The sequence below is a fragment of the Triticum urartu genome, chromosome 3A, assembly GCF_056163025.1.
Source record: "Triticum urartu cultivar PI428250 chromosome 3A, HENAU_Tu73, whole genome shotgun sequence".
Lineage (NCBI taxonomy): Eukaryota > Viridiplantae > Streptophyta > Magnoliopsida > Poales > Poaceae > Triticum > Triticum urartu.
In genome coordinates this window covers 34,978,215-35,122,393 of record NC_141875.1, presented here as the reverse complement: position 1 = coordinate 35,122,393, position 144,179 = coordinate 34,978,215, and the positions used below count along the sequence as shown (strand labels likewise).

The window sequence follows — 144,179 nt, the reverse complement described above, 5'->3', positions numbered from 1 at the left end:
ATCGGTATACCTCAGTTTTTGTTTTGTTCACATGATTTGTGTTCTTTGTTTTTTTTGTTCTTCCTTTATGAACCATTATAGTATGAGATATACCTTCATTGATTTATAGAATGCTTCATGTGCTTCACTTATATCTTTTAAGTATGATCTTATAGAATTGCTCTTTGTGCTTCACTTAAATCTTTTGAGTATGGTTTTATAGAGTGCTTCATGTGCTTCACTTATACATTTTGAGCTTGGACATTGGTTAGTTTATATTAATTGTAGAAATCTCCATGAACTTCACTTATATCTTTTGGAGTATGAATGATACTATCATCCAAAGCGGGTTTGGAAGAGTGTCAACTCTAGGAACTAGTGATCCCGCTATTCCGAATGAGAAGAACTTTGCTTATGTGGAGAGAAGAAAAATTTCTATGCTTGTAGATCATGAAAATAATGCTTTATGTGATGATTATATTGTTGAAATCATTCATGATGCTACTTGAAATTATTATGAGGGAGGAATACATGCTTGTAGGAGTGCAATAATATCAAGTTTTCTCTCTATGTGCTTAAAGTTTTGAAGTTATACTTGTTTTTTCCTTCCTATGCTAGTTGATTCTTGTTCCCATAAATTTTGTGCTCAGAAAATCCCTAGGAATAGGAAGTGGGTTAGGTTTAAATGTGATAGTCATATTCTTCATGATGCTATCTTTATGTTCAAGTCTTATCTTTCATGTATGCATCATTGAAATCATCATGCCTAGCTAAAAGGCATTAAAGAAAAGTGCATGTTGGGAGACAACCCAATATTTACCCTTACTGTTTTTGTGTGTTTACATGATTATAAGCTACTGTAGTAATCATGTTTTATAGCTTTGGTTTCAATAAAGTGCCAAGTAAGACCTTTGGGAAGACTTGGGTGAAAGTTGATGTGATCTTGCTGTAAAAAACAGAAACTTTGCGCTCACGAGATTAGCTGCCATTTTTTACAGAAGAGTGCTTTGGTGTTGATTCTTTTTGCAGAAGATTAATAGACAAATTCCTCACGTCCAACAATTTATGTCATAATTTTTTGAGTAGCAGAAGTATGGTTAGTGTTCAGATCATTACAGACTGTTCTGTTTCTGACAGATTCTGTTTTCATTGCATAGTTTGCTTGTTTTCTAGTTTCTGTAACTTATATTCCTCAATATAAATTATAGAAATGATATGGTACAGTAGGCATTGTGTGAGAACAATTATGATCTTTGTCTTTTACAGTACCAAGGTGAATGGTTTACTCTTTATCATACTAACCTATCTCACGAAGTTCCGTTATGTTTTGTGTGATTGAAGTTTTCAAGCTTTGGGTGAGATATCGATATGAGGAGAATAAGGAGTGGAAAGACCCTAAGCTTGGGGATGCCCAAGGCACCCCAAGGTAATATTCAAGGAAGACTCAAGCGCCTAAGCTTGGGGATGCCCCGGAAGGCATCCCCTCTTTCGTCTTCAAAACTATCGGTATACCTTACTCGAAGCTATATTTTTATTTGTCACATGATATGTGTTTTGCTTGGAGCGTATTTTCAATTTTACTTGCTGTTTGAATAAAATCATTGGATCTGAAATCTTAAATGAAAAAGAATCCTCCCATGGCTAGTTAATTATTTGACTACTCAGTGTCCTTCACTCATATCTTTTTGGGGTAGTTTGTCATTACTCACGTGCTTCACATATATCCTATGAGTAAATGGTTGAATGAATTGAATATCATAAATCTCAATTTATATATGTTTCATATCCTTATACCATGGGGAGTAATGACTTCACATAGAATAAGTATAGTTAGTAAACTTATTGAAAGTTAGCAAACGTAGAATTGGTCACTTGAACAATTCATGAAAGAATATTGAAGGAAGACAGATTTCACATATAAATATACTATCTTGGACATCTTTTGTAATTCTGAGCACTCATTAAAATATGACATGCTAAAAGGTTGATGTCGGACAAGGAAGACAACGCAATGGGTTATGTTTTCTTATATCCGAAATAAAGTATATTGTCTTGGGTCATCCAACATGTTGAGCTTGCTTTTCCCCCTCATGCTAGCCAAATTCTTTGCACCAAGTAGAGATGCTACTTGTTCTTCCAAACATTCCTTAAACCAGTTTTGCCATGAGAGTCCACCATACCTACCTATGGATTGAGTAAGATCATTCAAGTTGTCATAGGTGCATGCAATAAAAATTGCCCTCTAAATATGTATGATCTATTAATGTGGAGAAAATAAGCTTTATACGATCTTGTGATGTGGAAGAAATAAAAGCGATGGACTGCATAATAAAGGTCCATATCACAAGTGGCAATATAAAGTGACGTTCTTTTGCATTAAGATTTTGTGCATCCAACCATAAAAGCGCATGACAACCTCTGCTTCCCTCTGCGAAGGGCCTATCTTTTACTTTTATCTTCTACCTTATGCAAGAGTCATGGTGATCTTCGCCTTTCCTTTTTACATTTTATCCTTTGGCAAGCACATTGTGTTGGAAAGATTCTGATATATATATATATATCCAATTGGAGGTAAGTTATCATGAACTATTATTGTTGACATTACCCTTGAGGTAAAAGGTTGGGAGGCGAATCTATAAGCCCCTATCTTTCTCTGTGTCCAATTTAAAACTTTGAACCCATAAATATCACGTGAGTGTTAGCAATTGTGAAAGATTAAATGATAGTTGAGTATGTGGAGTTTGCTAAACCAAAGCTTTGACCTAGACCCTTCCTGAAAATAAGATGAATTGCAATTGTTTGATGACTGAGAATATAGTTTGTTAGTTTCAAGAAAGTTTATGATCTATACTTTGACATGTGAATAGCTTGTTACTTGATCATGAAAAGTTTTATGAAGATGAGCTACTGTTATGATATATAATGATGTTATAAAAAGTGATTGAAACTATCATTGATGAAACTTATGCACTTGCTAGTATTCACACTTCATAAATTATTTCTTTTATCATTTACCTACTCGAGGACGAGCAGGAATTAAGCTTGGGGATGTTGATATGTCTCCAATGTATCTATAATTTATGAAGTATTCATGCTATTATATTATCAACCTTGGATGTTTTATATGCATTTATATGGTATTTTATATGATTTTTGGGACTAACCTATTAACCTAGTGCCAGTGCCAGTTTCTGTTTTTTCCTTGTTTTTGAGTTTTACAGAAAAGGAATATCAAACGGAGTCCAATTGACGTGCCAATTTTTGAAGATTTTTTATGGACCAAAAAAAGACCCCGGAGTAAAAGAGTTGGGCCAGGAGAGTCCCGGGGCATCCACGAGGGTGGGGGCGCCCCCACCCCCCCCCCCCAGGCGTGTGGTCCTGCCTCGTGGACGCCTCGGGCACCTCCTTCACGTGAGACCGACGCCAAAAATTCCTATAAATGCAGAAACCTCGGAAAATTAACCTAGATCGGGAGTTCCGCCGCCAGAAGCCTCCATAGCCACCGAAAACCATTGTAGGCCCTCTCTGGCACCCTGCCGGAGGGGGCCGTCATCACCGGTGGGCATGGAGGAGGATCCCGGAGGGGCCATCATCACCATGAAGGCCAAGGACCAGAGGGAGAACCTCTCCCCATCTAGGGGGAGGCCATGGAGGAGGAAGCACAAGGGGAAGAACCTCTCCTCCTCTCTCTCGGTGGCACCAGAGTGCCATCGGGAGGGGAATCATCGCTGCGGTGATCGTCTTCATCATCATCACCCTCATCTCTTTTACGCGGTCCACTCTCCCGCACCCTGCTTTAATCCCTACTACTTGAACATGGTGCTTTATGCCACATATTATGATCCAATGATGTGTTGCCATCCTATGATGTTTTGAGTAGATATCTTTTGTCTTTGGGTTGATTGATGATCTAGATTTGTATGAGTTGTATGTTTTACTTTGATGCTGTCCTATGGTGCCCTCCGTGTCGCGCAAGTGTGAGGGGTTCCTGCTGTAGGGTGTTGCAATACGTTCATGATTCGCTTATAGTAGATTGGTGAGTGAGTAAAACACAAACCCGAGTAAGGGGGTTGTTGCGTATGGAAATAAAGAGGACTTGATGCTTTAATGCTATGGTTGGGTTTTACCTTAATGATCTTTAGTAGTTGTGGATGCTTGCTAGAGTTCCAATCATAATGTGCATATGATCCAAGTAGAGAAAGTATGTTAGCTTATGCCTCTCCCTCATATGAAACTGCAATAGTGATTACCGGTCTTGTTAACGATTGCCTAGGACAATTCCGCACACCGATCCACCATTATTGCACACTCGCTATTTATAATATTTAGTAATATATTCTAACTTCATGATAACATCACCTACTTTTATATTTTAGCTCTCCGATATCATACAAAGTTATCCTCTTCATACCCACAACCTAGTTTTATTTATCGTTGCTAGTTGGAAGCAAACGTTCGTTGTACGTAGAGTCGTATCAGTGGCATATAGGGTTTGAGAGAATATTGATCTTACCTTTAGCTCCTTGTGGGTTCAACACTCCATACTTATCACTTCCACCTTTGGAAATTGCTACGATGATTCCTGGCACGTGGGGATTATCAAGCATGAAACTAGTGATAATGTTAATAATGATGTTCATGTTGATGCTCAACCTAGCAATGACAATGGTGTAGAGATTGAACCTGTTGTTGATCTTGATAACCCACAATCAAAGAATCAACGTTATGATAAGAGAGACTTTGTTGCTAGGAAGCACGGTAAAGAAAGAGAACCATGGGTTCAGAAACCCATGCCCTTTCCTCCTAAACCATCCAAGAAAAAGTATGATGAGGATTTTGAGCGCTTTGCTGAAATGATTAGACCTATGTTTTTGCGTATGCGTTTGACTGATATGCTTAAAATGAATCCTTATGCTAAGTACATGAAAGATATTGTTACTAATAAAAGAAACATACCAGAAGCTGAAATTTCCACCATGCTTGCTAATTATACTTTTAAGGGTGGAATACCAAAGAAACTTGGAGATCCAGGAGTACCAACTATACCATGCTCCATTAAAAGAAACTATGTTAAAACTGCTTTATGTGATCTTGGAGCCGGTGTTAGTGTTATGCCTCTCTCTTTAAATCGTAGACTTGATTTGAATAAGTTGACACCTACTGAAATATCTTTGCAAATGGCTAATAAATCAACTGCTATACCTGTCGGTATTTGTGAGGATGTGCCTGTTGTGGTTGCAAATATTACTATTTTAACAGACTTTGTTATTCTTGATATTCCCGAGGACGATAGTATGTCTATTATTCTCGGAAGACCCTTTTTGAATACTGCAGGGGCTTCTATTGATTGCACCAAAGACAATGTCACTTTTCATGTTAATGGTAATGAGCATATGGTACACTTTCCGAGGAAACAACCTCAAGTCCACAGTATCAATTCTATTGGAAAATTTTCAACTATTACTATTGGAGGTTTTGAATTTCCTCTTCCTACTATCAAGAAGAAATATGATATTCTTATTGTTGGGGACATGCATATCCCCGTTGAGGTAACCTAGTGTCATTCGAAAATTCTCCGGTTCCATGTTAATCGGAATGATTTTGTTAACAAGACCTGATCAACCTTGTTAGTGGATTCCTTTTGATGAGCATGAGATGGATGAACTTAGAAAACACAACTCTCTATACCCTCTTTCTACTTTCTGTTATTTATATGAAATAAGGCAAAAATAGTTTTTTTTTGTTTGTTTTCTGAATTATCCATGCAATAAAAAATACCCCGAAAATAAAATTTCTCCAAATACCCTGAAATTTAAATATGATTTTTTCTGGAATATTTGAGAATATCTGGCACTGAGAACACAACAGGGGAAGCAAGCACCTGGCCACGAGGGACCAGGGCACGTCCACCCCCCTGTGTTGGGGAACGTAGTAATTTCAAAAAAAATCCTACGCACACGCAAGTTGATGCATAGCAACGAGAGGGGAGAGTGTAATCTACGTACCCTCGTAGACCGACAGCGGAAGCGTTATGACAATGCGGTTGATGTAGTCATACGTCTTCACGGCCCGACCGATCAAGCACGGAAACTACAGCACCTCCGAGTTCTAGCACACATTCAGCTCGATGACGATCCTCGGACTCCGATCCAACAAAGTGTCGGGGAAGAGTTCCGTCAGCCCGACGGCGTGGTGACGATCTTGATGTTCTACTATCGCAAGGCTTCACCTAAGCACCACTACAATATTATCGAGGACTATCACTACTAGGAAAAGGCATGCTAGTGGCGCACCGAATTTGCCTTCTAATGCCGCACTACCGGTGCGCCACTGGCATCACGCCATTAGAATTAAATTCTAATGGCACACCACCGGTGCGCCATTAGTATCTGGTGTCCTAATGGCGCACCGCATAGTGCGCCATTATTATAGCCTGCAGTGCGCCATTAGAATGCCTCCTAGGGGGCCATATGTACCCATGTGCTTTGGCATTCTAATGGCGCACCAGCAGTTAATGCGCCATTAGTGTGATGATCACAGTGCGCCATTAGTGTCTTGTGTGGTGCGCCATTAGTATGAATATTAGGTTTTTTTTGCTTTTCTGATTTTTGCACAGGTTACAAAATATATTATTGGACAGAATATAGATAGCAGCACACAGCAACATCAGATTCATCGAATACAATAGAAGATTAGTCTCCGAATACAATTCATCATATTAGTCTCCTAATTCAAAAGACCGAACAAAGATAAAACATTACAAGTCTCAAGACCGCGAGTATCGAGTTTGCCTTCACATTACAAGTCGATATCGATCATCTAAACTACCATCACATAGAAGAGAGTTGTGGTCATCACAATGAGCATCATCGCGATCAAACTGGTCTTCATCCGGTTCCTCCAACGCTCCCTCCTCTCTCCCTCTAGATAGCGGGCGTATCTACATTCGGCCTCTGGCCTAGTGGTGTACCCTTTGTAACTGTTACCACTGAAATGGTGAACCTGTCTCCGACACTCCTCCCAGTCGTCGTAGACTCCGGGAACCTTAGCCTTGTACACGACATACGACGGCATCTCTATGCACAAGCCAAACAACAGACAATACATAAGCAATATGTAAGTATGCAACAAAAGGATCGGAAGAGAAAAGCAAGACATTAATAGCACGATTCATGGTCCTACTAATAAATAGCATCGATTACATCTAAGTCGAACGACTGTCCAAACCAAAGAGACATACGAATTCATTAAAGTATAATTACAACATGAGCCAATCAATGTTTCAGAACTACACATCACTACTTTCGACTCGACTCATCGGACAGGAACGTGGATGAAGCCGCCGTCTGTCGTGATGCTCATGAAATCGCGGTCGTTGTCACCCTGCATTTGTAGCATTTCATCTATCTCACTGTTGGACGGTTGATATCTGAGGAAGAACTGCCCCGAGGTATGAAGGACATCTTGATGGATGATGTCCGCAAACTCCGACTGGATGCGAATGAATTCTTGTCTGAGGTCCGCGTCCTGGACTACCGACAAGCTCGCGGCCCAATCTTTGAGATTATCTGGTAGCAGAAGTTGATGATGGTCCCTTACGATCGCCCGCATGTGTTGGAGGGCGTAGTAGGCATCCTTCTGACCGCCAGGCGGCTGCTTGACGCAGCAGAACTTCGTATTGTGTGAGAACATGTGCTTGCCGTACTTATGAACTGCCCTGGTGAAGGTGCCTCCAGATTTTGCGTAGGCGGGGAGAACATCATCAAGAACTTTCTTGACATTTGTGTAGTCTATCTTGGAGTTACGGTTCGGGTCTAAATACGTGGTCATGGAATATTTCGGTCTTAAGAGGATGAGTGTGCAATGTGTGTCATTGCACAGAACACGGAATGTTAGAAGAAAAAAAAGAACGATCGAAATCTAAGAAATCATATGTTACGGGGCGGTTAAGGGATGACTTACTCGGGAAAGTAAGGCACAAGGAAGTTATCCTTATCTGGGTTTGCCAGAATGACGCCTTCGAGGCATGAACTCGCAACTTGGTGGTCCCCAGTGCTGCTCAAGTGCTTGGCACGCATGTAGAAGGGGTCGACTATCACGATGTCCGGGGTCTTGTCTCTAATGATCCGCATCTCCATACTCAGCGAAAACAGCCGAACGAAGGTGTAGTGCAGCGGATGAAGGTTAAACATAGCAAAGATGTCATCAAACCGCAGGACGATCGTACCCCCGATGTCGCCATCCACAAAGCCCTTGCCCTCTGGCACCTTGGCCACGAAAACCGGGTATGCCACATCATTCTCTCTAAGACGCCGCTTCTCCAAAGAAAGAACACTGTCGTGCAGACTCCGCATAGCACCGGTTGCAGCATTCAGCATATTTGGCGGTAGCATCGCCCTACCCGCCACATGCACCCTCCTCGAGATATCCTTAGGTGAAGGTGGCCCGTCCTGAGCACGGATCGAACTCGGTGCCGGCTGGCTCGCACCGGCGCCCTTGTTAGTCTTTCGTTTCCGTCCCTTCTTCTTGATCTCCTGTAATGGGACCGAGTTCTGCTCACAGACCGCCTTCTTGAGCGTGTTGGGGCTGATAATATTTCGCACCTCAGCTATCTGAGGCTCGGTGAAGGCGGGAGCTGGAGGCGTGTCCTGAGAACTGAACGCCAGACGACGCCTGTTGCAATTGGATTTCTCCGCCGTACCAGCTAGATCGCGGTCATCTTGGTTGGATTCTTGAGAAAGAGGCCCGCGGAACTCGTCAGTGTACCCATGTTCGGCAAAGTACTTATCAACTTTGGTAAATGTACCGTCGTCGTTGTCGTCGCCGTTCGGATCCTGTGCCATAGGGCTGTACGGATCCTATGCCATAGGGATGTCCGGCAGGTCCGGTAGCGTTGCGGCGTTCTTGCCATGGCTTGGCGCCGGCACGACTGGCGGTCTTGTCTGTGGTGTGGTGTCCCCCGCCCCCAAACGAATCTGGCTCTTCGGCCAAAGCAGGGGCCAGTTTACGCAGGTGCTGAGGGTCATCTCATCTTCTTCGTCGGCCCCAGCGGGTCGAATCGGAGGTAATAGCTCGTCGCAGCCTGGCAGCACCCGAACCACTTGAACCCTATACATTGTGGGTGGCATCGGATTACCATGGAACATGGGGTTGCCCGGTTGAACGATTCTGCCCTTGGCGACACCGACCAACTCGGCACCCACGAAGTGCAGAAGAGTGCAAGGAACGTCGGCGGTGCCCTGCGAAAACATGTACAGGGCATCAGGGATGCCTAGTCAAAGGCAAGGAGATGAAGTCATCGGCCGAGAGGCTTAGTTACCGTGATGCCGTCGAGCTCGGCTAATGTTGAGGCACCGCCAACGGCGGGCGTGCAACTGACGGAGGGGGCGCTTGCTGGCGAGGTGCCGGCCGGCGTACACCCGGGTGCATTAAGCTCCAATGCCCGTGCCGGCGCCGGAGACACGAATACCGCCTCCGCCGGAGACACCAATGGCGCCGCCGCCGGAGACACCAATGGAGCCGCCTGCGCGCTGTGCGAGTTGCTGGCCGTGAAGCTGGGAACCGGTGGAGGCCCCTGTTGGCCGCCCGCAATCCACGTCGTCAGCCTATGAATCAACGTAGGCACCATGGCGTTGAGCGTCGTTCCAAGTTGTTGTTGCACTTGCTCTTGGACAAGCTCCGGAATCCGCGCCACTTGTGCCTTGAGTTCTTCAACCTCGCGCGTCTGGCTTTCCGAGCTGGTCTTTTTCTCCTTCCGCACACTAGCGGTATAGTATGACCCCCATTTTGTGGACAAGCCTTTGCCGGCCACACGACCAGCTGACGTCGGTTTAGTGAGCTTATCCTTGTTTTTCATTACGTTCAACGCCCTATTTAAAGGGGTGTCGAAAGGGGAGGTCTTAGACGACCCCGCGCTACTGCTTTCAGTGTCCTGCGAAAGGAACGTGAACCATTTAGAAATATTGGGGATTAATTAGAGTGCAACCATATGGAGCTAATTACACGGGGGTGTATTCCTTACCAGAAGAAGCTCAAGCGCCCTAGTCTTCGGATCCGTGGTAAGCTCCTTTGTTATCGGGTCCTCCTTGTACCGGGCCCTGACATAGTTCCTGGTCTGCTTGTCACCGCTGTATTTCTCGAAGCGGGGCGGTAGGCCTTGCTCGGCACGCTCCGCGTCCTCCTTGTCCCATATAGGCTTCGCCACTCTGTAACCGCCGGGACCGAGTTTGTGTTCCCCTAAGTTCAACTCCCGCATTTCTTTCCCCCACTGACTTGATGCGGAGGTTGCACTGCTCTCGCACTTGATCTTGAACTCCTTGTACTCATCTTCGCTCATCAAAGGATATTTCTCCTTGATCTTCTCATAACTATCACCTTTATCAATCATTCTCTTCACCGCGCTTTTCCAAGTAGACAGGGCCGTGCTCATCTTCGTGAGGGCGGCACTGTTCACTTTATTCCCTGAGAGGCGTGTGTTTTCAAATTCGGCGGGGAACTTGTATCGTTCGTGCAGCTTCGTGAAGAGGAGGTTGCGCAAATTCCCTCGGTCCTTATGCCTAAGGTTCTCGGTGTTGATCGAGATGGTGCTCCGGAGAATGCACCCGAGCTGAACCGAGTACCCCTTGACTATATGTTTGGGCTTCGTTGGATTCCCGTCGGAGTCCACTTGAGTGAATTCCTCCTTGACGGTGCGGAGCGCATTCGGGCGCCAGTCCTTCTTTTGCTTCTTCGGTTGGCTGCCATCTGTGTGTGCGCCGCCATCATCAGTGGTGGCATCCTCAGCGGCACCATCAGTGGTGTCATCCCCGACGCCACTAGGGGTTGTGTAATCAGGATCCGTGTCTACCGCGGCATCCTCATAGCGGTGAGGTTGTTCCTCCATCTCCTGGGACAGCTCCCAGAATTGCTTGCCGCCCGAACCACCGGCCTCATCATTGTGGGCCATGTTTCGCTCTAAATAGGAAAAAAGTTTGGTCAAAAAGTTGGTTATTGTCAAGGAACAAGATCATGGTCTCATCATTTAGGGTTTGTCGACACCGAGGCACCCTAAAAGCCTAAGCGTACATCATTTAGGGTTTGTCGACGCCGAGGCATTCGGGGCAGCCAAGTTAAGTTTTCATCATTTAGGGTTTATCGATGCCGAGGCACCCTAGGTTGGGCCTAATCACTTGGCACTAATCACTTGGCTCTATTGCCACCTATGGTTTAATACAGCAAGAATAAAGGGGCAGTTGATCCTACTTAATTAAGTACTAAGATACCCCGGCCCATGCATTAGTGTAGCGACCTGACCCGAATGGATCAAGTCTCTGTGCTTAAGTGTCATCCCTGGATCGGTATGCTGACACACACAGTACTCGAAGGATTTATAACAGAGGTAAATCACATGTATAAAGTAACGTAAATACTATTACCTCAATCCATATAGCGGAAGCAACAAGGTTGTGGATTCCCATCAACACCAACGGCAAAGTTGAGTGTAGAATCCGTAACCCTAACGTATCACTTACTCGTCGTAAGATAATCCTGCAACATGAGACGTTGCAGCCCGAAACGGGTCAGTACATTGAATGTACTGGCAAATTCACACCATAGAGAATGATGAATAAAGGCTATCACTACATGCATATTTGGCTGGTGGAAAAGCTCTATGGTTATAAGGTTTTTGCGTAAAGCCAATTTTCCCTACTGCAAAGGAATAAATTTATTTAACTATCAAGGTGGTTGTTGAACATTGAGAATGGTTGACAGCATTCTCAATCCCAATTAAGTAATATCATTAAACCCAACAATATTCATTTAAAGTAATGTGATGAGATTCACATGATATCCAAGTACTAGATACTCAAGATGTCCATAACCGGGGACACGGCTAATCATGATTAGTTTATACACTCTGCAGAGGTTTGCTCACTTTTCCCCACAAGACTCGATCGCCTCCGTTGGATTTCTCGCACTGCATGATGTTTGAGAAACGGATGACCGAGACATAGTCTTTCAGAAGCGCTAGCACCTTACATGTGGGTAGACCGGTACACCTACTTTCCCCTACATCTGCTAGTCTACCCGTAAGAGTTCGCACGACTTAATCAACTATGCCAGAGCCCATAATGGCTTGTGGCTGCACACGGAAGTTTCTAGTATGAATAATCTCATGATCCCTTTGAGCCTGGGTGGCGGTCCCAAAAGAAAAACAGGCAAGTCCTGGAAACCCCAGGTGCCTCAATCCACCCAGATGTGTGTTTAAGTTGCCACCTTAGATAAACCATTAATTAACAATCTCACATCTGTCATGGATATCACTCACCCAATCCACGTCTACTAGCATAGTATGGCATAATAAGCAAACGTAGAAGTAACTCCCAAAGGTTTGATAATAAACAGGTAATAGGTACTACCTCATCTACTTCCCATCCCACAGTTTAATTAGATCCTAATCATGCAATGTGTGAGGATTGATCTAATGCAATAAAACTGGGTTGTAGAAAAGGTATGATCAAAGTGTGAACTTGCCTGCAATGTTGATGAAGATGATTCGCACTCAAAACTCTTGATAGTTCTACTCGTCACACTCCGGTCAATCTATCGTAAGCAAACAATAGTAACCACACATAAGCAATCACTCAAAAGATCGGTAAGAACGAAGAAGACGATTCGGAAACATCAAAACCAAGCAAATAACTCTTGCAACATAAAACAATTTCTAACAGTACCAAAATTATGTGAATTTGGCCTTATTAGAATGTTTAGGTCAAGAGCTTCGATTTGCAAAAACAATCAACTCAAACGGAGTTACGGATAAAAAGATATGATCAAAAAAAGTTTGAATTCAAATCTGATTTAATTCAAATTTTAAAATTTTCAAAAACATGTTTAGGTTGGAATTCTGGATAGAGGACATCATAACGAAGAAGTGGGCGTTGGTTTCGTTGGATTTGGGCAAACGAGTAAAAAGTTATGGCTATTTGAAAAATCAGGGCCAAGCTGTTTTACGGAAGAAGAAAAAAAATAGATACAGGCTAGGGTCTAATGTATAAATACGTAGACTAATTGATAATCTAATTATTCTATAGTATTAGTCTAAAAATAATAAACTACGAAAGTATAAGAAGAAGAAGAAAATAAAGAAAGATACCTTTATAAGGTAGAGAAAAGACAACTTTAGAGAGTGGAGACAACTTCCAGAAGTCGCGCCGGAGAGAAAAAATATATTTTTCTTAACTAAATCTAGTCAAACCAAAATATTGATTTAACCCGAATTGGATGATTTTTGGAGGCTCTATGAGTCTATATTTATTGGTGGAAAAGAGGCTTAGAGGTCAAAGGCTAGGCAATGTGGGACTAAACGTAGATGAAAATATACGAAACAGAGAAGAAAAAGAGGCGATGGGCCTAAAGGCCTTCGACCGGCCGCAGCGTGCGCGGTGCAGTTTTTTTTTAAAAAAAAATCGGCCTAAGAAAGAAAAAGAAAAAAAACTGAAAAGGCTGGCTGGGCCTGGCCCATATAGGATAAAGAAAAAAATTAGGGCGCCCGCTGGTACTTTGATGCGCACGTGGGCGACAGTTAGCTTCAGGCGCGCGCGTAGTTTTTTTTTAAAACAGAATGAGATAAACAAAAAAACGAAAATAAAAATAAAACTTTATATAGGCATATTATATATCAAAATTTTCAGAAAAAGATTTTCTACGACATGAACATTTTTCTAGCACTAAATAAAATACACACAAATTCTAATAATTCAAAGAGTGCTACTGGTCTATTAAAATCCAACAAAAAATCATTTTAAAAATACCAAAATGATTTCAAATTAATTTTTCTCCAATTTTCTAATGTAGGGAATCAAGTTACCCTAATTTCCATATATTTTATTTTTGGAGAAAAATAATTTGAATAAAACTGAAATAAATCCAAATTGAAAATTAATTCCAAAAGGACTTGAAATTGATCCTTTGAAACTCCCAACTCATATTTCATAATTTGAAGAAGTCATTTTATCTTCTCTCGTGAAAATCATTGAGTTGCATAAAGTTTCTGAAGTGGAAAATATTTCCCAATGGAATTCAAATATTTTTCAAACACCCTTTTCATTTTAAATGGAAGAAGTCATGTCATCTTCTCTCTAGGGTTTTGTGTTGAAAAGAATTTGAATTCATGGAGATCATAAAAGCAAATATGAAAGTTTGGAAAGTCCTTTTATTCCCTCTCATTTAACTTTCAAAAGTTTCGAATTCACTCACTTTCAGACAATCAATCAAACAATCAATCAAATCTATCTATTTATTATAACATTCCAAAATTTAGAATTTTGGGATGTTACAATTAGTAGCAAGTACCTCATATGTCCGATTTTTAGCAAAGTCATGCTAAAATTCACGGAAAATTTCAGCATGACCTTTGCTGAAAATAGGACATATGGAGTACCCGAATTTGCCGGAACGGAAGTTAATCGACATTCCGGCAAACTCAAGGGCCTCTCGGGGTACCTTCAAAATCATCACGACACGAAGGGCCTCTCAAGGGCCTCAAGCAGCATCGGCGTCTCACAAGTAATTCAGAGGCATCAGAAGTAATTCAGAGCATCACAAGGCATTAGTAGTTCAGTACATGAACAAGTTTTACAAAGCACATCAATATGTTACAGCAAACAAAAGTTCTGAAATTTGTGTACCTAACTGAATTTTTAGTAACCGAATAAACTAAAATTTTCAAAACTGCAAGAAGCAATTTAAAAAAATCCTCTCATCTCATATGAGGAGTGTTAATCCTAAGAGTAATAGTTTGTTGTCCCTGTCCATTTGTCCCTCCCCAACTAGATACTAGAGTAGCACTGTTGATGCCCTGTTCTTGCTGAACTTTCTGACAGTATATACAACAACTTATCCTAAATGTGGCTAGAACTGTAGATTTACAAATTAAAGGACACAAACTCAAGCAAGCTTCCTGAACAATACCCTGACAGAAAACATAGGACAATCAATGAATTTATATAACTAGTAAGAACAAGGGGATGATTTTAGCAAGTTAAGTGCAGCTCTAGCACCTGTGCATGAAATGTATCATGTATCAAACCATCAATTAGCTGCTGAAAAACATAAATGTACCGTGTGAACATATAATACCTTCACGAGCGAACTCAATGAGTGTGAACCAACAGAGTGTGGGTCACCACAGATTGTGTAGTCAAAAACCTTCAGGACAGAGTGAAAATAGTTACAATATGCTTGCAAGTAATTTGAGGAGGGAACTACACTACACAAGAACTAAACTTTGGTTAACTGAATGCATTAGCTACTAAGATGTCCAGATTAACAAACTACAGTGCACAAATCTCCTGTCATCATCAGTAAGTTCACAAATCTGATTAGGTAATGTTCCACTGTGTAGTTCACAAACTATAGTGCACAAATCTGATTAGGTAATTTGATTAGGCCCCCCACGCTTCTGCAAACCAGCCCAGTGTTCCAACCAGTGAGAGACTTGAGTAATAACTTAGTCAATAATATACTATTCTTAAACATCAACCACAAGATAACTGTAATCTTAAGAGGTACTTTAATAAACCATAATTTTCTAAAATGACATCTAACTTGCAAAGCTTTGATCATCAGGTACATTGATCTAATGGTAAATTCACCACATGTAGTTAAAGTCCACACGCACTTATCTCTCTCCTCACTTTGAACCACGTCCTCACAGAGATATTGCAACTGCTGCTCAGCCAAATCACCCAACCTCCTCCTAATTTTGACATTATCCCAACAACCCCCAATCACCTCTGCTACAGTAATATTAAAACTAGTGTTAGCATTATACAATCTATGGAACTTACTACACAGTGCAACATTACCTAATCCATCATGGAGATTTGTGCACTGTAGTTTGTGCACAAATCTCCTGTCATCATCAGTAAGTTCACAAATCTGTCATCATCAGTAAGTTCACAGTGGAACATCATCTACAGTGCACAAATCTGAACCTACGAACCAAGGAACACAGGAGAGGGAGGAAGGAGGAAGGAGGAGAGGTACCTGGGCGGGAGGACGGCGGCTGCGGCGGCAACGGCTGGAGGACGGCGTCGTCGATGAACTCGAGGGCGGGGGCACCGGATGCTCCTCTCATTGATGGGGGGGAGGGGCTGGAGGCAAACCCTAGCTGCCAAGCGCACGAGTGCTGCAGCTAGGTGGAGTAACCTTTGCCGGAGACGACGGAGCAGGTGGCCGGCGTCGTGGTTGGTGAGGAGAGCGCGAGGAAGAGCACCCCGTGCGCGATGAGGAGGCGTGGCGTCGGCGTCGTGGGTCGGGAGGCGGCGCACATAGGGGGAGGCGGCGCTCGAGGGGGAGGAAGGGGAGAGGGAGACTGCGGGGGTGCGTGGGCGGCTGCGGCGCCGTGGGTCGGGGCGGCGGCGGCGGCGCAGTGGAGGGAGGGACGAGGGAGGGAGCGGCGCGGTGGAGGGATAGGAAGGACGAAGTGTCTGGCGAGGGCAGTAGGTGGAGTGGGGGAAGGGTTCTAATGGCGCACCTCCCCTCGGTGCGCCATTAGAATTTTTTTTTAATCTAGCCCACTAACCATATCTACAGCCTAACCCTATCTATAACAGAACCCACCCACTAGCCCGACTGGTCAGCACGCAGCACACACACTAGGAGGTCCTGGGTTTGATTCCCAGGCTCCCTAATATTTTTTATGCATTTTAAATGCTGTTTTTTATATTTATTTGTGTTTAAATATGTTCAAACTTGTTTAAATCATAACAGTAATATTTTTTTATAAAAACCGTAATAATTTTTAAAAAAATATGTTCAAATTTGTTACTTGAAAATATCATCGGCGGTGGCGGTGGAGCGGGGGAGGGTGCGGGGGGTGCCCGTTGGCGGCGGTGGAGCGAGGGAGGGTGCGGGGGGCCGGGTGCTCATCGGCGGCGGTGGAGCGGGGGAGGGTTGCGGTGGGTCGTCGGCGGCGGTGGAGCTAGTGGGGGAGGGTGCGGGTGGGATCGAGATGGAGGGGGATCGAGATCGAGATGGAGGGGGAATCGAGATCGAGATGGAGGGGGATCGAGATCAAGTGTCCTCATGAATTCAAAAAGTGCCCACGAAATTTAAAAATATTCATGATATCAAAAAGTGCCCATGAAATACAATCGAGAAATGAAGACTACGATTTAAATACAATCGATCTTAGCTAGCTATCTGTTCACAATCTTCTTGCCCTTCTTTTTGCAAATGGAGTTCTTCTGTGGAACGGACGTCCTTTAGGTAGGGTGGTCCTGCTTCTTCTTGTGGTGTGTGCTGCTACTTCATCGTCGTCGTCATGTTCGATCTTCGGGTCGCCGTACTTGTCGAAGTCTTGCTCATTGGCTACTCCATCCATTCCGATGATCTTCCTTTTGCCTCTCCTCACGACAACACGACTGGGCTTTGACGGGTCGGTAATGAAGAAGCATTGGTCCACTTGGGAAGCCAGTACCCATGGCCCATTTTTTGTGGTGACGTTTGCGCCCGCGGTCTTGGATTTGGCTTCGGGTATAACCATGGTGGTGAAATACCGGTCTTCTTTTAGGACGCTCTTGGCCCATCTGACACGGAACATCGGGCCTTCTCTCCAGCATAGCTCAGCTCCCAGATCTCCTCGATCCTTCCGTAGTATCTGTCCTTGTCGTTACCGGTGTAGGATTCCATCGTTACCCCGGAGTTCTGATAACCATCGCTCTTCATGTCCTTGTCCTCGGTGTAGAATGTGTAGCCGTTGATATCGTACGCCTCATAGGTCATCAGGTTGTGCTCGGCGCCCTGTGACAAGGCGAATATGAGTTGTTCTTCCACGGAAGAATCTTCATGTAAAGGGTACGACAGAAGCTTCTGCTTGAACCAACGCGTGAAACATGAGTTGTGCTCTTTGAGTATATCTCCGTCCGTCCTTTGTTGGCCTCGATCATTGTACGTCTTCTCAATAAAGGTTTTGTGCTCTACCACCCAAGGATCGACCACGTCTATGTGTTGTAGCGCGACTAGGTTTGCTCTTTCAAAGTCGGCGAGTCGACCCTCGAAGTCGACATGCATTTCGCGGCGACCTCACGGTGACCCCATCCAGCGAGCCTGCTGAGGTGCCTGTTGACGGGCAGACCAACGGGGTTCTCGATGCCTAGATAATTCGTGCAGTAGGAAATGCACTCTTCGCTCAGAAAGCCCCTGGCTATACTTCCCTCTGGACGTGACATGTTGCGAACGTATCCTTTGATGACACCATTCATCCTTTCGAACGGCATCATGCTGTGCAGGAACGTCGGCCCGAGTTGGATGATATCCTCCACGATATGGACCAGCAGATGCACCATAACGTCGAAGAATGCGGGCGGGAAGTACATCTCAAGCTCGCATAATATCACCATGATCTCTTCCTGCAGCCTTCTGAGTTGCCTCACACCAATCGACTTCCGAGAGATGACGTCAAAAAAGTTGCATAGGCCAAATAGCGTTTCACGGACGTGCGCGTCCATGATCCCACGGATTGCAACTAGAAGTATCTGCGTCATCAGCACGTGACAGTCGTGAGACTTCATCCCGCTGAACTTCTGCTTCGCTGGGTCTAGGTATCTGGTTATCTTCCCCGCGTAACCGTAAGGAAGTTTTACTCCTAGGAGGCAGGTGAAAAACTGCTCGATCTCCTCCTGACTTAGAGTGAAGCACGCGGGAGGGTAGTCATTTCCGGTCTTCTTGGCCTTTTTGCCTTTGCGACGACTTTCTGTGTCCTGCTTCGCCTCATCATCATCATCATCATTAGCGTGAAGCTCCTGCCTGATGCCCATTGATTTCAAGTCTGCCCTTGCTTTCGGCCCATCTTTGGTCCTCTTTGGCATGTTGAGCAGGGTACCAAGTAGACTCTCGCACACGTTCTTCGTGATATGCATGACATCAAGGCTGTGAGGCACACGGTGGATCCTCCAGTACGGCAAGTCCCAGAAAACAGACCTCGTTTTCCATACCTTCAGCAGCGGCTCTGGCGCCTTTCGCTTCTTTCCTGGCTCTGGCGCCTTTTGCTTCTTTCCCGGCAGTGGGCAGTCTTTCCAATTTTTCAACATCTCATCTATTTCCTCGCCGCTCCTCGTACACGGGCGTTTTCGGGGTTCGGTTTCACCATCGAACAGATCCTTGCGTTTCCTCCACCGGTCATCGTCGCGAAGCCACCTTTGATGTCCCATGAACACGGTTTTCGAAGACCCGGGATCTCTATCTAGCTGGCGATATGTTGTGTCATCCATGCACCTTACGCATCTAGAAAATCCGTGGACTACCTGCCCTGCGAGATATCCGTAACCGAGATAGTCGTGCACCGTCGTGAGCAGTGCGGCTCTCATAGGGAAATATTCTTTCTCTGCGGCGTCCAACGTATTGGCTGGCGTTTTCCACAGCGCGTCTAGCTCCTCCTTCAGCAGCCCCAGATACAGATTGATGTCGTTCCCTGGTTGTTTCGGCCCTTCAATTAGCATACTCATGTGAATGTACTTCCTCTTCATGCACAACCAGGGGGAAGGTTGTACATCCACACAAACACAGGCCAGGTGCTATGTGTGCTTCTCTGGCTGCCAAACGGATTGACTCCATCGGTGCTCGCGCCCAGCACGATGTTCCTTGGATCCTTCCCAAATTCTGGGTATTCGAAGTTCAACGCTTGCCACTGGCTCGCATCCTTAGGGTGACTCAGCATCTTGTCTTTTTTATTTATCTCCGGCTCATTTCCGTCATCTTCCCGCTTCTTCTCCTCCCTATCCGCGTACCAACGCAGGAGCTTTGCTACCTTAGGGTCCGCGAAATACCGCTGCAGACGAGGAGTGATCGGAAAGTACCACACCTATTTTCGAGGAGCTTTCTTCCTCTTCTTGTATCGAGTGACGCCGCACACCGGACATATGGTAGACTCCGCGTGCTCGTCCCGATAAATGATACAATTGTTCATGCACACATGGTATTTCACGTGCGGTAAATCCAGAGGACACATGATTTTCTTTGCCTCCTCGAAACTGGTCGGGCACTTGTTCCCCTTGGGAAGACGTTCGTGCCAGAATGACATGTTCTCGTCGAAGCATGCGTTGGTCATTTTGTGTTTTACCTTCATCTCCAGAGCCATGAGCGTTACTTTCAGGCGGGTATCCTCGGGCCTGCATCCTTCATACAATAGAGTAACCGCGTCTATCTCCAGTTGATCCAGCTTGGCTTTCTCTCGGGCGGCAGCTCTTGCGTTATCCGTCTGCTTGAGAAGCAGCTCTTGAATATGAGGGTCCTGCACCCAGCCTCCATCATCGTCTGCTCCGGCATCTTCATCTTCATGATCATGCCCTTCGTCTTGATCTTCCTCATCATCATGTACGACATCTTCTACATGATGACTGTGTACAGCATCACCGTCGTGATCATGTCCTGGAGATTCTTCGTCTTCTCGCCCGCCCTCGCCGCGATGGTACTTGTCTTGTTGCCCTTCCTCATTTCTTGCCCGGCCCCCATGGACGACTTCATAGTCATCTTCATCACCTTGCCACCGATAGCCATCCATGAAACCACGCAAGAGCAGGTGGTCCCGCACCTGCCCGGAATCCAGGTCCGCAATAAGGCTCTTCAGCTTGCATCTTCGACACGGACATCTTATCTCCGTCTCATTCTTTTGAAGCATCTCGGCCTTCACGGAGCTCAAAAACCTATTCACGATGCCTTCAGTCATCGTGCGGACCATGGTCGCCTGCGGGGTAGAGCAAAACGATATTTTAGAACCAAGAAAAAATTTGGCATGAACTTCCCTAAAAATAGGACCAAAAAGAATGCATAGTGCCAAAATTCTCGCCGAAACGGAAATGAATCAAAACATTCCGGCAAAATATTGGCAACTATCGCATTTCAAATACCGGTACCTTCAAACACAAACATATATGCAACACCACAAACACATGCAAGACCACAAACATACATAGATCTAGCTAGGCCACAAAAAGTGCATGTGCACGTTGTTGGAGCGAGCTGGGGAGAAAAAAAAAGTAGATCTACATCATGAAGATAGCTTTCCCCTTACTTACCTATCAAAAAAAGGTAATTTCACCACTTAATTTTGATGAATCTATGGTGGAAATGAGGTGAGGAGGAGGAGATGGCCGAAAGCTTGGAGAAGGAGGTGGAGGGAATGAAGTGGGGAAAGTGAGTGGGTAGGTGTGGGGCTGTCCAAAATATCTTGTTGGGGTCCCAGGTTACTAATGGCGCACCACTAGCAAATGCGCCATTAGTAACCCTGGTTACTAATGGTGCACCTGCAGGTGGTGTGCCATTAGTAGTTTTGCAAAAAAGTAAATATATATATATACTAATGGCGCACCGGGTAATAGTGCGCCATTACTAGTTTAAACTAGTAATGGCGCACTATGGAACGATGCGCCATTAGTAGTTTTGCAAAAAAAGAATAAAAAAATTTACAGTAATGGCGCACTGTCTGCTTGGTGCGACATTACTACTTAGAACTAGTAATGGCGCACTTCGACCTGATGCGCCATTAGTATGTTTGGAAAAATGGAAAAAAAATTAATACTAGTGGCGCACCCTTTTTCTGGTGCGCCATTAGTGTCTTCCACACTAATGGCGTATCACCAACCGGTGCGCCATTAGTATATAGTAGTGGCGCACTGCTTCCATGGTGCGCCATTAGTATCAATCCTATCTATAGCCCTTTTCCTAGTAGTGTATGGTGGAGGGGGCACCGCACACGGCTAAGAGAACGATCTTGAAGATCAACTTGTGTGTCTAGAGGTGCCCCCTGCCCCCGTATATAAAGGAGCAAGGGGGGTGCGGCCGGCCCTAGGAGGAGGCGCACAGGAGGAGTCCTACTCCTACCGGGAGTAGGACCCCCCCCTTCCCTATTTGGATTAGGACTTGGGGGGAAGGAGGAGAGGGAAGAAAGGAAAGGGGGGGCGCCGCCCCCCTCCTTGTCCAATTCGGACTTGGGGGGGAAGGGACGCGCGACAGCCCCTAGGCCTCCTCTCCTCTTTGAAAGTGCAACTATCCCTAGGTGGTTTTGGTAATTCATAACAACATATAGCTCATTGAGCTAATGCTATTCCAAGATGATTATTTCAGGAAAGCTCAATGATTGGCATGGCATGGATGTGAAAGTGGAACCCTCAAAATGCTAAGGACAAAGGATTGGCTCAAGCTCAAAAGCTCAAGACTCTTCATTTTATATTTTAGTGATCCAAGATCACATTGAGTCCATAGGAAAAGCCAATACTATTAAGGAGGGATGAGGTGTTGCTTAATGAGCCTCTTGCTTCATGTGCTTAGTGATATGCTCCTAAACCCTCAACTACTTTCCCATATCCACATATGACCTAAACTCTAAGCCAAACTCGGTCCTACCGATTCTTCCTATCCGGCGCCACCGAGTTTCACTTGTCATTAGCCACTGCCAAACCCTAGCAATTCGGTTCTACCGATAAGGATCCCGGTCCCACCGAGATGGGGTTGCAAACTCTCTGTTTCCCTTTTGTAACTTTTCGGTCCCACTGAAAGAGCGAATCGGTCCCACCGAGATTGCAATGTAAACTCAGTGTTTCCCCTTTGTAACTTTTCGGTCTCACCGAGTTTCACTCGGTCTCACCGAAAGAGCAAATCGGTCCCACCGAGTTTGCCTGACCAACTCTCTGGTTAGCTAATTACCAAATTCGGTCTCACCGAGTTTGTGTAATCGGTCTCACCAAGATTACGTTATGCCCAAACCCTAACCGAATCGGTCCTACCGAGTTGCATGTCAGTCCCACCGAAATTCCTAACGGTCACTAGGTTTACTATTTCGGTCAGACCGAGTTTATTGATTCGGTCCCACCGAGATTGGAAAACTGTGTGTAATGGTTGGATTTTGTGTGGAGGCTATATATACCCCTCCACCTCTTTCTCATTCAGAGTGAGAGAGCCATCAGAACACACACATCATTCCAACTCATATGTTCTGAGAGAGAACCACCTACTCATGTGTTGAGACCAAGACATTCCATTCCTACCATATGAATCTTGATCTCTAGCCTTCCCAAGTTGCTTTCCACTCAAATCTTCTTTCCACCAAATCCAAATCCTATGAGAGAGAGTTGAGTGTTGGGGAGACTATCATTTGAAGCACAAGAGCAAGGAGTTCATTACCTACACACCATTTGTTACTTCTTGGAGAGTGGTGTCTCCTAGATTGGCTAGGTGTCACTTGGGAGCCTCCGACAATATTGTGGAGTTGAACCAAGGAGTTTGTAAGGGCAAGGAGATTGCCTACTTCGTGAAGATCTACCGCTAGTGAGGCAAGTCCTTCGTGGGCGATGGCCATGGTGGGATAGACAAGGTTGCTTCTTCGTGGACCCTTTGTGGGTGGTTGCTTCTTCGTGGACCCTTCGTGGGTGGAGCCCTTCGTGGACTCGCGCAACCGTTGCCCTTGGGTGGAGCCCTGTGTGGACTCGCGCAACCGTTACCCTTCGTGGGTTGAAGTCTCCATCAACGTGGATGTAGGATAGCACCACCTATCCGAACCACGGGAAAAACATCCGTGTCTCCAATAGCGTTTGAATTCTCCAAACCCTTCCCTTTATATTCTTGCAAGTTGCATGCCTTACTTTCCGCTGCCAATATACTCTTTGCATGCTTGCTTGGATTATGTGATGATTTCTTGACTTGTCCTAAATTAGCTAAAATCTGCCAAGAACTAAAATTGGGAAAAGGTTAAGTTTTTATTTGGTCAAGTAGTCTAATCACCCCCCCTCTAGACATACTTTCGATCCTACAAGTGGTATCAGAGCTTTGGTCCCCATTTGCTAGATCTCCATAGCTTTTGGTGGTCATAGCCTTGGTTTCACAACCTAGGAGAGTATGGCGTCTAGCGAGGGAAATTATCACCGTGGAGGTCCTTACTTTGATGGTACTAATTTTGCTAGTTGGAAGCATAAAATGAAAATGCATATTCTGACATAACCCCGCCGTTTGGGCTATTGTGTGTGTTGGTTTGCAAGGTGACTTCTTTGATGGGAGAGAACCAAACCGTGAAGCTACCGCGGATGAGTTGAAGATGTTGCAATACAATGCTCAAGCTTGTGATATTCTCTTCAACGGATTATGCCCCGAAGAATTCAACAAAATCAGCCGCCTTGAGAATGCAAAGGAAATTTGGGACACTTTGATTGATATGCACGAAGGTACCGACTCCGTCAAGGAATCCAAGTTGGATGTGCTTCAAAGCCAACTTGACAAGTTCAAGGTGAAGGATGGTGAAGGTGTCGCTGAAATGTACTCTAGGCTTGCTCTCATCACAAATGAGATTGCCGGCTTAGGAAGTGAAGAGATGACCGATAAATTCATCATCAAGAAGATCCTAAGAGCCTTGGATGGAAAATATGATACCGTGTGCACATTGATCCAAATGATGCCCAATTACAAAGATCTCAAGCCAACGGAGGTGATTGGAAGAATTGTTGCTCATGAGATGTCACTTAAGGATAAAGAGGAACTTCACAACAAATCAAGTGGTGCCTATAAAGCCTCATGTGAATCCCCTACATCATCAAGTGAGAAACAAGACTTCAATGAAGAATTGAGCTTAATGGTGAAGAACTTCAACAAGTTCTACAAGAGTAGAAGCAAAGATAGAAGCTCCAAATCAAGGTCCTACAATGACAAAAGATCTTCTAGTCAAGAGCGAAACTGCTACAATTGTGGAAGACCCGGACACTATTCCAATGAGTGTACGGCTCCCTACAAGAGAAGAGAAGATTCTCCAAAAAGAAGAAGCAAAGGATCACCACCAAGAGAGAGAAGGAGTAGAGATGATCGTTATGAACGAAGATACTCACGGAGAAGCAAGGATTCGGAAAGGAAGGAAAAATCATCAAGGAGCTACACAAGACGAAGACATCAAGCTCATGTTGGTGAATGGGTATCCGGCTCCGACTCCGACAGCCACTCCGAGAGAAGTTATCACTCCAACTCCGAAGATACTCAAGATGAAGGTGTTGCCGGTCTAGCACTTGTGTCAACCAACTCCTACGACATATTTGACTCACCAAATGAAGGAATTGGAAGATGCTTCATGGCCAAAGGTCCTAAGGTAACACACCCCGAGTATGTTGATTTCAATAGTGATGAAGATGACTTGTTAGGTGATGATTTGCTTGGTGACAACTCTAGTGATGAATACTATGATGAAAGACCAATTTATCATGCTAATAAAGATAAAACAAATGACAATGATAAGGAGAAAATTGAGGCTCTAACTAAAGAACTAAAAACTCTTAAGTTAGCTCATGACACTATCTTCAAAGATCATCGAGAACTTTTAAGAGCTCATGAGAAACTACGCTTTGAAAAGCTCAATCTTGAGCAAGAGCATGAGTTCTTAAAGGCAATCAATGATGATCTCCGCAAGAAAAGTTCTTCTTACATTGCCAAGCGTTTACTCTTATCCACTTACATGCCTCAAGTCAAGTCTAACAAGAAAGATTCTTCCTCTAGTAGTAACAATGATCATGCTAAATCCAATATTGTTGCTTCTAGTAGTTCTCTTGATTCCACTAATGATTCTCTTAGCCAAGTTACACTTGAGAAAGAAAATAGCTTATTGAAGGGAATTATAGAGAAAGGAGTGTGCAAACGCCTTGCCGGGAGTAAGCAATTCAAGGAAATTGTGCGCAAGCAAGGAATGCACCGGAAGAATCAAGGTGTTGGTTTTGAACGAAAATTCAATGCCAATGGAGTTGAATGGGAAGAAGATCAATACCCCAAGACAAAGTTTGTCCCTCAACAAGAGAAGTCTTTCAAGGGGACACAAGCTCAAGATGATCTTCCACCACAAGACTACGAGCAAAAAGGCAAGGACAAGCTTCAAGAGGAAATTGATGCATTTGAAGAAGCTCCTAAGACCTTAGTCAAGCGGATTCCCAATACTTCTTCAAGTTCCACTTCATCAAGTACGACTACAACTCCAAGGATTCCCATCAAGATGATGTGGATCCAAAAGAAGAAGAACTAGAGAGTTCTTGAGGGTGACTCCGCCAACATACTTCACTCTTATCATTTTGGCAAGAACAAGTGCAATCAACTTCCACATCTTGCACTAGTTCAAGGAGTCACAAACCCTCTTGTTGGTAAGACAAGGGACAAGGTAACCTAAAAGCTTTCATGGACATCATCTTTTGTGTGCATCACTCTATGTCTATGGATATCCTTGCTTGTTCCTTGTGGGACTAACCCATGTAGGTATTGAAAGTGCAATTCACTCAAATGGATAGCTCCAAGAGATCTACATCAACGTTGAGCATCCACATCTTCAATATCTACATGAAGTCATCATCGACAAAACCCAAGGTTAGTTCATCCCTCTTAAGGGGGATATCACATCTAGGGGGAGCTTTACTCTAAGACTTGAGCTAAAGCAACTCTAAAGATGTGAACAAAACAATGCTTTATGTAAAAGTGGTAACCCCACTTGAGCTTAAACGATGAGTATGACCTACGATCAAGTGTTCTCACTTGACTCCTAAGTCAATATACTCATATATAGATGACCTAGTCATCGCAAATTGCTTGATAGATGCTAGAATGGTTGTGCATGCTTTGCCATATATTTCATTTGCCATCTTATTGTGTGAGCATGCTGATTGCATATTTTACTCATTCGAGGACATCCACTTGTTGTTTTGATTGTTTGGTTTTATTTCTTTTTGCCAAGTGGATGGACAAGAATGCCTAAGAACCTCCTCTAGCTATCTATGCTTTTCTCGTCTCAAACTCTATTCATGCTGCATCACAAAATTTGATCAAGTCAGATTCGAACCACTCTGTGTGAGGAGCGCTCGGAGTCCCCGATTCGTCATAGACTTAAACTTCCAAAACCTCTTTATGATTCTCGGTCTGACCGATACTCCACTTTCGGTCCTACCAAGATCATTTAGTTGATCTAGGTTTTCGATCTCGGTGCAACCGATTTGAACCTTTCGGTCTCACCGAGTTTCAGTAACTGCACACAGTTATGAATCTCGGTGCCACCGAGTCGTTCCACTCAGTCACACTGACAGGGTCGGGCTACATATAGTCACGGGCAAAATTTGGAAATTTCTCCGAACCCCTTCGCCCGCGCGATAGCCTGCTCTGCCCCCGAGGTCTCCGGATCGTCTTCTCGCCGCCAGCAGCCTCCAGTCGCTGGTCTCCGTCGCCGTCAACGGGATTTCTACCCCGCCGTTGCCGCCGTAGCAAGTCCCCGCCGAACTAGGGTATGGACTTGATCTTTGTGCTATTCCTCAATCTGATTCCTAGCACATTGTGATCACATTGTTTCTGGCCACGTTTGATAAACTTCTATCCAGTCAAAACGCTCATAGATTAGGTTTGATTCGAAAATTCTTGGTTTAGGTTTCCGCCGAAACCATCTCGGACCCACCGAGTTGAAAAACTCGGTCCCACCGATTTGGCTTATGCCATTGCACAAGTGAGACTCGGTCTGACCGAGAATTACTTATCGGTGTGACCGATTTTTGAACTCAGTGAAACCCTAGCAGTCTCGGTGCCACCGAACTGTGACTCGGTCCTACCGAGTTCACTAGTTTAGGTTCCAAAACTGCTCCGGTATCACCGAGTTTGAAAATTGGTAGATCCGAGATGATTTCAGTGGGAAACTAAAACTAAGTTTTTGGATCATTCTTTTTGCAAAAATCTCTGCATTTTGTGATGCTCATCAACTCTATCTCCTCTATAATCTATTCACAGGGTCAGCAGTCAGTTTGCAACATGTCAGACCAGAGTGACAGCCAGAACCTCTCAGAGCAGCAAGTGGTGATGAGTGAGGGCACTAGCCCCTCAAGTTCTTCAGATGATGGCAGCAGGAGCACCCCCAGCAATCTGCCTAAGGCTGCCACACGTCAAAGGAAGAAGAGAACGTCTGATTCTGAAGATGAGGACTATGTGGCAGAGGAAGAGGCCACTTCCAAGAGAGTTGAGCCAGCTCAAGGCTCAAAGCCAGGCCTGCAAATCAAAAGGCCAGCAGGCAGGCAGCCCATGTCAAAGGCTAGAGCCTCCACTGAGAAGCCTGCTCCCATTGAGCCCATTGCTGCTGAGGGCAAAAAGAGGAAAGAGAGAGTGAAGAAGACTGTGGCTGGAGTGCTTGGGAAGGCCTCCATCATGGTAGAAGAGGAGGAGGAAGAAGAGGCAGCTGCACCAGCGCCCAAGGCAGCCAAACTTATGGGAGATGCCATAAGGTCAGGAACAGCTGCATCCAAGCCCAAGGAAGCACCCAAGGCTGCATCTAAGCCTAAGACAGCACCAAAGAGAAACACAAGAAGCATCCCAGCCACTGAGAAGAACAAGGCCCCAGTGCCTGAGACTGTTGCAGAGGAAGAGGAAGAGAGTGTCCTTCGGAAGCTCAAGCCCAAGATCCCAGACCACAATGATGCTCATCCTGTGGCTGAGGATATGAAGCTAAGGAGAGACTCAGGGCTCAGGAAATGGAGAGAAGCAGATCCATATGCTTCTAGGAGAAGGACTGCAGTGGACTACAGATTTCATACCAAGGAGCAGCAAGATTTCTATGAGACAGTGCTACTTGACAAGAAGCCAATTGTCTGTGACATGAGATGGGTTGAGTGGACCTACATCAAGGAGAAGGAGGAGCACTACCCAGGAGTATATGACAGCTTTAATGCTTGTGGAGTAGCTGACTTTGTTGGGCAGAAGCTCACAAAGTGGAACAAGGAACTTATCATGCAGTTCTACTCCACGGCACACTTTTATCCAGATGGGAGGATCACATGGATGTCTGAGGGTACAAGGTACCAATCTACAGTGGCTGAGTGGGCACAGATCATAAATGCCCCAGAAGAGCAAGATGGTGACTTGGATATCTATGCCAAGAAGAAAATGGACCATAACTCAATGTCCAACATGTACAAGGAGATTCCGAATGAAGCACTTGACACGTTCAAGTTTCGCTCTGTGCATTACCTTCTGTCAGGACTGCCTACGATCAATTGGATACTAAGGCACACCTTGCTGCCCAAGTCTGGAGATCACAAGATGATCAGAGGCCATGCTATCAATTTGCTTCATGTTTTTGACGTGCCTCAGAAATTCAAAGTTATGAGCCTCATAGTGGAAACGATCAAAAGGACTGCGGCAGATCAGAAGAGGAGCTGTGGATATGCCCCTCAGATTCAGGAGCTCATCAACTCCAAGATGGGCACGGGCGTATATTTGTTGGATAAGGAACACCTGCCCATCCGTCCAGATTTCGAGGGCAATGAAGTTGTTATGACTGAGAACGAGCCATCATCTGCCCAAGCATTTGCAAAGAAGGAGAAGGCGAAGAAGGAAAAAGCTGCCAGGATGCCTACTCAAGCGGAGGCATCTGAATACTTCTTGAAGACCAAACAAGAGCGGCTCGGTTACTTGATTGCATCCACGCTGAGAATTGAGCAAAGTTTGGCCAACCTCACTAAGAATCAGCAGAGCCTAGAGAGAATCATGGAACAGAAGTTCTACGACTTGGATGTCAAGGTAACGGAAGTTCAGTCTGCAGTGGAGCAGCTCCAGGAGGACGTGAATGAGAGGAGAGGAAGGACTACCACTCATGCTTTTTCTAGAGTGCCACGAGGCCCGAGGTCGTCTGCCGTGCCAGTTGCTGACACCAGAGCCACCACCTCAGCACTAGCTACAGCCTCAGCTCCAGCATCTACTTCAGCTCCAACTCCAGCGACTACTTCAACATCTACAGAAGCCTTCGTCCTTGGAGTGATCCGGACTCCACCACCACCTGAAGATCAAGCCTGAGCGTCGATCTAGTGCTATGCATTTTCTAGGAACTTTTTGGTAACTTGTTGCCAAAGGGGGAGAAGATGTATAGATCATAGGCTTCGAGAGAGAGAGAGTTGCTTTTCTCTCTTGCTTTATTTGGTGTTGTTTTTCGAACCTTGTTTGCTTGTGTGTGAGATACTACGTCCTTATTCCTGTGAGACATCGATGATCATGTGTTTGATCATAAGCTACACTTAATGTTTGCTTAATGCTTGCTTAAATATTATCATTCTATCTATCGTTTGTGATCATCCACTATTCTTGGTGATGAGTGCATGTATTTCATTCTTATCATTTTGAGCGCTCCACCAAGATGTATGTGACATGGAAGAGTAACCCATGATTCTAATTCCTTGTGCATTTGCAGTCCAAAGCAAATTTTAAATATGCACAAATTTAGGGGGAGCTCTTACTTATCACATACCTCTCAAAGCGATGATATATTTCATGCTTATTATCATTTGTCGAAGCTTTGATCTATATGTTGTCATCAATTACCAAAAAGGGGGAGATTGAAAGTGCAACTATCCCTAGGTGGTTTTGGTAATTCATAACAACATATAGCTCATTGAGCTAATGCTATTCCAAGATGATTATTTCAGGAAAGCTCAATGATTGGCATGGCATGGATGTGAAAGTGGAACCCTCAAAATGCTAAGGACAAAGGATTGGCTCAAGCTCAAAAGCTCAAGACTCTTCATTTTATATTTTAGTGATCCAAGATCACATTGAGTCCATAGGAAAAGCCAATACTATTAAGGAGGGATGAGGTGTTGCTTAATGAGCCTCTTGCTTCATGTGCTTAGTGATATGCTCCAAAACCCTCAACTACTTTCCCATATCCACATATGACCTAAACTCTAAGCCAAACTCGGTCCTACCGATTCTTCCTATCCGGCGCCACCGAGTTTCACTTGTCATTAGCCACTGCCAAACCCTAGCAATTCGGTTCTACCGATAAGGATCCCGGTCCCACCGAGATGGGGTTGCAAACTCTCTGTTTCCCTTTCGTAACTTTTCCGTCCCACCGAAAGAGCGAATCGGTCCCACCGAGATTGCAATGTAAACTCAGTGTTTCCCCTTTGTAACTTTTCGGTCTCATCGAGTTTCACTCGGTCTCACCGAAAGAGCAAATCGGTCCCACCGAGTTTGCCAGACCAACTCTCTGGATAGCTAATTACCAAATTCGGTCTCACCGAGTTTGTGTAATCGGTCTCACCGAGATTACGTTATGCCCAAACCCTAACCGAATCGGTCCTACCGAGTTGCATGTCAGTCCCACCGAAATTCCTAACGGTCACTAGGTTTACTATTTCGGTCAGACCGAGTTTATTGATTCGGTCCCACCGAGATTGGAAAACTGTGTGTAACGGTTGGATTTTGTGTGGAGGCTATATATACCCCTCCACCTCTTCCTCATTCAAAGTGAGAGAGTCATCAGAACACACACATCATTCCAACTCATATGTTCTGAGAGAGAACCACCTACTCATGTGTTGAGACCAAGACATTCCATTCCTACCATATGAATCTTGATCTCTAACCTTCCCAAGTTGCTTTCCACTCAAATCTTCTTTCCACCAAATCCAAATCCTATGAGAGAGAGTTGAGTGTTGGGGAGACTATCATTTGAAGCACACGAGCAAGGAGTTCATTACCTACACACCATTTGTTACTTCTTGGAGAGTGGTGTCTCCTAGATTGGCTAGGTGTCACTTGGGAGCCTCCGACAATATTGTGGAGTTGAACCAAGGAGTTTGTAAGGGCAAGGAGATCGCCTACTTCGTGAAGATCTACCGCTAGTGAGGCAAGTCCTTCGTGGGCGATGGCCATGGTGGGATAGACAAGGTTGCTTCTTCGTGGACCCTTTGTGGGTGGTTGCTTCTTCGTGGACCCTTCGTGGGTGGAGCCCTTCGTGGACTCGCGCAACCGTTGCCCTTGGGTGGAGCCCTGTGTGGACTCGCGCAACCGTTACCCTTCGTGGGTTGAAGTCTCCATCAACGTGGATGTAGGATAGCACCACCTATCCGAACCACGGGAAAAACATCCGTGTCTCCAATAGCGTTTGAATTCTCCAAACCCTTCCCTTTATATTCTTGCAAGTTGCATGCCTTACTTTCCGCTGCCAATATACTCTTTGCATGCTTGCTTGGATTATGTGATGATTGCTTGACTTGTCCTAAATTAGCTAAAATCTGCCAAGAACTAAAATTGGGAAAAGGTTATGTTTTTATTTGGTCAAGTAGTCTAATCACCCCCCCTCTAGACATACTTTCGATCCTACACGCTTCCTCCACTAGGCCCATTAAGGCCCATTAGATTACCGGGGGCTTCCGGTAACCTCCCGGTACTCCGGTAAAATGCCGATTTCACCCGGAACACTTCCGATGTCCAAACATAGGCTTCCAATATATCAATCTTTATGTCTCGACCATTTCGAGACTCCTCGTCATGTCCGTGATCATATCCGGGACTCCGAACAAACTTCAGTACATCAAAAAATATAAACTCATAATGAAACTGTCATCATAACGTTAAGCGTGCGGACCCTATGGGTTCGAGAACAATGTAGACATGACCGAGACATGTCTCCGGTCAATAACCAATAGCGGAACCTGGATGCTCATATTGGCTCCTACATATTCTACGAAGATCTTTATCGGTCAGACCGCATAACAACATACGTTGTTCCCTTTGTCATCGGTATGTTACTTGCCCGAGATTTGATTGTCGGTATCTCAATACCTAGTTCAATCTCGTTACCGGCAAGTCTCTTTACTCGTTTCGTAATACATCATCTCGCAACTAACTCATTAGTTGCAATGCTTGTAAGGCTTATGTGATGTGCATTACCGAGAGGGCCCGGAGATACCTCTCCGACAATCAGAGTGACAAATCCTAATCTTGAAATACGCCAACCCATCATGTACCTTTGGAGACACCTGTAGAGCTCCTTTATAATCACCCAGTTACGTTGTGACATTTGGTAGCACACAAAGTGTTCCTCCGGCAAATGGGAGTTGCATAATCTCATAGTCATAGGAACATGTATAAGTCATGAAGAAAGCAATAGCAACATTCTAAACGATCGGGTGCTAAGCTAATGGAATGGGTCATGTCAATCACATCATTCTCCTAATGATGTGATCCCCTTAATCAAATCACAACACATGTCTATGGTTAGGAAACATAACCATCTTCGATTAATGAGCTAGTCAAGTAGAGGCACACTAGTGACGTTTAGTTTGTCTATGTATTCACACAAGTATTATGTTTCCGGATAATACAATTCTAGCATGAATAATAAACATTTATCATGATATAAGGAAATAAATAATAACTTTATTATTGCCTCTAGGGCATATTTCCTTCAGTCTCCCACTTGCACTAGAGTCAATAATCTAGATTACACAGTAATGATTCTAACACCCATGGAGCTTTGTTGCTGATCATGTTTTGCTCGTGGAAGAGGCTTAGTCAACGGGTCTGCTACATTTAGATCCGTATGTATCTTGCAAATCTCTATGTCTCCCACCTAGACTAGATCCAGGATGGAATTGAAGCGTCTCTTGATGTGCTTGGTTATCTTGTGAAATCTGGATTCCTTTGCCAAGGCAATTGCACCAGTATTGTCACAAAAGATTTTCATTGGACCCGATGCACTAGGTATGACACCTAGATCGGATATGAACTCCTTTGATTAACCATCTTTGATTAACGAGCTAGTCAAGTAGAGGCATACTAGTGACACTCTGTTTGTCTATGTATTCACACAAGTATTATGTTTCCGGATAATACAATTCTAGCATGAATAATAAACATTTATCATGATATAAGGAAATAAATAATAACTTTATTGTTGCCTCTAGGGCATATTTCCTTCACCCTGGGCGCGCCCCCTGCCTCGTGGACCCACGGTGGCTCCCCTCCACTTATTCCAGCTACCACACACTCCTTCTTCCTCCCAGAACATCACTAGCCAGCTCAACCCTGAGTCCAAGCTCATCTTGCTGCCATTTTCGATCTCCTTGCTCGAAGCTCCATTCACAAAACTGCTTTGGGGGATTGTTCTTTGGTATGTGACTCCTCCAATGGTCCAATTAGTTTTTGTTCTAGTGCTTTAGTCATTGCAAATTTTTGCTTCTTAGGTGACCCGGTTCTTGAGCTTACATGTCAAATTTATGTGGTCAAAAGTAGTTTTAATGCATGATATATCCTCTAGGTACTTGTGGGAGTAGTTGCTATCAATTTTGTTGAGTTTGGTTCACTTTAATTTTGAAGTTACTAAAAATTTCAGAAATTTTTCAGAGGAAGAAATATGTTTAGGAAAATGTACCAAGGTGGTCCTTCAAGGAAGCAAGGACCCAGGCTCGCAATACGCGATGTCAATGATGAACCACCGAGGGAAGCTCAGGTGCGGGCTTGTGAATGGCCGTCAGAGGACTTTATAGATCGAGCAGGAATCAAGGAAGAATTTAACGCGTATGTGCATAATGCCGATCTTGAGAGCTTCGAGGAAGATAAGTGCCGCCAATACCACTATCTCACTGATTCCTTTGTGAGAAGGTTTGAATTTTCATCATCACACAATTCTCAAACTGTCCTATTTGATCTTTATGAAAATTCTTACACTATGGACTTAGAGGATTTTAATACTGCTTGCAAACTTCCACAATGGGGCGGCACTAGGGAGCCTCGCAAATCTGAGTTTACAGATTTTCTTGCTAGTATAACTGTGGGGGAATCTAGAGATATAACACAAGCTACCATAGGGAGCATTCATTTTCCTGCTATACATTATTTTGCTCTCTTCATAGGTAGGTGCATAAATGGTAAGGATGAAGCATGTCACATGTGTGTCCCTGACCTCAGTGTTCTTAGGAGTGTTGTATTAGAAGATAAACATTATAATTTGGGAGCCATTGTTGCACGTAGGTTGCATAATAATAGATTTAATGGAGATTTCTTTGGTGGAATTTATGCAACCCGTCTAGCTAATTTTCTTGATATACCCATACGTGGGTATGATATTGAGTTGCCTCCTGTTTATTTGGATTATGAGGCTATGGTTCATCATCAGTTTGTTGAGAGGAACGATCAGTTTCTCTAGTACCGACTAATCTTTGACAGACGACGCACCTATCATGTCGCTCTCCCTGCTCCTACTTTCTTTGACTTTCAGGCAAAAGGGAGATATGTCATAACCAGGGAAGAGGTGAACGAGTATGAGAGGAGGACTGAGACAGCTCGCCTCCACGCTGCAGCCCACGATGCAATAGCCGCTGCATCTCAGTACGACCCCAGCTACAACTTTGGATATCCGCTAGGCCAGCCGTGGCCATAGACCAACTTAGGCCAAAAGCCTAAGCTTGGGGGAGTACGTATTTCTCACCGACATTACATTTATGTTCACACACTCATGCTAGTTGTCGGTGCTCATACTTTTTCACTGTATCATCCATGCTAGTTTATTTTCCTTTTTATGCTTTCTTCTTGTGTGTTTGATAAACCTTAAGAAAAAACTAAAACAAAAAAAATAGTTGTAGCTTTTAGTTAATTTACTTTCCATGCTTGTAGCATTAGTAATTAAAAAGAAAACCCAAAAAGATTTATCATTCTTCTTTTGCTTGTTGGGAGCTTTCTTGTGTAAATAGTTTTATTTCTTTCTTGTTCTTTGGGGGTCGAGAGGAGAAGATCATAATGAAAATGTTGAATGGCTCTTATATGCATTATTGTTGATCTAACAAAGAGCCCATATTACCTTGTCTTCTCCCTTGAATTGAATGCTTGCAGATTCCAGCTTAGTCCAATGCACATGTACTATTATTATTACCGACACTATTCGATCATGCAAGTGAAAGGCAATAATGACGATATATGATGAACTTATTGAGATGAGAAAAGCTGGTATGAACTTGACCTCTCTTGTTTTTGTAAATATGATTAGTTCATCGTTCCTGATTCAGCCCATTATGAATAAACATGTTTGCAATGACAATTAGAGATTATAGTTGCTTATGCCATGCTTAATTAGCTAGGAGCTTATAATGGTTTACCTTGCACGCCAACATGCTATTAAAATGGTTGTGATGTGGTATGATAGGGTGGTATCCTCTTTTGAACGATTCGAGTGGCTTGACTTGGCACATGTTCATGCATGTAGTTGAAACAAAATCAACATAGCCTCTACGATATTTATGTTCATTGTGCATTATATCCTACTTATGCTTGCATTTGGTGTTGATTAATTTTAATGCATGTTCATGACTGCTGTCACTCTCTAGCTAGTCACTTCCCAGTCTTTTTCTAGCCTTCGCTTGTACTAAGAAGGAATACTGCTTGTGCGTCCAATTACATAAACCCCAAAATTGTTCCATATGAGTCCACCATACCTACCCATATACGGTATCTACCTACCGTTCCAAGTAAATTTGTATGTGCCTACTCTAAACCTTCAAATAAACATTCTATTTTGTATGCTCAAATAGCTCATGTATCAACTAGGGCTGTTTGTATCTTCCATGCTAGGCGGGTTATTCTCAAGAGGAGTGGACTCCGCTCCTCACTCACGAGAAAAGGGTTGGTCACCGGGATGCCTAGTCCCATGCTTTATGCAAATCAAATCAAAATAACTGCAAACAAAACTCCCCCGGGACTCTTGTTAATTGGAGGCACTCGTTGTTTCGAGCAAGCCATGGATTGATGCTTGTTGGTGGAGGGGGAGTATAAACTTTACCATTCTGTTTGGGAACCGCCTATAATGTGTGTAGCATGGAAGATATCGAGATCTCTTGGTTGTTATGTTGACAATGAAAGTATACCGCTCAAAATATTATTCATATCTATTTCAAAACCGAGCTCTGGCACCTCTACAAATCCCTCCTTCCCTCTGCGAAGGGCCTATCCATTTACTTTCATGTTGAGTCATCATCCTCTTATTAAAAAGCACCAGTTGGAGAGCACCGCTGTCATTTGCATCCATTACTGTTAGTTTACATTGACTATGACTTGACTAGATCTCTTCTACCATGAATTAAAATGTCTAGTCAGTTCTTGATCTTTAAAGGTGCTCTGCATTTATGTTTTGCGGTCATAGAAAGGGCTAGCGAGATACCATCTTGTCATATCATATCATGGTTGTTTTGAGAAAGTGTTGTCATCTGAGATTTATTATTATTGCTCGCTAGTTGATTATGCCATTGATATGAGTAAACATGAGACCTAAATGTTATTGTGAATATGGTTAGTTCATAATCTTTGCTGAAAACTTGAATGATGGCTTTACATATTTACAACAACAAGAGCAAACAGAGTTTGTAAAAGTTTTTCTTTATCACTTTCAGTTTATCAACTGAATTGCTTGAGGACAAGCAAAGGTTTAAGCTTGGGGGAGTTGATATGTCTCCTTCGTATCTACTTTCCCAAACACGTTTGCCCTTGTTTTGGACTCTAACTTGCATGATTTGAATGGAACTACCCCGAACTGACGTTGTTTTCAGCAGAATTGCCATGGTGTTATTTTTGTGTAGAAATAAAATTTCTCGGAATGACCTGAAAATCAACGGAGAATTATTTTGGAATATATAAAAAATACTGGAAGAAGAATCCACATCAGGGGGGCCTCTACCTATCCACGAGGGTGGGGGCGCGCCCTACCCCTTGGGCGCGCCCCCTGCCTCGTGGACCCCCTAACGCTCCACCGACCTCAACCTTGACTCCATATATTCACTTTCGGGGAGAAAAAAATCGGAGAGAAGGATTCATCACGTTTTACGATACGGAGCCGCCGCCAAGCCCTAAATTCTCTCCCGAGGGCTGATCTGGAGTCCATTCGGGGCTCCGGAGAGGGGAATCTTTCACCATCGTCATCATCAACCTTCCTCCATCACCAATTTCATGATGCTCACGGCCGTGCGTGAATAATTCCATCGTAGGCTTGCTGGACGGTGATGGGTTGGATGAGATTTATCATGTAATCGAGTTAGTTTTGTTAGGGTTTGATCCCTACTATCCACTATGTTCTGAGATTGATGTTGCTATGACTTTGCTATGCTTAATGCTTGTCACTAGGGCCCGAGTGCCATGATTTCAGATCTGAACCTATTATGTTTTCATCAATATATGAGAGTTCTTGATCCTATCTTGCAAGTCTATAGTCACCTACTATGTGTTATGATTTGGCAACCCCGAAGTGACAATAGTCAGGACCACTCCCGGTGATGACCGTAGTTTGAGGAGTTCATGTATTCACTATGTGTTAATTCTTTGATCCGGTACTCTATTAAAAGGAGGCCTTAATATCCCTTAGTTTCCAATAGGACCCCGCTGCTACGGGAGGGTAGGACAAAAGATGTCATGCAAGTTCTTTTCCATAAGCACGTATGACTATATTCGGAATACATGCCTACATTACATTGATGAACTGGAGCAAGTTCTGTGTCACCCTAGGTTATGACTGTTACATGATCCATCGCATCCGGCATAATTTTCTATCACCGATCCATTGCCTACGAGCTTTCCATATATTGTTCTTCGCTTATTTACTTTTCTGTTGCTATTGTTATCATCACTATAAAACACCAAAAATATTACTTTTGCTACCGTTACCTTTTACCACCGTTACCACTACTATCATGTTACGTTGCTACTAAATACTTTGCTGCGGATATTAAGTTATCCAGGTGTGGTTGAATTGACAACTCAACTGCTAATACTTGAGAATATTCTTTGGCTCCCCTTGTGTCGAATCAATAAATTTGGGTTGAATACTCTACCCTCGAAAACTGTTGTGATCCCCTATACTTGTGGGTTATCATTTATGTTGTACTAATTTCATTTACTCTTTGTCATTGCACGTGTTGACAGATGGTGCGCGCGGGTCGAGAGCACTCCGAGCCTCCTTCTTCCTCGGCGCGTGCTGGGAGGGGTGGCTATATTCTAGCCCAGTAGCTTCTAGAGCACTCGTAGACAGCATTGTGACACCGGCGGGCCCTTCTTCTTCGGCCGGGAGAGGTCGGGGGAAGACGAAGAGGGGATCTAGAGGTGGCCGTGGTGGCGGGAGAGGTAGGAAGGTTGTTGTGCCTTTCTCGCTGCCACCCGAAGCTGATTCTCTGGACCACCGGAGTGCTCCGTCTCACGTGGAGCCGTCAGACTTGGACCCGTCTCGGACTCCGGTCCACGAGCCTCGGGCTGACGAGGCTCGTGTCGCCAAGCCTTCATCCCAGGAGACTCGGGCCCCAGAGTCTTCGTCCCACGAGACTCGGGTCCCAGAGTCTTTGTCCCAGGTGACTCCGGAGACTAGTGGCCATGCTGATGGCGAGGAGACCTGGTCTGATGATAGTTTTAGCGATGGCAAGCTGGTTGAGCAGGGAAAGAAGGTCTACCAGCATGGTGGTACGAAGCTCCCGGCCATGCCGGCGACCCGCGATCAGAGGTGGTTGATTCAGCCTAACGGGGAGAAGTAAGTGCATTTACTCTGTTTTAACCTTTGTCCTTCATGTTTCTTCAAATTAATATCTAATGTGTTGGCCTTGTCATACTACAGGGGTTGGATACACCCCGATGGTGTCCGCATGCCCAACCAGGTCTTTGGTACTCTAGTCCGGCACCACTTCCCGAGGTGGGTCACGTTGCCCGGTGAGGGTCAGGCTCCACAGGTAGCAATGAGCTAGGAGCTGTATGTGGCTGCCCCGGCCCCGCCAGAGGAGAGGGTCGATGGTGTCGTGTGCGAGACGGTGGCCGACATTGTGAAGCGGCGGTTTTGGGTAATTTCTACTTTATAGAATTAAAAATCAACATTACCTAGTGATTGCACTAATCAGTGTTGTCTTGTTTGATTGTAGACCTTCTACAGGGTTGCTGAGGAACACGAGGCGGAGGCGACTAGGGTTCTCGAAGCCGAGTGCAAGCGCCTACTTCAAAACTTACGGCACGAGGCTAGGGTGCAGGTTGTTCGAGACTACTACGCCTCGACTAACATTAGGAGGGCCAAGAAGAAGTGCCGTCTCAAGTATCTGAGTAAGGAGAAGTTGAAAGGATCGAGAAGAGGTGTCTAGAGGGGGGTGATTAGACACTAAGTGCCAAAAGTTGCAGTTTTTAATATTCTTAAGTTTAAGTGGAGTTTAAGAACAAGTTTAACAAACATGATAGATATCAAGCAAGCATGCAATGAGTATATGAGCAGCATAAAGTAAAGCATGCAACTTGCAAGAATGTAAGGAGAAGGGTTTGGAGTATTCAAACGCAATTGGAGACACGGATGTTTTTGTCGTGGTTTCGATAGGTGGTGCTATCGTACATCCACGTTGATGGAGACTTCAACCCACGGAGGGTAATGGTTGCGCGAGTCCATGGAGGGCTCCACCCACGAAGGGTCCACAAAGAAGCAACCTTGTCTATTCCATCACAGCCGTCGCCCACGAAGGACTTGCCTCACTAGCGGTAGATCTTCACGAACTAGGCGATCTCCTTGCCCTTACAAACTCCTTGGTTCAACTCCACAATCTTGTTGGAGGCTCCCAAGTGACACCTAGCCAATCTAGGAGACACCACTCTCCAAGAGGTAACAAATGGTGTGTTGATGATGAACTCCTTGCTCTTGTGCTTCAAATGATAGTCTCCCCAACACTCAACTCTCTCTCACAGGATTTGGATTTGGTGGAAAGAAGATTTGAGTGGAAAGCAACTTGGGGAAGGCTAGAGATCAAGATTCATATGGTTGGAATGGAATATCTTGACCTCAACACAAGTGTAGGTTGTTCTCTCTTAGAAAATGTGTATTGGAAGTGTAGGTATGTTCTGATGGCTCTCTCCACGAATGAAGAGTGGGTGGAGGGGTATATATAGCCTCCACACAAAATATAACCGTTACACTCAATTTACCAATCTCGGTAAGACCGTAGGGAAAAACTCGGTCGGACCGATTTAGTAAACCTAGTGACCGTTCGGGTTTTCGGTGGGACCGACTAGTTCAACTCGGTGGAACCGATGTGCTAGGGTTAGGGTAAAACCAAAACTCAGTTTGACCGATTACTCAAACTCTGTGGGACCTATTTGGGTAATAAGCGAAACAGAGAGTTGGCCAAGCAAACTCGGTGGGGCCGATTGCATATCTTGGTGGGACCAAAAATATTGCAACAGGTAACAGAGAGTTTGCAAGCCCATCTCGATGAGACCAAGATCCCATCGGTGAGACCAAACTGATTAGGGTTTCTGGGAGTGGCTATGTTAACTGAACTCGGTGGCTCCGGATAGAATGAATCGGTGGGGCCGAGTTTGACTTTTGGTTTAGGTCATATGTGGATGTGGGAAGGTAGTTGAGGGTTTTGGAGCATATCACTAAGCACTTTGAGCAAGCAAGCCATTAAGCAACACCTCATCCCCTCTTGATAGTATTGGCTTTTCCTATAGACTCAATGTGATCTTGGATCACTAAAATAGAAAATGTAGAGTCTTGATCTTGAAGCTTGAGCCAATCCTTGTCCTTAGCATCTTGAAGGGGTTCCACATCCTCTAGTCCATGCCACTCCATTGTTGAACTTATCTGGAACATACTAGGTAAAAGTGTTAGTCCAACAAGAGATATGTTGACATTAATTACCAAAACCACCCAGGGAGCACTTGTGCTTTCAATCTCCCCCTTTTTGGTAATTGATGACAACATATATCAAAGCTTTAGATAAAGATATACAAAATAGAAAGTAAAGCTTTGGAAAGACATGTAACATGCATAGGCTCCCCCTACATGTACGCAATCATGTGAATATTGAATATAGGAGCATGTGAATGCGTAAACATGACAGAGTAAGCAATGTGTTACATGTATCTTGGCTATATGCATCAGAACAAATGATGTGAATGTGAGAAATGTACCTTCATGCTCATGAGTCCTTCTTGCAAACAGTATGTACATCAGCAAGGATTTCTCATTCACATGACTGAGATGCATATACTTACCTTGTGGTCTTGAGTTGGCTTAGGATGGTATGAACCTGCACAAACAAGGTTAAATAACACAGATACACCTACTGACCAGAGCAAAACAAGAGAAACCACAAGCGAACCAAGACTGGGATGACATGTAGAGTGAGTACTAAGTACCACATTGGATATAGACATGTCCCCAAAGGTAAAGATATGCAATAAAATTAGAGATTTCCTTCCCTTAGATGTCTTGCTCCCCCTGAATCTTCATGGGATATTGGGAGAAGATAAGGAACAGAAAATCAGAGCAACAAAAAAAGGAAACAACAGAGCTTGAGCTAAAGCAAGTAACCAAACATGTATTTCCCCTCTTAAAGACATGCGACATCTCTCCTCTTGAACACCAAGCATCTGGGGTCTTTGATGATATTACTTTCTCCTAGTTGAGAAACTCTCTCCCCCTGAGTATTCTCTCTTTCTCCCCCTATAGGAAGGATTAAGCTTTGATGTGATCTCTCTCTCCCCCTTTGGCATCAATTTCCAAGAAGGGCTCTTCTAGACATGTGATACAAATGGGTTGGTCCTCGAGTCACAGAGCAAAGCAGCATGTCTAATATGATGCTGGTAGAGGACAAGAATCATTGAGTGGAGCTGGAGCAAACAGAAATCAGGAATAAGTGGCAAGTTAGTTTTCCTGTGATGGAATCGGTGACTCCGAGTAGTGGGCTTCGGTTGCACCGAAAGATTTCGGTTGGGCCGAAGAGAACAAACCGATGTGACCGAGTTCATCAGAGTGAAACCACTTGTCACCTCAGCTCACTAGACAAGTAAGATCTCACAAGAATATGCAAGGAATTAACTGAAAGATTTGCAATGAATTGGATGCAGAAAATGCAGAACAAAAAGGAAAGAAAAGAAACTAAAAGTTCGAGATGAAGTTTTTTTTGAAAGGGGAAACAAATATGCAAATGCAAAAGCACGGAGAAACACTAGAGAACTTCATCTAGAAATGGTCGGTGACAAAGTCACCTATGTTAGAGTATATTGACTTAGGAGTCAAGTGAGAGCACTTGATCATAGGTCATACTCATCGTTTAAGCTCAAAATGGGGTTACCATTTTTCCTTTAAGCCTTCTGATGTATTCACATCTTGTCGAGTTGCTTTGACTCATGACTTGGAGTAAAGCTTCTCTAAGATGGAATAACATACCTTGGGTGCTGGTGTTGATCTTGTTCATGTAGTTGAACTTGTGTGGGTTGCTCAAGGTTGATGTAGTTCATCAAGGGTTGGGAGCACCACTTGGAGTTTGAGTTCATCTACCTACATGGGTTAACTTTGCAAGAAAGTGCACTTGTGTATCCAAAATGACAATCATGAGACTCATCATGGAATTTGCCAAAGGATATGTTTGAATGGTTTCGTGCTTCCTTGTCTTCAACCACCATTGTGTAGAGACTTGGTGATGTAGAGATTGCTCAAGATGTGAGTGAGTTGCAATCTCATAGATTTAGATTCAACCAAGTACCTACACAGGTTACATAACATGCAAGGTACAAATATATTCAAGACATATGAATAGCATCATAAGAGAAATATCGAGGATTAGTCATAGGCTCATGCCCCGCATGTATCAAATGGAGTTCCTACTCCAAGTTTGAAGCATCAATGATGTTCAGTTCACCTCTCAACCTGCAAAACACTTTCTCATCAAGTGGTTTAGTGAATATATCCGCCAATTGCTTATCGGTGCGAACATGCTTAAGGTTAATGTCCCCTTTTGCAACATGATCTCGAATGAAATGATGACGAACTTCAATATGCTTAGTTCGAGAATGTTGCACGGGGTTGTGAGCAATCTTAATAGCACTTTCATTGTCACATAGCAATGGAACATGTTTCACATATATCCCATAATCTTTAAGAATTTGGGTCATCCAAAGTAATTGAGCGCAACATGAACCAGCGGCAATGTATTCCGCTTTGGCGGTGGATAAGGATACCGAGTTTTGTTTCTTGGAAGACCAAGACACAAGAGATCTACCAAGGAATTGACAAGTACCCGAAGTGGACTTTCTATCAACCTTGTCTCCGGCATAGTCCGAATCGGAGTAGCCAACAAGATCAAAAGATGACCTCTTAGGATACCAAATGCCAAAATTTGGTGTATGGATTAGGTATCTCACTATCCTTTTCACAGCCTTAAGATGGCATTCTTTAGGAGCAGCTTGATATCGTGCACACATGCACACACTTAGCATAATATCGGGACGAGAGGCACATAGATATAACAATGAACCAATCATAGAGCGATAAACCTTTTGATCAACCGGTTCACCATCTTTGGTCAAATCAAGATGTCCACTAGTAGGCATGGGTGTAGTCATACCTTTGCATTCTTGCATATTGAACTTCTTGAATAAGTCATTGGTGTACTTCGTTTGAGAGACAAAGGTACCTTCCTTAGTTTGCTTGATTTGCAAACTGAGAAAGAATTTGAGTTCACTCATCATAGACATCTCAAACTTCTCCGACATTAGCTTTCCAAACTTCTTACTAAAATGAGGGTTAGTTGAACCAAATATGATATCATCAACATAAATTTGGCACACAAATAGTTCTCCGTTAACCCTTTTAGTAAAAAGAGTAGAATCAATTTTACCAATTTCAAAGCCTTTTTCAATAAGGAACTTGGTCAAGCATTTATACCATGCTCTAGGAGCTTGTTTAAGACCATAAAGGGCTTTGCGAAGTTTGTAAACATGATTAGGTTTCTTAGGATTGACGAAGCCGGGAGGTTGCTTAACATAAACTTCCTCTTCAATTTTGCCATTTAGAAAAGAACTTTTAATGTCCATTTGGTACAAGGTGATATCATGGTGATTAGCATAAGCAAGTAAGATGTGAATGGACTCAAATCTAGCAACGGGAGCATATGTCTCACCATAGTCCATACCTTCAACTTGTGTGTAGCCTTGGGCAAAGAGACGTGCTTTGTTGCGAACCACTTGTCCATCTTCATCTTGCTTGTTGCGAAACACCCATTTGGTACCAATGATGTTGTGGTTGTTGTCGGGTTTCTCGACTAATGTCCACACTTGATTTCTCTCAAAGTTGTGTAGCTCTTCATGCATAGCGTTTATCCAGTCCGGATCCTCCAATGCTTCTTCAACCTTCATAGGTTCAATGCTAGAGATGAATAAGTAATGTTCACAAAAGTTAGCTAAACGAGTTTTAGAGCGAGTGATTCTCCCGGTTTGGATATCATTGTAGATTTTCTCGACGGGATGATCCTTAGCAATTCTTGCTCGAACTCGTGAAAGCTTTTGCTTGGGTCGGGGTGGAACATCCTCTTCATCTTGTGCTTCTTCTTGGCCGTCTTCATTGTTGACGTTGTCGTTCTCTTGTCGTGGTGGAGAAGGAGGTTGTTGATGTTCATCTTGCTGCACTTCCTTGTTTTCTTCATCTTGGCGTGTCCCACTTGTGGATGCTTCCATATCAACTCTTGGTTCACCTTGTCGTGAGGTAGAAGCTTCCACTTGGACGGACGAGGTACTCACCTTCACTTCCGTTGGACGAATCTTGCCAATGGACAAGTTTTGAATTGCTTTTGAAGGGTCTTTGTCTCCTACATCAATTGGCAATTGCTCTACTTGCGAGTCGTTAGATTCATCAAACTTCACATCTACCGTCTCTTCAACCTTTCGGGTGAAATTGTTGTAGACATGGTAAGTGTGAGAGTTTGAGCCATAACCAAGTAGGAAACCTTCATGAGATTTAGGAGAAAATTTAGAACGACGATGCTTATCAAGAATGTAGAACTTTGAGCCGAATACTCGGAAGTATCCAACTTGGGGTTTGTTATCGGTGAGGAGCTTGTATGCCGTCTTGCCGAGTAGCTTGTGAAGATACAAGCGATTTGTTGCATGACAAGCTGTCTCAACCGCTTCCGCCCAAAAGTGCTTTGGCGTTTTGTACTCATCAAGCATCGTTCTTGCCATCTGATAAGAGTCCGGTTCTTCCTTTCAACAACCCCATTTTTTTGAGGTGTGTACGTAGCCGAGAACTCGTGTGAAATCCCTTCTTCGTCAAGAAAGGTGTCCATATTTGCGTTCTTGAACTCCGTTCCATTGTCGCTCCGAACCTTCTTGATCTTCATGTCAAACTGATTTTGGGCCTTCCTAGAGAAGTTTTTGAAGATCTTTTGGACCTGCGATTTGTCATCAAGAAAGAACACCCACGTAAATCTTGAAAAATCATCAACTATGACTAGACCAAATGAGTTACCACCGAGACTCTTGTAGGCATTTGGACCAAAGAGATCCATGTGAAGTAGCTCAAGTGGTCTTCTTGTGGTCATGATGTTCTTCGCGCGATGACTTCCTCCAACTTGTTTCCCTGCTTGACAAGCACTACAAAGTCTATCCTTGTCAAATATGACATCTTTTATTCCAAGGATATGATCACCTTTAATAAGCTTATCAAGATTTCGCATACCAACATGACCTAGTCTTCTATGCCACAACCAGCCTTTAGAAGATTTGGCAATTGAGCAAGTTTTAGGTTGAGCCTTTTTAGTGAAATCAACAATGTAAAGATCTCCTCTACGTATACCGGTAAAGACCATTTTATGATTATCTCTACGAAACACTTGGCAGTCTACTTCAGTAAATAGGATATTGAAACCGAAATCAGCAAGTCTAGATACTGAAAGTAAGTTGTAGCCAAGAGATTCAACGAGCATGACATTTTGTATGGAGCTATCATGTGAGATGGCCACCTTACCAAGGCCAACCACCATACCCTTTGAATTATCACCAAAAGTGACATACTTTCGAGGGCCGTCATTTTCAGCAAGCTCACGGAATATGTCTTTATCTCCGGTCATATGATCAGTACATCCACTATCAAGGACCCATTCCTTTCCTCCAGCCATGTAGCCGCGAAGATTTGCCATAAGACCAAAGTGTCTCATCGCATCATCGAGATCATAGTCACTATCATCATCATCATCATCATCATCATCATCCGAGTATTCATGTTCAACATCATCTTGTGATTGATCAATTCCTAGAGAGGGCAATTCATTAGATAAATGATCATTTCTATAGTTATCTTTATGAACTCTAATAGCTCTGGAAATGATATTGCTAATGATTCCAATATCTCCTTTGGCACTCGTAAGATTAGTAAGCTCAAATAAGCAGTCACCAAATTTGGGATCATTGGAACTCATCTTAATCAAGGCAATAGACTTATGGAGGATTTCATCTAGATCTTTCAAGGAATAATTTGGAAAGAGTTCCTCAAGAAATTTCCATATGGTGTAGGCACACTTAAGAGTAGGCAAACATCCAATCAAGTTTCTAGGCAAGCCTCTAGTGATAAGATTAACAGTTCTAAGATTGCGAATCATGTCAATTGACTCATCAAGGGTAGGATGCAAAGGATCAACATGAGGTGCACAAGGGCTAGTAATGTACTTGTTCAAATGATATTCATTGAAAATCTCAAGCATTTCATTTTTCCACTCATGAAAATACTCTTCATCAAGAATGGGCACTCTATGTCTAAGACTCCCCAAAGTAGACACATCCATCTTCCTCCAACGGTGTTTAAACCAAGGCAATGGAGACCAAAGCTCTGATACCAATTGAAAGGATCGAGAAGAGGTGTCTAGAGGGGGGTGATTAGACACTAAGTGCCAAAAGTTGCAGTTTTTAATATTCTTAAGTTTAAGTGGAGTTTAAGAACAAGTTTAACAAGCACAATACATATCAAGCAAGCATGCAATGAGTATATGAGCAGCGGAAAGTAAAGCATGCAACTTGCAAGAATGTAAGGAGAAGGGTTTGGAGTATTCAAACGCAATTGGAGACATGGATGTTTTTGTCATGGTTCCGATAGGTGGTGCTATCGTACATCCACGTTGATGGAGACTTCAACCCACGGAGGGTAAAGGTTGCGCGAGTCCACGGAGGGCTCCACCCACGAAGGGTCCAGAAAGAAGCAACCTTGTCTATTCCATCACGGCCGTCACCCATGAAGGACTTGCCTCACTAGCGGTAGATCTTCACGAAGTAGGCGATCTCCTTGCCCTTACAAACTCCTTGGTTCAACTCCACAATCTTGTTGGAGGCTCCCAAGTGACACCTAGCCAATCTAGGAGACACCACTCTCCAAGAGGTAACAAATGGTGTGTTGATGATGAACTCCTTGCTCTTGTGCTTCAAATGATAATCTCCCCAACACTCAACTCTCTCTCACAGGATTTGGATTTGGTGGAAAGAAGATTTGAGTGGAAAGCAACTTGGGGAAGGCTAGAGATCAAGATTCATATGGTTGGAATGGAATATCTTGACCTCAACACAAGTGTAGGTGGTTCTCTCTCAAAAAATGTGTATTGGAAGTGTAGGTATGTTCTGATGGCTCTCTCCACGAATGAAGAGTGGGTGGAGGGGTATATATAGCCTCCACACAAAATCTAACCGTTACACTCAATTTACCAATCTCGGTAAGACCGAAGGGAAAAACTCGGTCGGACCGATTTAGTAAACCTAGTGGCCGTTAGGGTTTTCGGTGGGACTGACTAGTTCAACTTGGTGGAACCGATGTGCTAGGGTTAGGGTAAAACCAAAACTCGGTTTGACCAATTACTCAAACACGGTGAGACCGATTTGGGTAATAAGCGAAACAGAGAGTTGGCCAAGCAAACTCGGTGGGGCCGATTGCATATCTCGGTGGGACCAAAAATATTGCAACAGGTAACAGAGAGTTTGCAAGCCCATCTCGGTGAGACCGAGATCCCATCGGTGAGATAGAACTGATTAGGGTTTCTGGCAGTGGCTATGTTAACTGAACTCGGTGGCTCCGGATAGAAAGAATCGGTGGGGCCTAGTTTGACTTTTGGTTTAGGTCATATGTGGATGTGGGAAGGTAGTTGAGGGTTTTGGAGCATATCACTAAGCACTTTGAGCAAGCAAGCCATTAAGCAACACCTCATCCCCTCTTGATAGTATTGGCTTTTCCTATAGACTCAATGTGATCTTGGATCACTAAAATAGAAAATGTAGAGTCTTGATCTTGAAGCTTGAGCCAATCCTTGTCCTTAGCATCTTGAAGGGGTTCCACATCCTCTAGTCCATGCCACTCCATTGTTGAACTTATCTGGAACATACTAGGTAAAAGTGTTAGTCCAACAAGAGATATGTTGACATTAATTACCAAAACCACCCAGGGAGCACTTGTGCTTTAAGAAGTACATGAAGGCAATTAACTATTCTTAAGGCATTGTACTTAGTTTCCTTGATTTCATTCATAGGCGTAGCGCTAAAATTTCTCTTTGCCAAACTTAGGTGCCCCCGAGATGGTGTGCGGATTTGATGGACTGTTGAGAGGCGTTGGTGGATGAGTGGTGCTCTCCCCAATGGCTAGCCGAACACAACAAGGCCAGGGATAAGCGTTCCCAAATGCGAGGTGTGCCACACCATCAAGGCAGCTCCAACCTGTTTAAGTACGGGGATCACTAGGTATGTGGTTTCAGCCCTTAACAATTCGTGCAATTTCATTCTCCATGCTAGCTTCAGCCCTTAACTAATATGTTGTTCCTCTCTTTTAGGTGAAACACAACATGAAGGAAGTGCCACCGTTGTACGACCTCTATGACATGGCCCATATGGCCCCGTTCAAGAAGGCCAAGGCATTCTTTGAGGATGACCTTGATCATCCAGAGAGCTTCACCAACATCTCCTCTCACAACAAGCTCGTGAGGTACTGAGACTGGGGGAGGTGACGAAAGGGGATGACTTCAACCCGAGCCAGAGTCCTTTTGATACAGAGCTCGTGATGCTATCTAGTGATGGGAGGAAACATGGCTCGGCGGCCATTGGGGATGGACTGATACGTTGTCCTAGTAGTTTCACGAAGATCAAGAAGCATCGTGTGAGGTCTCTTCCTGACATACCGCCTTGACCACGGCCAGTGGATCTAGCCATCGAGGCTAGGGCCCAGGAGCTTCTGGCGGAGGCAAACAGGCAGGCCAAGGAGAGGGAGACCGAGCTGGAGCAGAGGACGCCTAGGATGCTGGAGGAGGAGAGGAACCGGAATGACGCGTCTCAGCGGGCCCTATACAAGCTCCTCATGGTAAGTTTCTCCTGCTTATTAGCCAAATCATGCATGTAATGTTCGTTTCATTACTAACTTATATGACTAACTCATGAAAACAAAATGGTCAGACCGTGTGCGAGAAAAATGGTCAGAGCCCTCCGCCGATGCCTCATATTGCTATAGTGGACACGGTGAGTTTCATTTTTAATGGTCATTAGTTACTAGTATTCACATTTCAGTTGCATCATGCCAACGAGACATTGAAAATGATCTTTGGTGCAGCATGCCTCCCAACAAGCATCGGCCGATCCTTCTCCATCTCGCATTGGGCAACCCCAACCCCGATCGGTCGTTCTCCGCCTGACACTGGCATAAACCCGACCGGCCCTTCACCTCCTTGATGACGGTAAATTTCTCTGGTGTTTTGCCTACCAAATGCGTAAAGACCTAGACTTAGCTTTATTTCCTCCAAAATGGTTACCATAATGACTTAGACTTAGCCAATCTTATACTCCCTCCATACCAAAATAAGTGTTTCAAGCTTAGTACAACTTTGTACTAGAGTTAGTACAAAGTTGAAACACTTATTTTGGGATGGAGGGAGTACTATTTAGTAAGCATTTTGTTATCAGAAAGCCACCACCGAGAAATCGTATATTTAGCATTCTCCGGTTTGCACTAGTTTCAGGCTTTCACCTCCATGGTGTCAACTATTTCTGTACATTCTTAGCATTTTTGTGCAGCTGTGGGGGTTGACTAATGGACAAAAGATCGCTCACATTGTGTTTATATATTTGTTGTCTTCACATATATGTAGAGCTTAAGCTTCAAGCCATCAAGGCCAAAATGGATGAAGCTAAGGGTGGGTTCACCCCACTGTCTCAGTTGAACCCATCACCGGAGCCCAGGTACAGAGTCCGGGTGCACATCTCGCGGATGTGGGAGTCGTTCAACCCAAACAATGGCACGGTGTGCAGCCTCGACACCCTTCTCATCGACGATGAGGTGACGCATACCCTACCTGATGATGCTTGATGCCACCTACTACTATTGTCCAGTTAGCACCCTCCGAGGTTTCTCTACACAATGATCATTCCTTTCACCTTTCACTTGTAGGGTGGAACCATGCAATCCCATGTACATCGAAAGGATAAAAAGCGTCTTGAAGAACGGTTAATTGAAGGGAAGGTCTACACACTGTCAGATTTTGAAGTTTGTCCAAGCAAGGGGAACTACATGACATGTAGGAATCCCTTAATGATGAAAATTGGAGCACGGACGGTTGTAGATGAGATCGATGGAGATGTCAACGTGATACCTCTCCACCACTTTGATTTTGTTGATTTTGGTGATGTTCCTCCTTTGATGGGCTGCACGCGCGTGGTGCAACCATTAGCTCCATTCAGATTTCTGTCCCTCCGTAATAGCGCCTTAGCTTTTGCAATTGTCATCTTACAGTGGAAAGGAACTGGAAGCTCGGTCATGATTTTTACGCAGAGCTTCGCAAGAAATGCCGACAAGATCCTGTTGTTGTCGGGTTCGCAGCGATATGTGTTTCCCACTACAAGGGTCAGTCCTTGATTCACCCTTCCGTCTTTTTTCGAAAAGGAGGAATTCACCATTCCATCTATTTATCGCTTTCTATCATCTGATACAACCATATAACTGCATTCCTTTCATTGCAATGAAACATGATATCACTGTTCTATTTAGGAAAAGGATACACAGTCCGCTCTTCATCGGCTTCAAAGTACTACCTAGATTTGGAAATACCAGAAGCGCAACAATTCCGCACGAAGTGAGTGGCCTCTACTGTCCATTATTTAAACTGATGATTGATCTATTCTAATCCACATTATTATAGGTATAACTATAACTTTGTTGTTTGTGTGCAGTTTGCATCATCAAAAAAACCATAGTGCACCTCCATTCTCAGCAAGCAAGCTCTGTAGATCTGACTCAGGAGTCGCAAAGTATTTCGCAGCGAGCCCAGGAGTTACAAAGTAGCTGGAGAACAATCAAACAGCTGCAAAGCCTCGATCCATTTGAGTTACCAGTAAGACCTAGCTCTCCTCTCATTGATTGTATATGGGTTTTGTGCACTTGACAGCCTAATTCTGTTCTGGGTCTATTGCAGAAGAATACCATATTTTTGTGTACAGCCACCCTGAAAGAGATAGACTGCACCAAAGGTTGGTACTATGTTGGATGCTTCCACTGCAGACAGTCGATCGGCGGGGACGGGAGCGAATTCTTCTGCAGTCAGTGTGACCCAGTGAACAAGAAGCGGAAGAGGCCAGATTTATTGTAAGAATCTTGAAGACTCATATGCTCTGCCAGTGTCTGATTGTTGCTTAGTTCATACTTCACATGCTAAATAGTTAGTAATCACCATGCTGGTGTTTTTCGGCATGCAAGGTACAAGCGAAATGCAGTGGTGGAGGATGACAATGGAACCATGAACTTGATGATCTTTGCTGAGGAGGCGCGGGGACTGATCGGTATCACAGCAGAAGAACTTTCGAAAGTGATCACCGATGATGGCAGGTGCACCATGCCAGCTACGATCTCAAATATTCTTGGCTCCACCCACACCTAGGACTGGACACGAGCCGAGCCGAGCCGAGCTTGATCCGAGCCTGGCTTTGGCTCGCTCTGGAGCGGCTCGGCTCGGCTCGCTCAGCCAACGAGCCGACTTCAGGCGGCTCGGCTTGCTTCAGCTATGGCTCGGCTCAGACCGAGCGGGCTCGCAAGCCATTTGCCCCCAGAAGTACAGAACCTCTGTATAGTCCAGTCTTGATTTTTTTTTGCAGCAATTAAACCCATATTTTGAAAAACAAACAGTTTATATTGCTAAAAGTGGAACATTCAGCAGTCTATTGTTTTAACAAAAGGTCATAGTAATGAAAAATAAGCTTTCATCTATGAATTCTTCTACCAAAATTGTAATTATGGAACAGATATGAGAGAAAGAATTCAGCAGCATTTCTATTTTTGGACAGCACTTGCTTTGAACTTTACACAGCAAAGCATCAAATATTGACAGCCACACAAAGAAATTTTGCATAGCACAAAACTTACCACTTTGACATAAAAACTGAGAAAATGTTGACAGCAAAACAATGACTAGCGAAAACTACATAATACCAAGTTCATAGTTCATCACAAGTTCACAACAACATCGCTGAAAGTGCATGGTTCAACACAACATCATTCAAGGACCGTAGTTCATCACAACAAACACATAATCCAAAGTTCATCACAACAAACACATAATTCAAAGTTCATGACAACAAAAGAAATGGATCGAGACGATCATGTTGACCTCAACAATCCACATGACAAGATCATGTAGACATCCATCTTCAAAGTAGCAAGAGCAACACCAACATGACGATTATCTACATGTAACACAGATTTGGAAACATATTGGGATCATGTAAAGATATGAAAACTGAAACATGTCAAAAGAATAGTTACCAATTGTTGTTATCCCCCACATCAACAATCTTGGGCAACTTGATATTCTCAACATCGTCCTCCTCATCTTCATCTCTCTCCTGATTATTTGGAAGTTAGCCACATACAAGAAATAGACAAAAACCATAGAAGAAAATATAGGAGTCATACCACCACATTGAAGTCCTTGTGAGAACCTTTGATATAACAAGCACCGCACACCAAGGCTTCCACCATTTCTGGTTTCAAAGAACTCCTGTAGTCATCTAAAACCACACAAGTAGACATATCTAAGTTCAAGGATAGGATGACAAGTTAACAAGTTAACATCCAATGTAACAAGTAGACATACCTAAAACTCTTCCACCCGTGCTAAAAGTTGATTCCGAATACACGGAGGTAGCCGGGACAGTCAAGAACCTCTTTGCCATCATTGCCAATACGGGGTATCTAGGTGCATTCACCCTCCACCAATCAAGAAGATTGAACATAGGATCCATTGCCTCATTCAAGTCATCTAGATAGTTTCTAAGCTCACTTTTTGATGGTGTTGATGAAGTTGCTGATAAGAAGGACTGAAACTCACAATCCATAAGTGGCATCGAGGTACTTGTGTTGCAATTGTTCTTGGTTGATGATCCACTAGCTCTTTCTTCAGCTTTCTTATTTTTCGCAACAAACTTCTCATACAAGGTGTCCAACTCTCCACGCACAATATTCTTCTCAGTATTTTCTTTCCCCACAGCATACATTTGGTGATACCACCACTCAACATACCTCATCTTGTACCTTGGGTCCAAGATGGTAGCAAGCACCATGACATTGTTCGGCTTATCCCAATACTTGTCAAATTTATCCATCATTGCATCACCCATTTTCTTGTAGCATTCATCATCATGAGCCATTGCTTTTCTCAAAGCAATCTTGATGCTGACAATGTGAGGGTAGAATATGTTGGAGGTGGGATATAATTGCCCTGAAAACGCAGTTGTCACGCGAGATAAAGAGAGGAGCAATGGCTTAATAACTTCAAACTTGTCCCATTCTTCTTTTTCCGACTCCCATTGATAGTTGGCATTTGAAGCTGCATAGGAGGACAAGGCTTTCCTATGTGGGCAGGCTGTATCAAGCATCTGGTACGTTGAACTCCACCGCGTGACACAATCAAGATGCAAATGGTTGCCAACCTCAACACCCAATATTTTGCAAGTCTCAACAAACTTGTGGAGGCGACTCGGTGACTTCTTGAAATACTTAACCGTCTCTCTCAAATTCTCTATCAAAGGGGCCATGATGGTTGTCCCATCTTGCACCACCAAGTTGATAATGTGTGCACAACAACGGACATGGAAATATTTAGCTTCAAAGTTCGTACCTACAAAAAAACAGCAAGCATATGACAATATATTCAACCAAAACAGCACACATGTGAGCATGTGTTAAACCAAAATATCATTATTTGGACAAACAAAGCATATGTACTACAAAAACAGCAAGAATATGACCATATATTCAACCAAAACAGCAAGTATATGAACATATGTATAACAAAAACAGCAAGCATATAACCATATATTTGAAGCATTGTCTAGTGTGATGGACAAACAAAGCATATGTACTACAAAAACAGCAAGAATATGACCATATATTCAACCAAAACAGCAAGTATATGAACATATGTACAACAAAAACAGCAAGTATATACCTCTCCGAACAGCAAACTTTGCCTTCAAACCTCTGACCGCAACATCATTGTTTGAAGTATTGTCTAGTGTGATGGATATAATTTTCTTCTCTATCTTCCATTCAGTCACACACTCATAGATAGCATCTGAAATCACATGCCCGGAGTGAGGAGGATCCAAATCTATGAAAGAAAGAACACGTGTTTGCATCTTCCAATCCTTATCTATAAAGTGTGCAACCACACACATATATGATATGGTCTAGTTGCTAGTCCACAAGTCGGTTGTCAGACTAATGAAGTCCACATCCTTTAGGGCAACTTGAAGCAACTCCCTTTCTTTCTTGAAAACCCTCGTGCATTCAGCTCTTATTGCCTTCCTTCCAATGGGTTGATAGTTTGGATTCAAGCACTTCATGAGAATGTTGAACCATTTATGTTCAACCATTCTAAATGAGTACTCATGGACGCAAATCATCTTTGCCATGACCTCCTTGATGAGTTCCTTATCATACTCAATGAATTGGACAGCTAGACCACTTGTTGTTGCATTGGTTTTTCTAAAAAATAGAGTAGCTTGGATGAGATCCCTATTAACCTTGTCCTTGTAATTCTTACATGTGTCCATATGTCTTCCCATGGATGAGGTGCTTCCACCTTGGACATATGCATATTGATTGTCACAATAATTACATTGTGCCTTCAACTCCATCAAACCTTCTTTCGATGGCACCTCTACCTTATGGAAGAAGGTCCAAACCGCCGACCTCAACCTCGAAGGAGCTTGACCTTTTCGCTTCTTGGCACTCTTTCGTTGTGCTTTTTTTGCTTCATCCTCACTCGAACTAAGAAGTACGGTTTCTTGCTGTTGACGCATAGGACCAAGGCCTAGACCATCCTCAGACATGTCATCACCTTCGAAGGCTTCTTCTTCACTATCCACAAACCCATCTGAATCTGATTTGTCACCAGCCCCGGGCGGCACCTCAAACAAAGTATCTTGCTCTTCCTTGTGATCCTCCTCCGCTTGCTTATCATGCTCCATTCCCTAGCACACAAAAACAACACACACATGAGCTTGGACACACATATATTTGACTTTTGTATAGCAAAAGCAGCACACCCATGAGCTTGCACAAACATATATTTGACTTTTGGATAGCAAAAACAGCACACACATGAGCTTGCACAAACATATATTTGACATTTGGATACCAAAAAGAACACACACATGAGCTTGCACAAACATATATTTCACAACGAAGCTCAAGCCGTGGACAACCGGAGCTTGAGCTTCGTTGTGAAATGGGTCCTGAACGATGATGAGTTGACACTGCTGCAGCACAGTGGGTCAGTTCAGTTGACAGTAGGAGGCGACAACAGTCCTTTGCTGAAGGAAGAGGGCTATTCGTTGGTGTCTGGTTGCATCTCACAACTTATGGAGGTAAGACATGCTTGCCATTTATTTTCGACACATGTAAACCCATGGACGAAAATGTGTTTTTTTCTCTCTGCAAGTACATTGAACTGTAGGTAAGCTCTATCGAGCGTCTTGATCCAATCAGTTCTCCTTGCCCATTGATTTCAGGAGAAGATGGTAATCATCAAGCAAGAAACCGAGCTGAAGGCCATAGATGAGGCAGATGCGCAGAATGACTCCTCTCCCTGACTCTCAGGCTCTCAGCAGCAGCGCTTCGTCTAACAAGAACAATATGTGCTACATGGGCGGTAATCAGACCAAGTACCTGTTCTTTCGCTCTGCCTTAATTCTAAACCTATGGCAAAAAACCATGTAAGAAATCTAACGTAAATATTATGTGGAAGCCACCTTTGTTCAAATTTGTTGGGAATATCCTTGGGCCAGTATATGTCAATAGATGGAGTAGTACAGTAGTGACTCTTGCAAACACAATGGTTTTTTTCTCTCGAAAAGGAGCTTGATCTACTTGGACACTGATCCGGCCCTCAGCCGAGCCACATTTGGCGAGCCGTCGTAGGTGATGCTCGCTAGCGATGGTCAAGTTTATTTTCTTAATATCGGTTTTTTTTTCTGGCAGAAGAACCGGTTTCTGGTAGATATAGGAAATCTTAGAAAAAAATGTTCGAAACTTTTTAAATTGATTTATATTTTTAAAAAGTCACAACAATATATACAAATTTTAACCTCACTCCAAACATACTCACAAATGTTTCACTGGTCAGCCCACGAATCCTTTCTCCCTGTCCCCACCGCACTAGGCATATATATGTGACGGTACAAGCGTACAAACTGAATATCCATTTCTCCAGGCTCATCTGCACTCGGTAAACAAAAATCACCAAAATTACAAAAAAAATATCAAAAAATCCAATTGTTTTCCGCAAAGTAGACAATTTGGTGCGTGAGATGCGCTTCAAATTTCAGATGGTTTGACCATATGAGTAGCTCTAAAAAAGACAAATTGTGTTAGAAAAATACATGAACATACAGACCCCAAATTTGTTTTTTTTTTATTTTTGTCGAGAGCTTCTCAGATGTCCAAATAACCTGAAATTTGGAGTGCATATCACACACCAAATTATCTATCATGCAAAAAAATAGAATTTTTATTTTTCTAGTATTTGTTTTGAATTTTTTTTCTTCATTGCGGGTGCAGATGAGTCTGGGCACCGAATCACTGCTCTCCATACAAACCCTATTTTACATTCTTAAGAAGTTGATCTCACTACTACCAATTCTCTCAACATGCACATTGTCCACATCAGCTTCATGCCACATCAGCGTTCATATTGTCTAATTCTCAGCATTTTTATTTTTAAATTAGGCACACACCTTTCCGGTCATGTCCCCTTTCCCGTCTACTCCCTCCGTCCGGTGAAAAGTGTATCTTATCTTCCCAATGCACATAATTTGTGCATCAACATGTCATAGTTCTCAGGGATGACTGCCTCAAAATTGCAGGTCAGAACTATTTATGTAAAAAAGACTAACAAATATGTCTGTGCGTTGCAACGGGAGACAAAAAAATTATGCGCTAGCCAAATAAGTATGCCTCAATACCCTGATATATGGGCGTACACTATTTTAACAGGGTGGCTCAGGATGTTGCCACTTACTTTTTTTCTCACCCTCGCCGATGATGGTTACGATGTCTATGTGATCACAAATGCATTCGACATGGTAAATCTCAAGGCTATGAGCTTGCCAGTGCATGCCACACTTGTCATTATGTCGCGCAAGGGAATATTTAAAACTTTTAAAATAAACCTCATCGACCATGAATTACTCCCAAAGCAAAGACATATAAAGACTTTGAAAAACTAATCAAATCCTAGACATAAAAGACTTTTGAATCGGTCAACAGTTTTTTTAATCGACAATCATTTTTTTTATTTTTGGATTTTCTCAAAAAAAATCACGAACATTAGTTTTGTTACAAACATTTTTTAAATGCATGAACATTTTTCGAATTCAATAAAAATGTCTCAACAAACATTTTTTGAATCGATGAACTTTTTTATAAAAAATGGGGTAGAAAAATCTAAAAAATATTTATTTTTATTTTTGTGAACATTTTATAAAATTTTATGGACAGTTTTTCTCAGATTCCCTTATATGTTTTGAATACATAATCATTTTTTGAAAATCATGAACATGGTTTTAATTCCTGGACATTTTTGCTAAATCAAGAATTTTTTTAATTTGCGAACAGTTTTTGAGAACCACCAACATTTTTTGAATTTTATTATTTCCTAAACATCTTTTGAATTCACATATATTTTATGATTTTTTTGAACATTTTTTTAAACTCACAACTTTTAAAATTTGAAAATTCCAAATTAATTTAAAGAAGAAAGAAAACAGAATGAAAAAAAAGACAAAAAACAAAATGAGAATGAAGCCCCACACATGGGCCGGCCCATGAACGCATACATGGAGGAGGATGTGTGTGAGAAAAGGGTGTTAAAAAGTGTGGAAGCTAGGGATCAAACCCCGGTCTCCATGCTAGATTAGCTATGTGTTAACCACTCTGCTGCTTGTTGATCTATGGCTTATATCAGTCTCACCTCTAAAAAACAATGAAGCAGGACAGCGACTTTGGAAAATTGAATCGTTTTCTTCACTTATGGATAATATAGTGGGTAATTTATGGCAACTTCGGGGATATTTTTTGTATGGACCACCAGAAATGATATGCGCTTTATTATTAGATAAAGACTAGCACAAATGCCCGTGCGTTGCAACGGGAGAGATAATTGACGTGTCCATAGAAATATCCATAAGCACAATGCAACAATAACTAAACGGTGTCATCCGGTGGCTGCAGGGAGGCGCATGCCAAAAGCTAGCAGAAATGCATATAAGTCATACATAAAAATCCATGCTACACATATGATACTTCTGTATGAATTTTGTATGATGGTTCTGATAGTAAAGGACTAATTTTCGATTCTTCCATAGAAGGTATTATTTAGGAAGGAGTACTCTTTGGGATTTGCACTATGCCATAAAAAATCAAAATTCGCACTGAGCAGCAATTGTTTTTCCGGATTTTGCAAGGAGTCGTTAAAAATCTAGCTAAAAGGGTTGGGTTAAATAATGTGTTTTAGCCCCTCTCTCACTTCACTGGACATCAATTCATTTGTGTCGGGTAAATACCATGACAGATGAAAAAAATGAAGAAATTCAGCTCCGTTTATATATTTTTTAAAGCAAACATATCCGTGCGTTACAACGGAAGAAAATAAATAAATATAAGCTGATTAACCTGAAAATAATTTATCATTCTAACAATTTCACAAGAAGCAAAAGAATATTGAAAGCAATCAAAAGTATCAAGGGCCATGAATGATGTCCAAACAATGGTTTAGTGCTCCCAAAATAAGTTGTCCTAAATTCCAGACTTTCAAAACAAAACCATTAAAAGAACTGAAAAACATTAAAAGAAGTGGCCACGGATATGCACGAGTCACATAAAACTCATAACAGTGACACTGCTAGCACATTGCACTTGAACAAGATGGGCATCATTCTCAAACACTATGAATTCCGGTTGGATCAAACTAACAACACAAAAGTACAATGGCAAAAGTCCATGTTGAGAGTTACAACAGAGCATGCTACTTCAAAGTTATTCATAATCTGATCGCGTAGAATATAGGACTCACGTTGTAATTAATCGATGAGGTAAATTTTTTGCCACCGTTTCGAAAAAAGTACTCATGTTGTACGACGCGTATCACATAATAGATGAAGCATGACCGTTGAATTCATACTCTCCTTTTTCTAAAAGCAAACATATCAATATCTCTCCTCTGCAATTGTACAGAAGAAATAATAAATAGGTTCAATTTGCAAGAACTTTAAAATACGGATCATATTCTATCTAGCTAGAGTATTGGCACCACACGCAAGCAAGCCAGACATGCACGCAGCGTAGGGCGTGGAGGAGGAAGGGAGGGCGTGAGCAGCTGGAGCCGATCGGAGCAGGTAGCCAGCACGTCGCGGACTGCTAGTCATCGACCGGGAAGGACGACTTCGTTCGTTGGAGTTCCCTGGGTAGCGGCAATGGCTTATTGAAATACCTAGGCGACTCGCAATTAGGTCTTTGTCTTAGAGCATTACTAGTAGAACCCTCAAACTCTCAAACCCTCACTAGCGTTTTAAGGGTCCAAAAATGATCTTTTCGTGCACTTTTACGGGTTGAAAAACAGGGGCAAAGATTAGAACCCTCAAACCCAACCCTTATAATGGAATATTCCCCATGAACGACGTTGTCGGTGCGCGCGGGAGGTCGACGGGGCGGCCGCCGGCGACGGGGGCGACTAGCAGCGGCGGTCGCGGGCGTGGACGCGGGAGTTGGGAGGATTTTTCCCTCCCGCGCGAGTATAACCGCCAAATGAGGGTTGGGATAGGTTTTGCTCCCCAACCCTTACTTTTGAGGATTGAGAGAGGGTTTGAGGGTTGGACCTTTAAAAAAATTTGAGAGTTTGAGGGTTAAGGGGTTCTAGTCTACGGCTTTTTTCGACGAAAACTGTAAAAAAAAAGCAGTTATTTTTAGAGGTTTGAGGGTTTGAGGGCTCTACTAGTAATGCTCTTAGACAAATAGGCCTGCATCCTTTTTCCCTTGTTAATTGGCATGCGTGATCCTTAGCCCTTCCTTCTCTTCCCTCCCTCGTTAATAGGCCTTCCTTTTCCCTTGTTAATATATAGTATCTAAATTTGTTTATTGGCAATGGGTGCAGGCAAGCAACAATGATGACTTGAAAAGAACGTCAAGGAAGTGGAAAAAATAAAAGACGCTTAATGTGAAGCTGGTCCTTCTACTGTTCATTGACCAACGTGTTATGCAACGTGGTTAATTCTTTCCATCATTTTCTTTCTTTATTTCTATCACGCCACTACTTTTTTCTTCTTTTATTTTCATATATGGCACCCCATCTACAACATTGCCTGAATTGCCCGCCCACATAGCCTGAATCCCCCGTTTACTTAGGAAATTAACATGGTGATTATGGCACCCCATCTACAACGTGCAAGCATTGTTGCACGCATTATGCGGAGCGCATGTAGCGTGTATTGGAATCTCTCTTAATTTCTCCCCTTTAATTGCCCACCATATTTCTTTCCATCCTTTCCTTTTCTCGAGAATCCTTCCTTCCTTTTTGGGCACCAACTCCTCATCCTCCGATCACCAATTTTCGAGCCGGCTTATTAAGGTGATTGATGATAGGTAATTTGAACACGAATATAAGTTGATGGTTGTGCCTTTCAAAGGGCGAGGTGGTACTATTTGATAAGAATACTAACCGCAACTAATTAATGTAGGTTGGCCTAGTTCAGTTGGCTGGCGTCTATCCTACGGGCCAACGAGCCAGCCTGCAGGCCCTCAATCGAGTCGATAATATTGCAGAGACAAAATTTAGTACCACCTCGAATATGTTTTAAATTCAAACTGAAAGCGTAAAATCACGGGAAGAAGCGTATTGTGACGATGAACGAAGCGTATTGTGACGGTGAACCCACGGAGTCAATCCGTGCTTTATTATTAGGGAAAGATTATTTGCATAGATATCCATTGGTTTCACCTGAACATATTGTTATAGTTATTCTGCAACAACGCGCGAGGTTTTATCTAGTTTAACATATATGGGTGTTAAAATTTAAAAATATAAAATGATCAGAGTATTTCTCAGTGGTCAAAATTTCCGGTAACCGATTGATTACGGGAATTTTCAACCAGAAAATGCAACCCTGGTTGTGGTTCCGTGCCTACATGTGAAGTTTAGCACCATGGATGTGCCATCAAGCTGTCGACTGTCACTGCTAGTGTGCCACCGTGAGAGTCTCTGATGAGTGGGCTATGTTGCAGGCCCATTGGATGCGTCAATGCCTGCCAACACTGCACCTTGTTTCTTTCTTCTGTTTTCACCAGTTTTCTTAGGGTTATTTATTTATTTATTAACACATCATTTATTTTCCATGTACAAGGTGTGCTTTTTTATACATGTCTAACAATTTTCAAATATACAACTAAAATTCTTTTTAAAATAAATGTTTTGATATCTACTTTTTTCATCCACATTGTACATTTTTTATATAAACGTAACACATTTTATACACGTTTAAAATTTTCAAATATATCATTGAAATTTCTTAAAATACATTAAATATGTCTTAAAAAAATTCAAATACATGTTGAAACATTTTTTTAACTATGCAAACATTTTCTTACATGTATAAAATTTCTTTAAAATATGATAAACATATTTTTGCAACAAGTGAAAATGTTTTAAAAATGTAATGTACATATTTTAGTGGTATGAAACAAATTTTGAATTATATATTTTTCTTACATTGTATACATTTTTGAAAAATGGCAGATGATTTTTAAAACAGATGAATTTTTTTATACTACAAGAAAATTTTAGAAAAAAATAACAAAATTCTTTTCAAAAATATATGTATTCAGTATTGTTTTTAAATATATACATAATAAACAATATGTGTGACGTCAGTCTTACGAATGGCTACTGGGCCAATCCACTAAATGCTCATGTAGGCGAGTCAAGCTACTAACTCGCACAAAGCGAGACATACTAAAACAAATGTCACATTGTCGCCCAAAACAGGGTAGGACGATGATCCCTCCCAGCCCATTTAGCAGCCTACCATACTAACTGCTATTGAATCCTCCTCGGTTTTAGGAACATTCTAGAACGACCTTTTTTTCTATTTGCCCGTTTTCTTTTTTCAGTTTTTTCCTTTCATTAAAAAATGTTTTGGAAACTTTTTTGTTCAAAACATATTCAGAATTTATTTTAAAACTATTTTTTAAAAAAAAGTTGCTTTTCTGAAAAAAATAATTTACGGATTTTTTGAATTTCAAATATTTTAAAATGTTTGTAATTAAAAAAATGTTTATGATTAAGAAATATCCAATATTCTCAAAATAGTTTTCAAAAAACGCGATTGAAATAATGGCAAAAAATTTACTTGTTACAGACCTATTGTTCCTCGTCTCACTATAGTACTCCCTCTGTAAAGACGTAAAGACGTTTAGATCACTAATTTAGTAATCTAAACACTTATATTTCTTTAAGTAGGGAGTACTTGGCAATGGGCCGGCCCAGTCGTGGCACTCCTATGTGTTTCGGCGGCAAATAGGATGTCCCACACATCCATCAATCACTCGGACTCTAAAAAAAAGTGGAACAAATTCAACCCTTAAGGTGTAACCGAATATTTGATGTATCCATGTAACTTAATAATTAATTCTCCGACTATAGAAATTGGGATAGGTCCTTATGTTCAATCTTAGCTGAGCTAAATTTATGTATCACTGCAGGCACCGCCTTCCTCTCCCGTTGTCTAGCAGGTTGCAGGCTGTGCAAGCCCCATCAGGCACCAACAATAGTATAGACGTGCAGCACTAAGTTAGTTTGACTAGTTGTTTTCTTATTTTAGTATACTAGATAATTGGAGAATGGCGTTTTGGGGTTTTTTTAAAATTCAAAATTTTGGTTTCAAAAAAATCTATAAAATTGTGTACAAGTAAACAAGGATGTGATGCATATGTATGTGAAATTTCAGGTTGAAATACATTGAAATGCGATCTGTACAAAAAAGACAAATTCGTGGTCTGGAAGGATGAATAGTATCATGTGTGAAAAAGCCGCAGATTTGTCTTTTTTGCACAGAACTCATTTCAACGTATTTCGGAAAACATAACTTTATTTGATAAGAAAAATGAAAGGTGGGGTAGTTGAGACAGTTTTGGGGAAAATCAGCAGAGAAACTAGATTTGAAAGAGGAAAAAACTGGTAGAGGGAGGTGGCATGTAAGTAGGTTGGATGAAGGATAAGGCGGTGAAAGTACTTTGCATGAGTTTTAAAGTAGGAAGATATTCAAATTAGCGACTTATTTGTATTGAATTATGAAGTGTGTAGACATGAGAGTTTGCAATTTGCGATGTGAACTTGCAATGTGAGAATGCTTTATAAATTGTGAATTTGTTACATTCGCTGAAAGGGAATTTTCTGTCAAGTTAAGGATGAGGACATCATCTCATTTCCAAAGCATCAAGGATGTTGGGCTAAGTCCCTCCACATGGAGGTGTGTTGGCAGCCCAACATCAGCCCATAAGTCCAACACATGTCAGCCATTGATCTTCGCTGCATCCAACGGTTGAGAGTGCTTCTAAGAGAAATGAAACAAGGAGAAAGCCCTATCCACTACACCCCTGCTGGTGGTGGCTTCCATTCATGATAGTGAGAATGAAAGCACACAAGAGAAAACACAACCTGAGAGAGAGGAAGAAGAAGAAGCAGAGGTTCTGTCCAGATTTGCTGCATCTGACTAGACAGTGTACAAGCTGGTGGTTGGAGGCTCAAACGTGCTTGGATCGACCCCAAACTTGGTGATCTCATTCCTTACTTTGAGTACTTCGATCTGGTTAGCTGGTTTGAGGATTGGGTTAGTGGAGCATCCGATTTAAGAGTGGTTTTGCAAGCTCTAACTGCTGCAGTTTCAGAACAGAGTAGTTTTGGGAGATGAACAGTTTGGGTAGGCAAATGATGTCCGATTGAGCTGAAATTTGAAGGGGGTGTCAAGAACTCATGTGTCTACTTGTCTGCCAAATTTGGTGTTGTTTGGTTTAGCGGTTTAAGAGCAGTTTGCAAAACACTGAAGGGTACAGAAGCTGTGTAAACTCTGCTTTGCTGAAATCTTGTCTCTTGTGGCTATTGTAGCTGTTGCCGGTTGGCAACGTGGAGAGTGTGTTATAAATCTATTTAGAGGTTCTAGAGAAGACTTTGTACTCACCGTTCTCATAGTGAAGTTGCGTGGACCGGTCGGTCCACACCCGTGGTTTTTTACTCCTCGAGTTGAGGAGGTTTTTCCACGTTAAATCCTGTGTCACTTGTGCATGTTGTTTGTGTTATTCCGCTACTTACTTGTTGGTTGAAGTTGTCCTCAAAGATCATCACAAGTGAAGGGGGCTGTGTAGTGTGCATATTTGCCGTGTCGGTGAATTTGTGCAGCGCATTGATGTTGTCCAGCACCCAACAAAGTGGCATCAGAGCCTTGGTTTGCTTGTGCAAATTGCTGAGTTTCTTGTGGTGAAAGATGGAAGTGAATACCAGCAGGATGATATCTTTGAATGATACAAATTATCAAGCATGAAAGGGCAAGATGGAGGACTTGTTGTATGTGAAAGAATACTGGAAGCTAGTGTTCTCCAGTGAGATGCCGGAGGGCATTGAGGAAGGTCAGTGGAAGGTACTTCATTGCCAAGCTTGTGGGTCATCCAGCAATGGGTCGATGACAATGTTTTGAACCATATCATTGATGAGACACATGCACGCACCTTATGGCAGAAATTGGAAGAGCTGTTTTCCCGAAAAGAAGGTACAAACAAGATGTTCTTGATCAAACAATTGATGTGCTTGAGGTACAAAGATGGCATTGTAATTGCAGATCATGTGAATACATTCCAAGGCATTATAAATCAGCTTTCTTTAATGGGAATAACATTTGAAGATGAAGTGAGAGATTTGCTGCTACTATGCTCATTACCGGACAACTGAGAGATCAAGTGCATTCGCACTGATAATGGAGGAGAGTACATTGGGCCATTTGATGCATATTGCAAGCAGCAAGGTATTAGGCATCAATTTACTCCCTCGAAGACACCACAGCTGAATGGTCTTGCTGAGAGGATGAACAGGACAATTGTGGAGAGAGTTAGATGCTTGTTGTCAAGTGCAAAGCTACGCAAACACTTTTGGGGTGAGGCTTTGATGACTGCAGTTTATCTTATTAATCTCTCACCAAATTATCCTTTGCAGGGAGATGTTCCTAACAGGGTCTGGTGTGACAAGGATGTCTCATATGACCACCTGAAGGTTTTTTGGTGCAAGGCCTTTGTTCATATTCCTCAAGATGAAAGGTCAAAGCTTGATTCGAAGACACGGCAGTGTATGTTTCTTGGCTATGGTGGTGATGAGTTTGGCTACAAGCTGTTTGACCCTATAACAAGGAAAGTTGTGAGAAGCCGTGATGTTGTGTTTGTTGAAGACCAAACAATTGAGAATATTGTGAAGACAAAGGGGCGGGTTCCTCCTCAGCAGCAGCAAGACATGATTGATCCTGACCCAGTTCTTGCAGCTCCAGCTCCCGTGCAAGTTGAAGCAGATGCAGAAGATGTACAAGATGATGTACATGGTGGTGCAGGTGAAGAAGATGCTCGCCAGCAGCAGCAACAAGAGTATGATGCTGAAGTTGATGATTCAGATCAGCAGAAAGCACCAGCACCAGAAAGTCCACCAGCTGCTCCACTCAAAAGATCCAACAGGGGTCGAATTCCTTCCAGCAGGTACCCTCAGATCAATACGTGGTGTTATTATCTGACGGTTCAGAATTTTAATGCTTTCCAGATGCAATGGAAGATGAGCACAAGAAGGAGTGGAAAAATGCTATGCAAGAAGAGATGGATTCCTTGCATAAGAATCATACTTATGAGTTGGTGAAGTTGCCCAAGGGCAAGAAAATTTTGAAGAACAAGTGGGTCTATAGAATCAAGCAAGAAGAGCACACATCACATCCAATGTACAAGGTCAGGCTAGTTGTAAAAGGATCCGGCCAGAGAAAAGGCATTGACTATGATGAGATCTTTTCTCCGGTTGTGAAGATGGCATCCATAAGAGTAATCCTTGGCATGGTAGCAAGTCTCAACTTGGAGGTTGAGCAAATGGATGTGAAGACTGCATTCCTTCATGGTGAGTTGGAGGAAGAAATATACATGGAGCAACCTGAGGGGTTTCTTGTGAAAGGCAAAGAAGACTATGTGTGCAAGCTGAAAAAAAGTCTCTATGGCCTGAAACAAGCACCAAGACAATGGTACATGAAGTTTGAAACTGTCATGGGGGAGCAAGGCTACAAGAAGTGTAGCTCAGACCATTGTGTGTTTATTCAAAGGTTCTCAGGTGATGATTTCATCATATTATTGCTCTATGTTGATGATATCCTGATTGTTGGCAAGAATGTCTCTAGGATTGCTAAGTTGAAGAAGGAGTTGAGCAAATGTTTTGCTATGAAAGACTTAGGTCCAACAAAGAACATTCTCGGAATGAGAATTGAGCGAGACAGAAATTGCAACAAGTTGTACTTGTCTCAAGAGAAGTATATTGAGAAGGTACTTCAGAAGTTCAGGATGGAAAATGCTAAAGTTGTGACTAGCATCCCATTTCAAGTTGAGCAGAAAGCAATGTCCTACCACTGAAGAGAAGAAAAAGGAAATGCATCATATTCCTTATGCTTCAGCGGCAGGGAGTTTGATGTATGCTATGGTGTGTACAAGGCCTGACATTGCTCATGCGGTTAGTACTGTGAGCAGATTTATGTCCAATCCAGGAAGACCTCATTGGGAAGCCGTGAAGTGGATTTTGAGATATCTCCGGGGCAGCACAAATCTGAAACTTTGTTTTGGTGGTGGTGAAGCCAAGCTGATTGCTTTTTTAGATTCTGACATGGCTGGAGATGTTGACAGAAGGAAGTCTACTTCAGTTTACTTGGTTACCTATGCAGGGGGAGCGGTGTCATGGCAAAGTAGACTGCAAAAGTGTGTGGCACTGAATACAACTGAAGCTGAACTCATTGCAGTAACAGAGGCGAACAAAGAGCTATTGTGGCTGAAACGGTTGGCTTGTGAGCTTGGTTTTAAGCAAGACAAATATGTGTTGTTTTGTGACAACCAAAGTGCTATCCACTTCAGTAAGAATGCAAGCTTTCATTCAAGGTCTAAGCATATAGAGGTCTGTTATCATTGGACTCGAGATGTGTTGTATTCCAAGAAAATGCAACTTGAGAAGGTTCACACAGATGACAATGGGGCTGATATGTTGACTAAAGTGGTGACAAGGAAGAAACTTGAAGTATGCCGCCGGCTCGCTGGCATGGCTGCCGGAAGGCAGTGAGACCCTCCATGATGTCGTGAGGGGGAGTTTGTTGGGCTAAGCCCCTCCACATGGAGGTGTGTTGGCAGCCCAACATCAGCCCAGAAGTCCAACACATGTCAGCCATTGATCTTCGCTGCATCCAACGGTTGAGAGTGCTTTCAAGGGAAGTGAAGCAAGGAGAAAACCCTAGCCACTCCACCCCTGCTGGTGGTGGCTGCCACTCATGAGAGTGAGAGTGATAACACACAAGAGAAAACACAACCTGAGAGAGAGGAAGAAGAAGAAGCAGAGGTTCTGTCCAGATTTGCTGCATCTGACTAGACAGTGTACAAACTAGTGGTTGGATGCTCAAACGTGCTTGGATCGACCCCAAACTTGGTGAGCTCGTTCCTTACTTTGAGTACTTTGATCTGGTTAGTTGGTTTGAGGATTGGGTTAGTGGAGCATCCGATTTAAGAGTGGTTTTGCAAGCTTTGACTGCTGCAGTTTCAGAACAGAGTAGTTTTGGAAGACGAACAGTTTAGGTAGACAAATGATGTTCGATTGAGCTGAAATTTGGAGGGGATGTCAAGAACTCATGTGTCTACTTGTCTGCCAAATTTGGTGCTGTTTGGTTCAGCGGTTTAAGAGCAGTTTGCAAAACACTGAAGGGTACAGAAGCTGCGTAAACTCTGCTTTGCTGAAATCTTGCTTCTTGTGGCTGTTGTTGCTGTTGCCGGTTGGCAACGTGGAGAGTGTGTTGTAAATCTCTCTAGAGGTTCTATAGAAGACTTTGTACTCATCGTTCTCATAGTGAAGTTGCGTGGATCGGTCGGTCCACAGCCGTGGTTTTTTACTCCTCAAGTTGAGGAGGTTTTTTCATGTTAATCCTGTGTCACTTGTGCATGTTGTTTGTGTTATTCCGCTATTTACTTGTTGGTTGAAGTTGTCCTCAAAGTTCATCACAAGTGAAAGAGGCTGTGTAGTGTGTATATTTGTCGTGTCGGTGAATTTATGCAGCGCATTGTTGCTGTCCAGCACCCAACAAAGGATTGGAAAGTTATCCCATAATTTATAGGCTTTCTTATCACTTACTATTTCCTATCCTCTATATATCTTGGACGTTGCCATTTTGATATAAGTTATGGTCAATTTTATGAATATATTAGATTCTTCTAACTTTTTTATATTATACAGTTAGTATAATATGGTGCTTTAATATAGTGTGCATCAGTTGGCGTAGAAGTCAAGTTTCACAGTGTTTGGCCATGATTATATAGAAAATAAATATCTACAAAACCAAATATATATACCATATGAAAATGTTTTTCATGATGAATCTAACTCCATTGATTAGTATTCTAAATGCTCACAATTGTTTCTATGAATTTGGCCAAAATTGACGAAGTTCTTGACTTTAAAAGATTCTAATAAGCACTATATGTCTACATTTTTCGACAAAGTGTACCTATATTATGTGTGGATTATTCCAATAACTTTGCAAGAGGATCTGTCTACTTGTCCCTGGTCTTGCACTGCAGTGAAGCCAACTTCCCGACTTCCTAGGCGGTTGTCCCCTGGAGTGTCATCGGAATCCGCTGCACCTCGAGAGTCTGCTGCATACTACAAGGGGCATATGGCCTCAACTCTCTCTACCCAGCGTCTTTTCCTAGTAGGCAAAGATGTGAGGATCATGTGAGAGAGTAGCCTGTCATTTTGTACCATTTGGCCACGACGTACCCTTCCTATATATGCATGGCAATGCCACAGCAGAGGCCGATCCATCCATCCATCCAGTAGCAGCAGTGGAAGAGCAGAGCGGGTAGCCTTCCTACCAGCTCACCACCTAGGCACCTAGCTCAACCACCACCCTACTGCTCAGCCATGAACAAGGTGAAGAGCAATGGCGGCAAGCACAAGGGGTCAGGAGGAGGAGGGATCAGCAGGATGCTGAGGCAACACAAGGCCAGGCTCTACATCATCCGGCGATGCATCGTCATGCTCCTATGCTACCATGACTGACCCTACATTGGTGTCCTGTCCTCCGTTTGGTTCTCGTTTGTAGCTAGGCTAGTTAGGCTTAGACAGATTCTCTGGTGTGTGTGTGTGTGTTTAGATAGACTTCGCTGACGTATGATGTTGAAGTTTTGTGTGGTGTCATGGTTCTCTAAGTCCTGCAACGGCAAGGATGTGCATGTATCTGAGATGTTTGGTCTAATGGAAGGTCTCGGAAAAATGAAAAAGAAAAAAAATATTATGGAAGTGCTGAGCAAAAGATTATCTCTTGGCATCATCCAATTGTTTGTTCTGTTGAAGCATAACTGTGAATTGTGAACCTCTAACTGCTAACGTTTATATGTGTCCTTTTGGGGTGTTCTTATTTCGTTCGATTGGGTCATTTTTTTTTGCAGGAAATTCGATTGGGTCAGTTAATGGGACGATTTTGCACACAAGGCCATCTTAACGGAGTGCATTTTGGGACTGAATTTGCAAAGATATTCAGAAAAAATGCAGCATTGTCCTTGTTTTACCTCAAAATTTCAGCGAAATTTTACTTTGTGAGTTCAACGTTTCAGGAGAAAATTCAAACATAATTTTTTCTAAAAAAAGGTTCTATTTCTGATGATAACCTCACACTTAGAAATTGAAAGACTCATTTTAACTTCTGCCCAGTTTGCAGACACATTGAGAGACTATCTACACACAACACCTTGCTCATGGTCAAGGACTAGTGGCTTTCTGGCAGTATTATTATCATATAAATCAGTTTATCTAGGACATATTTGTGGTAAACCGAGCAGCACTGGCCACAGAAACGAGAAGCACTCAATGGATGCATGCCTCAACCTGAAACAAAAATCTTATTTACACGACGCTTTGTTTACTCGAGGAGGCACTTTGGGTTTAGTGCAAGGTGGCTCTCATGTGCATCTTCTTATAGTATTAGCCCTGAGGCCCCGTTTAACCGGCCATTGGAGGCCGCGTAAGAAACGCTTTATAATGCAACCCCACTTGCCGTGTACTTTCTTCAGGACTCAAGTCCAGGTTCAGGCCATCCATGTAAATTATGGCTTGGAACAGCTTAACTAGTGCTGATCATGGTGCTAGTTGCTGTTTACTTGGACCAAAGGCTCTGAACTCCGGGCGGTTTGCTGCAAACCACAGATGTGAAAACCGCGGCACCACTACCTCCGCAGCGGCGGGGCGTCAAGCATCGGCGCTGTCTTCGGAAACATAATGGAAATTCAGTTTTACAAATATTGACCAAACAGAAGAATGTGCAAACCTGTCGATCTAGTGATGTGGTTTTCTGGTCTCCAGACCATAGGCCAGTAGCACAAGTTGAACATGGTTAGCGAGCTGTAACAACGCCCAAGAAAATTGCAACATGTTTTTTTTAGAATGAAGGTGCGAGACTAGTCTGGTTTTGAATTAAAAAAGTCATCAACCACCCAGGAAATTACTGACATAGAAGTGAAAAAAATACCAGACTATACCAGCCTTGAATTGACCATGTTGCTGTGATGAACAAGTGACAATGTTGTGACTTTCTGATATATATGTTGTTATGTTGTGATGAACTATTCACATACATGTTGAATTCTTGATGTGGACAATCTGTGATATATATATATATATATATATATATATATATATATATATATATATATAGACACACACACACACACACACACACACACACATATATATATATATATATATATATATATATATATATATATGTTGATCTGTTGTAATGATCAATTTGTTATAAATACATATAGAACATAACCCTACCTTAAAAGAATTACCTTCAACGACTCGACAACTCAAGACCCTAACCCTAACCTAAGGGACTCGCCTTCGATAACTTGACAACCCTAGACCCTAATCATATCCTAAAAGCCTCGTCTTCAACGACTTGGCAACCCTAGATAGTTAATATCTCACAACTCTGTCACTAATAAATTACCTACAGATGGCATGCAATCATTAAGATATCCATCCATTGCAACATTGAGACAGTAAAACCTATAATGAAATATAGGGTTAGGACTTGAATTATTTTCCAACTGTGTTGTAGTCACAATGCACCCGCTTCCTAGATTTGTAACTGCTTCCTAGGATTGTATCAATAACTGCTTACAAATAATCTCTCAGCCATGTATATTGTGCTTTCTGGTCACCTTGCACCACCTTAATTGTCTTCTCCGTTGCCCATGCAGACCTTGTTCTTTGGCACTTGAACTCTATACTTCACCTTCGAATTTTCTATGATTGTATCAACCCAGTCCCAGGATATGATCTCAATGCCTGCTCACATACCTTGTCCATGCAATCTAGAGTGACATTTGTGCTCTCTCTATGTGCACCACAAGCATGCTCCAGATTTATCTTCCTGATACAGAAAGTATTCTTATGGGCAATCTTAGAAGCAACCATGTAAAATTGACACCATTCCTCCGTGCAGTTGACAATGACCCTGCCTCTGCAGTTCATGTTATACTCAAAGTTGCTCAAGAAGCTTTATGTTGTACTCCCTAGGTGTTCTTGTGAACTGATACATGCTAGAAATATGCTCTAGAGGCAATCATGTGATGGTGGCATTTCCTTATGTATTCATGGCTTATTTGTATTGTCCTTGAACAACATTACTAATATATATCAATAACTATGTGACTTATTTGTGAGACTACATATTGTATGATGATTGCTCAAATGGTCCCTAGTTGATAAGGTTATATGGACACATATCATTTTACTAGTATAAGATTCAGTTGATGACTATGTAGTCACAAGCATAAAGATGATGCTAACTGATAGTATGGACCCGTGGATAGGGATCACTGAGTCAGAAAGACCCACTTTGAGATACAGCAAGATATTGTCTATTCCATGTCCTAGACTTGAGGTTCTTGCATGTTCTCCGCATGAGGACAGACTCCCTTAAGGTCTATAAAATGCTACTCTGTAACTAGTAGTTATAAAGGTAAATTTTGGGTGGGTCTCATCAAACATGAAACAAGACATGGTCAACCAAAATGGCATTGGTTCCTCCAATTCAGACAGATGTTCATCGGGCCCTCTCAAGTGAACAGATTCAGAATGCCATGTGACTTGGGTTTTAAGTGTTAATCTAGTTCTAGAATATGTATCGATTTCGATAAGAGAGGTTGAGCTACACAAGGGTGCCAAGTACTCGTCTTAAGCTTGATAACACATATTGAGAGACAAAAGAAATGTTGCACATGACACATTGTCAAGGTTCATCAATATTACTTTTCACGGAGTTGGCATGTTTTGCTAGGAGCCGCTATTAGTTCTCTCAACTCGAGTCGTGTCCATCTAGTTTAGAAAATCTGCTAGAAACTGAATGGGAATTCAGCTTACAAAATCGACCAAACAAAAAGAATGTACAAAGCTATCAATCTAGTGTTGTGGTTTTCTTGTCTTCAAACCATAGGCCAATAGCACAAGTGAACATGGTTAGTTAGTTGTAACGACGACCGAGAAACTTATAACATATTTTATTTATTTTAAATGAATGCTCAAGACGAGTCATGCTTCCATTTATATAACGCTAAACTAAGTGTTACTACATTTTCCGAATAGTAACGCTAAATTACACAATTCAGAAAATATATGTACATGTCTGCATCCATTTATAGTAACGCTAAACTAACCGAAATCTAAATTTAGGACTTGGTAATTTTCTGGTTGTGTTGTACTCACAATGCACCAGCTTCCATGGTTTGTATCAATGACTGTCTGCGGATGATCCCTCGTTCTTCTATATTGTGCCTTCTGGTCAACTTGCACCACCTTAACATGATCCTTGCCATGTAGGCCTTGGTCTTTGGCACTTCAACTCCATAATTTACCTTAGTATTTTCCATGATTTTATCAACTCCATATGAATGTATGCTCACATGCCCCAGCCTTTATGTTTTCTCTCCATGCACACCACAAGTGTGCTCCACGTTTATCTTGCTGATGCAATGGTCTTCTTATGGGCAACCTTAAAAGCAAAACAGTGAAATGGACACCCTTCCTCTGTGCACTTGACAATGACCCTATCTCTACATTTCATGTGATACTCAAAGTTTCTCAAAAGCTTTATGTGGTAATCCCTAAGTGGTCATCTAAACTGATGGACACCACCGAAGCAAAACTTCTTGAAAAGTTGTTCATGTGCATCAGGCAATGTCTGATCATACCACCTCATATCCTTCATCTTCTTTGTCCTTCTGTTCCTTCCACTAGGTAGTGGAAAAGGTGTTACACTATCATCTTCATCACTACACCAAGTCACCAGGAAAGCACTCTTCGTCTAGTGATGGAACAAAATCATGCTCTTTGCCATAGTTAGCATCAATGTGTGATCTAGGCTGATGTCCATGTCCAGAATCTAGGTTCTCTTCCCCTGTGCACACCTCTTCACTTGTGCATCTCCTTCAAAGTGAAGCAAAGTATCACCCCTTTGCCTCTTGCTTTCTTTAAGCCTCTCAACAATTTCCATTTCTTATTCCCTTTGTTTTTAACGTTCCTCTTCTCTGTATCCACGCATGTCATAGTGAAAATCTTCTCCATAGTCAACATCTTGAGAGATAACATGCTCCGATATAGTATTTTCTTTCTAAATGTTGCTTCTTTGTGTGTGCTGAGATAAAGGAAATTGATTTCAACATCATGGTGTGCATTACTTATAGGCACATGCTCCCCAATGACATCTAGTGAAGGGGAAATCAAAACATCATGATCAACAATATATACTACCCATTCCCCCGAACCTATAGTAACGTGCTCCTCAATGATGCTTTCCTTGGTTAAATTCAGGGGTATTGGCTCATTTGCTTTAACTGTAGTAATATTCAATATTTTCTCCTCCTCAAAATGCCTAAAGCATACCTTCAACTATTCCATCACAATCTATAAGCTCCATCCCCCCCCCCCCCCCCCGGCATATAATACATGTAATCATTTATTCCCTACCCCTATGTTTCAATCAGTGCTAACATATATTAACAAAACTTATGTATGAGAGGGGCATAGTTCATTCACCAAATTGTCTCAGCCTTGGGATGAAACCTTATTTTGCATATATCATATTCCAAACCTTAATTCCCAAATTGACTTAATGATAAATAACCAAATTCCGAGAAACCCAAGATTACCAAATTGACGCACAAAACCTGATTATACAAACCCCAATACCAAATGACATAGAAACCCTAATTATTAATTACTAATTTGCCTTAAACCCTAAATCCTCAAATGGAACTATGGATTCCTAAATCAGAGGGGGAAATTGCTAGCTGAGAAGGACAAAGGAGGAGGACTCACTTGACGCCATCGAAGTGGGAGGCCCAGCGATGGCCTTGCGTAAGATTGGCCACCACCGCGTGTGCCAGAGTCGCCACCTCCGCATGCACCGGCCACCGCGGACGTGGTTGTCGAGGGAAGATTGCGCTCCCGAGGCCCGAGTTAGTCATCCACCTTGTAGTCATTTCCCTAGCCACTGGTCCCTCCTTTGTCGATTGAGTCCCGCCGCTACCATCGTCGAGCGCGAGAGCGGGTAGGGGGGGACGGGGGGAAGCAAGATAGAGGTGAGGTGGGAGACGAGTGAAATGAAACAGTTGCTTCCGATCGAGCTAGGTAACAGTTGTAACCGCACGGCATGCGGCACACGCCCTATGCTACTGCAGCATGGCACATGGGGCGAACTGGCTCAAATCACGGTTAAAATGTGCTTACTGCCTCACTACAGTTTCTAAGAAAAATTACGTGGATGCCGGTTATTTCTGTAGTGAAACCCAATTGTGGTGGCATTCGGTAACCCTAAACCCTCACCAACGGTTTCGAAAAAAATGAACGCTCGCTAGAATTGCCCACACGCGCATTTGACCACCTTAGTTGTGCCATCATGTTGCTGAGCGCGTCGCCGGTGCGCAACAGTGAGAGCTTGCGCTTTAGTCGTGTGGATTATTTTCATAAACTGTACAAGTGGAGAGCTGTCTACTTGAACTGCAGTGAAGCCAACTTCCCAGTTTTCTAGGCGATTGTCCCCTAAAGTGTCATCGGAATCCGCCGCACCTTGAGAGAGGCTGCTGCATGTGCCTCCACACTTCCTGCTACAGGTGGTTTATGCCCCCAACATCTCATAAGCTTTTTATACTTGCAAGTAGGAAAAGATGTGAGGATGATGTCAGAGTAGTTTGTCTTTTGTGCCATTTGGCCATGCCGTACCCTTCCTATATAAGCATGGCAACGCCAAAGCAGAGGCAGACCCATCCAGTATAGCACTATAGCAGCAGTGGAAAAGCAGAGCAGGGAGCCTTTCTTCCAGCTCACCACCTAGCTCAATCACCACCTTCTTGTTCAGCCAGGGATGAACAAGGTGAAGAGCCATGGCGGCGAGCACACGGGGTCAGCAGGAGGAGGAGGGATCAGCAGGATGCTGAGGCAACACAAGGCCAGGCTCTACATCATCCGGCGATGCGTCGCCATGCTCCTCTGCTACCATGACTGACCCTACATTGGTGTCCTGTTCTTCGTTTGGTTCTCGTTTGTAGCTAGGCTAGCTAGGCTTAGACAGATTCTCTGTTGTGTGTATGTGTTCGTAGGGTAGTGTATGTTTAGATAGATTTAGCTGACGGATAGTTTGGATGTAGAAGTTTTGTGTGGTGCCATGGTTCTCCTAAGTCCTGCAACGGCAAGGATGTGCATGTACTATCTGAGATGTTTGGTCTTGCCATCTTTGTTGTGAATTTGCTCCATCAGTAATGGAAGGTCTCAGAAAAAAGAAAAAGAAAAAACAATTATTATGAAAGTGCTGAGCAAAAGATTATCTCTTGGCATCATCCAATTGTACCATAATTGTGACTTGTGAGTCTCTGATTGCGTCCTTTTGGGGTGTTCTTATTTGGCTCGATTAGGTTAGTTGTTGGGACGATTTCACACACAAGGCCATCTCAAAGGAGTGCATTTTCGGAATGAATTTGCAAAGTTACTCAGGAAATTGGCACCTTAATATTTCAGGGAAATTTTACTTTGTGAGGCCAACATTTCAGGGCAGACTTTGAACATGTTTTTTTCCGCAGAAAATTTCTATTTCTGATGGTAACCTCACACTTAGACATTGAAATACTCATTTTATCTTCTGTCCAATTTGCAGACACACATTGAAAGACACATATTTTTGCTCCCGCGACTTTCTTGCAGTTGTAGTACATCATACGTACTTAAAAACCAGTTTGTCTAGGAGATACCCAGCTTTAAATTTCTGGTAAACGGGGCAGTACAGTACTTGCAGTATTGTTTGGTGAGATGTTGCTGCTAACAGGGTATACTCGCCTCAACCTGAATCTCGAGGAGGCACTTTGGGTTTAGTGCAAGATGGCTCTCTTGTTCTTTAATCAGCCCAGAGGCCCCGTTTAACCCGCCATTGGAGGCTGCGTAAGAAAAATGCTTCATCCTGCAACCCCACTTGCCATGTACTTTCTTCTGGACTCAAGTCCAGGTTCAGATCAACCATGTAAATTATGGCTTGGAACAGCTTAACTAGTGCTAATCATGGTGCTAGTTGCTATTTACTTGGACCAGTGGCTCTGAAGTCTGGGCGGTTTGCTGCATACCACAGATGTGAAAACCGCGGCACCACTACCGCCGCAGCGGTGGGGCGTCGAGCGTCGACGCTGTCTTTGGAACCGAATAGGAATTCAGTTTACAAAATTGACCAAGCAGAAAAATGTGAAAACATGTCAATCTAGCGTTGTGTGTTTTCTGGTCTCCAGAATAGACCGGTAGCACAAGTTTGTACGTGGTTAGTTAGCTTTAACAATGTCCGAGAAACTTGCAACAGTTTTTATTTTTAAAGAATGAAAACTCGAGATGCATGAGACCGGCTTTGAATTAACAAAGTCACTAACCAGCCAGAAAATTACTACATAAAAGCAAAAAAAACATGGGGAAAGCAGGTTTCAATTAACTATGTTGCTCTGATGAACAAGTTACAATGTGATGGTTTTCTGATATATGTATATATGTTGTGCTGTGATGAACTATTGACATATTTTTTGGATTGTTGATGTGAACAATTTGTGATATATATGTTGGATTGTTGTTGTGATCAATTTGTGATAAGCCCCTAGACCCTACCCCTACCCTAAAAGGCTCGTCATCAATGACTCGGCACCATAGACCCTAAGGCCCTTTCCAGTGCTCCACGGTGTACAGGTGCTAAGGGTGCCACATAGGAAGAAATATGATGTGGCAAAGCAATTAGAGAGGAGAGAGAGCATTATAGTGACCCCAATAAAAACCAATGCTAAGCACGTGGACCTAGGCAAAAGACTACCAACCAATACATGAAGGAGGTTTATTATTAAACAATTAAATAGAGGAGGCTTAGCTACAAAATCTAAGCACCGATGCATTGAGGGCATTAGTTGCTAAGCATTTTATTGCACTTAGCACCCCACTTTAGCGCCAATGCATTGGGAGAGGCCTAACACTAACCTAAAAGCCTTGCCTTCGATGACTCGACAACCCTAGACCCTAACCTAAAAACATCACCCTCAACAAATTGAGAACCCTGGACCCTAACCCTATCCAAAAAGTCCCGTCTTTGACGGCTCGACAACCCTAGAAAAATAGAATCTCACATAACTACACCACTACTACCTCCGTCCGGAATTACTTGACATGAAATGGATGTATGTAAACCTAGGTCTAGATATACATCCATTACACGTCAAGTAATTCCGGAGGGAGAGAGTAATAAATTAGCTATAAATGGCTTACACCCACTAAAAAATCCCTCCTTTGCAACAACGAGACATACACTACATCAGAAGTAGTGTCGAGGATGACATGGTCACCATCAAATTCATCGACACCGACGATCAGTTCACGGATATCTCCACCAAGGCATTTGAGCGGGTCGTCTTCAGCTGCTCCACGAGAGGATCAAGATCATCGAGGTGAAGTAAAGCGGCTGTAGCTGGCTTAGGGGGGAGATTTTCTGCAGCTCGTTTTGCTTGTCATTGCAGCGTTTCATTACTCGTTCGGATTATTTTCATACACTGTACGACAGTACAAGAGCATGTGTCTAGTTGTCCTTGGTCTCGACTCTTGAACTCCACCGTAACCAACTTCCCTGCTTTCTAGGCGATTGTCCCCTGGAGTGTCATCGGAATTTGCTGCACCCATTGAGAGAGGCTGCTGCATGTGCCTCCACACTTCCTGCTACAAGGGGTTTATGCCCCCAACTCTCTTTACCCAACGTCTCCACACTTCCTGCTGAGAAGGAAGGCTTCCTGCTACAAGGGAGCCTTCCTTCTCAGCTAGGATGAACAAGGTGAAGAGCCATGGCAGCAAGGACAAGGGGTCAGGCGGAGGAGGATTTTGCAGGATGCTGAGGCAGCACAAGGCCAGGCTCTACATCATCCGGCGATGCGTTGTCATGCTCATCTGCTGCCATGACTGACCCTACATAGGTGTTGTTCTTCATTTGGTCCTCTCTTGTTTGTAGCTAGGCTAGGCTAGGCTAGGCATGACTGTTTCTTTGGTGTGTATGTTCATAGGGCACGTAGTAAATTTCTATGTTGAAGTTTTGTGTGGTGTGGTTCTCCAAAGTCCTGCAACGTCAAGGATGTGCATGCATTGAGATGTTAGGTCTTGGTATCTTTGTTGTGAAGTTGCTCCATCAGAAATGGAAGATCTCAAGAAAAAGAAGGAAACACTTAGTATGGAAGTTCTCAGAAAGGGTTATATGTCTATTGGCATCATCACATTGTATGATCCGTACTGTTGAAGCATGATTGTGAGTCCCCTGAGTAGTTAGCTAATTGCTAATAATGCATATATACACTCTTCCAGAATGTTCTTTGCTTCATTCGATTGGATCAGTTGTCAGAACGATTAATTTCTCATGCAAGGTCATCCCAAAGGCATGCATTCTGGGAATGAATTTGTCGAATATATCTCGGGGTGCAGTTGGCAAGATTGATATGTACTAGTATCTTCGTTCAAAATTCAAATAGTTGTACATGCAACCAAATAAAAGTAGTGATTATGATTTCTAAAGATGGTAGTAACATTTCCATGACAGTATGACACTGATAACTTTACTCGGAGAATAGGCAGCGTTGTCACGGGTGTGTTTGGTTGGTGCCTGTTGGAAATATGCAGCTTATATTATTAGGAGGCCAATGCCAACATATATACACATACATGAGAATGCCAAAAGGCTTCAAGAGGATGCCAAGAGACTAGAATGTAAAAGGCCAAAAGACATCAGTTAATATAACTCTAACACCCCCCCCCCCCCCCTCAAACTCATGGTTGATCCACAACACTGAGTTTGCAGAGGTGAAACCCATGTTGCGCTCTAGTCCGAGCCTTCGTGAAGAAGTCCGCTAGCTGTAACTCAGAAGGCACATACTGAAGAGCAACAACATGATCCTGCACAGTAGCGCGCACATAAGAAGCATCAACACCAATGTGTTTGGTAAGCTCATGCTTCACGGGGTCCCGCGCAATACTAATAGCAGCTGTGCTTTCTGATGGGAGAGTGGTAGGTGTAGTGACAGAAACATCAAAATCCTCCAATAACCATCGTAACCAAGTCACCTCAGCCGTCAGAAGAGCCATAGCTCGCAACTCGACCTCTGCACTTGAACGAGAAACTGCAGTCTGTTTCTTTGTCTTCCAGGAAATGAGGGAACCACCAAGAAAGACACAGTAGGCAGAAAGTGAATGGCGATCCGTAGGATCACTAGCCCACGTAGCATCCGAATAGGCCTGGAGTTGTAACGAGCTGGAACGGGGGAAAAAGAGACGATGAGAGATCGTGCCACGAAGATATCGTAGAACACGAAGAAGGTGACTATAGTGAACTGAAGTGGGAGCAGAAACAAACTGACTTAGAATATCCGGACGAGTGACAGCAAGATACACAAGACTCCCAACAAGATGACGATAACGTGTTGGGTCAGACAAGGGCTCACCATCAGAAGCACGAAGGTGAACATTGAGCTCCATAGGAGTCTCAGCAGTGCGCTCATCACTAAGAGCCGCACGAGTAAGAAGACCCTGGATATACTTTTCTTGAGAAATAAAAAAGTCAGCAGAGGTGGAGGAAACCTCAATCCCAAGAAAGTAAAGAAGAGGACCAAGATCAAACATAAGGAACTACTCATTAAGACGGGCCTTGACAAAGGCAATGTACTCAGAATCGTCACCAGTGATGATCATGTCATCAACATATAGAAGAATAAGAGTGCGACCACGAGCAGAAAGGTGGAAAAACAACGCTGGATCGTGATCACTGGGTGAAAAACCAGCAGCAGTGACCACAGAGGCAAAACGCTCAATCCAAGCGCGAGGGGCTTGCTTTAGGCCATAGAAAGAGCAACGAAGACGACAAACCATGCCATCAGGAACTGAATACCCAGGTGCTGGCTGCATATAAACCTCCTCATGCAACTCACCATTAAGAAAGGCATTTTTAACATCAAGCTGTGACACGGACCAGTGGCGAACAGAGGCCACGGCGAGAAGTGTGCGGACAATGGTTATATGGGCCACATGAGCAAATGTCTCATCATAATCACGACCATGCTCCTGCTGAAAGCCGCGAGCCACAAGACGAGCTTTATAACGCTCGAGAGAACCATCAGAGCGAGTCTTAATCTTATAGACCCACTTACAAGTGATGGGACGAACACAGGGAGGAAGAGAAACCAGATCCCATGTGCCGTCGCGCTCAAGTGCGGCAATCTCCTCTGCCATCGCAAACTTGAAGGAAATATGCCCTAGAGGCAATAATAAAGTTATTATTTATTTCCTTATATCATGATAAATGTTTATTATTCATGCTAGAATTGTATTATCCGGAAACATAATACTTGTGTGAATACATAGACAAACTAAACGTCACTAGTGTGCCTCTACTTGACTAGCTCGTTAATCGAAGATGGTTATGTTTCCTAACCATAGACATGTGTTGTCATTTGATTAACGGGATCACATCATTAGGAGAATGATGTGATTGACATGACCCATTCCATTAGCTTAGCACCCGATCGTTTAGTATGTTCCTATTGCTTTCTTCATGACTTATACATGTTCCTATGACTATGAGATTATGCAACTCCCGTTTGCCGGAGGAACACTTTGTGTGTTACCAAACGTCACAACGTAACTGGGTGATTATAAAGGAGCTCTACAGGTGTCTCCAAAGGTACATGTTGGGTTGGCGTATTTCGAGATTAGGATTTGTCACTCCGATTGTCGGAGAGGTATCTCTGGGCCCTCTCAGTAATGCACATCACATAAGCCTTGCAAGCATTGCAACTAATGAGTTAGTTGCGAGATGATGTATTACGAAACGAGTAAAGAGACTTGCCGGTAACGAGATTGAACTAGGTATTGAGATACCGACGATCGAATCTCGGGCAAGTAACATACCGATGACAAAGGGAACAACGTATGTTGTTATGCGGTCTGACCGATAAAGATCTTCGTAGAATATGTAGGAGCCAATATGAGCATCCAGGTTCCGCTATTGGTTATTGACCGGAGACGTGTCTCGGTCATGTCTACATTGTTCTCGAACCCGTAGGGTCCGCACGCTTAACGTTACGATGACTTTTTCATTATGAGTTTATATATTTTGATGTACCGAAGTTTGTTCGGAGTCCCGGATGTGATCACGGACATGACGAGGAGTCTCGAAATGGTCGAGACATAAAGATTGATATATTGGAAGCCTATGTTTGGACATCGGAAGTGCTCCGGGTGAAATCGGCATTTTACCATAGTACCGGGAGGTTACCGGAACCCCCCGGTAACCTAATGGGCCTTAATGCGCCTAGTGGAGGAAGAGGAGAAGAGGCCTAGGGGCTGCCGCGCGCCCCTCCCCCCCCCCCAAGTCCGAATTGGACAAGGTGGGGGGGCGGCGCCCCCCCCCCTCCTTTCTTCCCTCTCCTCCTTCCCCCCAAGTCCTAATCCAACTAGGGAAAGGGGGGAGTCCTACTCCCGGTAGGAGTAGGACTCCTCCGGCGCGCCTCCTCCTAGGGCCGGCCGCACCCCCCCCCCCCTTGCTCCTTTATATACGGGGGCAGGGGCACCTCTAGACACACAAGTTGATCTTCAAGATCGTTCTCTTAGCCGTGTGCGGTGTCCCCCTCCACCATAGTCCTCGATAATATTGTAGTGGTGCTTAGGCGAAGCCCTGTGACAGTAGAACATCAAGATCGTCACCACGCCGTCGTGCTGACGGAACTCTTCCCCGACACTTTGCTGGATCGGAGTCCGGGGATCGTCATCGAGCTGAACGTGTGCTAGAACTCGGAGGTGCCGTAGTTTCGGTGCTTGATCGGTCGGGCCGTGAAGACGTACGACTACATCAACCGTGTTGTCATAACGCTTCCGCTGTCGGTCTACGAGGATACGTAGACAACACTCTCCCCTCTCATTGCTATGCATCACCATGATCTTGCGTGTGCGTAGGAATTTTTTTGAAATTACTGCGTTCCCCAACAGTGGCATCCGAGCCTAGGTTTTATGTGTTGATGTTATTTGCACGAGTAGAACACAAGTGAGTTGTGGACGATATAAGTCATACTGCTTACCAGCATGTCATACTTTGGTTCGGCGGTATTGTTGGATGAAGCGGCCCGGACCGACATTATGCGTACGCTTACGCGAGACTGGTTCTACCGACGTGCTTTGCACACAGGTGGCTAGCGGGTGTCAGTTTCTCCAACTTTAGTTGAACCGAGTGTGGCTACGCCCGGTTCTTGCGAAGGTTAAAACAACACCAACTTGATAAACTATCGTTGTGGTTTTTGATGCGTAGGTAAGATTGGTTCTTGCTTAAGCCCGTAGCAGCCACGTAAAACTTGCAACAACAAAGTAGAGGGCGTCTAACTTGTTTTTGCAGGGCATGTTGTGATGTGATATGGTCAAGACATGATGCTAAATTTTATTGTATGAGATGATCATGTTTTGTAACCAAGTTATCGGCAATTGGATGGAGCCATATGGTTGTCGCTTTATTGTATGCAATGCAATTGCGCTGTAATGCTTTACTTTATCACTAAGCGGTAGCGATAGTCGTGGAAGCATAAGATTGGCGATACGACAACGATGCTACGATGGTGATCAAGGTTTTGCGCCGGTGACGATGGTGATAATGACGGTGCTTCGAAGATGGAGATCGCAAGCACAAGATGATGATAGCCATATCATATCACTTATATTGATTGCATGTGATGTTTATCTTTTATGCATCTTATCTTGCTTTGATTGATGGTAGCATTTTAAGATGATCTCTCGCTAATTATCAAGAAGTGTTATCCCTGAGTATGCACCGTTGTGAAAGTTCTTCGTGTTGAGACACCACGTGATGATCGGGTGTGATAGGCTCTACGTTCAAATACAACAGGTGCAAAACAGTTGCACACGCGGAATACTCAGGTTATACTTGACGAGTCAAGCATATACAGATATGGCCTCAGAACACGGAGACCGAAAGGTCGAGCGTGAATCATATAGTAGATATGATCAACATAGTGATGTTCAACAATGAAACAACTCCATCTCACGTGATGATCGGACATGGTTTAGTTGATTTGGATCACGTGATCACTTAGAGGATTAGAGGGATGTCTATCTAAGTGGGAGTTCTTTAGTAATATGATTAAATGAACTTATATTTATCATGAACTTAGTACCTGATAGTATCTTGCTTGTTTATGTTTGATTGTAGATAGATGGCCCGTGCTGTTGTTCCGTTGAATTTTAATGCGTTCCTTGAGAAAGCAAAGTTGAAAGATGATGGTAGCAATTACACGGACTGGGTCCGTAACTTGAGGATTATCCTCATTGCTGCATAGAAGAATTACGTCCTGGAAGCACCGCTGGGTGCCGGGCCTGCTGCTGGAGCAACACCAGATGTTATGAACGTCTGGCAGAGCAAAGCTGATGACTACTCGATAGTTCAGTGTGCCATGCTTTACGGCTTAGAATCGGGACTTCAACAACGTTTTGAATGTCATGGAGCATATGAGATGTTCCAGGATTTGAAGTTAATATTTCAAGCAAATGTCCGGTTTGAGAGATATGAAGTCTCTAATAAGTTCTATAGCTGCAAGATGGAGGAGAACAGTTCTGTCAGTGAGCATATACTCAAAATGTCTGGGTATAATAATCACTTGATTCAATTGGGAGTTAATCTTCCAGATGATTGCGTCATTGACAGAATTCTCCAATCACTTCCACCTAGCTACAAGAGCTTCGTGATGAACTATAATATGCAAGGGATGAATAAGACAATTCCCGAGCTCTTCGCAATGCTGAAAGCTGCGGAGGTAGAAATCAAAAAGGAGCATCAAGTGTTGATGGTCAACAAGACCACTAGTTTCAAGAAAAAGGGCAAAGGGAAGAAGAAGGGGAACTTAAAAAAGAACAGCAAGCAAGTTGCTGCTCAGGAGAAGAAACCCAAATCTGGACCTAAGCCTGAAACTGAGTGCTTCTACTGCAAGCAGACTGGTCACTGGAAGCGGAACTGCCCCAAGTATTTGGCGGATAAGAAGGATGGCAAGGTGAACAAAGGTATATGTGATATACATGTTACTGATGTGTACCTTACTAATGCTCGCAGTAGCACCTGGGTATTTGATACTGGTTCTGTTGCTAATATTTGCAACTCGAAACAGGGACTACGGATTAAGCGAAGATTGGCTAAGGACGAGGTGACGATGCGCGTGGGAAGTGGTTCCAAAGTCGATGTGATCACGGTCGGCACGCTACCTCTACATCTACCTTCGGGATTAGTATTAGACCTAAATAATTGTTATTTGGTGCCAGCGTTGAGCATGAACATTATATCTGGATCTTGTTTGATGCGAGACGGTTATTCATTTAAATTAGAGAATAATGGTTGTTCTATTTATATGAGTAATATCTTTTATGTTCATGCACCATTGAAGAGTGGTCTATTCTTATTAAATCTCGATAGTAGTGACACACATATTCATAATGTTGAAGCCAAAAGATGCAGAGTTGATAATGATAGTGCAACTTATTTGTGGCACTACCGTTTAGGTCGTATCGGTGTAAAGCGCATGAAGAAACTCCATACTGATGGACTTTTGGAACCACTTGATTATGAATCACTTGGTACTTGTGAACTGTGCCTTATGGGCAAGATGACCAAAACACCATTCTCCGGTACTATGGAGAGAGCAACAGATTTATTGGAAATCATACATACAGATGTATGTGGTCCGATGAATGTTGAGGCTCGTGGCGGATATCGTTATTTTCTCACCTTCACAGATGACTTAACCAGATATGGGTATATCTACTTAATGAAACATAAGTCTGAAACATTTGAAAAGTTCAAAGAATTTCAGAGTGAAGTTGAAAATCATCGTAACAAGAAAATAAAATTCCTACGATCTGATCGTGGAGGAGAATATTTGAGTTACGAGTTTGGTGTACATTTGAAACAATGCGGAATAGTTTCGCAACTCACGCCACCCGGAACACCACAGCGTAATGGTGTGTCCGAATGTCGTAATCGTACTTTACTAGATATGGTGCGATCTATGATGTCTCTTACTGATTTACCGCTATCGTTTTGGGGTTATGCTTTAGAGACGGCCGCATTCACGTTAAATAGGGCACCATCAAAATCCGTTGAGACGACGCCTTATGAACTGTGGTTTGGCAAGAAACCAAAGTTGTCGTTTCTGAAAGTTTGGAGCTGCGATGCTTATGTGAAAAAACTTCAACCTGATAAGCTCGAACCCAAATCGGAGAAATGTGTCTTCATAGGATATCCAAAGGAAACTATTGGGTACACCTTCTATCACAGATCCGAAGGCAAGACTTTTGTTGCTAAATTCGGAAACTTTCTAGAGAAGGAGTTTCTCTCGAAAGAAGTGAGTGGGAGGAAAGTAGAACTTGATGAGGTAACTGTACCTGCTCCCTTATTGGAAAGTAGTACATCACAGAAACCGGTTTCTGTGACACCTACACCAATTAGTGAAGAAGCTAATGATGATGATCATGAAACTTTAGAACAAGATACTACTGAACCTCGTAGATCAACCAGAGTAAGATCCGCACCAGAGTGGTACGGTAATCCTGTTCTGGAAGTCATGCTACTAGATCATGATGAACCTACGAACTATGAAGAAGCGATGGTGAGCCCAGATTCCGCAAAATGGCTTGAAGCCATGAAATCTGAGATGGGATCCATGTATGAGAACAAAGTGTGGACTTTGGTTGGCTTGCCCAATGATCGGCAAGCAATTGAGAATAAATGGATCTTCAAGAAGAAGACTGACGCTGACGGTAATGTTACTGTCTACAAAGCTCGACTTGTCGCAAAAGGTTTTCGACAAGTTCAAGGGATTGACTATGATGAGACCTTCTCACCCGTAGCGATGCTTAAGTCTGTCCGAATCATGTTAGCAATTGCCGCAATTTATGATTATGAAATTTGGCAGATGGATGTCAAAACTGCATTCCTGAATGGATTTCTGGAAGAAGAGTTGTATATGATGCAACCAGAAGGTTTTGTCGATCCAAAGGGAGCTAACAAAGTGTGCAAGCTCCAGCGATCCATTTATGGACTGGTGCAAGCCTCTCGGAGTTGGAATAAACGTTTTGATAGTGTGATCAAAGCATTCGGTTTTGTACAGACTTTTGGAGAAGCCTGTATTTACAAGAAAGTGAGTGGGAGCTCTGTAGCATTTCTGATATTATATGTAGATGACATATTACTAATCGGAAATGATATAGAATTTCTGCATAGCATAAAGGGATACTTGAATAAGAGTTTTTCAATGAAAGACCTCGGTGAAGCTGCTTACATATTGGGCATTAAGATCTATAGAGATAGATCAAGACGCTTAATTGGACTTTCACAAAGCACATACCTTGACAAAGTTTTGAAGAAGTTCAAAATGGATCAAGCAAAGAAAGGATTCTTGCCTGTATTACAAGGTGTGAAATTGAGTAAGACTCAATGCCCGACCACTGCAGAAGATAGAGAGAAAATGAAAGATGTTCCCTATGCTTCAGCCATAGGCTCTATCATGTATGCAATGCTGTGTACCAGACCTAATGTATGTCTTGCTATAAGTCTAGCAGGGAGGTACCAAAGTAATCCAGGAGTGGATCACTGGACAGCGGTCAAGAACATCCTGAAATACCTGAAAAGGACTAAGGATATGTTTCTCATATATGGAGGTGACAAAGAGCTCATCGTAAATGGTTACATTGATGCAAGCTTTGACACTGATCCGAACGATTCTAAATCGCAAACCGGATACGTGTTTACATTAAACGGTGGAGCTGTCAGTTGGTGCAGTTCTAAACAAAGCGTTGTGGCGGGATCTACATGTGAAGCGGAGTACATAGCTGCTTCGGAAGCAGCAAACGAAGGAGTCTGGATGAAGGAGTTCATATCCGATCTAGGTGTCATACCTAGTGCATCGGGTCCAATGAAAATCTTTTGTGACAATACTGGTGCAATTGCCTTGGCAAAGGAATCCAGATTTCACAAGAGAACCAAGCACATCAAGAGACGCTTCAATTCCATCCGGGATCTAGTCTAGGTGGGAGACATAGAGATTTGCAAGATACATACGGATCTAAATGTAGCAGACCCGTTGACTAAGCCTCTTCCACGAGCAAAACATGATCAGCAACAAAGCTCCATGGGTGTTAGAATCATTACTGTGTAATCTAGATTATTGACTCTAGTGCAAGTGGGAGACTGAAGGAAATATGCCCTAGAGGCAATAATAAAGTTATTATTTATTTCCTTATATCATGATAAATGTTTATTGTTCATGCTAGAATTGTATTATCCGGAAACATAATACTTGTGTGAATACATAGACAAACTAAACGTCACTAGTGTGCCTCTACTTGACTAGCTCATTAATCGAAGATGGTTATGTTTCCTAACCATAGACATGTGTTGTCATTGGATTAACGGGATCACATCATTAGGAGAATGATGTGATTGACATGACCCATTCCATTAGCTTAGCACCCGGTCGTTTAGTATGTTGCTATTGCTTTCTTCATTACTTATACATGTTCCTATGACTATGAGATTATGCAACTCCCGTTTGCCGGAGGAACACTTTGTGTGCTACCAAACGTCACAACGTAACTGGGTGATTATAAAGGAGCTCTACAGGTGTCTCCAAAGGTACATGTTGGGTTGGCGTATTTCGAGATTAGGATTTGTCACTCCGATTGTCGGAGAGGTATCTCTGGGCCCTCTCGGTAATGCACATCACATAAGCCTTGCAAGCATTGCAACTAATGAGTTAGTTGCGAGATGATGTATTACGAAACGAGTAAAGAGACTTGCCGGTAACGAGATTGAACTAGGTATTGAGATACCGACGATCGAATCTCGGGCAAGTAACATACCGATGACAAAGGGAACAACGTATGTTGTTATGCGGTCTGACCGATAAAGATCTTCGTAGAATATGTAGGAGCCAATATGAGCATCCAGGTTCCGTTATTGGTTATTGACCAGAGACGTGTCTCGGTCATGTCTACATTGTTCTCGAACCCGTAGGGTCCGCACGCTTAACGTTACGATGACTTTTTCATTATGAGTTTATATATTTTGATGTACCGAAGTTTGTTCGGAGTCCCGGATGTGATCACGGACATGACGAGGAGTCTCGAAATGGTCGAGACATAAAGATTGATATATTGGAAGCCTATGTTTAGACATCGGAAGTGTTCCGGGTGAAATCGGCATTTTACCATAGTACCGGGAGGTCACCGGAACCCCCCGGTAACCTAATGGGCCTTAATGGGCCTAGTGGAGGAAGAGGAGAGGAGGCCTAGGGGCTGCCGCGCGCCCCTCCCCCCCCCCCCCAAGTCCGAATTGGACAAGGAGGGGGGCGGCACCCCCCCCCCTTTCCTTTCTTCCCTCTCCTCCTTCCCCCCAAGTCTTAATCCAACTAGGGAAAGGGGGGAGTCCTACTCCCGGTAGTGTTGGAAATATGCCCTAGAGGCAATAATAAAATGATTATTATATTTCCTTGTTCATGATAATTGTCTATTATTCATGCTATAATTGTATTATCCGGAAATCGTAATACATGTGTGAATACATAGACCACAATGTGTCCCTAGTGAGCCTCTAGTTGACTAGCTCGTTGATCAACAGATAGTCATGGTTTCCTGGCTATAGACATGGGGATGTCATTGATAACGGGATCACATCATTGCGATAATGATGTTATGGACAAGACCCAATCCTAAGCTTAGCTCAAAGATCGTGTAGTTCGTTTGTTGTAGCTTTTCTGAATGTCAAGTATCATTTCCTTATACCATGAGATTGTGCAACTCTCGGATACCGTAGGAGTGCTTTGGGTGTGCCAAACGTCACAACGTAACTGGGTGACTATAAAGGTACATTACAGGTGTCTCCAAAAGTGTCTGTTGGGTTGGCACGAATCCAGACTGGGATTTGTCACTCCGTATGACGGAGAGGTATCTTTGGGCCCACTCGGTAATGCATCATCATAATGAGCTCAAAGTGATCAAGTGGTTGATCACGGGATCATGCATTATGGTACGAGTAAAGTGACTTGCCGGTAACGAGACTGAACAAGGTATTGGGATACCGATGATCGAGTCTCAGGCAAGTAACGTACCGATTGACAAAGGGAATTGTATACGGGGTTGCTTGAATCCTCGACATCGTGGTTCATCCGATGAGATCATCGAGGAGCATGTGGGAGCCAACATGGGTATCCAGATCCCGCTGTTGGTTATTGGCCGGAGAGCCGTCTCGGTCATGTCTACGTGTCTCCCGAACCCGTAGGGTCTACACACTTAAGGTTCGGTGACGCTAGGGTTGTAGAGATATGAGTATGCAGTAATCCGAAAGTTGTTCGGAGTCCCGGATGAGATCCTGGACGTCACGAGGAGTTCCGGAATGGTTCGGAGGTGAAGAATTATATATAGGAAGTGTAGTTTCGGCCATCGGGAAAGATTCGGGTCACCGGTATTGTACCGGGACCACCGGATGGGTCCCGGGGGTCCACCGGGTGGGGCCACCCATCCCGAAGGGCCCCATGTGCCGAAGTGGGGAGGGGAACCAGCCCATAGTGGGCTAGTGCGCCCCCCCCCTTGGGCCCCCCTGCGCCTAGGGTTGGAAACCCTAGGGTGGGGGCGCCTCCACTTGCCTTGGGGGGCACTCCACCCCCTTGGCCGTCGCCCCCCCTTGGGAGATCCCATCTCCAGGGCCGGCGCCCCCCCCCCCAGGGGGCCTATATAAGGGGGGGAGGGAGGGCAGCCGTACCTCAATTCTTGGCGCCTCCCTTTCCCCTGCTACACCTCTCCCTCTCGCAGAAGCTCGACGAAGCCCTGCTGCGATCATTGCTGCATCCACCACCACGCCGTCGTGCTGCTGGATCTTCATCAACCTCTCCTTCCCCCTTGCTGGATCAAGAAGGAGGAGACGTCATCCGCTCCGTACGTGTGTTGAACGCGGAGGTGCCGTCCGTTCGGCACTTGGTCATCGGTGATTTGGATCACGGCGAGTACGACTCCATCATCCCCGTTCTCTTGAACGCTTCCACTCGCGATCTACAAGGGTATGTAGATGCACTCTTCTCTCGTTGCTAGTTGACTCCATAGATTGATCTTGGTGAAACGTAGGAAAATTTTTTGTTTTCTGCAACGTTCCCCAACAGGTAGGAGTAGGACTCCTCCGGCGCGCCTCCTCCTAGGGCCGGCCGCACCCCCCCTTGCTCTTCTATATACAAGGGCAGGGGGACACCTCTAGACACACAAGTTGATCTTCAAGATCGTTCTCTTAGCCGTGTGCGGTGTCCCCCTCCACCATAGTCCTCGATAATATTGTAGTGGTGCTTAGGCGAAGCCCTGCGACAGTAGAACATCAAGATCGTCACCACGCCGTCGTGCTGACGGAACTCCTCCCCGACACTTTGCTGGATCGGAGTCCGGGGATCGTCATCGAGCTGAACATGTGCTAGAACTCGGAGGTGCCGTAGTTTCGGTGCTTGATCGGTCGGGCCGTGAAGACATACGACTACATCAACCGCGTTGTCATAAAGCTTCCGCTGTCGGTCTACGAGGGTACGTAGACAACACTCTCCCCTCTCGTTGCTATGCATCACCATGATCTTGCGTGTGCGTAGGAAAATTTTTGAAATTACTGCGTTCCCCAACAAAACTACCATTCAGGATGAACAACAGCATCACGATAAGAGGTAGGCTCAAGTACAACCAAAAGGCCATATCGGCTAGGAGAATAGCGGTCAGGAGGAGGGCAAGGTCGAGCCCGAAGACCATAAGTCGGCTGGGAGGAGGAAGATGGTGCACCAGAAGTAGATGGCACGTCAGTACATACACCCATAACACGTCGACGACGGGTATAATGAAAAGGAAAAGTGGTATGAGAGGGAACCATCGGAGGTGATGGAGATGGAGAAGACATCGGTGATGAAGGTGGAGTGTCATGCAATAAGGAAGGAGAAGATACGATAGGAGTAGGTGGTATCGGATCTGCAATAGTGGGACGAGAAGGAGGAGTAGGAATGTGAGGCAAAGAGCGAGGTGTATCAGTAAACGTGAGAAAAGCAATATCCTCTATTGAAAAGGTCGAAGAGGATGGTCACGGGTAGAATGGACGAGAATCATCAAAAGTCACATCCCTAGAAATATGCATCCGTCGACCGACAGGATCCCAACACCAATAACCTTTATGTTCATCACTATAGCCCACAAAAACACACTCGACAGACTGAGCGCTTAGTTTGGTGCGTTCTCGGGGGGGGCAAGGAGAACATAACAAACACAACCAAACATCCGAAGAGCAGAATAATCAGGAGAATGGTCAGAAAGACGCTCTAGAGGAATACCTCCCTGTAGAGCAGATGAGGGTTGAATGTTTATGAGATATGTGGCAGTGGAGACAGCCTCAGCCCAGAAATGAGGCGGAAGAGAGGCGGCAATCATCATCGCACGAGCTGTCTCAAGAAGGTGACGATGCTTGCGCTCAGCCACGCCATTCTGAGCGTGAGCACCGGGACAAGAGAACTGAGCAAGAGTACCCTGCTCAGCAAGAAAACCACGCAACATTTTGGAGATATACTCGCCAGCAGAATCAGCACGAAACACACGAATAGGTGTAGAGAACTAAGTGTGGACCATGGCGGCAAAACACTTATAAATAGAGACAACCTCGCTACGAGAAGACATGAAGTAAAGCCAAGTGTAGTGAGAGAAATCATCTATAAAATAATATAGTAGCAATGGCCCCCTTTGGAAGAGAAGGGAGCCGGACCCCCCACATCTGAATGTACTAAATCAAAAGGGCGTTGAGACACTGACTCGCTAGTAGGATAAGGTAACTGAACTTGTTTACCAAGCCTACAACCCTGACATTGTAAGGAGACATCTCCTGAGACAGGCCCCAGAAGACCACGACGAACTAAAGACGATAGTCGAGAACCACAAAGGTGACCAAGTCGATGATGCCACTGCTGGAAGGAGCTGGTAACTGAAGCGACGAAGGCAGATGGACTGGCGAGTGTGGTGGTGGAGGAAGGAACATTAAGCCAGTCCAACTCCCAAAGCCCCTGAGAATCATGGCGGCGCGGGCCAGCCCCAACCAGAGCCTTCATGTGGCGATCCTGGATAGTGCAAGAATCAACGTCAAGAATGACGCAACAACCAGAATCAGTAAGCTGACCTGCAGAAAATAGGTTCATAGTAAGGCGAGGCACATGAGAAACATCTGGAACATAAAAGGAAGAAGTGGCAAGAGTGCCTCGACTCGCAACAGGAAGAGGAGTACCATCAGTTATAAGAACATTAATAGGAAAATCAAGAGATCTACGAGAGGGAAAGATAGAAGAATCGGAGGACATATGAAATGAAGCTCCAGAATCCAGAACCCATGGGGATGTACCTGACTGTGTAGACAGTGGTCGCTCAGCACTAGAAGCACCAGTCACAGAGCCTGCGGTACCCGTCGAAGAACCTAAAGAAGCAAGTAGACGCTTGAGCTTCATAATATCTTGCTCAGTCAAGGAGACAGTAGACGGCGCCGAGGAAGAAGCACGAGTCCCAGAAGAAGAATTGTGCTCCCTATTACGCATATCACGCTTCTTCTTGAAGCAGTCAAACTCGGGGTGACCATCCCTGTTGCAGTAGTCACAATGAGTACGAGGACGAGAGCGGCCTTCACGAGAGTAGGCCTCACTACCCGGAGGAGTGGGCAGTAGCGGGGGAGCACTGGAGCGAGAAGACACTTGAGGAGTAGCAGCTCGAGCAGCGAGCACAGAGGGAACCTGAAGCAAACCAGCACCACGGAGGTGAGTCTCCTCAGCACGAAGCTCAGAAAGCACCTCAGAAATAGGAACACGACCACGAGCAAACAACTGAGCACGTCGAGGCTCAAACTCCCCACGGAGCCGTGACAAGAACTCATAGACGCGCTGAAACTCCAAGACTGACCTCACAGTCTGGCAACACGGGCAAGTGCCACAAACAGTAGTGCGAAGGGAGTCAAGCTGGCGCCAGATAGCAGAACTCGGAGTGTAGAACTCATCAATAGTGGAGTCTCCCTGCTGAAGAGCATGCTCCTAACGGACCACAGACAAGTAGAGAGCATCTCCAGAGGGCTGATAGCGCTGACGAAGATGAGTCCACATCTCAAAGACAGTACCGAGGCCTATAAACTCAGAAGCAAACTGAGGAAAAACACTGGAAGTGAGAACATTTGCAGCACGAGCATCATCATCACACCACTGAGTGTAAGAAGCCAGATCATCACGATAAACAGAAAGAGCATTTGAATAATCCAAGACCTCCTGGTCATAAGCGGCATCTGCATCATCAGCAGCAACCCTGGCTGCAACCCTATCAGCATCAGAAGCATCTGTGTCAATAGCTGGTAGCGTCGGTGGTGGGGTAGGAGCCACAGGAGGCACTGGGCGCGGAGGACATGGGACCTCACCGGAAAGAACACCCCAGAGACGAATGCCACGCATGTGAATGCGCATAAAGGCAACGATCTCAGCATAGTTAGCCCCACCGAATATCATCGGGCAGCGCGGGATGGCAACATAGCCAGATGACGCCAAAGACATGGTGCTCCTTTTCTGTCTTGAGAATAGTAAAGGTCACCCAAGACTCAACTGGCCAAGATGAGAGCGGCGAGAACTAGCAGCAGATCGAGACAACCAGAGAAATCAGCCCAAAACAGTGGAAACCGACGTGCAACCAGTGGGCCAAAATGAAGCAGCAGCAGTCAGCCAGAGGCCCAGTTCCACTCTTCCTCGTAAGAGCACCCAAACCCGAGGGCCAGTGCCCCTCGTCTTCTCACGAACCAGCCACAGAACGCGCGATGGCGGCGGCCGGCTGAGACAACCGGCGAAGAGATCGCGGGGTCGTGGCCGAGAGGAAGCAACGGCCGGCTGAGACGTCGCGGGACCGTTGCGGGGCCGTGGCCGAGAGGAAGCGGAGGCCGGCTGAGACGTCACGGGGCCGTGGCCGGGAGGAAGCGGCGGCCGGCTGAGATGTCGCGGGGCGGCGGCCGTCGGAGAAATCCGTAGCCGCGGGTGCCACGTGAGGCCAAACCAGGCCAGGAGCCGGCGGCCGGCAGCGGGGTGTGCAGAGGACACCCAAGCAGGCCAGGGCCAGCCAAGACGAGGCGGGCGAGCCACCGCCCGATCTGGAGGCGGCCGGCGGCGGGAATCAGGTTAGTGGCGGCCGACGGATCGAATGGGATTAGGATCGGGGCGTTCTTAGTGGAGAAAATCAGGACGGCTCGATCTAGGCAGGGGAGTTATGGCGGCATGGGCATGTGCACAGGGGATTAGGAGCAGCAATCGGCTGGACAGAGACGAACAACGACGGGAATTTTGGATCGGGGAGAGCACGAGTGCGCGTGTGAAAAAAAAACCTAAAGCTCTAATATCATGTTGGAAATATGCAGCTTATATTATTAGGAGGCCAATTCCAACATATATACACATACATGAGAATGCCAAAAGGCTTCAAGAGGATGCCAAGAGACTAGAATGTAAAAGGCCAGAAGATATCACTTAATATAACTCTAACAGTGCCCACATTGTCCCTACCAAATATTGGAAATAGTTAGCTTGCAAAAAAAAATTGCCACCTACTTCCTCACCCTCATTTGGCCAACTATCTGGCAAAAATATGTGAGTGGAAGGGGTGGACACCCATTGACAACTAAAATTTTGACAGCAAACCAAACAATGACCAATATTTCGATAGGCAGCCATTTGTTATGGCAGGGCTAGTATGGGAAGCAAACCAATCGGACCCATGTTTTAGCTCGATATTTCACGGCAAATTACTTTATTATTTCAGGGAGAATTCACATATTTTTGTCCGCCAAGAGGATTTATTTCTGATATTAACCTCACACTTAGAAATGAGAAGCTTCAACGTATTTACAATCTTGCATACATGTTGCAATTCTCTTGGTCTTGATATTTTGGGACGCAAAGCTCATAGCGGGTAGAGTCCCCACAGATATCGCCCGGTGCCGTTATCATAAGTATTGCTCACAGGCACTATGTTATTGGACGACCAGGCAAGCTGATAATTAATAATCTATCCATGAAACATCCAGGTTTGTGCATTGCAACTACAATAATTTGGTGAAATGTTGCTCCCAAGAAGGCATACATGACATGCATGCACTTAACCGCCTTGACTCAACTTGAAACAAGCTAATGTCATATTATTTTAACAGAGGAGCCACTTTAGTTTAGTGCAAATTGGCCTGTTTGTTCTTTTCTTAGTCCAAAGGTCGGCGCGACCCCATTTATCCCGCCATTGGAGGCCGCGTAAGAAACACTTATCCTGTGACCACTTGCTATGCTTTCTTCAGGCTTAACGTCCAGGTTCAGGTCATTCATGTAAAATATGGCCTGGAACAGCTCAATTACTGCTGATCATGGTGCTAGTTATTGTACTAGGACCAGAAGTTCTAAAGTCTGGGCAGTTTCCTGCAAACCACAAATGTGAAAACCGCGGCACCGCTACCTTCACAGCTCTCGCAATGGCAGGCATCAAGTGTTGGCGCTGTCCATCTACGGAAACCGCATGGAAATTTAGTTTGCAATTCAAAATCCCCCTTGCAGCCTTGAACCAGAAACACACTTCCTGAACGCTGTGATTAATTCGTTGGTCACCTTAGTTTAGTGCAAATTGGCTTGGCCCCAAACATGCAGCTCTTTTAATTAGTCCAAAGGTCGGCGCAACCCGCTTTTAACCGGCATTGGAGGCTATATAAGAAACACTTGTCCTCTCTAATTGATATATCTCCAGGATTCACGTCCAAGTTCAGGCCGCTTCAGTTGGAATTTTTGTGCTAGTTGCTGTAGTTCGACTAGTAGCTGTAAAGTTTGGCCAGTTGTTGCAAAGCCCAAGTATGAAACCTGCAAAATCAAGGGCCCTATACAGCTATGCTAACCTCTAAAATGGGGAGTATCTCACTAGAAAAAACAAATTGTAATAATGGAGTAGATGCAACTGGCAGAAGCAAAGCACAGCCATGTAAGGTCATGTTCGCCTTCTGGAGTGCGCCGCTTTGCTCGCCGTGTGGTCGTTGCGAGTCCACATCTGCTGCCGGCTGCCTCGGTGAGGCTGGTGGGAAGCTGCATGGGATTTTGGCGGCACCAATGACCCTATATCCAAAGAGAGCCTTGCTCAGTGGTTAGGCATATGGTTGTGCAATCTAACGACCCGAGTTCAATTTTTAGAATTGACAGGTGATGCACAGTGGTTTTTCCCCGTTTATTGAGGATCAAGCTTGGCCCCTGGTTGGTGCAGAGGCTGGGAAGTGAAAATCTCTTCCATTTTTTGAGTTTTGGCCTGACGAGGACGTGTCGCGCCCTCCTCCCAAGTCACCCCCGTGCGGCGGCTGGGAGGCCCCAGATCCCGTCGCCCCCCAACTCCCCCTCTCGCCCTCCTCCTCCCTCGCCGCCGCCCGAGGGTGCGACTAGGCAAAGCCTTGCCGTCGCTGGCGGCGGCGGGGACTACGTGCCCTCCTGCTCGTGAGGAGCTGGCGCGAGTCGGCGCCTCCGGGCCGGAGCGTGACGTGCGGCCGGACGTCACGACGGGGGCTGGCGGCGTTCCGCGATCCCATTCCCCATGGCAAGCGACTTCAAGATCTGGGGCCCCACGGTCGTCAGGGACGGCGGCGGCATGACCAGATCGACGGTGGCGCGGCCGGATCTGGGCCCAGGCGTGAGCTTGGTCTCAGGGTCACGGTCGGCGCGAGATGGTGAGTGCGACACATCGGCTGCTGGACGGACCTGCGAGATTTCATCTTTGTCTAGTCCTTGACAACCAGGGCAACTCCGAGGGAAACCCTAGATCTCCATGGGATCGAACGATGGCGGTGCTTTTGCGCCGTAGTCCCTCTTTAGGGCATCGTTTTGGAATTTGCTATGGTCGAAGGAACCAGCGAGGCCGGCGGCGTACACCCGATGGTTGCAGTTGCCGTCATCAGGCTCGGGATGCTCCAGGGGAAACCCTAGATCTGGGTCTCCCGGATCGAATGATGATGGCATTCTTAGTAGCGCTTTCCCTTATGGGGGCATTGTTTTGGAGCAAGTGATGGCTGGAGGTGACAAGAGGAGCAGTGCTTCATCACACACATTGATGGTGTTAGATCTCGATGGCATGGTGCTCTGGAGATTAGGCGTCTGATGTGCGATGATGGACTTGCGCAGGAGGTCGACACTGTCTGGCATCATGGTGGCGTCGGCGGCAGCTAGACCGGACAAGGTTCATGATGCAGTACAGCTCCGAAAATGGATTGATGGCAGGTGGCTGCGACGGCCTCCTACCCGGCAGGCGTCCTGATTGAGGAGCACGCCGGACTGGTGGATGCCCATACCCGGCAGGCATCCTGGTTGGGACCTCAGGTCTTAGATGTTAGGTTTGGTTGTGAGGTCTGTTTGGTACTAGGCTCAGACTATCAGCATCCCTTCATCAGTTGGATAGGAGTAGCAACACTCTTGTTGCCTAGACGGTGGCTTCTGTCTTACTATTGTATGACTTTGTAAGATCTTGTGTGAATAATTAATAAAGTGGTTGCATGCATCGTCCAGATACAGAGGCCGGAAATCCTCCTCTATTTCTAAAAAAAATGTGGTTCCTTTGGATGGTGGCGTTCACATCACACTCTATCTCCAGAGGCGTACCTTCCCATCCTGGAGATATGACTCGTGTTCGGCTTTCTTAAGGCTAGGGGGTATAGACGTGCCGAGTCGGATACTGGAGGCTGCAACACAGGTGACTTCAGTTAAGAGCATCTCCATCCGACGCCCTATATTAGTGTCACGTTCAAAAAATCGCAAGTTTAGCAGGCGTGGAGTCAAAAATAACACTTCAACAGACGCTGCATAATAGAGCACGCTGTAAAAAGTGTTCAGCGCGCCAGAAAAAACTGGACTGAAAGCTGTATATTTGAGGCGTGAGCTCCGGCACGCTGAACTTCCCACGCGCGCTGAAAAGTGTCTCGTGCGCCCTTGGCCTCCGTCGGCCTCCTCGCGTGCGCCAGCCACTAGCCTTCTCGCGTGTGCCCGCCACCGGCCTCCTCGCGTGCGCATGCCAGCCCGCCAGCCGGCCACGGGCGGCGGGTGCGGCCACGGCCACGGGCGGCGGCGGGCAGGGGAGGAGCGCGGGCGGCGCCACGGCGGGGTGAGCAGGGGACAAGCAGGCCACAACGGCACGAGCAGGGGAGGAGCGCGGCCACGGCGGGGCGGGCGCTGGCGCAGCCACGCGCGGGGCGGGCTCTGGCGCGGCCATGGGGGGCGGGCTCTGGCGCGGCCATGGCGGGGCGGGCTCTGGCGCGGCCATGGCGGTGCGGGCGCTGGCGCGGGCGCGGCCATGGCGGGGCGGGCTCGGGCATGGCCACGGCGGGCCGAGTAGGTGAAGAGCGCGGCCACGGCGGGGCGGGCACTGGCGTGGCCAGCTCGGGCGCGACCATGGCTGGGCGGGCGCGGGCGCGGCCACGGCGGGGCGGGCGCTGGCGTGACCAGCTCGGGCGCGGCCATGGCTGGGCGGGCGCGGGGCGGCCACGGCGGGGCGGGCACAGGCGCGGCCACGGCGGGGCGGGCTCGGGTGTGGCCACTGCGGGGCGAGCAGGTGAGGAGCGCGGCCACAGCCACGGCCACGAGCGGCGGGACGCAGGCGCGGCCACGGCTACGACGGTGAGCAGGCCACGGCCACGGCGGTGAGCAGGCCACGGGCGGCGGCGCGTGGCCATGATCATGGCGGCGAGCATGCCACGGGCGGCGAGTTGGGCACGAGCGCGTGTGGTTAATTTTGGGCGTCTGTTGAAGATGTAGTAGGACAGTATATTTTTGGACGTCTGCTGAAGATGCTCGGTTATCCGGCGCGCTAAAACGCTATTTTGGCGCGCTAAAATTTTCTTAGCGCGCGGCTTCGTAGAGCGTCTGTTGAAGATGCTCTAAGGAGTGCTCGTCGACGACACCGAATACCAAGATCTTGAGCTGTGTGGTGAAAATCCTAGTTTTGACCTTAGGTAGTTGTACCTAGTAATGTGGTGTTTACACGCAGTTTTTCTAGTTGAAGGCTTTGCTTGAAACTTAATTACGTGACTTGTTCTTCGAGGTGAAAACCCTTTCATGGTTAGATACAGTGACGACAACAGATGTTGATGCTTGACGTTGTGTGTCATTGATCACTTTTGCGGTCCTTTTTCTATTAAGGATAGTGGTAGATGCTTATGCTGCTTGTTGTGTGCCATCAACCATTTCCGTAAGACATTTTGGTGCCATGCCCTTTTATTTTATTGTTCCCTTTTCTCGTAATGGTATGGTTGCGTGCATCTTCAATGTCTTGATTGGTTCTTGACTATATGTTATTGCAAAGGTCGGGTATAATTGGTATTAAGGTTTTGGTTACCGAATGAGGCAATTTTACCGAGGGGGACTGGTAAATGTGGTTACCACGGTTACTGAAAAATACCAAGAATATTTCAAACGGAATTTATGGTTGAATTTTGAATTCAAATAAGTGAATGAATGAACATTCAAATCAGAGACCTCTCAAAAGAGAAATTAGGTTGCTACCAACACGTCAGAACCAACTTTCATGCTATTAATTAGATCCTACGTACTTTGTTATAAATCGAGCGTTTAAATTCAAAAAATTCAAAAAAAAATTGCTTGGTACAAGGATTTACCGAGGGGCACGGAAATGCGCGGTAACTATGGGAAATCTCAAAATTTCGACCGGCAACCAAAACCTTGATTGGTATCAGCTTGGTATAGCGTCGTAGGGACTTGCAAATACTGAAACACCATGGATCGGTTAGGAATGACAGGTTACTGCCTTAATCCATCGTGTGATCATATCCAAAGACGACCATTCTTTTGCCATGCATTTGTAGTTAAATAATTAAGCCTACCTAACCATCAGGTGCGGATTTCTTTCATAAACTGCGAACTTAGCACAGCTTAGTTGGTCAGGTTTCTTGAGGTGGAACCTGCACATCCATGTTTAAGTCCTACACATGGCATGAGTGTTCGTATTTTCTTTGATTTATTTAAGTATTAATGGGTTTATTTTTTTAGTGGTAACCAATGTTGATAAGACGCCTATGATAACTTCAACAATTCTCAAATTTTGTTGCCTCGGTCTGTCGGAAATACTCATAGGGATAGGATTTGTGAGTATCTGCGTCTATAGTCTATACTGTGTTTTGCAAAAGAATTATTTCTGAAAACTTTTGCAGAAACTGCACAAGACAACCCATTTAGTTGTCCTTGGTCTTTAACTGTAGCGTAGCCAACTTCCTCCCAGCTTTCTAGGCGATTGTCCCCAGCTGGAGCGTCATCGAATCTGCTGCATCCTGGAGGGTGCTGCATGTGCCTCCACACTCCCTGCTACAATGTATCGTCGGGTTTTTATATGTGCATGTAGGCAAAGATGTAAGGATCATGTGAGAGAGTAATCTGTCGTTTTGTGCCATTTGGCCATGACGTATCCTTCCTATATAAGCATGGCAATGCAACAGAAGAGGCAGAACCACTCAGTATATCAGCAGTGGGTGACCTAGCTAGCTCAACCATCACCCTCTTGCTCAGCCAGGATGAACAAGGTGAAGGGCCATGGTGGCAAGCACAAGGGGGCAGGATCAGGAGGAGGAGGGATCAGAAGGAAGCTGAGGCGACACACGGCCAGGCTATACATCATCCGGCAATGCGTCGTCATGCTCCTCTGCTACCATGACTGACGTGTGACCCTATGTGGGTGTTGTGTTCTTCTTTTGTTCTACGAGTAGTTTGTAGTTGTAGCTTTATTGTGTATATGTTAGATGGAGGGATGTTGAAGTTTGTGTGGTGTGGTGTGGTTCTCTGAAGTCCTGCAACGGAAAGGATGTGCATGTATCTCTTCTGAGATGTTAGGCCTTGGCATCTTTGTTAAGAATTTGTTCCATCAGAACAGGAAGATCTCAAGAAAAAAGAAAATATTATTTGCCTCTTGGCATCGTCCCATTTTATGATATGTACTTTTGAAGCAGAATTGCGAGTCTCTGACTAGTTGTTGATGCATATATGCGCCATTTTGGAATGTTCTTTTTTTCATTCGATTTGATCTGCTGTTGGAACAACATTGCATCCAAGGACATCTCAAAGGCGTGCATTTTGGGAATGACTTTGCTGTGATATCAAGGTGGAACTGGCAAGAGTAGTCTGTAAGTTCAAAAAAACAATTATGGCGCCCATAGCTTTACTCAGAAAATTGGCACCTTGTTGCATGTGTAAGCTGAGTATTTCGCGGAAAATTTACTCTTTGAGTTCAATATTTCAGGGCCAATTCTCATATACAAAATTTACACTGTAATTGTTTCGGCAAAAAAGCTTTATTTCTGATAGTAAACTCACACATAGAAACAGAAAGTTAATTTTATCTTTTGCACAAGTTGGAGACACACTGAGCGACTGTGTATGAAGAAAATAGCGCGCTATACAAAATAGGGGCGCCCCTAAAAATGTGCTATTAGCGAGACATTGTACACTGATCAATTTAGTGAGACAATTCTCTAGCCGCTATAGCATGCTATTAGCGGCGCTATAGCGCGAACAAATCTTGAATTTATAGGCAGGGCCGGCCCTAGCATCTTGGAGGCCCTAGTGCGAACATGGTACGATGGGCCTTACGGTCACACCTTACATCTCTATGTTCGCTGCTGCACATCGCAGCCGCAAGTTCGTTCAAACTATCCATATGACACAACAGTAATTTTAAACAAATATTTTATGATCTATCTAGAAGTGGCAATTTGAAATTTGAACAAAAACACAAACACCTTCCATACAAGAACAGTAGAGAAATGTCACAAGATAAACCCCCAGCAACATCTAATCGTCATGTGGTAATGTGGTGATGGTCGATCGTCTTTAACATGAAACAATTACTTGTGTGAGAATTTCATGCAAGAGAATCGTCATATAATTCGCAATAAGCAAGAAAAGACAGACAATCCATAGGATGAACAATTTAGCTATGGACCGGTGCTGGTGTCAACGCCTTAGCGGCAAGCCAAATGTGGTTCATCTTCAGCTCGTCGCCGGTGCCAAGGAGGTCACCACCAGGGCCTTGTCGCCTTGGGTACTTACGAAAGAACCTATCTACTAGTAGTACAAAACTCACTGGCAAAGAAATTAAGGAGATGATACAGCTAAAAATCCATTCATGAGCGTCGCTTGGGTCCCGGCCCCCTGGGGACTTGGTGCAATTAATTGGGAGAGGAAGAAGATTGGACGGGAAGAAGAACGAACCGGCGGCGCTGTCTCACACAAAACGAAGCAATTAGGATTTAATCTCATGGCTGGCTCCACCATCCTTAATGGGTTGCGAGTGCTACCTTCCTCAGTTTTTTCCCTTCAAATGTATCAATACATGTGCACAGAGAGGGTGGGCCCCTGGACATGCTGGGCCCTAGGCGGCTGCACTCCTCGCCATGGCTTAGGGCCGGCCCTGTTTATAGGCGAAAGCTAAATCAAACCCCGAACTCTTAATCCCTGAAATCGGCACACCAAACTCTCTAATCCCGGTCTATTTTAAACCTTGAGAGGACTTCCCCGGTATTTGCTGAATTGGGCCGGCCTAGTACCGCAGTCGCTCATGCGCACGCACTAGTTTGTTTTTTCTTAGTGTTTTTCTTTTACATTTTCTTTCCTTTTTTTCATTTTTACACATGTGTAGTTTTTCTCAGTACCCAATATACATTTTTAACGCACACATCAAATATTTGATAAAATTTTGATATTTTCAAATACATTATGGAGATTTCTAAATTAAATGTTTTCAAAACTTTTTTGAGTACATGGTAATATTTTTCCAAATACCTGTTTTACATTTTCTTATTGACAATAAACATTTTATAAAACTACACGAACACTCTTTTACATGGTTCAACATTTTAAAATTTGCATGCACTTCTTTCAAAACACATGTCACGTATATTCTGTTAAGGTTATGATACATTTTTTTACAACACGTAAACATTTTTTTACATTGTAAAAAAAGTGTCCGCACTTTAAAATTTTGTTCAGGTTTCAGAAAAAAATTATGTTTCAAAAAGTGTTTGCACTTTAAAATTTTGTTCAGGTTTAAGAAAATGTTTATGTTTCAAAATGTGTTCTCTTTTTGAAAGTTGTTGGTTTTTTAAAAGTATTCAAATTTTTCAAAAACGCACTTTATAATGTTCGAAGATTTCAGAAATAAATATGTGTTCAATACTTGTTTGCCCCTAAAAAGGTTTTCAAAGTTTGACACTTTGGTTTCTAATTAAATATTTCCGGCCTCTTATTACGTAAGTCATAGTCGCCTGCTGTAGTGGCTAGCGAAATCAGGTCAACCCTGCCAGGTCCAAAGTTCGACTCCACAGCATGTTTTTCTCTTTCGGATTTATTACGTCGCACGTTAAGAAAAAGAAAGGACGAAGTTTTATGGCGCGTGATAAGAAAAAAACACTCACTTTATGTCTGGTGGGCTGGCCCAGTCGAGTCCGCAGCCAACAATCCGAGACATTTTTCAAAAACATTATTTACGAGATAATTTATGAAATTCCAAAAAATATATTCAAAAAATGCGACACAATTCTGAAAATCCGAAAGAAAATTCATAGCATGTGAAAAGCTGTTGTAATTCTGAACATTTTTTGACAAATGTGATTTTCTTAAATAGCGAACAGTTTTTTAAAATGCGAACAAAATTTCAGAATTCCAAATATTTTCAGAAAACACAAAGTGAATTGAATTCTTGCCAAAAATATAAAACAGGAACATTGTTTTAACTTCTGAAAAAATTTAGAAATGTGCGAACATTTTTTAAACTTCATGAATTCTTGTTGTGTTATAGTGGGCCGGCCCAAATTCTGGTCCGTTAGAGTAGCTGGTCATCCCGGCCGGGATTGTTTTATTCCCGGTGTGCCAAACAGGTCTAGGGTCTAAAATAGACCGGGATTGCAAGTTCAGAGTGTCAATTTCCGGGATTCAAATTTCAGGGTTTGATTTAGCTTTTGTCTACAAGTTCAAGGTTTATTTTGGATTTTTTCCTTTTTTCAGTGACACAGCTCTTTGCTGATGGGATCCCCTAAAGAAAACTCCTTGCTCATGGGACTACTGGCATTGTAGGAGCATAATATAAATCAGTCTGTCGAGGAAATATATCCAACTTTACATTTTGGGTAAACCGAGCAGAACTGGACCACAGAAATGAGAAGCTTCAAGGTACGTGCAGTATTATTTGGTGAAATGTTGCTCCTAAGAAGGTATACATGCACTGAACAGCCTTGACTCAACCTGAAACAAGCTTAATGACATGCTTTGTTTAACCGTGGAACCACTTTAGTTTAGTGCAAATTGGCTCCGTTGTTCTTTTACTAGTCCAAAGGCCGGTGAGACCCCGTTTAACCCGCCATTGGAGGCTGCGTAAGAAACGCTTATCCTGTGACCACTTGCTGTGCTTTCTTCAGGCTTAGTCCAAGTTCAGGCCATCCATGTAAATTATTGCCTGCAACAGCTCAATTACTGTTAATCATGGTGCTACTTGCTCTACTTGGACAAGCAGCTCTGAAGTCTGGGCGGTTTGCTGCAAACCACACATGTGAAACTGCGGGCGCTCTGCCTTCGCAGCTCCCGAAGCGGCAGGCACCAAGCGTCGAATGGAAATTCGGTTTACGGAATGGGCCAGACAGAAACATGCAATGAGGTATATATCTGCATGGACTGCACTAACCCGCCGATCTAGTATTGTGGTTTTCTGGTCTCCGGACCATGGACCAGTAGCACAAGATGAACATGGTTAGTTGGCTGTAACGATCGTCCGACAGACTCGCGACAAATGCTGTAGAATACAGGTGAAATGACTTGTTTGCAAGATATATATGATGCTATGATGAACATGATGTTGCACACATGACATCTCACAGTATCAAATTCTTTGACTAAAGCCCGTTTATGACACCTCTCCTACTCCATCCACTTATGGCCATCTGCAAGAGACAAGTTCAGATATATAGTTTAGAAGTGCATTAATTGTCCGTATCTCCAAGGATGTTTGCATTTTCAGAAATGACCAAAACTGCTAATCCCTGTTACCCTGCAAAGATCATTTCGCAGAAATTTCTCTTGCACAGAATGGATGCCTCGAACTGAAACAAGCCTGCAGTGCTAATTGGCCTAACCCCAAACGTGTTGTTCTTTTTATTAGTCCAAAGGTCGGCCCAACCCGCGTTTAACAGGCCATTGGTCTTGGTCCTGCCCTAATTGTTGCACTGCCTTGAGGATTATTATTTTTAGATCACCAGAGTTATTACATGGAGGCCAGCCTCTACCTGCCAATCTGTCAGCAGTCCAGTCTCCAGGATTCACGTCCAAGTTCAGGCCACCGTTGTAATCTATAGCTTGTGTGGACAACTTTTTTTTAGGGGATCTTGGGTGGACAACATAGGTGGCAATATTTTGTGCTAGTTGTTGTACTTTGATCAGTAGTTCTGAAGTTTGGGCAGTTGTTACAAAGCACAGCTCTGAAACAAGAGCGCATTTTCTACTCTCGGGTGTACTACACCCGCCTTTACAAAGCCCCGAAAACAATATCAAATGTGATCCAAAACATCTGAAATTTTGCGGCATGAAACATGATCAAATGTTTGACGTTGTTGCAAAATTTCATCCACAAATAACATTAGCTCTCTACAATAAAAATAGATATAAAGATAAAGCACATTTTCAAAATTAAATAATAAAAAGGAAAAGAAAAAACAAACAAAGGAAAAATGAAAAACAGGGGCACCCTGCTCCGTACATGGACCGGCCCAAATGCGCGCACGTTTGGCCATCTTGTGTCGGCCAACGCGCAAAATAGGGGCGGGTCCTATTCCGTGTGCGAGTCAAACGTGCAAAATAAGGGAGAGCGACTGAACTTGCACCCCCCGCCCGTTTAGTCTATTTCTGGTTTTTTCTGTCTGTCTTCTTTCATCTTTTTCTCTTTCTTTGGTTTCCTTTTTCTTTTTATTTGCTATTTTTTATTTATCATTTTCTTTCTCTGAATATCACAATTTTTTAAAAAATTATAAACTTGTTAAAAATTTCAAAAGCTTATTTGAAATCGAGATCAACTTTCAAAATTGTAAAGAAAAATTAAAATTTATGAACATTTCTAAAATTTGGTAACAATTTTTTAAATCAGTGAACCTTTTTCTAATCCATGAACATTTTTGAAAAGTTGTGTATATTTTTCAAACACATGAACATCTTATGAAATACATGAACATTTTTCAAAATTCATGAGCATTTTATAAGTCAGGAACATATTTTTTAAATTCGGGAACATTTTCAAGCTCGTGATTTTTTTAAAAAACAGATTTAATATTTTTTGGACTTCACAAACGTTTTCTGAATTCATGAGCATTTTTTGAAAGTCGTGAACATTATTTTAATTTTATTAAAGATTTCTTAAATTTGCAGGTTTTTAAAATCCATGAACATATTTGTAGTATTCATGAACATTTTTTTTGCGAGACATGAACATTGTTATTGAATTCATGAGCATTTTTTGAAAATGTTTCCAAAATTACAAACATTTTTTAATGCATGAACATTTTGTTTTTGAGAAATGGAAAACTAAAATCCAGAATTTGCAAATATTCTAGTTTTTGAACATTTTAAAAAATCAGAACTATTTTGAAAGCCTGAATGTTTTTTTTAAGTAAATAAAAAGGGAGGAAACTTAAAACAATAAATGTAATGAAAAAGAAAGAGGCATTGGCCTCCGCAATGGGCAGGCCCAAAGTGTGTGGGTGGGTGCGCATTTGCTCGTTTCCCCCTGCACAGGTCGCGGAATAGGAGCACTCCAAAATAGGAGATCCCATCGAGTTCATCATTCAAAGGTGTCATCCCCCGACAACGGTGAACTTGGTGTATGTTGAAGCTTTTGATAAGGCCGAATTGCAAGGTGATATGGGTCCTTGATTATTCATCAAAAAAATACTTCGGGAAAGAGAGGATTTTGAGATCCAATAAAATCCCCATGTTATTTGTTTTCTCGTTTATTTCTCTCTTTTATATCTTCGTCGTCTCTCATAAAATACTAGTTAATGTGCAAAAGGAAGGTAAGATCATTTTACCAGACCATTTCTATGATCAGCTTCAGGATGCAAAGGGAAAAACATTTCGATCAAAGTCGAATTTATGTTATGGTTGTACTTCCCTTAGTCATTGCTTGCTCGGCCAGAAACAAATAACTAGTTTGGAAAGGAAACAATGGGTCAAATTCTGAGTATAGCGATGCTGGGAGAGATAGTAACCATTCAATAGTTTGATCAACCTTAATTCCTAGAAAATAACTGAGATAAAAAATCAATCTGACATCTTGAATTGTTCACTCAACTTTTTCTTAACAAAAGCAATGTACTTCTGATCATCTCTAGTGATCGACATATCATCAATATAGAGAAGAAGCAAGGTACAACCGCGGCCAGATGTATGAGTGAAAAGTGCAGGGTCATGCTCACGAGAAACCAACAGCTTGAATCACAAAGCTGAACTGCTCAAACCAAGCATGAGGCGGGGTAGTATGTTAGTCCTTAACGGACACGTCCAATTGAAATATGGGTCTCTGATGTAAAATGCTAGGACCCGAGTTATAATTTTCTCTCTCTATTGGATTCTTGTGTAAAAACATTTCGACACGTTATATCTAATGCGTCATTATGGGTCCTTTGGGGCCCTTCCTTTACTAGAAAACAAGCCATCAATATTTTCAGTTTTACAATATTTCATTTTACCAAAGTACTTCCTCCGTTCACAAATAAGATGTTCCATTTTTTTTCTAAATGAGATGTATATAGACACATCTATTGTGTTTCTTCACCCATGTATGACCATATGTAATCTATATTGAAATATTCAAAGTATCTTATATTTGTGGACGTAGGGAATATGAAGTGTCTAGCGTAGAAATTGCAAAAAGTCCCTAAGATTTTTGGTAAGAACCAAGAATAATAATAATATTTTAGATTGTTTTTTAGCAAAACAAACATAAATAGAGTTCAGCAAAAAGGAGGAGATCATCCCCTCTACGGCGTTGGGAAGGCGGTCATCAAGCATTTGAGTATTTGCAAAAATCATTGGGGTTTTATATGCTAAGATTATTTTCTCTTTATAAGGACAATCTATATGGGGCGTGTTGCGTGTCGGTCGGAGGATCTTTATAAAGGTCCATCCACTCGGCAACGGCTAGTGTTGCAAAACCCTTTGCAACAAAGATGTGTTGCAGAATAATTTTTTCGCTTTCACCTTTTTGCAATATAGTTGATGTTGCGGAAAACTTTTGCAACATGAATAATTTTGCAAATTTTTTTGTAATGAAATAAGATGTTGAACCGCAGTCGTTGTCTTAGCAAAACAAGAGTCTTGTTGCAAACCTTCTTTGCAACAGATACCTTGTTACAAAAACCATATCGTGTGGATAAGGATAGTCTGGAAAGTGTGACTGGTCTACAACGTGTGTGGGCCACAACCACGTGTCATCTGTGAGAGGCGCTGGATAAAACCTATGAGATCGATTGTTGAAGCAAACCTTTCCCTATCTTCATTCCTTTTTAATAGCATAATGTATGTGCACACTTTTCTGGAAGCTTTAAAGCCTATTGTCCAGATGTTGCTGCCTTAAAGTAGTTCTTGTAAATTGTTTTCTTGTGGTCTTGTTCTCTGTGTTGCTATGAGCCAAAAAAAGCTGAGGAGTTATCACCGGTTTAGGAGATCATCAAAAGATGATGGTATTTTGCAGTCGTTGCATTGTTCACGTTTGAAAAGAGAGCGAAAATATATAATGAAAGATCATGTTGCTGTCACTCAAGAGTCTTGAGCGATCATAATAGGTCCATTGCAAGATTTATAGTGAGATAATATTTTGAATTTGAAATGTATTAGAATGTGCATCAGTAAGTTCTTTTGGATGGTATGAGTACATTGAATGCACACTATCATGGATTAGGTAGGAGGACAACATCTATCTCCGTGTTGAAATTGCAATTTATTTGCCCTCATTGCTATAACATATAACTTGAAGATTTGGTTCAGTAAAAATACTAAAATCAATATCATAATTTTGAGTTAAAACTGCAAACTTGCATTTATAATTTGTCGTTCTCACATTCGGGCAGCGATTTGTTTATCTAGGATATTTCACACCTTGTAAAAGTCACCTTTGTTAATTTATGTCTACTACTAGTCCCACATGTGGGTAAAAAAAATATTTATTTATTTGCGTGGTCCCATATAACTCACCACCATAAATAAGTAGGAAAGATACATGAGGGCAACAGGCAAGGTCAAAAAATATCCGAAGGCGTGAATCAACAACGTAGTTTGATGATTAAGAGGACAATGGTATTCTCAGCCCATCAAAATTTAAGTTCTGATGCTCGTATTTATTCTAAATTTATTTCAGAATTTTTGATAATGCACAGAGGAGACATTTATATCGACTACAAGATGTCTATAAACGCTTGCATCTGTACCTGTTAAAAAAAAACCGGAGACCAAAATACAAGGAAAAGAAAGAGCCCTGGCCCCGGCCCCAAGAAACGAAAGAAAATCTCGCAAGGAAAAACTATGGCCAGCGCCTAGCTGGAGTACTAAAAAAACAATAAACGTGAGGAGGCGGAACGGGCTACGCAGCACGCACGCAGCGTCGCCGCTTTCGAACTCCGGGCGCGGACGCAAGAACGCACGCACGCGTCCGTCCGCCATCCACACCGCACCGCCCCCCGCGAGCGACCCAACCCTAGCCGCAATCCCCACCCGCCGTCCCACCCTCCCCTCCCCGCCCGCCGATGCAGACCGAGGCGCGGGTGGGCGGCGTGGCCCTCGACGGCCGCGGCGCCGTCTCGGCCTCCCCCCGCCAGGAGCAGCAGCAGCGCCACATCGGCACCGCCGCGCACCTCGCCGCCGGGGGCTTCGCCGGCGTCGTCAGCAAGACCTGCACCGCGCCCCTCGCCCGCCTCACCATCCTCTTCCAGGTACAATTCCTCCCGGCCCCCTCTTTTGGCTCCGGCCTTCTCGTGTGCACGGACGGATTGGGAGCTCGGAGGGGACAGGGGAGGGTAGTATCTTGCTTCCGCACCTGCGAATTTGTGGCCCGAGGCGGGATTTTAGAGCATACGATGCACCGGCGAGGACTAATTAAAGCAATCCTTTTGATTTTGCGAGATTCTTTGTCCAGGACATGATTTGACCTTAAAAGGAATCCCCTTTAAATGTGCCCTGACCTCTGATAAGGAATTGGGAGCTAAAAAGGCATGGGGGTAGCAATTAATGTGGTTATATGTGAGCGTGAAGAGGCTTCTGGCTTCACATGTAGGCTCTTGAAAGGAATTGGATGCTGATAATCTCAACTTAGTTCCCTGAGTGCGATTTATAGATTCTTCCCTCCTTTTAACTGATTGGTCGAAACTGTACATCCCTGGTCGACAGTCATGAACTATTATTGTTGTTGTAATTTACAACACTGCACATATAGTGTCCAATCACTGTCCGAAGTTCAACCTTTGGCTGTGAATTTGTTGTACTTTATGCTGTTCATATCATATCTACAAAATCGCAATCTCTTGAAATGGTTCCTGAATGCGAACCCAGTGATATAATTTTTTGTGTCACACAAGACATGACCCATATGTTGATGATAAAGTTTGTTATACGAGCTTGTGACATACTGATCCGACAGGTGGCAGGTATGCATTCAGATGCTGCAGCTCTAAGGAAGTGTAGTATATGGCACGAGGCTTCGCGGATTGTTCGAGAAGAAGGATTTGGGGCATTTTGGAAAGGCAATCTTGTCACCATTGTACATCGATTACCTTATTCCGCCATGAGCTTCTATTCTTATGAGCGATACAAAAAGGTCAGCACTAAGTTTCAGTATGTTAACTTGTAAGATTGTTCATGACTTTATGCTTTTTGTTATAGTTTGATGAGTTTTGAATAACGATTGCAGCTTCTCGGAATGGTGCCTGGCCTGGATGACCCAAATTATGTTAGTGTCGTACGTTTACTTGGTGGTGGTCTAGCGGGAGTGACAGCTGCATCTGTAACTTACCCGTTGGATGTTGTTCGAACTCGTTTGGCAACACAGGTATATTTTTCTTCTTTTTGTGAATAATACTTAACCAATCTAACTTCCAGTTACTCCCTCTGTTCCAAAATAGTATAAAGTTGAGTCATCTATTTTGGAACGGAGGGAGTAGAACTTAGGACATCCTTAGATTCAACTTTCACGCAATGCAGCTTTATAGACCAAAGGAACATGATTTAGCAAGCTAAGTAATTAATTTGTTTTGTGCTTTCTAATTTTCCAGAAGGACAGGCCTGGCGCAGTGGTGAAGTATTCCCCACTTGTGCCAAGAGGTCCTGGGTTCGACGCGGCCTCTCTGCATTGCACTGTGCAGGTGTAAGGCTTGCCTCGTATAATCCTTCCCCAGACCCCACCTGGTGTGGGAGCTTCTAGCACTGGGTCTGTCCTTTTTTGTCCTTCCTAATTTTCCGCAGAAACCACTAGGTATTACAAGGGCATCTTTCATACAATGTCTGCAATTTGTAGAGAAGAGAGTGGCAGAGTATTGTATAAAGGCCTTGGGCCTTATATTCAACTTTAACCAATGATGTTTGTCTTCTTTTTCTGAATAACACTGAACCAATCAACCAATCTAACTTCCAGTTAGAACTTACAACATCCTTAGGTTCAACTTTCATGCAATGCAGCTTTACAGACCAACGGAACATCATTTGGTAAGCTAACTTTGCCCTGTCTAATTTTCTGCAGAAAACCACCAGGTATTACAAGGGCATCTTTCATACGTTGTCCACAATTTGTAGAGAAGAGAGTGGGAGAGGATTGTATAAAGGCCTTGGGGCCACGTTATTGGTAAGCCACATGCTTCTACTGAGAATGGTTTTTGAGTTGACTTGCCAGTAACTTTTACGAGTTACAGGGAGTTGGACCGGGTATAGCAATCAGCTTTTATGTATATGAATCCTTGAGGTCTCATTGGCAAATGGAAAGGTGAACATCATTATTTAGCTTTGCTGAATATTCCCTTGGCTTCCATTTCTATTATGTCGGATTCGATCTGATGGCTGTGGGCTTATATGCATCAGGCCGAATGATTCCAATGCCGTTGTGAGCTTGTTTTCTGGGAGTCTATCTGGTATTGCAGCGTCGACAGGTAAGTGGCCTTTGATACCTAATCACCTTAGTTGTTCTATATCTTACATGACTCAAATCATGTATTTCCAATCTCTGTTGGTAAATGGTACATTCAATATTGCAGCTACATTTCCTCTTGATCTTGTAAAGCGACGTATGCAACTACATGGGGCGGCTGGGGCATCACAAATCGAAAAATCAAGCATAACTGGAACCATCCGCCAAATCCTTCAAAAGGAAGGTCCTCGTGGCTTCTACCGAGGCATAGTCCCGGAGTACCTGAAGGTTGTTCCTAGCGTTGGAATCGCCTTCATGACCTATGAGGTATTGAAAAGCATGCTCTCCAGCATTGATGGGGATGATGAGAACTAAGGTCGCAAAGCAGTTGCGTTGCCTTTTTTTTGCCGCCCTAGGTTACTATCGTAAGACCAGTGTATGAGAGTGATTACAACATGCCTTGCCAGGCAGTTTTGTAGGTGTTGGTAGGATAAAGCAAGCTTTACCTGAGGTTATGTCGTACCATATAGGCTAATTAAAGAGCAAACAATTGAATCTGTTTTCCTGTGAGTGTTATGCTCTGATTCGTCGTGCAATGTAATGCCATTTGCAAGGAGAAAACTCCAAAGGTTTAATGGATTCTGTGTAATTTCAACTGCGGCATTATGTTTTCGTGGAAGCAGCAAATGTGGCTGCAGTTGTATAAAGAGGTAACATTTAACAGTCAACTTGCAGCTGTAACATGGTATATGTCTGTTCGTCAGTTCAGACTAAAATAAAAGTGCTACAAAGATAGAAAGAACATAATGATGGGGTATACATATTAATCTCATCAATCGTAACTCGACTGATTTGCCGAAACAGATTGTGTGCAGCTCAAGAATGCAACAACCACTGAAGATTTTGATTTTTCAGCATTAGGGGCTATTTTCAAAGATATTAAAGTACAACTACGTGTAGGTTTTGCTGATGTATCTGTGGTATCTTGTCCTAGGACTTGTAATGGAGTTGCACACATGTTAGCTGCGTATGGTGCTAACCTGGGAGCTAGTTTGTGTGAGATCTGGCTTGGACATGTTCCAAACTTTGTAGAAGATGCTGTTGCTGGCGATTGCCCAGCCCTGTTATGTAATGGAATGCATTGTGTTCCTTCAAAAAAAAAAAAGTGCCATCACTTGTCCACCTTCAGGTGTTAGAGCAAACAGGATTCATACACAATGATGTACCTGCAGCGTCACGTTCCAGAACCTTCAGCCAAAACTCGACTGATTCACAGCCAAAATCATCCGTCAGTCGACCCTTGTTCCAGAACCTTCTACATGCAGCTAGAGTATGATTTTGTTTGCCATAATGTTTGCTGACAAGACTCTAAAACGTTCAAAAGAGATATCAACCGCAGTCAGTACCCAGCCAACAAACACGGCAAATATCACTGTTCCAACCGGCAATCTGGAACCCATGGCTGCTGCTGCTTCTTCTTCCTCCTCCTCCTCCTCCTCGTCTTACCTTGAGTTATTGGGGAACCCTTCTATCCCTTGCTGCAATTCATCACATTTGTCCTCAGTCCACCGGGACTGCCCATGCCTGTCCTTCGATATACATTTAACTTGTCAAAGGGAGAGAGCCTCAACCAGAGGTCTAGAATTTCTAGAACGCACGATTGCATGCATTTGTTGCGTAGAAATTCATCATGTGATTTTTGCACAAAATTCAAATACTAATGGAGGTAGTGCACAGTTAATTAAGAAGAGGCATTTGTATCACCACTAGCAGTTCATTGGAAGCCCAATAGAAGTAATATCATGAATTCATAATGCAAGCGACATTCTATCTGCGGCTGCAGTAATGTGCTTTTTTTTTTGGTTGAGAAACCTGCCACTACTTTTTTTTTCTTTGAGCGTAACCTGCCACTACTAGCATAGGGCCTGGTCTGATTTGTTTTTTTGAGAACTGGGTCTGGTGTGATATGTATAAGCCAGTTCGCTTCCAAGTTGGGCCGTCAGAGGAAGAACCACCCTGCACGCAAGTCGCGGCCCACTGGCCCATTTGTGCCACAGCGCGGTTCCTGCGGCTCGCGGGAGAGGGAGACAGCAGCGAACTCCAGATTAGTACCACATCGCCTAGCGACAGAGCTTCATACCGGTTTATAAGCGCAGCTCTTTCATCCCTCTCGTCCCTTTGGGGACATCTGATAAAATTGGAACGATACAGAGAAGATTAGCATGGCCCCTGCGCAAGGATGACACGCACAAATCGAGAAATGGTCCAAATTTTTTTGAGATTTTGCGCGCCGGTTCCTGAGTTCCTTACAGATAAGCCCCTGAGAACTTTTTGGTTATGCGGTTGTGCCCTTTTCTTTGTATGAGCGGGACATTCCACTCTTTTCTTCTCCTTTCTGTCCAGGCCCCTGGCGTTGATTAGTTGCCCATTAAACCTTTTCTTTTAATTTCGGTGCCTGACTTCCTGTTGGGTGATATTTCACATACGCCCCTGGTCTGTGTTGATTTCTTTTCCCTCAAAAAAGTCCTGCTATATTTATTGTGCTTTCTCCCTATTTGTTCTTTTACTGATACTCCCCCTTGCCTTTTCTTAAACCAGTTCAGCATAGATTTTCATCTTTCCCTATCTTCGGGTGGCTGTGCGGAGCACATTAATAATTACTAAGAGCTGCACGTCCTATGACAGATGACACAAGTATCGCTATTCTTCATGAGCATTGCTATAGAGTCGACATTTTTTGACACGATACTGAGCCGGCGTTTCCATCAGACTGCTTGTAAGGTTGATGCTAGGCTATCTCACGATGCAGAGTTTGTGTCGGCTGTACATCAGGCATATAATGCCATGTGCGTATCAATTTCGATTCATCATCTGCATTACTGTTGCACCACTGCCACAACTCTCCTCTGGCCAACCCAATGAGTACTTGTGAGTTCCCTGTTATCATGATCGCTCATCCTTTTTTGTTTTTGTTTTTTGCGAGTGGATCCTGACCACATATCTATGCGCTGGCAGGTTCTACATCGATCACAACCCAATTTTGCGACGCAGTCTCTCGTATAATTTCCGATGAACGCTCGCGTATATGAACAAAAAAATTGTCTTGTTATACTTTGGCAAGATGCGCACGTACAAAATCACAAGCGGACCACTTGATTTTTTCTATTAACCATGTATTAGAAATCTTATTAATTCTTACACTAGTCAGTTTTCATTAAACCGTGCCTAATTTTAACATCTCGTTTGTCCACAAGGTAGTATAAATCAAGAATTTGGGTTGACCCGAAATACCCATCAGGCAAATCAGGCCACTGACTATTCTTTGTATGGGTCGACCAGTGGCCTCTTAAATTGGCCACGGGGGCCGAGTCCAAGGCTAGGTCTGGGTCGGCCGTTCCCATCCTGAGCGTCAAGTCACATATGCTCAAACGGCAAGGAAAAAACACCGGTTGTAATGGAAAAACTAACATTACCACTTCAATACCTTGACCACAACACACATGGCAATGTACACATATGCAACACAGCAAGGTATGCTTGACTTTCATGATGGTTCAGAGTGCATGGTTTACGTAAGCATTTAGGATTTTTTTTTTGAAACTATGATGATTTTTATAGCAAATTCGGAAACTATACACCCTAATGGAGAAAAATCAAAAGTATCACCCCGTCGGCCTCTTGTTAGCCGAAAAGGGACTTTTCAGCCTCCTGTTGGCCGAAGAGTGACTTTTCGGCCAATAGTTGGCCAAAAAGGACTTTTCGGCCAACAGTTGGCCAAAGAGTCCCTCTTCGGCCAACACCAGCTCTACTTTTTAGAAAATTCATATCAAATAGGATTTTTAGTATTTTAATTTGATTCTTTTTGCATTAGATTAGAATTTTACGAAGTTTCTGTAGATATCAAGTTTGACTAGATTTGGAAGTTTGAATTTGAATTTTCATGATTTTTCTCAAATCACTAGATTGCCTATAATTTGAGCTAGGAGTATTCTTTTTAGATGATTCTTTTTGCTACTGGTTCTTTGTGACTTTGTTTATCAGTAGTAATTAATTGGTGAATTTTAGGATTATTTAAAATTAGGTTTTTACGTCATTCCCTCCCTTCATTTTCTTCCGCCATTTTATTTCTCGCCATTCTCTCCCTCCATTTTCTTTCCCGCCATTCTCTCCTGCCATCTTCTTTTCCGCCATCTTCTTTCTCGCCATCTTCACTTCTCAACTTATAAAACGAGCCTCATGGTGTCCACGATCGTAGATAACATCGTCTGACACGGTCTGTGTCTCCTGCGTCGGTGCTGCTGGTGGAGTGTGAAACACTGTCTGAGAGAAGTCATAAGTGTTTGCAGCTTCATCATCATCATCGGAGAGTGTTTCACACTTATGACTTCTCTCACACAGTGTTTCACACTCCACATGAAGGCATCATCGTCATCCTCCGTCGATGCAGCACTCCTTAGTGTGGCGGGAGAGAATGGCGGAAAATAAAATGGCGGCAAAGAAAATGAAGGGAAAAAGATTGCGGGAAAGTATTTTTTTGTCATGTATAAAACAACAATGGTTGTACAGGATTTACAAGGCACTTCTAAATATAAACTCCTATGAAGCTCAAAACAAGTTTTCTAGTAGGATAAAAGAAATAAAATACAATAAAATACTACAAATAAAATAGCTACTGATAACTAAACAGAAACAAAAAGAATAAGTCAAAAAACTAAAGAAAAAATTTAAAGCAATTAAAATTAAAAGAAATAGCATAAAACCTAACAAACACTAAAACAGAACTGTTTTCATAAAAACCTAATTTTAAATAATTATAAAATTCGCCAATTAATTACTACTGATAAACAAATTCACAAAGAACCAGTAGCAAAAATAATCATCTTAAAAAATATTCCTAACTCAAATTATAGGCAATCTAGTTATTTGAGCAAATTCATGAAAAAATTAAATTCAAACTTTCAAATCTATTCAAACATGATATCTACAGAAACTTCATAAAATTTCTAATCTAATGCAAAAAGAATCAAATTAAAATACTAAAAATCCTATTTGATATGAATTTTTTTAAACAGTAGAGCAGGTGTTGGCCGGAAAGTACTTTTTGGCCAACGGTTGGCCGAAAAGTCCTTTTTGGCCAATGGTTGGCCGAAAAGTCCCTTTTCGGCCAACAGGAGGCCGACGGGGTGATACTTTTGATTTTTCTCCATTAGGGTGTATAGTTTCCGAATTTGCTATAAAAATCATCATAGTTTCAAAAAAAATCAGCATTTAGGGCCTCACTTTTGCTAGGTGCGATTGTAGATGCTCTTATCATGTACAGTGCACAACTCAAAAAAGAAGAAGAGGCATTTGCATCATAGCTAGCACGCCATGAACTTGATGAAGCTCTTTTTTTTTTTGGAGAAACTTGATGAAGCTCAGTTGCAGTAACACCATGAATTCATAAGATCAAGAGGGACATTCTATCTGCGGCAGCAGTAATATCCTCTATTTTTTAAGAAACCTGTCACTACTTTTTTGTTTTGCTCGAGCGTAACCTGCCCTTTTTTTTTGAGGGTAGCGTAACCTGCCACTGCTAGGATAGGGCCTGGTCCGATATGTTGTATGTGCCAGTTCGCTTCCAAGTTGGGCCGCCGCAGGCGCGGGCCACCGGCCCATTTGTGCCACCCCGCGGTTCCTGCGGCTCGCGGGAGACAGCTGCGAACTCCAGTTTAGTACCACATCGCCAAGCGACGGAGATTTGTACTGGTTTATACAGGCAGCTCTTGCGTCTTTGTCGTCCCTTCGGGGACACCCGATGGAATTGCAATTACAAAGAGAAGGGCCGGCGGCCCAATCAAAAGGATGCAACTTTTTTTTTTAGCTTATTATATGCAGCTATGCCCTTTTCTTACTGTTTGCTTCTCTTTTCCATCCAAGCCCCTAGCATTGATTACTGGTCCTGCTTAACCTTTTTATCTTCCAAAATGATAAGTTCCACACGTAGGGTGCGTGGCACTCCGGCCTTGATGTTTTTCGATGGCCCTTCTGTGTCACACGTCTGTTCCATGTTATCATTATGGCCACTCATCCTTTTTTTTCCTTTCTTTGTGGGGGTTCATGACCACCTATCTATGCGATGAGACATCGATCACATTGTCAGGGTTAGGAAGCAATGATAGTCTCAGCCTCAAGTGACACATGCTCAAACGGCGAGGGAAGAAAAAATGCGGTCGTGATGGAAAAGCATCACCATTTCAATACCCTGACCACTGTATATATACATATGCAGCACAGAAGGGTTATGCTTGGCTTGGAAGCATCAACCTCCTCAACCATCATCAAAACCCCAAATCTCTTCCCTTGTTTTCCTGGATGTAGATATATAGTTACATTACATATACAGCTCACTTTTGTACAAGTCGGTCGGCACACGCAAACGCAACCAAGAACCACTCAAAATCCAAGACAAGGAAAACAAAAACCCAAAAACCAGCCAGAAAAGGGAAAGGAAACTGATTTTTATGTACCCGAAAAACCAAGCCAAAACTGTGGTATGTATGTGTATATATCACGCGCTATGTATGTACATCACCAGAACCGTTCAGGCTTTGAACGGGGAGCCACTCTTCTCCTGGATCAGCGGCGGCAGATCCATGTCTGCTATGTCCACGTGCACCATCAGCCTGGCAATGTCGTCCACGGAGAACGGTATGCTGCATCAAGAGATGAACGGCGATTTTTCGGAACGAATGAGGAAAGCAGATTCTAGCATCCCAAACAGGGCCAGTGAAGTGAACAGAAAAGAAGGGGGAGGCTGGTGCTTTGCTTGGAACCTGAAATCATCGTCCAGGAGGAAAGAGTTGATGTCGTCTTGCACCGATGGGCTGCTCGATCCTCCGATCATCTTGGCTCGCATGCTCGCAACGACCTGCGGTATCAACGGATCATTATTATCCACTCCGGGAAATGGTAAGAGATGCAACCTGCATATTCGTGCGAAGATCGTGTGTGTTGGGAGTGGCCTACATCTGATGGGATGCCCAAGGTTCCGAACTTGTCGTCGCAGTACATCGTGCTGATCCGGTACAGTTGCTGCATGCTGAGTGCCTATTCGCAGGACAGAGACGTAGTATCCAAGAAAGTTAATGACATGAGAAGGATGATTATGATTGTTAAGAAAACAGTAAGGATCACTAAGGTCCAGACTTACCGGGCAGAAATCATCGGTGATCTCTTTGAGAGACTTGTTGTGCTTCTCTTCGAGTATTAAGAGCGTGACCGCCTGCCGAATATGCTTCAGTTCATCCCAGGATGAACCTGCATACTGTTTTACAGATGAAGGTTGATTACCAACTGCTTCCTGTGAGATCTCTAGTGAAACAATGGGGGAGAAATGTTGTCACCTCTTCCGTTAGCCAATGGCACCAATGCTCCAGCTCATCCAAGCCTGCTTTGACATACTCCCCATTACTGAAAGAGCAGCACTCACGCCGAAGCAGGAGACTGTAATTGATCCAAAAATATATCATTTCAGTTCATCTGTCCATGGCACTAGTTTTGCCTATACATGAATGAATGAAGAGTAGCAGTACATATGCTGCATGTACCTGTTAAATAGTTGCACATTGATGAATGAAAATACTTGGGTGAACAACTTGCAGATCAGGAATGGAGGCACCTGCAAATGCGTTTCCGCAGAAGAATGCGAAATAAGACGTGTTTCGAATAGCAACGGTAGCCAGTGATATAGCTCTGGTGCGTACGTAATTTGATTTTAAAACGTTGAGGGAATTCGTCAGGATCTTGATAATGCTCTGCCAATGTGCCATGGAGGCTTGTTGGGCCATGTCTGTTCCTTGAGGGCCTGTTCCTCTGGGGCTGACGATGAATGTTCTCGGTGCCTAGAGAAGGTATTTAATTTCATCACTCAGTCTTTGATCTTCCATCAAATGCTAATGAGAATTAGCAGACGTGCAGTGCATACCTGAATACACAGCCCAAGCAGAGACGACAGCTCCTTCTTGAGGTCGTGCCTGATCACTCCATAGACCTTCTCCAACAATGCCGTGAGCTGTTGCTTGAAAGCAAGAGCTGGATACTTGGCTTCAACCTGGGAAATGTCAGTCAGCGCACCGACCAACCGCCCATCGGAAACTGAACGCTCAGGATGACCAGGAGCTTGGTTTTCCTGGAATTTTTCAACCCGATACTGAGTACATAATTCCAAGTTCATTGATAACATAAGCTAATGATGAAGCTGAGAAGTTCTGCAACATGATTACCTTTGGTGAGTTGAGGGACGATGGTCTTCGCCTCTGACGCGCCAAAGCAGCTGAACCACTGGTTTTCAGTGTCCTTTGGAGAAGCAGCAGCAGTGTGCACGAATTGGATAGCCAATATGCTAATTTTTCATTGCTGTCTCGCGCCTTGCAGGAGAAGACAAAACATCATGTCTCCATATTTCTTATGTCCATAAGAAGTGCCAGTTATGTGTACCATTGTAAATGTCACATACCTCAATTGCAGCACTTATCTTCTGAATAATGCGGTCAAAAACAGTGGTTCTGTCCTCTTCAAATGATCTCCAGTGGACCAAACAGCGGTAGATGAGGTACGCAGCGATAGGCCTTCCGGTTGAGAATCCCAGATCTTCAGATATGCACTTGATCAGCAGCTCCTAGATTTTCAGGAGCATTAGAAACGTCGCAAAGGCGCATCACATGAATTGTGATGGTGTTCCAAGCTTATCCAAGAGTTCGGAACCTGAATCCTACCTGCTGCTGTTTCTCAGCTTCAGCATCATTTGAGCCAGGCAGTTCAGCATTGTCATCCTAGTTAAGAGATCCCACAGGGTCAAATTAGCATCGCGTCCCACTAAAAATATTGATCAACCTAACTGTAGGACCATACATACGTCATGAATATCGCCGTTCCTGTCCACTATCACAGGCTTAACGGCACCATTTGTTGTTTTCTCATTCAATGGAGTTGCCTGTCAACATGCAACAACATGTTTTAGTAATATTGATGATCATGATTATAGATGGAATGCTTTTTGATCATGCGTACCTGAAGATCATGTGCTCTGTGGTTTTCGCTAGATGGTGACTTGACAGAAGGGATGGATGCAACAGCCTGTCTAAGCATTCTGTTTTCCGCTTCGAGGTCGGAAGCTTTCTCCTCCATCCTGCTCAACGACCGTGCAAAATATCCGAATTCATGATCGTTAAACTCGCAAGAAAGCCAGCATGCATTGTGCAGCACGGTAAATATGCAAACAAAAATTGCAACCTTTTGACGGAATCTTGCAGCGTTTTGTTCTTAATCTCCTGAACTCCAAGCAACCTAGCCAGTTTTTCATTTCTCAGTTCAGCCTTTGCCAGGGCCTTCTTGGCGTCAATGGTGGCCTGCATTTCTGCTCCCAGCAACCCCTGCAGCACACATAAAAAATTAAAAGAGCAAGAGCACGTTAGTCTCTGCATTTATCTGAACTAGCCACAGATCAGAGATTCATATGACTGAACCATAGCACATTGTACAATCTCTGGATGGAGCATTGGCATGAGAGATCACCTTGAGTCGGTCAACTTCGGCGTTCCACGAGTTAACCTTGTCAGCATCCTCCACCCATACCACAGTCTCCTTGATCACCGGAGGCGCCTCCGCTATCGCCTTGACCGCCGCCTCTCGCTCGGCGATGACCCTCACCTCCGCGTCCTCGACGGCCTGCTGCAGCACATCCACCATCTCATGCAGCCTGCAGATCTCATCCAGCCTCTCCCTCTCGACGTTGGCCTGTACATTTCAGCAAATTCAGATGACCAACCAACCACTCAAGCGACAGGAGTGGAAGATGAAGAGGGGTCAGGGTATGACCAGTCTGAGCTTGCCGAGCTGCCTCCTCGCAATGCTCTGCCTCCAAGCGCACTGGCAGATCACCGAGGCCCTCTTCATGGCCAGGTAGCTCCACAGCGCCCTGCGCGCGCGCCATTGCGCCTTTTACAAAATGTTCATTGTCAGAGAACTGCGACACACACCAGTACAACAACTGCAGTTGACTGCATCATGTTAGTCACCTGGATGTACACGGCTGCTCTGGTCCGCCGCCGGAGGAGGAGGTCGCGGCGAGCCGCCATGGCCCGGAACGCGGCCTGCACGGTGACGGCGGCGGCGGCGCGCCGCTGCAGCCGCGACTTGTGCCATGACAGGTAGGAGCGGCGCAGGTTCTTCTGGACCAGGAAGGCCAAGAGGAGCAGCAGCGCCGGGCGCCCCGCCACCTGCCACCTTGCCAACCAGCTATGCCTCTGAACAAAAGCCTCTGCGAAACACAGACCAAGGATCGAAACGGGTCACGAGCGAGCTCGATCGACGGCGGACACCGATCAAGAACGGCCGGAGATCGATGATGACTCACTGAAGAGAAGCTGCAGCCAGGCGATGAGACGCCGCGCCGGGCTGTCCTGCGCGCGCGCTGGACCGGTGACCGCGGCCAGCTCCCTCCTCCGATCTCCATCCATGATCGATCTCGATGAGGTTCCTTCTTCTTCTTCTTCTTCTCAAGAAGTTGCGGGCAGATCATGGACACATGGGTGTGAGATCTGGGTGGTCAACAGACAGAGTTACACGATCGACGAGCAGGTGGGTGAGCATGAAAAGATGATCGGTGATGCCTGCCTGCTGGCTTACCAGCGTGTGAGATGAGATGAGATGCGGGCCTCGATCTCATGAGCAGAGATCGCACCGTCTTGCAGCAGCCGGCAGCTTCATCCTGCCAGCCTCTCCCATCTTAGGATGGCTACTTTCCCTTCCCTTCGCTTGCCCTGACTTCCTCTTCTTTACTATGGAACAATGACGTGCCACCTCAAAACATTTCTTTATTAAGGGAGAAAGGGGCAGAGAAGATCTCTGCTTCCAGACTGTCCAAGGAGCGTCAGGGACGCGAGGAGCTGCTGGGTCTGGACAAATTCAGAATTCGTACCGAAAATCTAGTCAAGTTCTTCGATTTAGATTCGTCAGATTCAGAGCAGCCATGGGGGATCAGGGGATGGGTACCTCTCTCGGAAGAAGGCGACGGGCTCAGCGGCTATGGGCGGACGTCAGGGCGGTCCGGCGGTGGCTCCGGGCGGCCAAGCGGGGCCGGCGAGGCGACGCCGCGACGGCTGGGCTGGCGGCGGATCGAAATGGGAGCAGTCGCAGGTCGGCCAGGGGGCTCGGCCAGCTCGGGAGAGGCACTAGTGGGTTGACCCCTGTGCGTCGGGGACAAGCTAGCAGAGGAGCAGCGCAGGAATGTTGCTGGCAAGTGGCAACCACCCCAGAACATTATTTACAAGGAAGAAAAAGGGAGAAAAGGGGTGAAGAAAATGTCATGGACATCCACATTGCCATGGGAGAGCTTCAGACTTGAGTGGTGCGCGTCGACAGCGAAATCCACATTCTGATTATTTTATTTAGCATACGTACATGGAAGCAGAGACTTCTTGCCTCAAAGAACCATACGTAGGGTAGGAATTTGGCAAAGTTTCGGCATCCGGTGTGCCGCTCACTGGCCTCGCAAAAATGCTAGACGTACGGGAAGCTTTTACAAGAGTTAACGGACTAACCCTCTCCCCTCACTAATCTCTCTCCCCCCCCTCTGATTTTCAGGGTGAGGCCCGCTTCATCTTAACAACCAATCAACACACCCCACCTCAGCATAGCCTGTAAAGGTCCTGTAAAACCCCTGTAGATGTAGCATTGCTGCTGGCCTCGATCTGGTGTGCTGCCACCGCCGCGCTGCGCTACGGGGAGGCTACGACGAAAATCGTGGAGCCCGGGAGGCAGGAGTGGAGGTGGTGGGGATTAAAGACCGGGCGCGGCGTTTTGGCTATCGGTTGCATATGTACTCGAGGTGAATAGTAAATTTGTATAAATAATAAAAAGAATTAAGAATTCTGATTATTTTTTTGTGATACTAGATGCTTATGTACGTGAAGTGCGTGCCAAATTACATGGAGTTTGTACATTTCAGTAGCTCTCAGTAAGAAAGACAAATTTTGAGGTTGTAAGAAAGGTTACCGTTCACGTATTGTTATGACCGATTTTGTCTTTTTTGCCATGAGCTCCCAGATGTCCGAACGAGCTGAAAATTTGGCACTAACATCACGCATTAGAACATCTTCCACCTAAAAAAGTTTAAGATTTTTTTTAGTTTCTTTTTGAACTTACTGTTCACCGGGTGCAGATGAGCATGGACACTGAATTGATCTCATCTTATTTTTTTCAAACGGAGTATCAATCGCTATTTAAGACGATGAGTGTGCAATTGAAGCGGGTGGCCAGGGAGATTTTTACCCAACATGAGTGGCAGCAAAATCTCCGGATCGAGGCACCATCTTCTTCAAACATAGGCATGGTGTCGGTCCTATATGACTCTATCGTTGCCTATATGTCTTTTTTGTCAGGATTTTGGCGTTTGGCTGTGTGCATCTTAGTTATGTAGAGACCAGGCGTTACTTATCATGTTTTAAATAAGTTTAATGCTACATTTTGAGTTGATAAAAGTGCCTTTTTAGTAAAAAATATATGAAGGAATTGGTTTGGACCATAGTCTAAATGAGAATATAGACTATCCGATATAGATGCTCTTAGAGCATCTACAGTCAGACTCCTCAAATTGCCCCGGCGGACACAAGACCACTGATCGGACAAAAGAGAGAATGGAAAAAGTTGACCCAGCCAGACCCCTTAAAGCCTCCTTGAATGCCCGGGCTGTCTGACATTTCTCATATTGTCCTCATGTATGAGATGAGTTATGAGGAATGCCCTGGCGTGTCCGGTCAGTGATTTTGCATCCACCACATTACACTTGGCCCACCACATAGCATCTTTTTTCTTTTCTTATTATTTCTGAAAAATAAATAAACTGATGTGGATTTACCGTGCTTGTCAACTAAACTTAGTACTATTTTTTCATGAAAATCGTTCAAATTTTCCACTGTCAAAAAGACTGCGTCAAATTTGTAATGGAGTCCTAAAATACATGCGAGACTATAACAGTCTATGTATAGACAATCTGCTAAAAAAACTACTTGTGTATGTGAGGAAATCTTTTTAAACCATTGTGTATATGGAAATTTAGACAACGAGTGAACGAGGTGTACACATTCTGTTGAAGAATGCTGTAATAATAAATACTACATTGGATCGAATAATGCATCTCAACTAGACCGATTTATTAAGGCACGTTAGGTAGGTAGAAGTGACCCTCACATCTCATCATGCAGCTGGAATGAATGCTTCGGGCATTTTATTATTATTTTATACAGAGAAAGCACATTTTATTTTCTTCTTCGTACTACAAAAGAAAATGTTTAGTCTGTCTGTCACAGAATTCGAGCTGTGGGCAGCTAAAACCAACGTAGTTGGTACATTCTGTAAAGTGGAAAGAGGAACCGGGTAGTAGGGTCACAGCCAGGCAGGCGATGGAGATGCAGCAGCACGGCTGGCTTCCATGAAAAAGAAAAAGAAGAAGATGCAGTATACATGTAGAACAGGGAGCAACTAGAATAAAACCTGAGCTTCAGATGCAAAAATAAAAAAATGAAAATCTGGACCGTCAGATGGAAAATGAATGACACATATTTCGAGGACTAGTTCTGTACCCACTGTTACATGATTCTGTGCAAAGAAGTCCTCTGTTTTTGATTAATTTGCTTCATGTACATGGAGCATGTGCTAGTGCCTTCTTCGAGCATCCTTTCTTCTTTCTCCTACCGACGGGCGACGGTCTTGATCCGACGAAGCAAGGAGACTACACCCACTGGTGGTGCTCCCTGCCTCCTCACCCTTCTACGATCTAGCAACAGCTTGACCACATCACATGGTAGACTGCGACGTGCGCAGCTTCCCCGCCTTCTATGAGGTGCTTGACTTCGAACGCGTGGGTGGCCCCAACTACTCCGGCTCCAAAGTCACCTGGCATTGCCTCCCGGCAGCCCAGCATCGCGCTCCACATCATCATCTTGGACTTGGCTGCGGTGACACGGTCTCCATAGCAAGGCAGCAGGATCCCCACTCACGCAACGGCCCATGAGGCACAAACTCGACCTTCTCCATGTAGGACTACAACGGCTTCATGATCGGACCGTGCCCGACCATTCTCCACACACCTAGTTCCACCATCATTGATGCCGGGGAAGAAAACTCCAGTCTTCAGGTATGCTTGTCTATGAGGTTTCTCCCAACTTTCAAGTTAATTCTCTAGCATAATATGATCTTTTGTCTAGCTTCTACTTCAACATTCCATATCATAAAATGTTAACATTCCGTAAAGTGAAAAGAGGAACCGAGCAGTAGTTGGTGTGGAGGAATTATTTGTCGCTTGGCTCCCCCCACCCCCTCCAAATTGGTCATGGTTGCTCTACTCGCTATAAGCAAGCACAAGGGAAGCAATCATATTCTAAAAGCAACTATAGTAGAGTCATCAGATTAAGGGCCTGTTTGGTTCCAAATAAGTCACCAACTTATAAGTCGAAAAGTGAAAAAATGACTTATTTTGCCAAACAGACCCAACTTATAAGTCACCCCAACTTATAAGTCATAAATTGCTCCATCCCAACTTAAAATCTATAAGCACCTCCTTTTGCGTGAGTCCCACCACCTTTACATAAAAACAAGGTGGGAGGCTGGCTTCCATGAAAAAGAAGAAGAAGAAGATGCAATATACGCGTAGAATAGGGAGCAACTAGAATAAAACCTGAGCTTCAGATGCAAAAATAGAAAAATGGAAATATGGACCGCCAGATGGAAAATGAATGACACATATTTCGAGGACTAGTTCTGTACCCACTGTTACATGATTCTGTGCAAAGAAGTCCTTTGTTTTTGATTAATTTGCTTCATGTACGTGGAGCATGTGCTAGTGCCTCCTTCAAGCATCCTTTCTTCTTTCTCCTACCGACGGGTGGCGGTCTTGATCCGACGAAGCAAGGCGACTACACCCACTGGTGGTGCTCCCTGTCTCCTCACCCTTCTACGATCTAGCAACAACTTGACCACATCACATGGTAGACTGCGACGTGCGCGGATTCCCCACCTTCTATGAGGTGCTTGACTTCGAACGCGTGGGTGCCCCCAACTACTCCCGGTAGCCCAGCATCGCGCTCCACATCATCATCTCGGACTTGGCTGCGGCCGACACGGTCTCCATAGCAAGGCAGCAGGAATCCTGATACGTCTTCATCGTATCTACTTTTCCAAATGCTTTTGTCCTTGTTTTGGACTCTAACTTGCATGATTTGAATGGAACTAACCCGGATTGACGCTGTTTTCAGCAGAATTGTCATGGTGTTATTTTTGTGCAGAAATAAAAGTTCTCAGAATGACCTGAAAATCAATAAAGAATATTTTTGGAATATATAAAAAATACTGGCGAAAAAACAAGGCCGGGGGGCCCACACCCTGTCCACGAGGGTGGGGGCGTGTCTAGGCGCGCCCCTGCCTCATGGGCCCCCTGACGCTCCACCGACCTCAACTCCAATTCCATATATTCACGTTCCGAAAGAAAAAAAATCAGGAAGAAGGATTCATCGTGTTTTACTATACGGAGCCGCCACCAAGCCCTAATCTCTCTCGGGAGGGCTGATCTGGAGTCCGTTCGGGGCTCTGGAAAGGAGAATCCGTCGCCATCGTCATCATCAACCTTCCTCCGTCACCAATTTCATGATGCTCACCTCCGTGCATGAGTAATTCCATCGTATGCTTGCTGGACGATGATGGGTTGGATGCGATTTATCATGTAATCGAGTTAGTTTTGTTAGGGTTTGATCCCTAGTATCCATTATGTTCTGAGATTGATGCTGCTATGACTTTTCTATACTTAATGCTTGTCACTAGGGTCCGAGTGCCATGATTTCAGATCTGAACCTATTATGTTTTCATGAATATATGTGAGTTTTGATCCTATCTTGCAAGTCAATAGTCACCTATTATGTGTTATGATCCGTTAACCCCAAAGTGACAATAATCGGGGATACTTACCGGTGATGACTATAGTTTGAGGAGTTCTTGTATTCACTAAGTGTTAATGCTTTGTTCCGGTACTCTATTAAAAGGAGGCCTTAGTATCCCTTAGTTTCCAATAGGAACCCGCTGCCATGGGAGGGTACGACAAAATATGTCATGCAAGTTCTTTTCCATAAGCACGAATGACTATATTCGGAATACATGCCAACATTACATTGATGAGCTGGAGCTAGTTCCGTGTCACCCTATGTTATAACTGTTGCATGAGGAACTGCATCCGACATAATTATCCATCACTGATCCAATGCCTACGAGCTTTTCATATATTGATCTCTGCTTAGTTACTTTTTCGCTTCCACTGTTACAATCACTACAAAATCAATATTATTACTTTTGCCACCATTATGTTACTTCCATATTACTTTGCTACTAAATACTTTGCTGCAGATATTAAGTCTTTCAGGTGCGGTTGAATTAACAACTCAACTGTTAATACTTGAGAATATTCTTTGGCTCCCCTTGTGTCGAATCAATAAATTTGGGTTGAATACTCTACCCTCGAAAACTGTTGCGATCCCATATACTTGTGGGTTATCAAGACTATTTTCTGGCACCGTTGCCGGGGAGCATTTCTCTATTCTTTGAGTCACTTGGGATTTATATCTGCTGATCACTATGAGGATCTTGAAAGGTGAAAGAATCAAGATTTTTCCCTCAACTACGAGGGGAGGTAAGGAACTGCCATCTAGCTCTGCACTTGATTCACCTTCTGTTTTGAGTAAACTTGCGACACTTACTCCTGCTATTCATTCTGATATGTCGCGTGTTATTGATGACACCACTTCTGCTTTGCATGATACTTATGATGAAACTACTTGTATGCTTGATAATGCTGTGCCACTAGGTGAATTTCTTGATGAAAAACTTGCTAGGGTTAGAGAGAATGAAATTATTGAAACTGATAATATTGATGAAAGTGATGATGAAGATTCTCCCCCTAGATATGAATTGCCTGTTGTGCCTGAAGGCTATGTTATGGATGAAGAAACTGCTAGAGACTTTCTTGCTTGTAATGATAGATATGATCTTAAGAAATTATTAGCTAAGCTGAAAGAAAAATCTTTGAATGCTAGAATGAAACATGACCCTGCTTTTGCTACTTCACCTATCTTTATTACTGATGAGGATTATGATTTCTCTGTCGATCCTGAGTTAATTACTTTGGTTGAATCTGATTCTTTTTATGGCTATGAATCTGAAACTGTTGTGGCACATCTTACTAAATTAAATGATATAGCCACCCTGTTCACTAATGATGAGAAAACTCGCTATTACTTTATCCTTAAGTTATTTTCGTTCTCATTAAAGGGTGATGCTAAAACATGGTTTAATTCTCTTGATCCTGGTTGTGTGCATAGTCCCCAGGATATGATTTATTACTTCTCTGCTAAAAATTTCCCCGCTCATAAGAAACAAGCTGCCTTAAGGGAAATATATAATTTTGTGCAAATTGAAGAAGAGAGTCTCCCACAAGCTTGGGGGAGGCTTCTCCGATTACTTAATGCTTTGCCTGATCATCCTCTCAAGAAAAATGAAATACTTGATATCTTTTATAATGGACTAACTGATGCTTTCAGAGACTACCTGGATAGTTGTGCTAGTTGTGTTTTCAGGGAAAGAACTATTGATCAAGCTGAATTGCTATTGAATAATATGTTGACTAATGAAAATAATTGGACACTTCCTGAACCAACTCCTAAGCCAACTCCGAAGAAAAGGGGTATTCTATTTCTCAGTCCTGAATATATGCAAGAAGCAAAGAAATGTATGAAAGAAAAAGGTATTAAAGCTGGAGATGTTAAGAATTTACCACCTATTGAAGAGATACATGGTCTTGATAACCCGACATAGGTAGTAAAGGTAAATTCTCTCTATAGATTTGATGAAGGTGATATTCCTCGTTATAAGTCTGCTAGCCAATGCTTGGATGAGTTTGATAATTTTATTGTTAAACAAGAAAACTTCAATGCTTATGTTGGTAGACAATTGAAACGCAATGGCTATATGATTGAACACTTGAGTGATAATATGTCTAGAGTTAAAGATGAACTTAAACTTATTAGTAAACATGCTTCTATTGGTTACCACTCAAGTAGAACAAGTACTTAAGGCTCAGAATGATTTGCTCAATGAATTAAATAATAAGAAAAATGATAATGCTGTTAGAGTTATGACTAGAGGGGGTAAATGACTCAGGAACCTTTGTATCCTGAGGGCCGTCCTAAGAGAATTGAGCAAGATTCTCAGAGAACTAATGTTGATGCACCTAATTCTTCTAAAAGGAAAAAAAGAAAAATGATATGACTTTGCATGCTTCTAGTGAACCTGTTGTAGACACACCTGAGAATCCCAGTGATATTTCTATTTCTGATGCTGAAACACAATATGTTAATGAACATGAACCTAGTGATAATGTTAATGATGATGTTCATGTTGATGCTCAACCTAGAAATAACAATGATGTAGAGATTGAACCTGCTGTTGATCTTGATAACCCACAATCAAAGAATCAACATTATGATAAGAGAGACTTCGTTGCTAGGAAGCACGGTAAAGAAAGAGAACCATGGGTTCAGAAACCCATGCCTTTTCCTCCTAAACCATCCAAGAAAAAGGATGATGAAGATTTTGAGCGATTTGCTGAAATGATTAGACCTATCTTTCTGCGTATGCATTTGACTGATATGCTTAAAATTAACCCTTATGCTAAGTACATGAAAGATATTGTTACTAATAAAAGAAAGATACCAGAAGCTGAAATTTCTACCATGCTTGCTAATTACACTTTTAAAGGTGAAATACCAAAGAAACAAGGAGATCCAGGAGTACCAACTATACCATGCTCCATTAAAAGAAACTATGTTAAAACTGCTTTATGTGATGTTGGAGCCGGTGTTAGTGTTATGCCTCTCTCTTTATATCGTAGACTTGATTTGAATAACTTGACACCTACTGAAATATCTTTGCAAATGGCTGATAAATCAACTGCTATACCTGTCGGTATTTGTGAGGATGTGCCTGTTGTGGTTGCAAACGTTACTATTTTAACGGACTTTGTTATTCTTGATATTCCCGAGGACGATAGTATGTCGATTATCCTTGAAAGACCCTTCTTGAATACTGCAGGGGCTGTTATTGATTGCAACAAAGGCAAAGTCACTTTTCATGTTAATGGTAATGAGCATACGATACACTTTCCGAGGAAACAACCACAAGTCCATAGTATCAATTCTATTGGAAAAATTTCAACGATTATTATAGGAGGTTTTGAATTTCCTCTTCCTACCGTCAAGAAGAAATATGATATTCTTATTGAAGGAAATATGCCCTAGAGGCAATAATAAAGTTATTATTTATTTCCTTATATCATGATAAAAGTTTATTATTCATGCTAGAATTGTATTAACCGGAAACATAATACATGTGTGAATACATAGACAAACAGAGTGTCACTAGTATGCCTCTACTTGACTAGCTCGTTAATCAAAGATGGTTATGTTTCCTAACCATGGACAAAGAGTTGTCATTTGATTAACGGGATCACATCATTAGTTGAATGATCTGATTGACATGACCCATTCCATTAGCTTAGCAGCCGATCGTTTAGTATGTTGCTATTGCTTTCTTCATGACTTATACATGTTCCTATGACTATGAGATTATGTAACTCCCGTGTGCCAGAGGAACACTTTGTGTGCTACCAAACGTCACAATGTAACTGGGTGATTATAAAGGTGCTCTACAGGTGTCTCCAAAGGTACATGTTGGGTTGACGTATTTCTAGATTAGGATTTGTCACTCCGATCGTCGGAGAGGTATCTCTGGGCCCTCTTGGTAATGCACATCACTTAAGCCTTGCAAGCATTGCAACTAATGAGTTAGTTGCGGGATGATGTATTGCGGAACGAGTAAAGAGACTTGCCGGTAACGAGATTGAACTAGGTATTGGATACCGACGATCGAATCTCGGGCAAGTAACATACCGATGACAAAGGGAACAACGTATGTTGTTATGCGGTCTGACCGATAAAAGATCTTCGTAGAATATGTAGGAACCAATATGGGCATCCAGGTCCCGCTATTGGTTATTAACCGGAGACGTGTCTCGGTCATGTCTACATTGTTCTCGAACCCGTAGGGTCCGCACGCTTAAGGTTACGATGACAGTTATGTTATGAGTTTATGCATTTTGATGTACCGAAGTTTGTTCGGAGTCCCGGATGTGATCACGGACATGACGAGGAGTCTCGAAATGGTCGAGACATAAAGATTGATATATTGGAAGCCTATATTTGGATATCGGAAGTGTTCCGGGTGAAATCGGGATTTTACCGGAGTACCGGGAGGTTACCGGAACCCCCCGGGAGGTACATGGGCCTTAATGGGCTTTAGTGGAAGAAGAGGAGAGGCGGCCAGGGCTGGGCCGCGCGCCCCTCCCCCCTAGTCCGAATAGGACAAGGAGAGAGGGGGCCGGCGCCCCCTTCCTTCTCTCTCTCTCTTTTTCCACCTCGCGAATCCTATTCCAACTAGGATTGGGGGAGAAGTCCTACTCCCGGAGGGAGTAGGACTCCTCCTGGCGTGCCCTATGATGGCCGGCCGGCCTCTCCCTCTTGAACCTTTATATACGAAGGCAGGGGCACCCCTAGAGACACAAGTTGATCCACGTGATCATATTCTTAGCCGTGTGCGGTGCCCCCTTCCATCATAGTCCTTGATAATATTGTAGCGGTGCTTAGGCGAAGCCCTGCGACGGTAGTACATCAAGATCGTCACCACGCCGTCATGCTGACGGAACTCTTCCCCGACACTTTGCTGGATCGGAGTCCGGGGATCGTCATCGAGCTGAATGTGTGCTAGAACTCGGAGGTGCCGTAGTTTCGGTGCTTGATCGGTCGGGCCGTGGAGACGCACGACTACATCAACCAAACGCTTCCGTTGTCGATCTACAAGGGTACGTAGATCACACTCTCCCCTCTCGTTGCTATGCATCACCATGATCTTGCGTGTGCGTAGGATTTTTTTTTGAAATTACTACGTTCCCCAACAGTGGCATCCGAGCCTGGTTTTATGTGTTGATGTTATATGCACGAGTAGAACACAAGTGAGTTGTGGGCGATATAAGTCATACTGCTTAACAGCATGTCATACTTTGGTTCGGCGGTATTGTTGGACGAAGCGGCCCGGACCGACATTACGCGTACGCTTACGCGAGACCGGTTCTCCCGACGTGCTTTGCACATAGGTGGCTTGCGGGTGACAGTTTCTCCAACTTTAGTTGAACCAAGTGTGGCTACGCCCGGTCCTTGCGAAGGTTAAAACAGCACCAACTTGACAAACTATCATTGTGGTTTTGATGCGTAGGTAAGATTGGTTCTTGCTTAAGCCCGTAGCAGCCATGTAAAACTTGCAACAACAAAGTAGAGGACGTCTAACTTGTTTTTGCAGGGCATGTTGTGATGTGATATGGTCAAGACATGATGCTAAATTTTATTGTATGAGATGATCATGTTTTGTAACCAAGTTATTGGCAACTGGCAGGAGCCATATGGTTGTCGCTTTATTGTATGCAATGCAATCACGCTGTAATGCTTTACTTTATCACTAAGCGGTAGCGATAGTCGTGGAAGCATAAGATTGGCGAGACGACAACGATGCTACGATGGAGATCAAGGTGTCGCGCCGGTGACGATGGTGATCATGATGGTGCTTCGGAGATGGAGATCACAGGCACAAGATGATGATGGCCATATCATATCATTTATATTGATTGCATGTGATGTTTATCTTTTATGCATCTTATCTTGCTTTGATTGACGGTAGCATTTTAAGATGATCTCTCACTAAATTATCAAGATAAAAGTGTTCTCCCTGAGTATGCACCGTTGCCAAAGTTCGTCGTGCCCAGACACCACGTGATGATCGGGTGTGATAAGCTCTACGTCCATCTACAACGGGTGCAAGCCAGTTTTGCACACGCAGAATACTCAGGTTAAACTTGACGAGCCTAGCATATGCAGATATGGCCTCGGAACAGTGAGATCGAAAGATCGAGCGTGAATCATATAGTAGATATGATCAACATAGCGATGTTCACCATTGAAAACTACTCCATTTCACGTGATGATCGGTTATGGTTTAGTTGATTTGGATCACGGTGATCACTTAGAAGATTAGAGGGATGTCTATCTAAGTGGGAGTTCTTAAGTAATATGATTAATTGAACTTAAATTTATCATGAACTTAGTCCTGATAGTATCTTGCTTATGTATGTTTGATTGTAGATAGATGGCCCGTGCTGTTGTTCCGTTGAATTTTAATGCGTTCCTTGAGAAAGCAAAGTTGAAAGCTGATGGTAGCAATTACATGGACTGGGTCTGTAACTTGAGGATTATCCTCATTGCTGCACAGAAGAATTACGTCCTGGAAGCACCGCTGGGTGCCAGGCCTGCTGCTGGAGCAACACCAGATGTTATGAACGTCTGGCAGAGCAAAGCTGATGACTACTCGATAGTTCAGTGTGCCATGCTTTACAGCTTAGAATCGGGACTTCGACGACGTTTTGAACGTCATGGAGCATATGAGATGTTCCAGGAGTTGAAGTTAATATTTCAAGCAAATGCCGGGTTTGAGAGATATGAAGTCTCCAATAAGTTCTATAGCTGCAAGATGGAGGAGAACAGTTCTGCCAGTGAGCATATACTCAAAATGTCTGGGTATAATAATCACTTGATTCAATTGGGAGTTAATCTTCCAGATGATTGCGTCATTGACAGAATTCTCCAATCACTGCCACCAAGCTACAAGAGCTTCGTGATGAACTATAATATGCAAGGGATGAATAAGACTATTCCCGAGCTCTTCGCAATGCTGAAAGCTGCGGAGGTAGAAATCAAAAAGGAGCATCAAGTGTTGATGGTCAACAAGACCACTAGTTTCAAGAAAAAGGGCAAAGGGAAGAAGGGGAACTTCAAGAAGAACAGCAAGCAAGTTGCTGTTCAAGAGAAGAAACCCAAGTCTGGACCTAAGCCTGAAACTGAGTGCTTCTACTGCAAGCAGACTGGTCACTGGAAGCGGAACTGCCCCAAGTATTTGGCGGATAAGAAGGATGGCAAGGTGAACAAAGGTATATGTGATATACATGTTATTGATGTGTACCTTACTAGAGCTCGCAGTAGCACCTGGGTATTTGATACTGGTTCTATTGCTAATATTTGCAACTCGAAACAGGGACTACGGATTAAGCGAACACTGGCAAAGGACGAGGTGACGATGCACGTAGGAAATGGTTCCAAAGTCGATGTGATCGCGGTCGGCACGCTACCTCTACATCTACCTTCGGGATTAGTATTAGACCTAAATAATTGTTATTTGGTGCCAGCGTTGAGCATGAACATTATATCTGGATCTTGTTTAATGCGAGACGGTTATTCATTTAAATCAGAGAATAATGGTTGTTCTATTTATATGAGTAATATCTTTTATGGTCATGCACCTTTGAAGAGTGGTCTATTTTTGATGAATCTCGATATTAGTAACACACATATTCATAATGTTGAAGCCAAAAGATGCAAAGTTGATAATGATAGTGCAACTTATTTGTGGCACTGCCGTTTAGGTCATAGCGGTATAAAGCGCATGAAGAAACTCCATACTGATGGACTTTTGGAACCACTTGATTATGAATCACTTCGTACTTGCAAACCGTGCCTCATGGGCAAGATGACTAAAACACCGTTCTCCGGTACTATGGAGAGAGCAACAGATTTGTTGGAAATCATACATACAGATGTATGTGGTCCGATGAATATTGAGGCTCGTGGCGGATATCGTTATTTTCTCACCTTCAAAGATGACTTAAGCAGATATGGGTATATTTACTTAATGAAACATAAGTCTGAAACATTTGAAAAGTTCAAAGAATTTCAGAGTGAAGTTGAAAATCATCGTAACAAGAAAATAAAGTTTCTACGATCTGATCGTGGAGGAGAATATTTGAGTTACGAGTTTGGTGTACATTTGAAACAATGCGGAATAGTTTCGCAACTCACGCCACCCGGAACACCACAGCGTAATGGTGTGTCCGAACGTCGTAATCATACTAGATATGGTGCGATCTATGATGTCTCTTACTGATTTACCGCTATCGTTTTGGGGTTATGCTTTAGAGACGACCGCATTCACGTTAAATAGGGCACCATCAAAATCCGTTGAGACAACGCCTTATGAACTATGGTTTGGCAAGAAACCAAAGTTGTCATTTCTTAAAGTTTGGGGCTGCGATGCTTATGTGAAAAAGCTTCAACCTGATAAGCTCGAACCCAAATTGGAGAAATGTGTCTTCATAGGATACCCAAAGGAGACTGTTGGGTACACCTTCTATCACAGATCCGAAGGCAAGACATTCGTTGCTAAAAATGGATCCTTTCTAGAGAAGGAGTTTCTCTCGAAAGAAGTGAGTGGGAGGAAAGTAGAACTTGACGAGGTAATTGTACCTGCTCCCTTATTGGAAAGTAGTACATCACAGAAACCTGTTTCTGCGACACCTACACCAATTAGTGAGGAAGCTAATGATAATGATCATGAAACTTCAGAACAAGATACTACTGAACCTCGTAGATCAACCAGAGTAAGATCCGCGCCAGAGTGGTACGGTAATCCTGTTCTGGAAATCATGCTACTAGATCATGATGAACCTACGAACTATGAAGAAGCGATGGTGAGCCCAGATTCCGCAAAATGGCTTGAAGCCATGAAATCTGAGATGGGATCCATGTATGAGAACAAAGTATGGACTTTGGTTGACTTGCCCGATGATCGACAAGCAATTGAGAATAAATGGATCTTCAAAAAGAAGACTGACGTTGACAGAAATATTACTGTCTACAAAGCTCGACTTGTCGCAAAAGGTTTTCGACAAGTTCAAGGGGTTGACTACGATGAGACCTTCTCACCCGTAGCGATGCTTAAGTCTGTCCGAATCATGTTAGCAATTGCCGCATTTTATGATTATGAAATTTGGCACATGGATGTCAAAACTGCATTCCTGAATGGATTTCTGGAAGAAGAGTTGTATATGATGCAACCGGAAGGTTTTGTCAATCCAAAGGGAGCTAATAAAGTGTGCAAGCTCCAGCGATCCATTTATGGACTGGTGCAAGCCTCTCGGAGTTCAAATAAACGCTTTGATAGTGTGATCAAAGCATTTGGTTTTATACAGACTTTCGGAGAAGCCTGTATTTACAAGAAATTGAGTGGGAGCTCTGTAGCATTTCTGATATTATATGTGGATGACATATTACTGATTGGAAATGATACAGAATTTCTGGATAGCATAAAGGGATACTTGAATAAGAGTTTTTCAATGAAAGACCTCGGTGAAGCTGCTTACATATTAGGCATAAAGATCTATAGAGATAGATCAAGATGCTTAATTGGACTTTCACAAAGCACATACCTTGACAAGATTTTGAAGAAGTTCAAAATGGATCAAGCAAAGAAAGGGTTCTTGCCTGTGTTACAAGGTGTGAAGTTGAGTCAGACTCAATGCCCGACCACTGCAGAAGATAGAGAGAAAATGAAAGACGTTCCCTATGCTTCGGCCATAGGCTCTATCATGTATGCAATGCTGTGTACCAGACCTGATGTGTGCCTTGCTATAAGTCTAGCAGGGAGGTACCAAAGTAATCCAGGAGTGGATCACTGGACAGCGGTCAAGAACATCCTGAAGTACCTGAAAAGGACTAAGGATATGTTTCTCGTATATGGAGGTGACAAAGAGGTCATCGTAAACGGTTATGTTGATGCAAGCTTTGACACTGACCTGGACGATTCTAAATCGCAAACCGGATACGTGTTTACATTAAATGGTGGAGCTGTCAGTTGGTGCAGTTCTAAACAAAGCGTCGTGGCGGGATCTACATGTGAAGCGGAGTACATAGCTGCTTCGGAAGCTGCAAATGAAGGATTCTGGATGAAGGAGTTCATATCCGATCTAGGTGTCATACCTAGTGCATCGGGTCCAATAAAAATCTTTTGTGATAATACTGGTGCAATTGCCTTGGCAAAGGAATCCAGATTTCACAAAAGAACCAAGTACATCAAAAGACGCTTCAATTCCACCCGGGATCTAGTCCAGGTGGGAGACATAGAGATTTGCAAGATACATACGGAGCTGAATGTAGCAGACCCGTTGACTAAGCCTCTTCCACGAGCAAAACATGATCAGCACCAAAGCTCCATGGGTGTTAGAATCATTACTGTGTAATCTAGATTATTGACTCTAGTGCAAGTGGGAGACTGAAGGAAATATGCCCTAGAGGCAATAATAAAGTTATTATTTATTTCCTTATATCATGATAAAAGTTTATTATTCATGCTAGAATTGTATTAACCGAAAACATAATACATGTGTGAATACATAGACAAACAGAGTGTCACTAGTATGCCTCTACTTGACTAGCTCGTTAATCAAAGATGGTTATGTTTCCTAACCATGGACAAAGAGTTGTCATTTGATTAACGGGATCACATCATTAGTTGAATGATCTGATTGACATGACCCATTCCATTAGCTTAGCACCCGATCGTTTAGTATGTTGCTATTGCTTTCTTCATGACTTATACATGTTCCTATGACTATGAGATTATGTAACTCCCGTGTGCCGGAGGAACACTTTGTGTGCTACCAAACGTCACAACGTAACTGGGTGATTATAAAGGTGCTCTACAGGTGTCTCCAAAGGTACATGTTGGGTTGACGTATTTCTAGATTAGGATTTGTCACTTCGATTGTCGGAGAGGTATCTCTGGGCCCTCTCGGTAATGCACATCACTTAAGCCTTGCAAGCATTTCAACTAATGAGTTAGTTGCGGGATGATGTATTGCGGAACGAGTAAAGAGACTTGCCGGTAACGAGATTGAACTAGGTATTGGATACCGACGATCGAATCTCGGGCAATTAACATACCAATGACAAAGGGAACAACGTATGTTGTTATGCGGTCTGACCGATAAAAGATCTTCGTAGAATATGTAGGAACCAATATGGGCATCCAGGTCCCGCTATTGGTTATTCACTGGAGACGTGTCTCGGTCATGTCTACATTGTTCTCGAACCCGTAGGGTCCGCACGCTTAAGGTTACGATGACAGTTATGTTATGAGTTTATGCATTTTGATGTACCGAAGTTTGTTCGGAGTCCCGGATGTGATCACGGACATGACGAGGAGTCTCGAAATGGTCGAGACATAAAGATTGATATATTGGAAGCCTATATTTGGATATCGGAAGTGTTCCGGGTGAAATCAGGATTTTACCGGAGTACCGGGAGGTTACTGGAACCCCCCGGGAGGTACATGGGCCTTAATGGGCTTTAGTGGAAGAAGAGGAGAGGCGGCCAGGGCTGGGCCGTGCGCCCCTCCCCCCTAGTCTGAATAGGACAAGGAGAGAGGGGGACGGCGCCCCCTTCCTTCTCTCTCTCTCTCTCTCTTTTCCCACCTCGCGAATCCTATTCCAACTAGGATTGGGGGAGAAGTCCTACTCCCGGAGGGAGTAGGACTCCTCCTGGCGCGCCCTATGATGGCCGGCCGGCCTCCCCCTCTTGAACCTTTATATACGGAGGCAGGGGCACCCCTAGAGACACAAGTTGATCCACGTGATCATATTCTTAGCCGTGTGCGGTGCCCCCTTCCACCATAGTCCTCGATAATATTGTAGCGGTGCTTAGGCGAAGCCCTGCGACGGTAGTACATCAAGATCGTCACCACGCTGTCGTGCTGACGGAACTCTTCCCCGACACTTTGCTGGATCGGAGTCCGGGGATCGTCATCGAGCTGAAAGTGTGCTACAACTCGGAGGTGCCGTAGTTTCGGTGCTTGATCGGTCGGGCCGTGGAGACGCACGACTACATCAACCAAACGCTTCCGTTGTCGATCTACAAGGGTACGTAGATCACACTCTCCCCTCTCGTTGCTATGCATCACCATGATCTTGCGTGTGCGTATGAATTTTTTTGAAATTACTATGTTCCCCAACACTTATTGTTGGGGATGTGCATATCCCCGTTGAGGTAACGTAGTGTTATTCGAAAATTCTCTGGTTTCATGCGATTCGGAATGAGTTTGTTAACAAGACTTGATCAACCTTGTTAGTGGATTCCTTTTGATGAGCATGAGATGGATGAAGTTAGAAAGCACAACCTTCTGTACCCTCTTTTTACTTTCTGTTATTTATATTAAATAAAGTAAAAATAGTATTTTCTGTCTATTTTCTAAATTATCCTTGCAATAAAAAATACCCCAAAAATAAAAGTTCTCCAAATGCCCTGAAAATTTAATATGATTTTTTTCAGAATATTTGAGAATTATTGGCACTGAGAACACACCAGGGGAACCCATCATGTGCCCACGAGGGTGGAGGGCGCGCCCACCCCCTGGGCGTGCCCCCTGCCTCGTGGACCCCACGTTGGTCCCCTCCACTTATTCTTGCACCCACACAATTCGTCTTCCTCCAGAAAAAATCATCCACCAGCTCAAACCCGTGTTTTAGCTCATTTTGCTGCCATTTTCGATCTCCTTGCTCAAAGCTCCATTCACAAAACTGCTTTGGGGGATTTTTCTTCGGTATGTGACTCCTCCAATGGTCCAATTAGTTTTTGTTCTAGTGCTTTATTTATTGCAAATTTTTGCTGCTTAGGTGACCCTGTTCTTGAGCTTGCATGTCAAATTTATGTGGTCAAAAGTAGTTTTAATGCATGATATGTCCTCTAGACACTTGTAGGAGTAGTTGCTATCAATTTTGTTGAGTTTGGTTCACTTTTATTTTAAGTTACTAAAAATTTCAGAAATTTTCAGAAAAAGATGAAGAGATTTTTGAGGGGCTCATCGAGCCGAAGCTCGAAGGATACGCAAAGTGAAGAAAATAAGAAGCCCAAGTATAATCTCCCTCGTACTGCGGAGGTTCAGCTGTGTGAATGGCCTTGTGATGAGTTCTTGAGAGAAGCCGGGATTTATGAAGATTTTTATTATTTGGCTGAGAATGCAGGCCTCACCGACTTCCTCCACGACTAGCATGAACAGTATCTCCTACTCACCAATATTTTTGTGCAAAATTTTCATTTCCATGCTAGGAGATCGCCACCTTTGGTGGAATTCTATTTATATGATGAGCATAAGGAGATGTCACTTTATGATTTTTGTCGGGTTTGTAGGATACCCTTTGAGGGCAGCATAGAGGAACCACATTGTAATGATGTGGAAGGCTTCATTGATATGATTGCTGTAGGGGAAACGAGGAAGGTTTCCGATGCAAGAATTACTAGCATACATTTTCCTGTCCTACGTTATTTCGCAATATTTGCTAGTAGATGCTTAATTGGTCGCGGGAACTATGGAAATCTTAGTGCCCTTGATATTCTTATTTTGCGCCATGCTTTGTTTCGCGATACCACTTTTAGTTTATGCGCTATTGTTGCTAAACGGTTAAATCTGAACCGTACAAAGGGTCCCGTCTTGGGAGGCATCTTCGCCTCGCACCTTGTTGCACACTTTAACATACCTATTATGCATTATGAGAAAAAGAAAAAGTTGCCGCCTCATGTTTTTCTAGATTATAAGAGCATGGTAGCACATGATTTTATTGTTAAGAATAAAAATAAGATGCTTAACTATAGATTGATATTTGATAAGAGTTACTTTGAGACTATTACCTTGCCTGCTCCCTCTTTGTTCAACATATTTTCAGGCACGTACCTTGTTTTGTCGGAGGCCGTTCAGGCATACTAGAGCCTGACATCAGCTCCAGAGCCAGAACCACTATCTGATCCTCACCGCCAGTCTGTTTATCACTGGGATCCGGAGGAGATCGCTAATGCTACGTCTTGAGTTTGCGTTGGTTTTCCCCGAAGA

At 43.7% G+C, this 144,179-nt stretch overlaps 3 protein-coding genes, 1 non-coding gene and 5 pseudogenes across 6 annotated transcripts; 6 read left to right on the top strand and 3 right to left on the bottom strand.

Moving 5' to 3' along the window:
• Window positions 1-53,319: 53,319 nt before the first annotated feature.
• LOC147978232 (zinc finger BED domain-containing protein RICESLEEPER 2-like) lies at window positions 53,320-54,655 on the bottom strand. The gene is made up of 3 exons (XM_087516539.1): window positions 53,655-54,655; window positions 53,474-53,568; window positions 53,320-53,403 (listed from the first exon to the last, which is right to left on the bottom strand). Exons 1-3 carry the CDS (start codon window positions 54,592-54,594, stop codon window positions 53,320-53,322), a joined length of 1,119 nt encoding a protein of 372 aa, XP_087372665.1. The 5' UTR covers window positions 54,595-54,655.
• A 15,528-nt stretch (window positions 54,656-70,183) lies between these two features.
• Window positions 70,184-70,659, top strand: LOC147978231 (small polypeptide DEVIL 4 pseudogene; annotated as a pseudogene).
• Window positions 70,660-76,671: 6,012 nt separating this feature from the next.
• On the top strand, window positions 76,672-77,157 carry LOC147978230 (small polypeptide DEVIL 4 pseudogene; annotated as a pseudogene).
• A 2,595-nt stretch (window positions 77,158-79,752) lies between these two features.
• On the top strand, window positions 79,753-80,057 carry LOC147978229 (small polypeptide DEVIL 6 pseudogene; annotated as a pseudogene).
• Window positions 80,058-93,866: 13,809 nt separating this feature from the next.
• LOC147978228 (uncharacterized) lies at window positions 93,867-95,503 on the bottom strand (annotated as a pseudogene).
• Window positions 95,504-102,606: 7,103 nt separating this feature from the next.
• LOC147978227 (small polypeptide DEVIL 4 pseudogene) lies at window positions 102,607-102,750 on the top strand (annotated as a pseudogene).
• Window positions 102,751-111,733: 8,983 nt separating this feature from the next.
• Window positions 111,734-114,958, top strand: LOC125542555 (uncharacterized). 2 transcript variants are annotated; one of them, XM_087546164.1, is made up of 8 exons: window positions 111,734-112,050; window positions 112,755-112,931; window positions 113,025-113,162; window positions 113,850-113,951; window positions 114,019-114,089; window positions 114,185-114,252; window positions 114,358-114,646; window positions 114,698-114,958. In XM_087546164.1, the coding sequence occupies exons 1-7, from the start codon at window positions 111,865-111,867 to the stop codon at window positions 114,603-114,605; spliced, it is 990 nt and encodes a 329-aa protein (XP_087402290.1). In that variant the 5' UTR covers window positions 111,734-111,864; the 3' UTR covers window positions 114,606-114,646; window positions 114,698-114,958. The 2 variants fall into 2 exon arrangements, with proteins under 2 accessions (XP_087402290.1, XP_087402291.1); XM_087546165.1 differs by having other exon boundaries at window positions 111,919-112,050; window positions 112,762-112,931.
• Window positions 114,959-116,402: 1,444 nt separating this feature from the next.
• LOC125549807 (U6 spliceosomal RNA) lies at window positions 116,403-116,505 on the top strand. Its single transcript, XR_007301519.2, has one exon. It is a non-coding gene; the product is annotated as a U6 spliceosomal RNA (small nuclear RNA).
• A 3,940-nt stretch (window positions 116,506-120,445) lies between these two features.
• Window positions 120,446-125,523, bottom strand: LOC125542554 (myosin-17-like). Of its 2 annotated transcripts, none has more exons than XM_048705630.2 (20): window positions 125,265-125,523; window positions 124,899-125,167; window positions 124,627-124,810; window positions 124,289-124,530; window positions 124,089-124,208; window positions 123,786-124,007; window positions 123,504-123,643; window positions 123,282-123,399; window positions 123,127-123,204; window positions 122,987-123,043; window positions 122,728-122,889; window positions 122,495-122,638; window positions 122,197-122,400; window positions 121,976-122,113; window positions 121,820-121,890; window positions 121,616-121,715; window positions 121,423-121,536; window positions 121,239-121,319; window positions 121,046-121,140; window positions 120,446-120,925 (listed from the first exon to the last, which is right to left on the bottom strand). In XM_048705630.2, the coding sequence occupies exons 3-20, from the start codon at window positions 124,727-124,729 to the stop codon at window positions 120,814-120,816; spliced, it is 2,301 nt and encodes a 766-aa protein (XP_048561587.1). In that variant the 5' UTR covers window positions 124,730-124,810; window positions 124,899-125,167; window positions 125,265-125,523; the 3' UTR covers window positions 120,446-120,813. The 2 variants fall into 2 exon arrangements, with proteins under 2 accessions (XP_048561587.1, XP_048561588.1); XM_048705631.2 differs by having other exon boundaries at window positions 124,899-125,050; window positions 125,265-125,522.
• Window positions 125,524-144,179: the final 18,656 nt, after the last annotated feature.

Coding starts and splice junctions, on each gene's coding strand:
- LOC125542555 (XM_087546164.1), top strand. CDS start 111,865: ATGCAGACCGAGGCGCGGGTGGGCGGCGTGGCCCTCGACGGCCGCGGC. Junction 112,051..112,754: donor GCCTCACCATCCTCTTCCAG/GTACAATTCCTC, acceptor CTGATCCGACAG/GTGGCAGGTATGCATTCAGA. Junction 114,090..114,184: donor TCTCATTGGCAAATGGAAAG/GTGAACATCATT, acceptor TATATGCATCAG/GCCGAATGATTCCAATGCCG.
- LOC125542554 (XM_048705630.2), bottom strand. CDS start 124,729: ATGGATGGAGATCGGAGGAGGGAGCTGGCCGCGGTCACCGGTCCAGCG. Junction 124,008..124,088: donor AGCTCGGCAAGCTCAGACTG/GTCATACCCTGA, acceptor TGAAATGTACAG/GCCAACGTCGAGAGGGAGAG. Junction 121,537..121,615: donor GCCATTGGCTAACGGAAGAG/GTGACAACATTT, acceptor TCTGTAAAACAG/TATGCAGGTTCATCCTGGGA.
- LOC147978232 (XM_087516539.1), bottom strand. CDS start 54,594: ATGGCCCCTTTGATAGAGAATTTGAGAGAGACGGTTAAGTATTTCAAG. Junction 53,569..53,654: donor CACGGGTGGAAGAGTTTTAG/GTATGTCTACTT, acceptor GTGTGGTTTTAG/ATGACTACAGGAGTTCTTTG. Junction 53,404..53,473: donor ACAAGGACTTCAATGTGGTG/GTATGACTCCTA, acceptor CCAAATAATCAG/GAGAGAGATGAAGATGAGGA.